Source organism: Nipponia nippon, unplaced genomic scaffold (genome assembly GCF_047370975.1).
Source record: "Nipponia nippon isolate SJK-2023a ecotype South Korea unplaced genomic scaffold, ASM4737097v1 scaffold_1, whole genome shotgun sequence".
NCBI lineage: Eukaryota > Metazoa > Chordata > Aves > Pelecaniformes > Threskiornithidae > Nipponia > Nipponia nippon.
The window spans coordinates 151,596,018-151,740,196 of NW_028262290.1; the positions used below are offsets into that span (position 1 = coordinate 151,596,018).

At 40.4% G+C, this 144,179-nt stretch overlaps 1 protein-coding gene across 4 annotated transcripts; it reads right to left on the reverse strand.

Annotated features, from left to right (window-relative positions):
- Nucleotides 1-473: 473 nt before the first annotated feature.
- NRP1 (neuropilin 1) lies at nucleotides 474-115,246 on the reverse strand. Of its 4 annotated transcripts, none has more exons than XM_087778379.1 (18): nucleotides 115,089-115,246; nucleotides 114,399-114,873; nucleotides 110,946-111,120; nucleotides 68,099-68,280; nucleotides 63,170-63,397; nucleotides 55,343-55,498; nucleotides 52,427-52,593; nucleotides 34,828-34,983; nucleotides 31,841-31,985; nucleotides 29,907-30,238; nucleotides 24,818-24,962; nucleotides 21,793-21,876; nucleotides 18,728-18,787; nucleotides 11,406-11,543; nucleotides 7,748-8,019; nucleotides 7,152-7,245; nucleotides 5,493-5,552; nucleotides 474-4,241 (listed from the first exon to the last, which is right to left on the reverse strand). In XM_087778379.1, exons 2-18 carry the CDS (start codon nucleotides 114,463-114,465, stop codon nucleotides 3,955-3,957), a joined length of 2,748 nt encoding a protein of 915 aa, XP_087634505.1. In that variant the 5' UTR covers nucleotides 114,466-114,873; nucleotides 115,089-115,246; the 3' UTR covers nucleotides 474-3,954. The 4 variants fall into 4 exon arrangements, with proteins under 4 accessions (XP_087634505.1, XP_087634494.1, XP_087634483.1 ...); XM_087778368.1 differs by having other exon boundaries at nucleotides 7,748-8,022; XM_087778357.1 differs by having other exon boundaries at nucleotides 21,772-21,876.
- Nucleotides 115,247-144,179: the final 28,933 nt, after the last annotated feature.

The window sequence follows — 144,179 nt, forward strand, 5'->3', positions numbered from 1 at the left end:
CTTCAGTGGAAATTTGCAGGGAGCTCACCAGTCCAAACCTTACTACTGGAGCAGACACATAGTGGAGCAACTTGTCAAAAATGGACATTACTGCCTGGTAAACTCAGCCCCCAAGAACAAGCCACAGGGGGCGCGTATGACTTACGTAGGGTGTGCGGCTTGGGCTTCCCGAGGTGAATTACAACCTGCGAGCAGTGGTGGCAGATTTGTCCTCTTAAATCCCTGCCCTTTGGCTGAAAGTTAGGCATGTAGTGGGAGTGTCTGCCAGCAGGGAGAGAGAACTGGGCAGGCAGAGGGTGAATCCCTCCATCCTAAACCATGAATGGTCCCACCAAGGTGTCTGTTTATTGGAGTTGCCCACCAACAAATGTAACCATGATTAAAACATTGTGCTTGTTGCAACATGCTAAATAAAACCAGCCATTTAGTAAAACCAATCCATTTTCGTATAATAAAATACATCAGGTATGGGATATTTTATGAAAATGTTTAATTCAACTGTTTCTTTGGAATGTAGTAGTCATAGTTTGGAAATTTAAGTTACAGTTCAGTTCTATGTGATTTTTTTTATGCTACTCAGTGTCTGAGAATACAAATGTCATTTAAAGTTAAGGCTTCGCTGTTCATTTTGAAACAACAATTTACAAGTGTCATATTGTCATAGAAAATAAAAATTTCTGTAAAAAAAATTTGCACAAAGTTTTATGATGGTACAAAACATGAAGCAATAATATACCAGTAAAATGAAATCATTTTACTACAGAAGATTTTTATAGTTTTTCAATAAAGAAAAAAATATGTTATTTTACACTTTAAAAATTATGAAACAATCTAAAACAATATAAACTGAACATTTTGTAACACTGCCTTTACAAATTAATAACTTTATAAACATATAATTTTTTTAAATATATTTATCAGTGCAAGATACTTTTCAATGTAAAGTTGCAGTATCATTTTTCCTTTATTGAAGGCCAACTTTCTTTCTATTACCTTCAGAGAAATCAAATCTTCAGTGCTAGATCCTCATTATCATAGTAGGGTCTGAAGACCACAAAGGAGATATATTTCTTTTTACGTTCACTATTCTCAGTATGTTAAAAGAAGAAAAAAACCCACCAACCACCAGCTTTACTGTTCAAATAGATCCAGACCAAGAGCTGGTCCAGAATCTATTGAAATCCATGGGAATATTTCAAAAGGTTTTGGGCTTGGGCTCCCCAATGGGATTTTTCTCTTCAAGGCAATATATGCATGTAACTCTCAGTCAGGTTAGTGGACTAGAAGTTTTTTCAGCTGAGGCGAACAGACCCTAACACCTGAATCGCACGGTGGTAGTGTGCTGAAAATAGTTTTGAAAAATCCATTTTTTCTTTGGGTTAATTAACTAGCTGCTGTGATACTATTATAGTCAAATTACACTGTTGGATACAAATGAAAATTCTGCCTCTGCCAAAATGAGTTCACTTGGGACATTTCATGGACTAACTTTTAGACCTAACTTTCAGGCCTTAGGTGCTCTGTTTTACCTTCTGGAGGACCCAGGGTCTAGAGCCTGGAGAGGTAACTCTTCCAATTTAGGCATCTGAATGGGTGTTTGAACATTCACTATAGTCTCTGCCCTTAGGACTCCTTTGAAGTAGCAACTGTCCTCTGGTTTTTTTATTGGGTCTTCCTTTAAATCATTTTCAATTTCCAAACTCATATTTTTACCTCCAGTCTCCCTCCCTGTTCTTCAATTTCTAGGTTACTGGTGGGTTTTCCACAGATCTTTCTTTTATGGTTCGTATTGGAGAAATGATATGCTGCAAAACATTTAATCGATAAATAGGAGTGGATTCTGTTGCTCTAGTAATTCAAGGCTGAACTAGCCCTTCTTTAGTCCTAGTCCTGGACAGGATACTTCATTGCTCTACTACAAAAGCAATTTTGGAAAAGACTAATTCAGAAAGTCGCAATCACTTCCCTGACTCTGCTCAGGGAATTCAGTGAGGAAAAACATGAGTTCAGCACTTTGCAGGACATTCCTTTCCCCATGTTTGCATGGGTTTTACCTGCTGGTTGGTAGATACCCAGGGGAAGGTTAAAGCTGCCTTCTTCCACTGCCCCCCCAGTTATGGCTGTGCCGTGTGCGGGTCACCGCAGAAAACCCAGGGGCTCCCCTCACACCTGCAAGAGGTGAATGATCCCTCTGGTCCCCCGCCTACTCCTATGGACGCCTGAGGGCAACAAAATCTTGTTTCTTTTTACCCTGTTGGACCAGCTGCATAGGCTGTTGAATATTATTTGTCCAAAAATATTTGTCCTAAAATATTAAAAAAATTGCCACATAATTGTCAAAACATTTTTCTGACAGCTTACACTACTCAGCTCGCTGAATCTGTCACTATCTGCACTTCTGGTCAAACAGAAACCTCCTGGTATGAAATGCCAATTGGATATAACAGGGTGGTAAGAACATACCCTACATACACTGTGGGATTTTCTTCTGCCCTCAGTACCCATGCGTAAGCCCAATTAGCATTGATTAGCATGAAAATACACATTTACTGAGGGAACAGAACTCTGGGTTCAGGTAGGGGCAGGAGGAGGAAAGTTTCTCATTTTAAAGGCAATCTTTTCAGTAAGCGAATCATTTTCCCTAGTGTAATTAACAGGCGAGCTGTTCAGGATGAAAGGCATGTTTCATGACTTCAGGAAAAAAGATACTGTCACTTTATGCTGTTAAGAAGAAACCCAAAGTTCGACTTTGGAGGGTAAAGATAAGAATTTTCCCTTATTTTTTAACACAAACTCTAATAAAATCCTTTGCCATTACCAGCAAGTTAAAGCTGCAGTTTTCTTTCCTTGGCAATGGCAAATGCTTATGCAATCTACTCAGAGAGAGAAAGAGAGAGAGGGAGAGAAGAGAAAGGGAGAGAGATTTTACATTTGAAAATACATTCTATATGAAAGAACAATAAAAGGGGATATTGCAGCTTTATACAAAAGGGTCAAGAGACATGAAGTTGAAATACAGAAAGCAGAACAATCGAGCCAGGTTGTCAAATCTGATTAGCCCTTGCCTTACTGAGGCTACTTTCTCACACTAAAATATACTTTTCTTTTAGTCAGTGAGCCATCAGAATATGATTAAAGACAAGGGCATAACTGCAGAGAAGCAGAGCTGTAGTTAATGTTAACACAACGAGAAGCAGTACAAACAAAAAGGCACTTGAGAGGACATACACTAGCCAGTGCCAAGGACTTTTTTGTTTAGTTTTTAGGCAGTACACTCGGTTACCAGTTGTGTCTGATGATGGCACATACTCTTTTATGGAGTTCACAAGCACAAAATTTAGTACAACACTGAAAAACATCAATAAAATTTGACTGTATTGCTTCGTAAACAGAGCTGACACACTATATCGGTACTGATGCAGCAGTACTTTCAAAAACATCCTAACCCTTCTTTGCCTATGCACAACACGAGCAATTATACACAAATACAGGTGCAGGAGTCCACTAAATTGCTGTTACTCCAATATTTTCTGGGCACTGAGCTACAGACAGCATGTCCATCCGAAGGACCCCACTGAATACATTTTGTGACAGCATCTTGGATTTTGCACAGTAAAACCAAAATTATCCATTAACGGAAAAACAAAAGAGAGGGAGAGAAAGAAAGACAAAATGAACTATAAGTCAATCATACTTGGTCTCAACACCAGCACTTGATTATTTCAAATAAAACCAACAGAAAAAGCAGACTGTACATGATTCAGATTGTTAACACAGATTGTTGTCCATGTTTATTGGTTACACACCCATCGAAGCTCCTGAGAAAAGCTTGGCTCAGTGTCATCAATGCACTTTTCAGCCTGTACAGTAAAAGAAGATCAACAGTTCCCCAGCACGACCGAGCTATGTCCTTCCATCCCGATTCTCTGAAACTTCTCCAGTCGCTTTATACCTTCATGCTTCTGAGTATGAATTCTGTGTGTTTAGTTTATCTTTTTTCAGTTTTACACCATCGACCAGTTCAAAATTGTAATTCTCCAGTGCAGACAAGTTCCTCTCTGACATCCCATTGTGCCAACAGGCACAGTACAGGACAACTCCACAAATGGCTCCTAAAAGCACCCCGAGTGCACTCATGGCTATAATGGTAATAAGGATTGGATCTAGGGTCTTCAGGACATTGCCTGGTTTCCTGGAGATATCGTCATAGTCCTCGCCTGTATGGTATGGAGGCGTAAACCCTGCAATGGAGTAAAGAGTTGCAAAATTTTCAGAACTGATTCTAGGTAGAACTCTGTTTGATAAGTTGGAAATTTGGAGAAAGGACATCAAGTTTCTGACATAAATTGCTACCTAATTTGAAAACCTAGCTTCTTGGAGGTAGTCATAAATAGCTGAAAACTATAATGCAGTCCAAATAGTTGATTTTTTTCATACTGTTCTCCAATCCCTGAATCTGCTGTATGTTAGGAGGGGTCTGATTCTGCCTTGGATTAAGTGGGAGTCTTGGGAATGAATAACCAGACTTTTTGATTATATTTTGCCAGTTTGCAGTATTTAGCTCAAAAATGGTAATTAAATCTCGTTCAGCTCAGTGTGAATGCTTATAGCCTTAGACATTGGTTGGGAATCTCCAGCCATTTTGCGTCCATCTCCACTTCACTGACTTCAGGATTGGACCTTGAAATGGAAATAGTGGCAGAACTGACACACAAAAGCACTCTGCCCCCTTGTGCAAAATATTCACTGGGCATCATAATGTTTTCCCTCAACTCTTTCAGTTTGTGAAAGAGATCCAATAAGCTTGCAAACCCTGCTAATTATTGCAGGAAAAGCCAAAAAGTCTTTGTGGACAAACCCTGCTTTCACTGACATCAATGACAGCAATCCTGTTGACTGCAACAGAAAAAAATTAAGCTCATTGCCTGAAAAATGCAAGTATATTTTATTATTGGGACAATATGACAATTATGATCCATTTAATGATCCATTTACAGCTATCATCATTGAAAATGATAATGCTTTGGTAGACTGGTCATAAAATGACATTTTCAGCCAGGTCTGGGAAACAATTAGCCTGAAGAGTTTTGAGCCTAATTATCTAGACACTGCGTGAGTCATAAATTGTAAGATATAATGATAGCTGTTTCTTCAGCTGTGGACAAGCCTTCTAGATAACAAAATATTAAGGAGCTATAGTTTGCATGCATATATATGTATATAATGTAACAAATTATGTATATAAAGTTTGAAAGGTTTGAGACAGGTATAAAAAATATGAAGTCCATAAGATTATATGACATAAAAGAATAAAACTATTACATCCTTCAAATAAATGTAAACCTTCTTAGCATCTAATCTAGATAAGTCAAAAAACCTTAATACAATATGCAGTTAGAGAACTAATCTATAAATAAATAAATAGAATACACAAATTCACATGAAAACACACTTTAAAATTCATTCCCTTTTAACAATAACACAATTTTTACCTGTTTGATTACTTTCTGGGTCTTCTTCTTCATCTATTTCATTCTCCACATCAGTTGATTCTAATGAAGCAAAGAGAATTGACATTGATTATTAGGGTTACAAACACTGATTGACTATCACGCTGGCAATAATGGTATAGCAGATTTTCCTGTGTCAGAGCATCATTATGTCAGATTGACAGAACTGTTCATTATGATGGGCTCTGAAAATTAATGGAGAAAAAAAGAAAGATTTAAAAACTACTGCCTGCCCAGTCTTGGCACAGTTTTAGTTATCAGCAGGGGTTTTCCATGTCTAGGAAAGAGAAATGAGTGTGATGAATTAGCATCTCATTCATTGTATTTACAATTTTGGAGCCCAATTCCATAACACTTCATCAGCATAGGCATAGTTAATCAGAAGAATAGTTTCAGTGACTGCAGCGAGACCGCTTGTGTTTGGGCTTCAGACAAAGCTTTTGGCTTTAGCTCCCACAGGCCAAAATCTTTGCTCAGCACTTGGTTTGAACAACCGAAACATGTGGAGGCAGGTACTTTCCTCTCTCATTTGGAGTCAGGTAAATACCATCACTGTGGTCCCAGCACCCTTCTTGGCACTGAGGGCACTACAGGAGGACCAAGCAGCATGTCCTGCCTCTCCTTCCTGTTAACTGCCACTCTGGTGGCATATGAGGAACCCCAGGAGATGGACTGTGATAAAAAGAGATTGTACAATTTTCTCATCCTGCAGACCATATAGCTGAAGTCTGTCATGTTACCCTCAAAAGGCTATTAGCTACAAAAGGTGAGGAATACCCTCTATTATTGCTCTAAGTTGTGTTGCCAGCTCACATGGCATAAGTTTATATTTCTAACGCTGAAGGTTCTCAGTTCTATTCCCTCTCCTACATAAAAGTCATTGCTTCATCTCCATCATGAAGGACAGGGTTCAGTTGCTTGTGTTTATCTGGGGTTGCTGCTGCCAAATTACGTGCAGTACGCAATGCACATATGATCAGCAGTGACTGGAATGACTCAAGACTGGCCAGAAATAAAAGGACTCAAATAGCATCTCAGGAATAGCCTGGCTTAGATGTGGAAAAGGCCGCCTTCTAACATTACTTCATGTGGCACATCTCTGGGAGCTGGTGACTACAGCAAACAAGTCACAGCAAACTCAGAATTACAGAACAGCAGGGGACAGAGCAGGGGCCATTTCACCCTATCTGTGTATCCTGTAAGGGTTTGATATGGTCCTTTAAAAAACCTAGGGTAGAATTAAAGCAGGCTTGGTGGTAAGTGATCTAAAAAGCGTGAAGAAATAAAATTTGATTTTGAGCATTAGTTAAAACAGGGAAGAGCATTAGGAAAAGCAGAGAAATGTAAAGAGGAGAGCAATATGAAATACAGGGAGAGATGTGAGGATGTGAACATGCTGTGACCCATGTCAGTAGGATGCTAGTTCTGATCCAAAAGACTGCAGTTGCTGTGGTAGTGAGGTGATACCAGTGGCACTTACTATGAATAAAGCTATGGGCCAGATCGGGATATTTTCAGTGCAAAGCTTCCTATAGAGTCAATAATTATCTATCCCTTTCTCACAGAAAAAAAACAGCTATCAAAACAAAATAAATAATGTTTTGCATGAGATTTCTATATGTTCTTGCTATTCATACTTACTTCGGCAATCCTCTTGTGCTACGTGATTGTCAATTTTAATATCATCCACAGCAATTCCTCCAGTTCCTTTTCCAATTTCTCCCTCAATAACCACCTGGCAAAATAAGATAATATTCACATTGTTTTCCTGTTAACACACAATTGCAGCATTCAGGATATCTGAATTAGTTGTTAACACACATCTTCACTTGTTGTGGTGCCACATTTACATGTACTTTGACTGTGGCCTGCCAATCTGCACTGCATGCCTTTATGAACTTATATATGCAAATGTGAATTTATAGAATGTCATAACTTCATTAAAGACTTTGACACCAGCAGCAAAACTGTGGCAATTATGCAGTTTTGTGACATGAGAAATGATTTCTAAACTATTTATTTGGCCTTTGGTAACAAACTGCTTGTATCACTGTCATCTGAGATGCCATGAAATACGCCACTATTATTACTGTCACAGCAACAGCACCTCATCTGTAGGTATAATACTGTCTACATAAATCCTTCGGTGACATTTTCTGCTATGGCACATAAAATGTGATGAGTAAGGTCTTACTGGCCTCACCTCCGTTAGTTCAGTGAGGAGCGTCCAAGCTCACCTGGTAGTGTTTCATGGACTTGTGAAGAAGAACACGTCCTTCCTTCCAGCAGTTTGCCTGGTGCCCGCTCAGGGTCCATAGCACCTGATCGTATTCATCTGGCTTTTGGTACCGTAGTTTGATCTTCAGGGTGCCGACGTGTGCACCGGACATGTGGTACCAGAAAGTCATGCAGTGGGCAGAGTTCTGCGAGTAAATCATGGGGCTCAGCAGTCGAGCGACTTTCCCTTTCTGGCTTTCGTCAGCTTGCGAGTAAATGAAATTGCCATCTCCTACTGTGACAGAAGGACTGCGTTAGGAATAGCCACCAGCTTTCATATTCTTTCTAAGAAGCCCCAACCACCCCCCATCATTTTGCCTTCTTTCCATGCTGATATAGGTTAAGCCTCACAACCAACAGTCAGAGGGCATTGGTTTGGGAGCTCTGGGAAAGCTGATGCGCTCTAAGGAGAGTTTATTTCTTCTGGCAGTCTCCTTTGCTGTTCACTGGGATGCTTTGTGCTGAGAGCGAACCGTAACAAGATGTTCACTACACAGCACACACAAGGCCTTTTCTTTTGCTCAGGGAAGCAGGCAAAAGCATGTTTGGTGTGACAGCATATGCTCCATTAGTCAGCGTGCACCTCCTGAAGAGAGCCAGCCCTAGTTCAGCAGGCTAGACAGACATCCCTCGGGGCCTACTCTACACTAATTGTGCAAAGAGCTATTTTTAATCTCTGTTTAAAGTAATCTGTGCTCGAGAAGTCAAGATTAGAATGGGAAGAACACTGGAGGATGCTTTGAACAGCCATGGTCAGAGATCAGGAACTGAGATCTAAACAGTGCTCCTAAACAGAGTCTGAGCGTTGTCACAAACAGTGCCAGAGTTATTCCCTTCATTTTGGCAATAACATATTGGGCTCTGTATATTTGTGAGCCACTTCCTGAAAGAGTAAGATTATGGCTGGTATTTTCTGAAGAGCATAATGGATTTAAACACATTGAAATCTGAATACCTAATACCCTTAACTTGGAAAATGACTTGCTTAATCACATGGGGAGAGAAGCATGTGGGAGTGTGATTAGTTTGGCAACAGAAAAGTGCTAAGTAAGACACTGACTGCAGAGAAGTGCTTCTGATTTACACCAGCCAGGCATCCATTCCAGTCAGCTTTTGAACAGCATCTTTGCAGAGAATTATGGTGGAAAAATACGAAGTTCATCCTGGTGTGTGTAAGAATAGATCACATGTGTAATGCACTCACACAAAAGGATGGAGACAGCATTTACTAGCATTGGTATAAAGTTATTTTGAAAGTAGGAAGGAGAAAAGTAATAATAAGAAATACTATTTCTCATATGCTGAAATAAGTATATATATCTCTGTTTATACCAATGCTTAAAGAAAAGAAAAATAAAAAGAGGTGAAATAAGATGTTTTGGAAGGGTAATGTTTTATCAGCATTGGTCTTTGCTTATACATGATATTCTTGAATTTCATTTGAAATAATGTATAACTGAGACTTGCTGGATTGTAATGGTACAGTGCTGCACCAATGAAGAAGGGAAGATGAGCATTGCCACTCTGGGAAGTATAAGAAGGACAGCGTAGTAAAAGTGGAACAAGGAACAAAGAGGAGTGGGTTAAACCCAGTGTCTGGAAGGAATGGGCCTAATAAATGAGAAAGGGAAATATTTTTTCTAACAGGAGACAAGGATTTTTATTTGGATTTTTCTATGGGCAGTCAGAGGTATCCTGGCCAATATGCATATGGAAATATCTGGTCTTTGAAAGAATTTTATAAGGGAAGATGATATTAAATTGCCAAAAAAGTAGGCTTTTTTTTTTCCCCTTTTTTCTGTCTTACTGCAGTAACATCTTGTCCAGCATCTTCAGCAGCAGTGCTTGTGCCTATATGTTCTTTCTTTGCTTCTGTGCAGAGGGCAGCACAATATGTGCAAATCTCATCAAAGAATGGCAATAGTGAAATCCAAAGGGAGGAAAAAAGAAAAATAATCACAGCGTTAGGATGGCTGTCTCAGTTGGAAGACCTAATTCTGGCCAGATTTAATCATAACATGTATCATTTGAAGTGACATACAGCATATCCTGCTGTCTTAAAGCAATTGCTGTTGAAGACCACTTCTGTGGACTTTCTTCAGCTTTACACAAGTGCAGCTGAGAGAAAGATATGCCTGGGAATTGCTCGTTGCAGTTCTCCCAGTATATAGGATGGCCTTGCTGTGTAGTGGTGACACTGAGGGGCTTGTTTGGGATGGCAGTGCCATTCAGACTGCTTGTGGTCTGTGTTCACACCCACCCCACTCATTCTGTACCTGCTGGCAGGCGACTGGCAAACCTGGCAGGTGAAGGTGCCCTTAGAGTTGAAGGAAAATTTTGGAGCATATTGAAAGTTAGTGCAGTAAGGAGCAAAAAGGGCTGCCTGTAAGACTTGCTGAAGCTACAGCTAATGGAACAAATAAGTCTTCTGCACTAGCAGGGCCCAGCAGAAACAACAAAATCTCATTTGAAGAATATCATTTCTTCATCTCTGGACTGAAGACAGGTTCAGTCTCTCTATAATCCTTGGTGGCAAAGTGCAGATAGCTCTCATTTCCAGAATATTATTGCAGTGCTGGGTCAGGAACTCTGTCTTCATTGTCTTAATTAGAGCTTTACTTATGCATGCCTTTTAGATTTTGTCAGTATCTGGCTAACATAGCTTTTAACCTCCTTTCAATGTCAGATCCTACTGAGCCATTTCACTTTACATCAATTTTTCCACCATTACAGCCTTCACTTCAGCTAACTGCATTTAGTTAATTTGATGCCATTTATTTGTACAATGCCATTTATAGTCAAAGTATTATAAGTTTTTTTTTCCCTGAAACTACTGTACTTGTCTTAAGATTCAATTGAAAGTGTCTCAGAATGTAAAAAGTCCAATTTTGTCTAATTTCCTTGTCATTCTCATTAAGCAAAGGGGCTGCAGAAGTGGGAAGGGGGATTCATCTCAACACATTTGATTAATCTGCACGTATGCAAGAGTGAATGCTAAAGCTAGAGGCTGTGCAGGTCAGGCAGCGCCCTCCCTTTGCCACTAGCCAGCAGCATATTTATTGCCTAATTATGTAGAGTCATGAGTTAGATACTACAAAACCAACCAATCAATTTCCCAGGGTGATATTTCTGGAAAAACTCTGTGAGCGAAGGGATGGCTGTAACTTCCAACTCCTGCTGGGGAGGAGGAGGGCATGGAAATACATCCATCTGGGAAGTTTCACTTACAACACCTTTCTGTGGTAGGCAGCCCCTGTGATTACAAACAGGAACAATGATGTGAGGTTTGCTCATGACTGTACCACTTGGTGAGTGATATTTGCAGAATATTTGGTTATTCAGATTTCTTTCTACCCTAGATGGTGGTTATCCAAAGGCAAGTCAGGAGGAGGAAAAATCTTCAATTCCTGACAATAAATGATCTTTGTTCCCCAACAGAAAGGATGATTATGGTCAGTTGTGACTACATACAACGGGTTAGGTTGCCTAGAGAATCATCTTTGAGACTCTACATATTTTAGGTATAATTCATTCTCCTCTGGTTTTGGAAGGCATGTTGGTGTTAAACAGAACAACCTCTTCCCATGTAAAAGGGCTAAATCATGAACTCATGATTACCTGTGTGGTCTTGAATCGGCCCAGTTTTGCTGGTCAGGATTGCCCACTTTAAATCCACCTGGTTGTCGTGCTCCCAGTGGCACAAAGTCTTTTGGGATCCCCAGCCAAAGGCACAGTTGAAGTTGTATAGTGGCAGCTCTGCAGGGGAAGAGGAAAAGGAGGACAAAATGTGATTGTTAATTGCATAATTCAGATTTTGTACTTCAAAACCAAATTTATGCATTTGACCATTATCAAGAGCTGTTCCTACTTGAAACTCTGAGATGCTATAGTAAGAGCAGCCCTGCTGGGAAACAGATGAAGACAGACTATTTCTAGTAAATGATGTGGTTGTTTCTTGTCTCTTTATGACCCATATTTTGGGATTTTTTGTGGTTACATTAATTCTTCTGATTTGCCCACATTAGCTGGTAACTGTACTGTAACATATATGACTCAGAAAGAAAGCTCTGGCTTACTTATCAGATATATTTGCTGGTTGATAATATCTATTTGTACCATAATTGTGCAATGTTTTGCAACAACTCACAATAAGATTTGGGCAAAAATAAGAAAGGGCAGAAACACTAATGGAATGTCCTTGTCAGGAAAGGATTTCTGGTGAAATGTATAGTACATGGCTTCAGTAAGGAACTTATTTCAGCATCTTCCAGACAGTTAAGTAGGCCCACAAGATGGCAGCATTGAAATGGACAAATTGAGATGTAAAAGGGACAAATGTGGCTGATTGCCAAATGAACTCAAAATAAGCTTCAAAACAAGCTCCATGTAAAACAAGGGAAGTCTGGTATTATGGTCAGGATGAGATCATATCTTGTTTTCAGCATCTCTTCAATTCTGCCCAAAGGTTTAATACATAGTAGCTTATTTTCTTCAATAGAACTTGGAATCTGAATGGAAAGATTATACAAAGATAGCACATAAATCCCTTGCATTTCTTACTTTCAGAAGCAGTTTGAAATCTTTTGGGCTTTTGGTTCCTACCCCATTGGTATGAACCTTTACCTCACCTTGAGCAATGACAACTCCCAGTAGAGCAATACCCTTCCCACAGCAATGTGACCAAATCCTGAAGTCTTTTCTCAGGCATGACTCACGCCTTATTAAAGGAATAACTTAGGTTTACTTTAATGAGATGCTTTGTGCAAGTATGAGCTAAGAACAAAGGACTCTGTGCTCCCATCAATATCAGCTCTGGGGGAAGAATTGTGTTCTTTTGCTTTCTTGCCCACTATAAACAAAAAAAAGCCAGGGAAGATAATGGAGCCCCTAGAATGTGGGGTTTTTTTATTGTGGGAAAATATGGAGAAATATGGGAAGTGTAGTTGGGACCTGTGGCTGGCCAGACCTTTGGGGTGGAGCTCTTCCAGTCTGAAGAGGCAACGACCTCCTCCACATAGTGAGCTGCCCAGGGAAGACTGGAAAGGCTTTTGAACTCACAACCTAGATTTCAATGGAAAGTAAACTAGAATAATCATTTTATCAACACAGAGAATGCCTCAAGTGAGTAGGTTGAGATAGAATGGATATAAAAAGGGTTCACCTATCATTCTCTCCTTGCCTGCTGTGTCCTTGTTTGGTGGGTCCTTGCTCCGAGACACAGTTTTAACTCAACTCACTGGATTCCCACTTTGCAGCCACTGTGCCCTCTCCCCTCTGGCCCCTAGAAAACGTCTTTCTGTCAGCAGAGAGGTCTGAGCGTATGGCAGCTCCTGCCCCGCTCCTCCGCCTGTCAGTACCTCGGCCATGCTGCAGCATCTCTCCTCACTAAGCCCTCATTCTTCGCTCCTTCCTTTCATCTGCCCCATCCAGCCCGCCTCCCCGCTCTCTCCCGCTGGCCTCCGGAGAAGTCTGCTCCACATTGTCACGAATACGGCATCCTAGCTGGGAACAAATGAATTAAACAGATAATGTCTGGCACAGGAATTCAAGGTGGAGAAAACATGTTTCCTGGAGAACCCTAGCTCTTTCTAGGTAAAGGGCAGATCGTGGTGAATAATCTCTCTTTGGGCTCAAAACATCGAAGAAGCAGAACTCAGCCTGTGTGCATATGAGTGCAGAAAACCGATCCATTATGTTTCGTTCTGCAGTATATATATATTTTTTTCTAGACAACAGGGCCATGATCAAAGACATCTTGCCCAAAAGGGGACATCTGAAAATCAAGGAAAGTTTTTAAAGAAACGGAGTGACATTGAAATGAATTAAAGGGTTTTAAGTTCGTGAAAAATAGCCCTTCATTGTCAAGGAGGCCTAGGGAGAGCTATATTGCATGGCTTTGTCATCAGAGCCATGGAACAGAACTTTAGAAAAGGTCTTAGAAAACATAAAACAAAATTAATCTTATTAATCCTGAAGGATTATATCATGCAAAGCTAGTGATAGGCTGTGTGGTATTCAAACCACAAGAAAGGAGAACAGTGGTAGATAGATCACATCAATCTGAAGATATCACACAGCATAAATGAGCACATAGCACAAAGAGATTGAAAGGACTGGTATTGTTCAACTCTGAATAAAAATAAATATGAGAAGACACAGGAGAAGTATGTAAATGGGTGAAGAATCCAGAGAAGGAATATTACAATATTCTGTTTTCTCCATTTCATAGCCGGAGAACTGTGAGATATCCAGTGAAGTTCAATGCGGATCAAAGGAAAAAATTTCTCATATGATGTGAGCAATACTTGCTTCCCTCGAATGCTGCTGAGGCTGAACACAATTCAAAGAGAACTGGACACTGAAATGGATAAGGAAAATATCCAGAATTTAATTGTTAATTCAAAAAGGCAGGGAGTGACAAAAGCCTTTTGCTTCATGGTCTGAAGCCAGCTCTGAACATTGGGATTAGAAGGAGAGTTTCAAAGCAGAGCAAAATTTCACAGGACCATCTAATAAAGAATTTCTTGCACTTTCATTTGAAATATATAGTCCAGGAAATTGGCAAAGAGCCCGAGTCTGATATGCTTTGGCCATGCCTGTGTTCCTTGGCTTTGGTCTCACAGACAGCATGGTGTAGCATAAAAACGAACTTCTTTTCCATGCAGAATTTAATGAGAATCCCCTGAAATTGAGCAGGATTTGACCAGTAACCTTCTCCAGTCAGCTGTTTCTTGCTAGGGTCCTATTGTTTTCTTAAAAGTGATTGTGTTAATGTATTCCTTAGACAATCACAGCAACGGGATTGAAGGTCAAAGGTAAGGCATTTCAGAATGCTCTTATTTTATGGGCTCCTTAAACATGCCATCTCTTATTGTCTATCCTTACGTCTCTTCCAATGCTTCTCCCAGGGACCCATAAAAAGAAAAAATAGACTTGCTAGCCAATTAATAATAGACACTTGTAGCATCAGGATAGGTTCATTAGTCGTACGGACAACGGATCTGCCCCAGCAAAAGGCAGAATAGTTCAACACTTCTCTTAAATGTCCCAGGGGGCTGATACAGTAGCTCACAGTAAGCTACAGGCAATCTGTCCTCTTCTTTGTCCTTGAACTATAGCTTGGCAGCTCTGGTGGAAGGAAGGAAAGTAGGGACGAATAGCATTTGGTGGGCTCCCTCTGCAGCACTGGCCCATTCCCCTGCTAGGATAATTCTCCTGCCAATTGGTGATTGATCTCCGGGTTTGTGTGTATTGAGAGGATGAAGAAAACCAGCTATTATGTAACCAAATAGCAGCAGTTCAGATGAGAAACTGAGAGGGAAGTGTGACGAAATCCCATATGCCTTTTTCAAAATGTAGGGTACGTGATACTGAATTAAAACAGATTTATCCTCTCAAAGAATAACCAACAGCTGTACTTCTTGACCACATCTTGCTCACAGCTGGAACCATTACTGCACACGAACAAGAAAGTAATTTGAAAATCTAGTTGAGTGAGTTTCTTGCAAGTCCATTAATCTTTCGTGGCCCACAGACTTTGACATATTTTTATAACTCCTCCAACAAGAAGCAAGAAGGAGCATGATGGCTTTAAAGATGCTATGAAAATTTTCTATAGGATGCTTTTGCCAAAGGGTAAATCAACATTAAAATGGGAAATTACAAACATAATTTGGACCACTTCAAAGTAGTATATTGGGTCTGATTCGTATTTGCATTTCACCTTTTTATACCACTTATGCTGGCAGCACAGAATTACCTTAAATGATAGTAAATGATAATTTAACTGCTTTAATATCCCTTTATTGATGCAAAGTTGTCCCACCGTAAATGAGAATCAGACCTATTCTACCTTTAAACGATTTCTTAGCATAGATTTTAACCTCAGGATTTCTTAGTTATATTTTTCTGAAATAGCTATTACATGTGTGAAAAACAAGATACTTTACTTGAACAATCTGCTTTACAAAGGACTGAGCTTACATGCTGAGAGCACATAATGTAAATGAACAGCTTGCTTTGTATGTAAATAGCTAAGAGTCAAGCATTTCAAATAGTCCTTTGGAATTGAAAAAGATGTGTTCAAAAAGACTAGATGTTGGTAAGTCTTAGGACTGAGGCCTGAAAGGTATTTACCTTGTCGGACAGATTTGTTAAAGGCATCTTTTTAAGTTTGAGGAGGAAAGTAGATCCTCTCTTAAAAAAAAATCCAAACCTCTAAACATTTTTAGCAGTTTGAAATTATGATTCTTTTTTTATTTTCTTACAGTTCAGTCCCCTTGGAATGAACTGTAAAAGTCTCCTTGATGGAAAGCTTGTTTATACACAAAGGCTTTCCAGATATTTGCTCTTAACTGTTTCCATAGTGTATGAAAGCTGGCTGGAATAGGATAATCTCAGGCTTCGACACACAAGCATGTTAGTCTGGGATAACAAGATTAGAGGTGTTTGCAGGCTTGAATGCAGGCGGGAGGACAGCAATACATGGCGTTAGCACCTATTGCAGAAGTACCTGCGCCACGACAGGTGCTGCTACTGAGAGAGCTGGTAAATCTTCATCCTGAATCACTGTGGCACAAGCTGCTGTGGCCAGCCCTGGCACGGTGTAGCTCGTGCAGAGCTACCTGCTGGAGCCTGCATCCTGCAACTGATCTGTAATAGCTTTTTGGCTTGGAGTTCACCATTTACCTCAAGGTATATTAGCATCTTAAGGCAAACCAGCCCTTAGAGGGAATTAAGGCTGAAGCTGAAGGCTCAGTCCTTGCTGTATTAAATTCATACTTTGTTCAGCTTGAGAATAGCTGAAAGAGCTAGAGCACACTGATCCTCAGCCAGCTGAGGGCTGGGGGGACCCTGAGCAGCTCTGTAACTTCAAGGCCAGTTTAAACTATGTTATTTGTGGCTGCCGTAGCAGACTCTCACTCCCTGCTGCATGGCCTCTTGCTCTGATGTGCTTCATCATGCCAGCTAGGTCCACCCGTGCCCCTTCAAGCAGAAGGAAATGCTTACAGCACCTTCATGCCAGGAGAGGTTTCCCCATGTTGAGGGGAATTTCTGTCTGTCCCTTTTTGGGAGTTTTCTGGCTGGTCTTCAGTGAGGGATTATGAAGCAGCTGGAAACCTTTATGTCTTAAACTGGAGATTCTGGAAACCTTATTCTTATTTATTAGCATCTGACTGATCTCTATCTATGATCTTTGTAATGTGCTGCCATGTGGGAGCCTGGAGTTTGGGATGTGAACTTGTCCCTTATTCCCCGGAAGGAAACAGTTCCTACCAGCACAATGCAGGGAAGTAACATTGGCATGCTCTGAAGGGAACCTCAACAACTCCTTTAGTAGTGAAAAAATTTGGCTCATCACAGAGTAAGCGAAGGTGGTGCAGGAGGGAAGTAAGGGGAGAAAATGAGGATATCTTAATCTCTGGCAGAAACAGTCAGTCTATTACTGGAGAGTCCCACCCAAGCCAAAGGGATTAAACACAGCCTGCAAATGCAACTGGCACTGGGGAGGATGGAGGAAAACTGCATTGCACCGAGGCACTTTATGAGTTTGCAATTTGTTTAAATGCAAGAAGATAGTTAAAAAACTAAAAAAATCCTTCATTCCAGCAAAATAGAATGCTAAAAGATCATTTCAGACATAAAAATTAAAATGTTTTACCCTAAAACCACTGTACAGCATCCTTTCTTCCTTTGCATCCCCCACCCCTTTCCGAACCACGGGATCACCAGCAGCCCTACAGCCCTTCAGCAACGCTGGCTGTGGAAGAGCAGTGTGGAGGGGTGTCCTGCAAAGGCGAGCCAGGCTGCCGTCATGTTTGTCATTGCACCGGTACTCCACAGTCTCCCTCTGCTCATAAAGCAGGGCAGAGCTAGAAATAGTGTATGCTGACTAAGCCAACTGGATGACCCTGGAGACAAATTTTGAGGGGAGTAAAAGCATTTGCCTCTGCAAAATCAGAACACAGAGGCTGAGAGTGGGAACAACATCTGAGATATGTCAGCTCTATCTCTTACTCAGGTTGACCCCATCAGTGTCCTTTAGGAAACTTTTGCATTATGAGTCCCTTTTTTGCACTTGAGGCAAAAGCGGATTGTGTCACATGGTTGAGGAAACAATGCTAAACACTTACCCACCCTGTTAATAAATCACTTGCAAGACTGTGCCTGACTGTACTTTAATGGAGGAAATGGGAGTAACTGAAAACTGACCTCTTTACCGCTCCACAATTATTAATGCAAAGCATTTTAAACTGGTGCTCATAGTTTTTGGAATTTGGGTTTTCTGCCCAAATCTATCCTCTCCCCCTCTCCCAGTAAATTGTACAGGATATTAAAAAATGGTATGAAAGCTGTGGAAGCAGCAAAACTAAGGATTTTAAAAGCTGCTAGTTATTGTATTGATTAAGTAAAAAGGACCTGCTGCCAGTGACAACTTGTTTTTCCCTTTTCAAGTTCATGGTAGCAGTTTATGTAACCCCATTTTGAGAAAACTTGCTAGAAAACAATATTGTAAAACTGCCAGCTCCCTGGTGGAGAAAACTGGCAAACTTTACTTGTCTTAGTTTTGTAAAACCAGGGATATAAATAGTGAGTGGGCCTGTGTGGCTCTGTTTTTGTTTTCCTGGAGTTTGCAAACACACTTTGTGTCATTGACATGCCACATTTAAACAGAGTGCACTGTGTGATTAAGTTAGTTTAATTTTGTCAGCATTTGGCATTTGCTGATGCAGAAGGAAATCTTGTTCTCTGCTCTGTCTACATGTGGATGAAAGGAATAAAATATTTACTGTACAGAGCTGAGAGACCAGATGCTTCTTTACTTCAGAGACTTTTAGGGAATGGGAAGTCAGGAAGTGCTGCAATTCATTATTTTGTCTCTGGCATGAAATTTGGGTATGGAATTTATTACGTTTTCAATAAGAAAAATCTTTTTTTACCTGGTTGTAATGTATTGTCTATTACTGTTGGCTTTTCTGTATTCAGCACTGTGGTACCACCTGGAAAAGAAATTATGCATATCATGATACATGGGACACAACAAAGGACACAGCAGTCATTAGGAATATCCTATATATAAATCTGAAGTATTGCTATCTTTATTAGACATGTAGGTAACTGAGTATGTGAGCTTAAGCATGAAAATATGACATTAAAGATCTGGTTTCCTTCATCAAAAAAACCCAAACAAACCAGGAACTCATCATTAAATAAAGCTGTATATCTTTGGAGTCCTTGCAAATACCAACTAATCAATCCTCACCATGTCCCTGTGGCTGTCTTCGTTTTACAGTGATTTGCTCCAAATCACACGGGAAGTCAGCAACTGATCTCTGTAGCATTTCCTAACAGTCACCAGTTTGTGCATTCACCCATGGCATGTTGTTTCTCTTATCAGGGACGTGAGCTCCTCCAGCCCCTGCCATGCTGGCTCCTCCCTGTGCGTTGTTTCATAGCTGCCTTGTGAGATCAGCTCACAAGAGGGGTGCATGGGAATTGCCCGACTTTGGGCTATAGTCTAAGGCAGGTTTCACTTCTGTCTCAAAGAGCAGGAGGAATTAAGGACTTCCCCTTTGTCTTCTTCTTCAAGCAGATGAACAAGAGGTGAGCGGGGTCATGGCCCTCTCCTAAGCTCACTAATTGATATTTTTAAAATACTTGACTTTTTAAAGCAAGCCTCATATTGATAAAGGAAACAAAAAGTAAATTAGCACAATTATAAATGCACAGTGGGGTGCTGATTACCAGTCAATGGCTTTTCTTTTCCCCAGCAAGCAAGTGCTTAAAGCATTATAGAAAGGATGACTATGATGACTTCCAATGAGAATGAATGCCCAAGCTATATCAGCTTTATGTTTGTGAGAATGATCTGATGGGAAATGCTATAAGCCACACAAATAGAGTAGCTCTGTATGGGGTCCAAATAGAGCAGGAAGGAATCTGGCCTACAGCACAATTACAGTTAATTGCAAGGGAGGCTTCATTGTGATACTCACATATGTGCAAGTGCTATCAGGGAAGCAACTCTAACTATCGTACCCGTGAGAATGCGGGTGCCACACTCACATCGGGAGTGGATAAAAGAGGGTAAGGCGCTGATGACATCCCCTCTGCACTGCCCTGCTATCCTTAATGGGCCGTGAGATTTACATACTTTCCTTCAATGCATTTTGGAGGAAGAAAAGAATGTTTACAATGAAATTATTGGTAAAATAAATCACTTCTGTGCATTTTAGCATTATATGTAACATCATACGTACAATGCAGTGTTTCTACAGTGTCCAGAACAACTGGGCATGCACTACTCAGGGTTTCTAGGTGATAAATTATACTAGTAATAAATTATACTAAAGTGTCTGCACTTTTGTAGAAGGGCAATGTAGTAATTTTCAATTTTAGTACTGAAATAGGTTCAGTTCCCCAAAAGAGCTGGTGCTCAGGAAGGCTGGTGGCTGTTCCCTTGTCTTAGAGATTATAAACTGCTCCCTAAGCACAACCTGCAAAAATTGCCAGAGGGAGTTTCTTCTGCTCAATAAGCTTTCCCTAAGGGACATGTGGGATGCATTCTGAGCTCCCTGAAGTGCAGAGACTGTGAGTGAACAGGGAAGGTGCTTGCATAGATCTGTCTCCTTCCCCTCACGCAGCCTCCGTCTATGTGAACTATGTCTCTACCTGTTGGGCTTTGCAAGCCAGCCCTCAGTGTAGGGCTTTGGCTCTTCCCTTTCAGAAAAATAAACAAATTACAATGTTTAGTAACATTGAAAGCTTTCTGAACTACCTTAGCACAATACAGACTATTTTATCAGACTCCCTGCATGGCTGTTTTCATAAAGAATAAGATTCATCTGGGACACTGATTTGAAAAGCAGTGACAGTGACCATGCAGTGTCTTTTCCACTCAAGAATTGTTTTTCAGTTTATGATCTGCAACATGCATTTTCAGGAGACATTGGCAAAGCTCAGAAAGGGTTTGGTGCTGAAACTGCACTTTCATTTGTATCTGCTGTCGGATGTTCTACTTGGCTGCTTCCAAAAAGCCAATCTCTTACCTAAGGTTTCCCAATGTCCTCTTGGACAGCTATTGCCAGATTTTAATGGTATTTTATATCATAGATATAAGAAGCAATAAACATTTATTAGATAAGCATACCAGGGAGCAGTGATGAAATAACTTGTGTCGCTGTGTCCAAAAATAAGTTCAATTACTGTAGATGTATAGATCTGCTACAGGAAGATCTCATCAAACAGGTCCAGAGCTTTGTGGAGCAAGTGACCTCCAAGAAGAGATCAAAAACGTAGTGGTGCAGTGTCAGCTCTCTCAGAAGGACAGTGTGAGAATATGAAAACTAGCAAGCTGCTTCTGTTCCACATGCAGACTATGTTCTGTCTCTTCTTCCAATTTTTCTGTTAGTGATGTCAGCTTGGACAACATCAGCACCTCTGTGGCTGTAATACAGTGTTGGTGGGGAAGCTCATGGAAATATTTCTGGTGGTATACATGTGAGTATGCTTTGATGAAATAAATCTGCTTTGTTTCTGTCTGGGAAAAGTTTGGGGCTGAGATTTGAGTCCTATACTAAATTTTAGGTATGGAAGCGTATATGTATCTTGAACCTAAACAATATTTCATTTGGAGTTCTTCAATCTCAGACAATAAAGCTCAAAAGGTTTGTCCAGCTTTTTTCTTAATAAGAGAAAGTTTGATTAGGACATTTGATTAGACACAATTCCTGCTCAAAAAAATTGCCCTCTCTTCCAGCTAGTCACTATTATTTGCTTCAAAAATTACATAGCTGAGAAAACAATCAAAAGTATTGTCATATGTAAAAGGCAGATGCCTATGTTTTGACAGCACTGACAATACGAACTGCATACCAATGTCCATTTATGTTGAGTGATTAAATCAGTGCAAACATTTAGCTGGTAACTGATGATGGATATGAGCTACAATGAAGCTGCAATGGAATGAGGATGGTTTCTGCACCTGTCAGTTGGTAGTCATCACCTGTGCCACTGTGGCAGTTTGCCTGGTCATCATCACACTCATCCACAGGTTTGCCTTCGGAAACGGTAGGGACAGCCGTAGGAGCTGAAACAAAATCCAGTTGTTCAGTTAAAACGTGCTGGAGAATCAGCATGCAATTGGCAGTAACATTTTGATGAGCGCCATATGCTGTTTTCATGTGTTGTATCTGAGGAAAGGAGCAACTCTACTTTGCAGGTTAGTCAGTATTTCTTTGCAATGGGACGTATCTGTTCTGCCTCCTTGCACCAACGTGCTCTGCTGTATCTGAGCTCAAGGGCTGAGTGCAGTTGGGCAGCAAAGCCCTGGACTGTCTATTCACTGGCTGATGAGTGTTTGTTGTTCCTATCAACGAAGAGTGAAAGTCTGGCAAGGCAGAATGGAAGGCTTGGGGAGAGGTAGAAAACCCATCATTTTATTGCAGGCCAAAGTGCCTGTGAGTGGGCCTGTACAGGAGGGGTGCATGCTCAAGGTGGTAATTCTCTAGCACCCACCACATTGCTGAAGAAACCTCTCTGCAGAACACATATAAGAGAGGAAATGTCTGAGCAGAGTCCTGGTAACAGGGGCAGGAAGGCAGTGTGATGTAGAATCACTTTGTGCTCAATGAGGAGATCTGGAAGGAGTTTCTTTTGTTTTTGTTGAAGTTATAAATAAGACATCAGTGATGTCAGTCATCCCTCCTGGCCACCTGCTTGCTTCTCATTGGTGATGACTTTCCGGTAGCTGCTGCATAACCAGTAAAAGTCTGACCTTTGTTATTACAGTTAAAAGCCTGAAATTTGTGCAAGATGCCAGAAAATAGATCTATACCCCAGTATCTGCAAAACATACCACATCTGGAAAATCAGAATGCAGATACTTGGTGTTATGTTTAGGTTTATGTTTTATGCTGCAAGTATAGTCCCCTGGCTTAAGATAACCAGACTGGGAATGTGATCCAGGCTTTTGTCTGTTCTCACCTACTGTTATTTTCATTAACAATGTTTTACTCTCATTATAAGCTATGCAATAATGCATCCGTTTCTCGGATTCTTCTTTGCCCTTTTACTGCCTCCAGAGCCTGCTGGCCATGTAAGATCTTATGCACTGACTTCTTGGCCTGAAAATGTCAGGAGGGATGGTAGTTTCTGAAGTAGCTATATTCTGGGATGAAACATGGCTCTTTAGGACCCTGACCTATGCTTTACAGGTAAAATCTAGCCCTAGTTAAAGAAACAGTTCTGTACCTATTATGAATTATGCAGAGCGTCTGTTCCCCACATCTCTTTAAAAACCCCTCTGGGAGCTCCCTCTAGCTTTCTACATCGAGTTAAGTTTCTTATCTTGATCTTCATGCCCCTGTATAGCCTCAAGCTTGCCTACATCTCTGCCATCATTTCATATAAGCCCCCCTGGGATGCTTTGAGCACACAAAGCTTCCCCTTGCTCATTACTGCTGGAGAGCTGATTTCTACTCCTGCCTGTGCCTAACTTCATGCTTCTTTTCTCATCTCAACTTCTTTCCTTCTCAGTAAATCTCAAGTGACTTCTCTTCATTCAACTCCCTCCTTAAGATACAGTTATACAACAGTTTTCTTATAATGTTTCTCCCATGGGTAAATGGGAATTGACCTCACCTGTCCATGGGTGACCTACAGGTGAGCACCCTTCGAAAGTACACCATAGCAGAAAGACACCATAGCAGAAATGCAAATGCAAGTAGGGAGAAATTGTACTTGCTGTTGCAACTTGCCTAAAAGCAAAGGCGTTTTGCCTGGTCAGTCTCCTATTTGTCTCCTCCATCTCACTGAGCAACGTGTTCTTGTGAGGTGGTCCACAGACTCACTTCTTGATGTCTAGGTGGCTACAGGAGCCCCGTGGCCAAAGGACTTTGCCCACAGGTTGTGAGTTTACATGGGGCAGGTGCTGGGTTTTCTTTTTTCTGAGCAAGTAGCACAATAGTCTGCAGGAACTAAGTATTCCCACAGGAAATGAGGACTTCCTGCAGGAACTAAGAAGTATTTCCAACCTCCGCACTTTCCGGGCCAAGTAAAAAGCACACTTATTCAATCTGGCCTTCACTAAAAAACAACACAGAACTCATCAGTTCTCACAGCAAATGCCTCCCACTCTTCCGCCTTGGGGGAGAAATGGTGAGAAAGAAATGGAGGCAGAGCAGTCGGTTACATTCATCTTGGGAGCCTGTTCAGCTACTTCTATATGGGGTATCATATGAAACCGTGAATAACATGGTTTGTTATTCTGTGTATTGTTAAGCTGGGCGGTTTATAAGCCACGTCCCTATACCATCATCCATCAGATAAAATTGTGAAATTCACATAGTGTTATCTGTAGTTATCTATGAAGTTAAATAATTATTGTTTATATAACAAGAAACAAAGCTTGACTTCATGTCACAGTCCAAGGATAAATGTCTGAACTTAGCTTTTCCTGGTCTTTCATCTCCTACATACTCTTGCAAAATTAAAGCTTGGTAAGGAACAAAGAGGCCCCCTCTGCCCCCCAAAAAGAACAGCACAGAGCCTGTCCAGCCAGGTAATCATTGCCCACCATAGTGTCTGGTGTGACTTTCACGTCCTTTGAAGGAGCAAGGGACATAATTGCTATATTTAGTGCAAAGGTCCCTCTGCATTCTCAGAAAACATCTCTTCCAGGGTTGTATCATGGTAACATAAAATATAAGTTCCTGTCTTTATTCTTTCCTAATAGTGCTATGCTTCTCAAAAGTATAATCACGAGGCTGCTTAAGGGAATAAAAAACCTTGTGGAGAATATCACTGTGATTCAACAAGGAATGGGAGAAAGAATAACATTTGTGCCTTGGGCATATTCAAATGTCTGCAGAGAAGAAACTGATTAGGCCAAGAAACAGCACTAATGGCAGTCACGGAAGCGAGAGTCCTATGTGCTGCCTGTATAGACACAGCAGTGTTCAGCAGTAGCCCAAGTGGAGAATGTATTTATGAAAATAATAAAGTGCATTCATCTCTAATAGAGCAATTACCTTCAAGTTCACAGCCCAGCAGCTCCATTCGCAGCCCCAGTCCTCCGTGTGTGGCTCTCTCAGGGTAGACGCGGATGAATCTCGTCGATACAGGTTCAAAAGTCCGCAGTTCAGGTGTGTCATAGTTGGTGTTGCCTTCAAAAGTCTGCAAAGCATGACAAATGCTACTTGTTAAAAAAAAAAAAAGCTATTTTCAACAGTCATCTTTTTTCCTTCATTCTCTACTCTTTGAATTAGGTGAGCAGTAGGCCAGATTCTAACTGATTAATAAGTGTCAATCAAGCATTCCTGTCCTAAATGAGAATGGAAAATACATAGTTAAAGCTCCTTGGAAAAGTAATGCATTTCATTTTTCATAAACTCAGTAGCAACCAATCCATCAGGGTCATAACAAAAGCTGAGTGTTTAATGAGACATGTTTTTAAATGATGCTCTGATCTGGGGTTTAACTGGGTGACATTTTCAACACTTCTCAGGGAAAAAAAAAATGGCTGAGGTGAAGATCCTGTCACCTTTTAAGTGGTTACAATAATAATCCAACTATTCAAGAGAAAATTTCAATCTGATTTCCCCCAGTGACAGAGTTTCACAAGTTGTAGTTGTTTCAAAAGGCATAAATTAAGCTCCAGGAACAGGAGCTGCAAGAGTTCTTCCAGTGAGCCTGCTATTGAATAAGAATAAAAAGAAAGAAAGAAGAAAGCTGCTTCCTGACAAAACTGCAATATAATCTAACGGGCAAGGCAGGTCAGCAAATGTACATTTCAGACAAAAATCTCTTCTCTGAGTTGCACTGTGGGTTCTTCAGCCATAATGCAGCTCTCAATGGCATTTGTCTGATACCTTCAGCTTCTCTTGTCAGTGATCTATTGCATATAGAACAAGTTATAATTTGTACTTATAGCAACACCTCAGGTGCCTCTATGGAGATGATTGGTCCTTAGAATGACTTAACTGTACAAAGAAGCAGTCCTTGCCATGAAGAGTTTATAACCCAAGATAGGCAAAAAGAATTATTTTTACCCTATTTTATGGTAAAAAATTACTTCGGAATATCATGTAGAGAATACTCTAATGTACAAGATATTAAAATTAATTAAGTAGAAGTGAAGTATTTTCAACTTCTCTTTTCTATGAATTAGTTAAATGGCAAAACATTTAAAAAAATCTTCTTTGAACTGGAGTTCAAATTTGGGATTAGAAGTGCTATTTATAAGCTACTTCTCACTCATAGCTGTGAAGCTTGAAGCCTTCTTCAGGAAGAAACCACCAGATGTCCTTCATTTTGGATGAGAACAAAACCCAACCTGCAATGAACTCCTCCTATTGATCGGGGGGCAGATAAAACAGAGGCCACGGGAAAAGCTGGCTGTATTTCCCAAAGCACAAAAACGGCACAGGTAAAACTGATTGTTGCTTGTATTGGCAGTGCAGTCCTAAAAGCCTTGCTTGTTTTTACTGTACACCTCTGTACTATGAACCAATGGTCCACAAACCCTTCTGGCCATTGCTTAGAGTGCCAGTCACAAAAGCCAATAATGATGGGACACTATGACCAACTAAATTAAAAAGAATAATTCCAACATTAATGCTTCTGCTTCTGTTTCCTAGGGGAGATTGTACCTCCAAGGTGGCTTCAAGGCACACTGGTTGACCTGGTGTTCTGCCAGTGATTGGAAGACAGATGTCAAGACTTCACGTGTAGATAGCCTGTCAGATCTGATTAACATGCAATTACATATTATTATATTTGAGTAGCAATATAGTGCAAATGATCAGAAAAGCTACCTACCATATAAGAAAGAATGAATGCCATTTTATGTGTAAAAAGTAGACAGACACATGTATCTGAGGAATCCTTGCTTCCTTTTTTAATAGTAGTCTTAATAGCAACATATAATAATGAAAACTGTTTTATAAAAGACATCAGTACTGGAGTACTGACACATAGACATTAGAATTCAATAGGCATCTAGAATTATATTGAATCATAATTATATTGAATCATTGTCCTTTGTAGTGCAGAGCTGCCTGTGATTCAATTTTGACTGTTCATTTAAAACACGTACTGATATTCTTTGTGGGGGAGGAGAGAGGAGTATACAGTAAAACTTCATGTTGTGAGCGTGTTTTATAAACTGGGGGAGTTGGCCGGGGCGCAGCAATCACTGCTTGGGGATGGGCTGGGCATCGGTCAGCGGGCGGTGAGCGATTGAACAGTGTATCGCTTGCTTGGTATATTTTTATTGTATTATTATTTATTTATTATTATTATTATTACTACTACTACTACTACTACTACTACTACTACTACTACTACTACTACTACTACTATTACTACTATTCTATTTTATTTTACTTCAATTATTAAACTGTTCTTATCTCAACCCACGAGTTTTCTGACTTTTACCCTTCCAATTCTCTCCCCCATCCCACTGGTGGGGGGGAGTGAGTGAGCGACTGTGTGGTGCGTAGTTGCTGGCTGGGGCTAAACCACGACAACAGGCTATGTCGCAAATTGCTTTACTTCATTACAAGGTAAGTTATAATAAATAATAGCTAAACCAAAGAGAAGCTAAACTGGTGAGATGAAAAAAATTCTTCCTAATATCTTTTAAAATCAAAATAAACATGGCAGAAAAATTTAAAAAGATTGTTCCAGTTGGCAGGATAGTCAGAATTTTCTTGTACCAGAGATGATGAGAGGGGGTGTAAAAACTCCCTAAAAAGTCATCAGTAGGTAAGTGAAAGGAGGAAAGAAGTATGAAAGAGACAGATGTCATTATGGAGTAAGCTTGAGTAAGACTATGGAAAAGAAATACAAATTGTATCTTGAAATGAAAATGGGGTTCTGCGTGGTTGTTTGAGGGTTTGAGTGATGTTCACTCCTTTGAGTGTTTGAGCTAGGCTAAAGGGGAAAACTTTCTGCGCATTCAAAACCAGCAGAAATTGGGTCAGCCACAGAGGAAAGAGTTATGGTAGTCTTAGTGAAAGGAGCTGCAGGCATGGATGACAAGGTCATGCTGAGAAATAAGGTGATGTTTCATCCTTTGGACATATTCTGTTGTTATGTTTAGCTTGTCATTGCTCTTTCTTTTCCTAAAATGCAGTTGTTTGTTTATTGAAAGTCAAGACTTTAACCAAGTGAAACGATGTGTTTCATTTCATATAACAGGGCTGTTTCTAATCCACATTCCTGCTGTGACTCATTATAGCATTCTGTCCCATCCAGCTCCACTTACACTTAAATATACTACATTCCAGTATTAACATTTTAAATCTCTCAGACTCCCAAATCATAGGATTTATCTGATTTTCTTTAAAGAAAACTTGCGCTTTGGAAGAAAGTTTATTAAATGTCTTGAATTTTTGAGAAGGATTATAATTATGCCACAAGAGATTTGAATTCCAGCCCTCCCCATTCCATTAATCTTGAAAGTTAATTTCTGGTAGTGATGAAAGCTGAGGATGGGCTCAGTGTGTTAGTTAGCACACTAGTTTTCTTGTCAAACTGCTAACTTCTGACAATGATGGCAAGTGCTTGTATTAGAAAACAGAAAGCCATGCAGCAGACGGCGCACTGCTTTGAAAGCATATGGCATTATTTTTTTCCCTCATTGAGCCACAGTGTAGAAGTACATGTCAAAACAACTTCTATTTTAGAAAGAAAATGGTTAGATCCCATTGTTGATTTACACTCTCTTCACACTTTATGATGAAGTCAAAACTCATGGTAACAAGAGAAAGGAGCTGACTGCAAAGGCTGAATTCATTTAGTTTTAATCCCCAAAACAAATGATGAAAAGTGATGAGAAGTGAGAAAATGCAGACATATTCAGTGAGATTAAAACAGGAGAGAATGAAGTCCAATATTTACCAAATGTGCCTGGAAAAGCTACATCCATGGGCCCACTCAGCTTTTCCTTTAAGGAAACACAGGTTTGTCCAATGGATGAGTCTATATAGCAAAACAGCTTTTACATCTAATTTTCAGACTAACGCAGATGAGATATGGAGCAACTCTCAGGATTCCCATCTGTCCAGCACCACACTGATTTGCCTTCTGAGGGCTCGTTTTGGTATATGATTCCCTGATCATCCCAGTACTGCAGCACCAGTTCGTGGACTGTGTGTCCACTGGTTTCCTCCAGGAGCAGAGTAGGAGGACTGAAAAATGGTTGTGCCTTTTGAGGCAAAAATGCACTTTGGGAGCAATAATGGCAAAATGGGATGGAAGACTTAATCAACAGGACTTGGGGTAAATAAGCTAAAGACAGTGCAGTTTATGTCCTGAAAAGCATACATTCAAAGACAAACCAAAATAGGTACATTCCCAGAAACTTTTCTGAGCCACACTTATTTTCTTTTCTTTGGCATCTAACTCAGCAATTCATTTGGCCCTCCTCTGTAAATGTCTTGCAGTTTCTGCTTGAACCTATGAACCAGCTGCCCGTTATTCCCAAGTAACCTCCAAGATGCTTCACTTGTGACAGTATGACAGTACTTTTCACTTGGGATGGGATAGCATGTCAAAAACTCCATCACTTTCTTTTGGAGAGACTTGGATCAGACCATTAGAGAGCCTGTGAAGCTCTCAAAGCAGTCTACAGGCAGTTCAGAAATCCAACAGGTACCCCATTGAGTTAAATAACACCATTCTCATTCTACAGCTCAGACAAAAAAGAAGCAAAGGAAAAGTAATTCAGTGTCTCAAATAAGTTCATTTAGTGCCAGTGGAAAAACTGCAGAGGGACCTCTACTTTTTTGGCAGTGTTGCGTATTACCATTACACTGGATTTTGCAGTAACTTAGGGGCCACAGAGGCACACCACCCTTGTCAGAAATCAAGTCTGAACTAGCTGTTGAATAAACAAAACCTTTGCCACGGAAGCAAATATCCTAAGGCCAGCTCCTGCCCTCAGGCATGGTACTGTTCCCACAGCATCCCTTCAGGGTTGCTGTCCTAGGAGTCCTCATGCTTGGCTTCATCCCAACTGTGTGCCATTTCTAAGGTCAGAGATAGATGCGTAAAAAATTAATGCAAGTTTTTTTTACTGCAACTTTTTTTTTAGTGCAGCTCTTTCCTCCTTACCTTTATCTTTTTCTTGCTGGAATCCATGATCATTTTCCAATCTGATCCATTGTTGCTGTAGCCAATTTTGAATTTTTTCATGAATACTTTGTTTTCTCGGTGTTTGCCTCCTTGGACGATTATGCCCCTCACTTTTTTTTCTTCACCAAGGTCAATTTGAAGCCATTCGTTTGTATACGTATGAGTAGTTGGTGGCAGCGCCCAACCTGAACGGCTTGTTATGAGGCGAGCATTTTCTGGGATCCAGTTTCGATCAGCTTGAGTAGATGCAGTAATCTGAGAGTCAGGAATGAGCCCAGACACCATACCCAGCATCCCAGAGCAAGGATAATCTACAGAGAAAAGACCAAATAAACAGTTAATCTGAACAAGCACCAAAACAGAAACGGGACAAAGCAGCCAGTTCAACTATCATAAGCAATTACTTATTTTTTTCTCATATCCAAAATAATCTTTTTGGATTTGTATATCATTTTCATTTGTTCAAACTTGCACATCCTAGTTTTGGCAGGAAGTACTGAAATACCACAAGTATTTCTGGCTTGATGGGAACCAAAAGTATCAGAAAATCCTATTCTATTCTTGTTTTCTATTCTTCTTGCTAAGGCAAAGAGTGCAGGGTCACATCTGAATCTGCAAATATTTCTCTAGAGAAAACTTCCAAAATCAGCCAAAACCTGGTTGCAGATTACTTAATTTTGGTAACTTTGGAACTGGAAATACATTCTGTAAAATATAATTTATTGCTGTACTTGAGATTTTCCTGTTGTATTTCTTTGGTCTCTTAGGCTTTTTCAAATGACACAGTTGCTTCTTTTATGGCTCCAGATAAATATAAATTAGAAGTAGGAAAAGCTGCTAACAAGGAGTGAAGATTTCCCATATAGAATGTAACAGCAGTTCTGCTGATATTACCTTTATCTAATCTGAAAAGATTTCATAGAATGACCTGGAATTCTATAACATAGCAATCAGTAATCTTATTTTCCTGCTGTATGGAAACCAGTCCTAAGAAACATTTTCAAGACTAAAGAAACATCTTAAGGGAAAAAAATATATCCCTGGAACTATTCAAAATTAGTGCCAATGAACTGTATTAAGTGCTATAAAATGATGCTAGAGATTTTTTAGAAAAATCAGCTTTGTAAAAAATATTAAATCATTAACATTTTCTTTAATCTATAACTTGTTGTATTTTTGCTTTACATATAAAAATGCCTCCATTTTGTAGGAGTTACAGAAATCCTAAAACTAGAAAAAAAGGACTTTTAAAACAATTCCTGCTTGTGCCTGTTTTTTTTTTTTGTTTTGTTTTCAAATAGTATTTTGATGATAATGAATGCCTTTTGCTGTTACTTCAGAAAGCACTTTGGACAGTTATTTTTTTAGTTAACTGTGTGATATAAAGGGGTTACGTTCCAGTACTGATCACTAGCAGGAACCTGACTATATATGTCTAGTTGCTTGAACAGGCTTCAGATTTAAGTGTTTGTAACTTGCAATGCTTTTAAACCTAGTTATGTATGTTTCTTCCTTGGGAAACCTGCTGAGAACTACCTACAAATCACAGGCATGAGAGAGGGGAACTGGAGGGTTAGGAAGGAAAAACAAGATGGCAATTTGCAAAATATCTGTGTTTATTGCGTACTTGGCATGGAGCTGTAAAATAATTGCAAGAAAAGTAATTAAACTTTTTTTTTTTTTTTCACTTCTTAATGCTGAACACCTACAAGATAATGCCAGAACAACATTCAGATAACACTGGATGTTTGGGTTGTCGAGTTTTATTTTCTTCATGGTTGTTTGTTTTTTTTTTACATTTCTACATTCAGATCACAGTGGAAATAGCGAAGATGCAATTCACTCAGAAAAATAAAACCCACAGCACATGCACAATAAATTCCTTTGGGTTTAAAATCCTTCCCAAGACCCACCTGTAATCCTGCAGCCATAAACTTCAAATCTCAGCGATACTCCATTTTCCCAAGACACAGGTCTAATTCGCACGAACCGTGTTAAAACTGGTTTGGCAAAAGGTCTGTAAACAACGTCAGTGGGATTGCTATTCCCTTGAAACACCTTTGTGTGGAAAGAAAAAGTATATATTTGTTAGGCTTTCTCTTAAATGGTGTTTATAATTCTGTGTTTTACAGATAGATACAATCTAGGTCTAACCAGAGTTATTTTTGGGGGATAAGACAAAAGACTTGCATGGGGAGCTATTTCATTAGACTCCTAACACAATTTTTGCAGACAGATAAGCTCCTCCTTCGGGAGGAAAAAAGATGTAAGGTGTTCAGTGATAATAAAAAATACTTGCCACCTGCAGAGTCCCATAACACACCTTAACGCTGCAGAGCAGACCAGAAGACCTCAGGGCCATCTTGAGAACAGGAGCTCACCTGAGTGCAACAAGGGTCTGTCCACTCCCTGCCTATTTTGAGGTGTTCCTAATGTCCAGATCTATCTGCAGGAATGACATGCACTGGTCTTTGTCACCCAAGGACTGCCGTGTCCTAGAAGAATCTTTCAAGGCCCCATTAGGGCAGTTTTATTCCTCGTACACTTGTAGAATGACGCAAAATGCTACAGAACCTCAGTCCCAAATTAAAGGTTTGGAGTTCAGTTAGACCTTATAAAAATCCTGTATGGAGTTAGGATAAAAACATTTATTATTTTGCCATCCTTGAGCTTAAGAGTTCTGCAGAGTGTATCGTGCAGACCTTGCTTTGTTAACCTTCCATTTTTAAATCCTTTTTAACAAGTACTCAGACTTTCTTTCTCCTTGCATACTGAGATGGAAGTCTATTTAAAATCTATATAGCAGGCTCTAAGATTTTCTCCGCATCCCCTGAGGCTAACAGTCAAATTAGATGAACAATGAGACTTCCACAAGAAGGGACAGGATTGTGCTGTGCTTTCATGTTGAGGATCCTGCAGACACACTCCTTCCTAGCAGAGCTGAAACCTTGCAATGTTCTAGCCCAAAGAAGGTGATTCAGTTTCCTGCTTCTTCCTCATGTAGAGAGGACCAATTTCCTGTTGTTTTCCATGGATACAAGCCCCTCTCCTTTTAAGGGAGATTCTCCCATTTCTTACACACACTGTCTACTTTCCTGTTTGTTACTTGCAATAACTGCACTGATTTGGAGCGGAGGCCAGCAGTGCACAGCTGCCAACTCATCAGGCTCAGTTATATCTCAAGTAATTTAATATGGGAGTTTCATATCTAGGAAGAGATTTTAAATGCAGCTACGTTTGTTTTCAGCAACTTTTTTTCTCTGGGAGGACCTGCTGTAGTTTTCTCAAGGTCTGCATCTGACAGAGGAAGTGAGTCTTTTCTCAAAAGTACACAACTCCTTATATGTGGTTAGTGCAACACTCCTGCGAGGCTTCCTTGAAGAGATCTGTGGCTGCCTGCTTTTGTTGTTCCTTCAGTAGCCAAGTCTCCTTAACTTCTCATTTGAATAAAAATATCAGAGGAAGACTGGCGTGCAGTTTTTTCTTGTCCTGATCAACAGCAAAATATTGCCATTTTAGAAACCTGACTTTTTTATAAACCCTTTGAACAAATAACACAGGTTTAGGAAGTGTTCTCACTAATTAAGGAGAGGATGTACAATAGAAACTCATGTAAAATACATTCTTGGAGAGTCTACAAATTGAAGTTGGTAATGAAAATCAGGCATGATCTGATTTTTAAAGGGGTATTTGTTCAGATTACGGGAACTAGAGCCAGGAAACCCTGTATCTCATACCAGCTGCAGCATTGGCTCCTCCTGTGACTTTGGGCAAGTCAGTTATTGTACCTTTATACATCATTACACAGTGCCCACGTTGTGGCATTTGACCTTCTAAAGTCCTTCTCTGTAAAAGCACGATAATACCTGTCAAAGAGAAGCTTTCAGGATTCATTTTTTATTGTTTTACAAAGTGCTTCAAAGAAGAAAAATGTATGTGTTAAACACTGCTAACATTTTGATTAGATAAATGTAGTGGACTTGGCATAGCACTTACAGTTGAATCAGGGACAAACCAGTAACCCAATATTTAGAGCTAGATATGGTTACACTGATAGAGTTTAATATTGCACAGCTCTTTTGGGTGTTCACAGAAGGGTCACAAAAAAGCTATTTTGAAGGGAAGCACCACAAAACCTTTCCAGTTGCATCAGCCCCTGGCAGCCTCTGGGGATGCTGCTCCCAGGCACATCCTGAGCGAGGTGGGAAGGGAGGCACAGCCTCACTGGGAGAGCTGGAGCAGAATTGACTTCTCAGTAATGAGCTTTATGCTCATGGTAGCGGATAATGAAGATTTTTCTTATGAGTGTCTAAAGCTGTTTCATTGGGAGGTCACAGAGAGCAAATCTGCTGATAAATGGAAAGGTGATAAAAATCTATAAGGATGGAAAGATGCGCCTAATTATCTGTCTGCATGACCCCCATCACTGAGATGCTTGGAAGTCTAACAAACTATTAATGACTTGCTATAGCACTCCTGCAAGACAGCATGGCTATGCACAGGGAGGTGAGGCACTGACATATTGCATATCCAGAGCTTCACTGCAGATAAGGGACCTACATATTTTTTAAAATGTTCCCCATAATGTTTTCCTCAAGGTCACATAGATAATCTCTGGCAAACTGGGAAACAGCAGCACACTCCAGGAAAACGACCACTCAAATTCTGGTGGATATAACAGACAGGGCGCTTTTCAGCTGCTCTGGGCTTTGGATAAACAATTTCTGTGGCCCATTACTACTGAGACAAGAGCTATCTTTTGGATTTGGGATATTGTTAACCCTGATCATGCTGATTAAACCCATGATACCTTATTCCTCTTTTTTTAACAACTGATATTAACTAAACAGTTCAATAGCCTATTTCTTGGCTGAAGAGAGGTAAGTGAGAAAAGACTTACAACAGGCTTGTTTCCCTCCTTCAGTGTAATCCAGTCCTCTCCATTGGAGCTGACATCTACGCGGTATGTTTTCAGATAATATTCTTTCTTTGTTTCTTTTGAGATGGCTCCTTGGGTCCCAATTCCAGAAACAAAGCGGAGAAGGCCTAGATCTACCTGTGGTAGGGAATGAATTGGGACGTGAGGACAACCCGTTCAGAGCATAACAGTAATGCAGAAGTGACACCCCCCCTGCCCATGTTTTACAGAGATAATAAGGATTTTATATAAAGGAAACTGCAGCATATTGCTGATAATAACATAGCCACAATCTCCTCTTTTGTAAACAGTGTCATCACAGGAGATGGGAACATTTGCCTGATTAGCTAGGAGGGCTATTCACATGCCAGAGAATTATCTTTCCTCTATGGGGGAGGAACCAGAGACCCCATCAGTGAGAGTGGGAGCCACCAGGCTGCAGAGAAGTTACCAGAGAAGTTCCTCAAGGACCAGTCTGGTAAACAATCTTGCTTAATACTTTCATTAACTACCTTGCATAGATGCTAATGAAATTCGCTGAGGACACAAAGCTGCAAGGCATTGTCAATACAGAGGAGAGTCATGCAGTGAGAACTGAATGACCCTGAGGACTGGAGTATTAGAAATGGGATGAAATTTAATAGTACAATATCAAAGTCGTGCACTTAGGGAATGATAACAAGAAATCTGCTAAAACCCAGGAGCTCATCACTTGCAAACAGAAGAGGAGAAAAGAATCCTGTGGTGTATTAGTTAGTCACAAGGTAATTAAGAATGACTATGTGATTTTGTTGGGAAAAAGGCAAATGAATTGCTTGTATTGTATGATGTATTTGAAGAAAACAGAAAGAAGCATTAAAACAATAGCAATAATTCTGTTCCAACTGTCAAATGTAGTGAACTTTAATCATTAGAAAATAATGGAATTTTGAACTTGCTGGATAAATGAATGTTATGGTGTGCATGTGAATGCGTGTTAGAGGCCTTCTCTCTTCTTCACTCATCCTGTCTTTCTCCTTTTCTCATGAAGTTACATTGCAATCAAGTGATTTACGTTAACCTTCCCCTCCCCCAGTTATTTATTTGTCATCCAGATCTGTTTCCTGATCTAGTTCATCATGTGGCATCACAGAAGTTGTATCGGCATAGTTGGGAGGATGATGTGGGGTGCAGGAGTGCGGCTACCCAAGTCAGTTCTGCTGGCAGAAGAAACCTTTGTCCCAGTGCACAAGTCCAGCTGCCAAATGGCTGAAACCAGGCACAAAACTCTCTCACAGCCAGGTTGATGGCCACAGCTTTGAAACTCCTGCCATTTCCTTACAGCCTTTCTTTAGCCATAATGACAAACCAATTAAAATGAAATTCATCGCACTCTTTCTCTACAGCTAGAACCTCCTCTTTGTTTCCTAAAGCAAACCATTTAATTTCAATATAAAATTACACTATTCACGAAATATTAACCAGAGTCATTTATTCCTCTAAACTTCAGTTGTCCAGACTTTAGGAGGATAATAATAGGTTGAATTAACCCTTCTCAAGTGAATGTCCCATGAATGTCTCAGGCTTTTTCATTATTTCCAAAGTACGCAGGATGCAGAATATACGTCCCCTGTGTCCCACAGGCATCCTTTTTCCTGGATGTATGTCATATATCCAAAGGCGCTGGAGCAGATAAATGAACATGCTCTGCATTCTCTCTCAAAAGGCTGAAGGAAGTGCTATTGAGGACAGACTGGCTGCTCTCTCAATGCCCGTGTCATATGCAAGGCATTCTGAAGTCTTCCAACACAAGAATAGCAGCCTTGTGTATGACAGATAGAACTAGCCTTCAGGGCAAAGCCCCTGCCCCAGTTTTTAAGGCTGGCAAGGTCTGTATGTAAGATTTTAGCCCTTGTCTTTAGGGGTGAAATACTGCAACATTTTGTTTTGTCGTGATAAAAAAATTCAGTCTTAAAAAAAAATAAAAAATCCCAGTACCACCTTACAAAAACAATCAAGTGATTTAAAGTAACTGGAGAGTCTCAGATGTTAGATTGTTGCAATCTGAAAGTTAATGGGGGAATCTGGGCATCATTGCGCTGAGCAATCTCAGCTTAACTTCAAATGCTCTCCAAACTGTACTCCGCTGATTGTAAAGTGTGCTGCACTGAGTTATGTCCAATACCACATTCACTTCCAGGCTGAAGTGCACTTGAAAATCTGGAAGTCTGAGGGAGTGCAGAGCTAAGTTATTTAAATGATCTGCTTCTCTTACAATTTGAAACAGCTCTTCAGTTTTGAAATGATTAGGGTCCCAAGCCTGTACCGTTCCAACTGATTTGAAATGATTCTAGTAGGGTCTTTTTAATATACAGTAAGTACTTCATTGTGAATGAAGTCAAGCAATGGCCTATTACAAGAGTTCTAGGTATTTGAAGCCAAGTTAAAATTTACATTGGGGGTTTAGGGGAAGGTTTGATTAGTTGATGCCTGAGCTAACAATTACAGCTAGCAGTCACTGGCTGTTCAGGCGACTCAGGCTTGTCCCATCAAAGAACTTGAAGTGCCCAAATTTTGCTCAGTCCCAAATGCTGATATTCAATACACCCCCTTAACTCTTGGGGCACTGAATATCCTACAACATCTCTCCTAACTGCCCAGAACTAACTCCTAAACATGCAAAGGATTTAGACATCTACCTTCATGCCTAAAACCTGGCAGAATTCAAAAGGTAGGCAGAAATTCTCCTGCCAGAAGTTAACAGCTCACTGGGAGAGAGAGAGCCTCTGAGAAGACCTCTAATTTATTGCCTATAGGTAGGGAAGAGGCAACCTCATTAGCACGCCTGGCTCCAGTAACTGTAATACAGCACAGGAGCGGGGCACCCCTTGTCATTAGGGATAACATCTCTTCACATAGGTGTGCTCTCTCTCTGGATCAGCAAATCTTTATGTGCTTCTTGAAAACTGGAACTATGTCAACAGCAGTCCTTTCCTGGAGCGCCTGGAGGCTGATGGCTCGAGTGTTCAGCTGCGTGCCACAGCTTTAAACCCCTTGCAAAAGCAAGCTGTAACCCCAGACTTGCCATGTGCCAGGGGGTGTTTGCTCAGAAGCTGATAGAGGAAAAAAGAATAACCATTTTCCATCAGTGTTTTGTGAGAAAGGAGCAGTGCAAACAAAAAAGGTGGGGTTAAGCAGCAAAGAAGCATAAGGGTTGGAGTTTTTAAGTACTAACTCTGGCTCAGTGCAGTGGTCCAGGAGAGAGGTAGAGCTTAAGGTATTTTTCTCCCTTTGACAGTTCTCTGTAGCGGCCTCTGGAGGACCTGCTCCTCTCCAGGTGCACACAAACAGCTGCAACACTGAGCACCCCTCTGTGGTGCCTAAGTATGTTTGTAAATGAAGCGCTAAATGTACCAGTCTTCCTCTCTAAGTAAGGTGATAGAAATAAATTATGTGGAAGACTACCTTGGAAACGGCATGACACACCTTAAGGGGCTGTTAAGCTCACCTTCATTAATCACTTTGTGATGTATTTTGTTTTCTTTTCAATGTCTTTTGAAACTTTGCTTTCTGTAAAATGCAAAACTGTGCATAAAATATACATTCTAAATGTCACAGGGACTGCTCAGAGTTGAAGTTCAACCATATCAACTGCTGTTAACAACTGGAACCTGAAGGTACCAAAATGTAGCTGTGGTAAGATGCAGCTCTTCTGTACCATGTTATCCAGAGGAACCATTGCAGAGGGCAGTAGCTGTAGTACAGCTCTGTCACCAAACAGATAGGAGTCCTCATGCTTTTTGGAGGCTTATGCTTATAGACTCCAACTGTCTGTGTAACTTCCAGTCAGCTTAGTATGTCCTCTCCACAGAGGTCTTCAAGTGTTAACATGACCAGAGGTAACCCATTTTTCTCAGGTCCAGTCTCCTCCAGCTGAGATAGTAATGCAAATCTTTAACAACTAGCTTTTTGTTTTGGGCTTCTTGTCCTTTTTTGTTTCAAGAACTTGTGTTTCACGTTAAAATGAGCTGTGGAGAGAGGTGGTGATGAAATACAGTACTTCTGAAAATGAACATCGAATGCATTTCCCTGCAATTATTTGACATTTAACTTTCTGCACATATGATAAACAAACATCTGGTATTTATTTTAGAGGATGCAAGCGATTTTGTAAGTTATTGTGTGCTGTATGGCTGTGATCTGAGATAGGCAGCTGTCTCCAAACCTGAAATCATGACATTTCATTTCCATGAACAGAGTTTTAGCTTTGACTAACTGCAGTATGTTGCTAGTTCTTTTTTCAAATTTTGCTCACTTTCATTCAGATTAAAAAGTATATCTCTTCTGGAAAATGATGCCTTAGGGCCCCATCCAACAAACACAGCCTTTGATAATTGCCTATGCCGCACTGTGACTGCCTTTATGGTAAGTACAAAACTGGGAGCAGACTTGCCGATAGGAATGGGCTCCTAACTCAAGAAATGAGGAATGTCTCAAGTGTTTTTTTTTTTTCCAGGACAGAAATGTTCATGTAAAAAAAAGCATCAGTTGTTCCTACTTCCAAAATCAGTTTCTTTCCTGCGAAAGCATATTGCAAGATGCTAGCTGTTTCTACATATGAATTACTTCCTCTCTATTTATTCTGCAATATCTTTTAGCATCCTGGAAAAATATTTTTATTGCTGTCTTACTGTCTCCATAAAATGTAGGTGGGTGACACATTTTTAAGACACAGATACGCAAGGGGTGGCATATGCATTTTATTAGAGACTAGTTAAGGAGAAGGAAAAAGAATAACATTTAGCTCTGCACAATATATCATGTAGCAAATCTTAGCAAACTGCTGCATAAAGAACAACGCACAACATGCACAACTTGAAATGAATACCGCTGCTTCCTGTCGTCATATATAATCATGTCATAGTATGGAAGACCTTATTTTCAGAATGAAAATCTGCCTAGCTAAATAAAATACAGTCATTGAGGGAGCTGTAGCAAGGGAGCAGTTTTACCAGCTTTTAACACTCCTACTGTAGGTCTGTTCAACAGCCTGAGAAAATAAAGGACAAAGTGCTGGAGTTTGATTAACAACAGGAAGCTTTTTGTTGTGGGCATCTCTTGTGGCTTGAAAAGCTGTATAATCCATCACTTGACACAACATACCAAAGTAAATATTTTTAGAGAACTGTGTCATTTCCCTAGATAGCATACAGTGCTCTGAGGCGGATTAACTGTTGTGACGCTTCACTGTTCTTCTGTCAAATATTTAATTAAGCAAGAGTTGATCTTTTTTATTAGGTGTTGCTTTTGATTTGACCAATCGTATTCTCCCATGATGTATATACAACTGTCACTTAATTCCTTTATTTACTGAGCTTTAAGCAAAGAAGAATATAATGCTAAGTAAAAATGGCATAGGCTCTAGTAGAAATTCTGAAAATAGTTTCATTAATTTGGTTGGAAAATTACTTCCAAAAGTCTTTGTCCTTGAAATGAGTAGTCATTACAAGAGCACAACTCCTTGATTAATGACAGGGTGTAAATATTCATCCTGGTTTTAAGTGAACATAGTAAAGGCTGTAAACCATCTCAGATCTTTGTGCAAAATTCTCAGTGATATTTGCGGCAGCTCCATGAAGAAAATGAGGAGAAAATATTCCTGTTACTAAGATCTCTCCTGAGTCGCTGAAGTCTTTCTCATTGACCTTGACAGCAACATCCTGAAAGCCCCAGAAAAGAAAGCAGCTAATCACACGCTCAACTTCTATCCTGTGCCTAACAACTGTCCTCAGTCAGTATGCTTCACTGAACTGATGCTTATGTGACTTGGCAAAAATGGGGAAGCATGAAAGAGAAGATGAGCAAACATTCATGCCAAAGAAATAGGAATGCTTGGCAGCAAAAAGGAAATGAACTTTCTTTAGCAGTTGAAATATTCCTCACAATCTTTACCTTCTGCCCAAATCCTTTTCTGCAGCAGAAGAAACATAAATGTAAAGATTCCCCCAACTGAAAACAAAGAATAGACTCAAAGGATGCTATCACATTGAGATACTGATACTGGGATTGCAGTACTGAGCACGGTAATTTTCTTTAGAGGCAGATCAGCCAGTTTCTACAAGAGAAAATTTAAGATAATGATGAAAAAGTATGACTGATGAACATAACAGAACCTCAGTCATCATTATGGGGCTGGCTCAAGAAGGAAAAGATGCAGAAAGTGTAAGAAAAATGAAATCCAGAAACAAAAAGAAAAAAAGAAAAGACAAGAAAAAATGAAAGAAAAGGCCTCTGTGTCTCTGACAGAGAAAAGATAATGCTTGTGTGGGCTGTGTTGCATCTGGATTCATGGCACATTCTCCCACTCTTATGTTAATTTTTTTTTGCATAAATCAGAAGCAACTAATTAAAAAAGAAATATTTAATTCTGACATGTTCTTTGAACTGGTGTTCCATCTGGTTCTGTTTGAATAGTAAAATCTGCTGTGGTTGTAAAAATTGGCAAGCAGCACTCTGGTAAAGAGAAACAAAAGAGACTCAGTACAGCAGGTTAATACACTAGCATTTCAACTTGAGGCATTTCCAGAATTCAGCAAACCAAATCGCTCCAGTATGGAAACTATAAAGATCAAATGTGAAAGAGAAATGCTGCGAGTGGGCCGGGAGAAGCACTGCCACTGGTACACATTAGCTCTGTGTGATATTTTTACTGTGAGTCTTTGAAGGAGTTTGGTTTAAAAGCAAGGGCAACGCAATGCTCCCCTGAAATGGGCTCACTGTATTGTGTGAAATGCATCCAGTGCACATGCAGTGATAGGGAACGATCCTTCTGCTATTCATTTGCAAGCTCCACCTCACGCATTCATGTAGTGCTCTGATGTAAAACGATCGTTATTCAGAAGACTCAGAAAATACCTTCTTCTTAATTTATTTTTTTGCTTGAAAACTACTTAAAACCTGAAAACCAAGGTACAATAAACTCTGATAACAAAGGGAGGAAAATGTAATCGTATTGGGATTTCTATAGACTCTGGGATCTAAGTAATCAGCATCTTATGCCATTCGAACCCTCTATGAAGAGAAAGGCTGATTAACTCCCAGTGCTTTAGAAAAAGATTGTTTTACATTTTGCAGGAGCATATCTTGCTGTGAAATATTACTTCTTTAAAATGAAAACCTTTGCTTCAGCACTACATTAACTTGCAAATGGATAACCTAAGACATGTACAATGACTTGGTCAAAAAAGGAGGAATGTGAATGGCGCCTTTCTCCAGCTAAGATACTTAGGAACCCTTGCTGAGCAATAAATGAGTCAGGAACGTAATACTTTTAATTAACGTTTTCTGAATACTTATTTGTAATTTACATTTAATTTTAAACCTGAGCTTAATCCTCTGATCTGGAATGAAGACAACTATTTAGTGCAGTTTGAATGTAACCTTCCCCAGTTTGTGTCAGAAACTATAGAAAAGGGAAACTCTATAGCAATACTTGCAGAACCACTCTTTTCTGAGAGAAGGACATAATTGTAGGACTGAGCAACTAATGCACAAATGGGAAACAAGTAGTCCAAAGCTTCTCTATCAGACTGCTTCACATGTGAATAACTGGGCTTTGTGTGGAAAACACTGATTTTCGCCTATAAAGTTCTTCTGTAGCATTTTTTTGCCAGCTGCTGTCCTGTTAAAATCAGAGGCTACAGGCAGCAGGGCTTGATTTATAATACATTTTGGTATTTTGAATACAAGTACAATATTACACATGCATAAACACACAGAAATAACCTCTGCTTCTTCCTGTTTTGCAGCATACCTATGCTAATTGGGTAGGAAGCTGGTAAGTGAGGGGATGATACAATATGCAGGATTAAGCCTCTACTGTCTCAGACAGCACACCTTGATGGTGTAGACAGATCTGGCCATGCAATCACTGTGTCCAGAAAGAGTTCCACTGAAATCACTGGAATTTGCTACACTTGGATATTTTTGAAAGTTCAGGCTTTGGGTTTTCTATAAAAAAATAGCAACAAAATGGGGAAAAACTGCCAGTGCCTAAGATTTAATACTTTTTAAGCCTAATTTCACTGGCAATTGGAATACGTGTATAACCTGTGTCACATAGAATATATGTATCTTCTTGTGATCAGCTTTCTCATCTTGGAAAATCGGCACAGTCTCTTTAAATCAGTCAGTCATCCACAGGAGTCTGCATTCATTTATTCTCTGTTAAATGGAACTGTCAGTTTTGTTGCACCAAAATTCGATTTTCTATTTCATACACATTGTATATGATGATTTTAATTTACTACTGGGTCACCAAGCAAGTCACTGCTTTTTTAAAATATGAGTTTCTGCTGCCTTCTAGAAAAATGTCAGGTAGCTGCAGTTAGATGGTGTGGTGAGGATACTGTAAATGTACAGGGGAAAATGAGAGACAAAGACTATATCTGCGAAGATCATTTTGTTTTTTCCTTGGTATATGTCCCTCATAGCTCTGAGGAAATGCACACATGTAGATGAAATACTTCTGAGGCTGTGATTTGGAAGACCCGCTGCTGAGAGTGGTGCTCTCGTCCCGTGCCGGAGGAAGAAGGGGGACAGCAGAAGGGAGGGTGAAAGCCAGTGACTACCGAGACAACTTCCCCTCTGGTGCTAAAGCAAACCAGGGAGACTAGCTGCCCCCAGCTCTGCCCTTCCTTCAACAAAGCCCGCTCAAACTTCAGCCACGGGGATTTCATTTCCAGGGTTTCCCTGGCCAAAGAATGGTGCCTGGTCTGTGTACCCCCATCTGGCCTCTCTAAAAGTCGTTCTATCTCCAGCTATGTAAAGAGCAAAGCTATTGATTTTTCAGTGCCATGGCTTTTTAAAATAAACACAGGATGTATTTTCTTAGTTAAGCATGTCATGAAAGAGGGGAACACTCCTATGGACAGTTAATTTTTATGGCCTGATAAGAGCATTTTAAAATTATTCTGTGCTATGTCAGCCCTTTAGCACATATAGCTTGAATTTGATAGGATTTGCAATGGAAGAGTCTGCTCCTGTCTGCATTAAGGCTGAAAGCCACCTTAGTCTATAGTACAATAATCTATAACCTAAATACGACCTGCTAAAATACGCCCAGGTTTTATACATGATAAGACATATTGATCTTTCGAGCAGCTCCAGAGGATCTGCACCAGAAATGAATTTGGCCCAAACTGTTCAACACAGGAGGCTGCAACGAAGAGAAAGACCAGACTACATAGGTACAGCTGGCTGGTGGAAGTTATGTGTAAACAGAGCTTCTCTGATGAGAAGACGGTTGTTCCTGAAAACAGAGGAACCGAACCTCCACGTAATGTTTGGTCAACTGTGTTTTCTCTGCTAGTAGGTTTTGTTTATTAGGCAGTTATGAAGTTTACTCTGATGCCTTTTAAAAGAGTTTTTTAAAACCTTGAATGAAAACATTAGAGGTAAAGCAAAAATGGAAGTATTTCCCTGCTGAAATATACTTCTCTTTTTTTTTTTCTTTCTTTTTTCATGGGAAGAAGACAAATTGCTTTCTGAAGGGCAGGTATTTACCACTTGGAAGAAATCTCATTTATCCTTCCACTTTACCTATCTTGCTACTGCTGTGAAAATGTCACCTAATGGGCAGAACAGAATTAAACTGGGACAGAAAAGCAGGATGACAAAAGGACAAGGGAGGCAAATAATAGCTCAGCAACACAAAATCTGGAGCATGGATGCTGGGATGGGGAGGGCCCATAGGACTCATGAACTCTTCAGCTTCATACTACTGTGCAGGTGCGGAAAGAGTGAATAAAAATGCACAATCGCCTCTGCAAAGCACTCAGCAGTACACCTATCATCTCCAACCCAGGGTCGGCCCCGTGAGAACAGAGACCTTTAGCTCAGTAACAACTCTGCTTATTATAACATGCCTCAGCTGTGCGTTCCTACCCAAGGCTGTGTTTCTAGCCACTACCCTTAGTCACTTAACTTCTAGCCTTGAGCTCTCCCTCACCCGCAGTTTGACACCTGTCTGGTCTTGTAGATTAATTTATTTCTGCTGGACTCAGAAAAATCTCCTTCTGAGATACCTTCCTCCACATCTGCAGAAAGTCCTGGCTGCAGTGGAGCAGATGTGTTGCAGTGCCTGGTAGCTCGGTGGGCAAGGCTGCCTCAGCCCCACAGGGTCTGCAAGCCACCTGGGAGAGAGCTCCCCTACCAAGCAGCATGGCACAAACAACTGATTTTTTGGCTTGATGGCAGTTTAAAAACCAGCAAACAATAGCAAATGTTTTGAGTCAAGCCAATCACATGAACCTGGTGAACAGAAAAAAAAAATGAGAGCGAAGAATTATTTTGTATAGAGCTTTTTTAAATGGCTTTAATTTCTGTGAAAGTAGAGGAAAAAGATGTTGTGATTTAAAAAAAAAACAACTGTGGTGTTTAGTTTAAAACCACATTTAAAGGTTTTAATTTCTTTCCCTCCTGGAACCAACTAGTGAAAGTGAGATAAATTTACAAAATTATTTCAGTAGTTGCTGAATCAGTGCTTTTGCTGGACACATTTTTAATTTGCTATCTCAGCTCTATAGGGCCATCTGTCTTGCAGCCGTTGAGGGGATGTAGGGCTGGACTGGGAAGTGGATGCATAGGTAATTACAGAGTTATATACAAACTACTCAGATCTCTGCATAATGGATCCCCTGAAAGAACTGAAACTATTATAATGATTAGGCTGGCAGTGGAGGCTCGGAGGGGCTCTGCTTCTGCTGCTCCTCCATATGTTGCATGCAGGATTGCTCGAAGCCACGCAGGACTCCCCTCTGTATTAGGGCTGATGCTGAAACGTAACAGAGGGAGGTAGAGAGGATTTTCTTCTAAACTGCATTTTGCACCTGCACTTCTGGAGCAATAAGGCTGCCAACAGTTTTGCACAGTTCTCTGAGCATCCCTTCAGCCTCCCCAGAGTGATAAATCTATGGCTGGGAACTTTCTGGTACTAAAATAGCTCTTAAAGCACTTTGAATAATCAAAAAAACCTTCATACTTTGTAGGGCCCTTTTATTTCTTCTTCTCCCTCTTGTCTAATTTCAGTACTTGCCTTTGTGAAACTCTACCATTTATTCCCATGTCACAGTAAATAAAGGTACGAATGTATCCTGCTGGGTCAATTAACCCCGGTTCTGCGCTGTGTCACAGTCTGTACTGGCTGTGATTTCCAGAAAGGAATATTCTTTTGTCATTCTTTGCCCATGTGAGAAGTATGTTAAGACCGTAAGATAACTGTAACACTTTTCCACACAAAGCTAACTGCTTTTTGTAATTTCTGGAGTGCAGTTATGAACTGTAAAATGACATGAACCAAATACATGACTTGTATTCTAAAGTGGTAGAGAAGACAAAGGACTGACGGTTTTTGTGCTTTCATGTCAGTGTGCTCCTTAATGATGGGCAAGCCCTGCCACAAAGCCTCTGAACTTCAGCTCTCAGGCAGTCCTTCAAAGGCTCGGAGAACTGGGAGGCTGAGGTTTCCCAGGTTTCATGTTATTCTACACAGTAATATGATGCACTTCACTGCAATATCAAACTCCAAAATAAACAGAAATAATAAGAATAAAAATAACAGGCATTGTTGGCTTGCACTTCCTTGAGCTTTCATGTGAAATATTTAGATAAGCTTGCTTGGTAAAGTCAACCTAAACAGCTGCCTGATATAAGAATAAACCTGTTAATGAAACAAACGTGCTGTGCAGCAGCATATATAAATACTGACTATATTTTTAAGTGAATACCTGATAAGGAAATAAGCTATGACACAGATGAAAGGTTGAGACACCGAATGATGAACTGCAACTATTTTCAGAAGTGCTACAGGAATAAATCTGTACTAATCTATATCAGCAATGCATCGTTCCGGGTTTCGCTTACAAAGGAGCAAATAATAAGGAACGTCGGTTAGTGCAAATGTAAAGGAATGAAGACAAATGTGGAAGGAAAATTCCACCTCAGAGGTCCCTCTCATTCTGGTGAAGTAGTGTATACATAGAAGTGTTTTAAATCAATGGAAGTGTATTTTCCTTGCACAGGAGAGTTAGTGTTAAATAAACAACTGATATTTCAATCAGTGGAGGCGAGGGGGATCTCCCAGGTTGCTTATTGAGGAGGCCTATTCTTAACTCTCTCTGGCCTTTTTCCAGATACCTAAATGCTGCAAGATGCAGACAGAGAATTTTGCACAACATCAGCTGATATTTCTAGGGCTGACCAATCTAGAGGTCTAGAGAAACACTCCGCAAGAGTCATAGGTGCCAAAGGGATGGGTGGGGGATGAGGTGGAGATGGGCAGGCAGAGGCCGGAGGGAGCGACCAGACCTGCTCCCAGTGCCAGCCTCTGACTCCATCTGATTCCACGTGATACCAGATCTGTGACCTGCTGAAAAACCCAGCAGTACAAATTTGGGCTGGATTAGCCATTTCTGTTATATTAACCAGAACACACAATAAGGACTTCATCTTAGCATATGGCCTTATGTCAGCTGCAGAATGACAGATAATACCCAATCCAGAGTATAATGTCTATTTATGTTAACCCCCTGTTAACCTTTTTTTAACAAATTTGAACTGGCAGAGTGTGTTTATACCATAGTGCTTTTTGTTTTATGGCTGCAAAGTTTTGATCTGATACTAGGATTCTTAAAGCTGGATTTATGGTTTTGTCAACCCCAGCCATAATATGAACTGAAGATCTTGTGTTATTAACAAACATGCTTTGCTTTCTGGGCAAGCTGGACGTCTTGCTCAGTGTTACAGGATGAGAGAAAAATTGTGCCACCCAGAAACTATCATCCAGCTTGGTGGGAGTGTAAAGATTTGTGTTATATGCATTAGAAGAAACATTTTGATAGAAAACATACAGATTCTGCAGTAAAAGCACCCAGAAGGTGTTGCTCTTTGTGGGTTTGAAAACCCCATCATTATGAGGATTGATGATAGCACAGTTTCCCAGTGACCCTGGTAATAAGCAATCAGTCTCCCTTCAAAACCGCACACACGTGGGTCTCAAGTGTCTTTAGCTGATGGCACCTATCCGGCCAGGCGCTCCTCCTGGAGCTCCCCCTGCTCCTGCGCTGCCCTGCGGGGCTGCTGGCCACGACCCATCAGGGCGACCCTGCAGAGCGGACCGTGGGTCCTGCTCAAAGGCTTCAAAAATAAGATGCAAAAAGTTCCCAAAATATAAAGATTTCGCATGTTACTTTTTCAGATGAGTGTAAACGTAACTGCTGTTCTTAAATGCGAACATTAAATCTACTCTGTAAAAACACAATTACTACTGCCACGGCAGAAATCAGTCGTCCCTTTTGAAGGAATGCCTTGAAAATGCAATCATAAAATCCCTGCACGTTATGGATTTCATTAACATTGTACTCCCCTAGGATTCCCAATTGCACAATAACAGGAGTTCTTTAAATTTTAAATACCACAGACAGGAACAGTTTCACTAAAACCAGATGTGAAACCCTCGCACTGGCCTTCTTACCGGTTCTAAGTACTGAAACTGGCTGGTAATTGATACCTATTAACATGTTTGTTGTTCAGATTACAGAAATGGAAACACTATACTATTTTTCCTGTGAAAGGATACATTAATGAGGGACAATGACTTACGCTGCAATGGCAGCTCCCTGCTCTTGATTAAATTAAAGGGCTGTTTTTATTTTTTATTTTAAATTATGCTATTTCACACTGAAGGGCAGCCGAGTGTGTGAAACCTAAGTGTAATAAACAAGTAGACTGAGCTTAAGGTTGAGGAGCTAATAACATCCCATATGACAATAAACTAACTTCATGTTTATTTTTGGCAGCCCTTGCCTCATGCATATCTTTATTCCATTCATATTAGAAAATCCACAGACTTTATGAATGTGTTTTTAAAGAAAAAAATTCAATCATCTGGAGTGACTCTGTTTCTGATTATGGAGTCACTCCAAATCTCAAGTTAGTCAAGCAATTTTAAACAGTGTGTTTGAGGGTAAAAATAAAATGGAGAAAGTACTGTGTAGACTTATGGTGTGACAGTGCTATGGATATTTTGAATCTAAGCTTTGACATTTATTTCAAAACAACTAAGGAGAGGAACGGACAGACAGCTTTCACTTAGCAGAGCCCGGTAAGCAGGCAGCATTCAGATGAACTCAGGAGTTAGTACCTTGTCAGCCACAAAGGAGCAATCTAGTTTTTGCACCAAAGAATGGGTTCCATGCCCACCGATAGAATTCATGCAAATCTATTACTAACAACAAGCCAACACTATTTTCCTAATTCTTTTCAGCCAAATGGTCCGAAAGACGTCAACACCTCAAAGGAGACAATCATATCGCATGCCCTCTAGACGTCCTCTATAGATACCAATCTCCCTTTGCTGATACTTAACTGAGGTTTTCTGTTTCTTTTGTCTTAGCAAAAACATTAACCTTGAAGGGAGGGGTAAAAGGAAGGGAAAGGAGAACTATAATATTTCCCTTATACAAAAAAATGATACACTAAGGAAATCAGTATTTGGAGCTGAATTTTCAAGCTGCTTCGCCCATGTGTGATTGTACATATCTCATATATATGCCCTAGTTGCATATGCATATACGCAGTTTGAAGGCAGACATCACTACTTTACAAGCTGCAGTGTGTGTGCAGGTATGGAAACCTGCAATCGTGAAAAGATTAATGAATACTGATACACGCAAAATCTTTGTCTCTCAGATAAGGGCATATAAGCATAAATTTTCACTTTAAAAGTTCCAAGTTCAGCATTGCTGTATCCTTCAGCCTGTTTTTGCTGTTGAATATTTTCTAGAGTTCTTGCACTATGCAACAAAAATCCATTTACGTTGTACTGCACAAAAGCAAATACTTCAAATAAATGACTGGTTTACAATAGCACACAGAACAAAATAGAACAAAGTGACCTCAGTCCTTCATATACAAGTGTCTTCCTCCTTTATAAAATATTATGTTTTTTTCAACGGGTAATTTCAGAGTACTTTATTAGTTGTGTGTCCTTGGTTGTTTGTCTGTAAGCTCTTATGGAGATGAACATCTGTTCCTGGGGATATCTGTACAGAGGAAACATGGGATTTCAATATTTTATCCAGATACAAACTTGCAACATGTGCTTACTGCCAATGGCATCAAGCCTTTGTAGAAGATGGCGGTTCATATGTGCAAGGACCCTGTTGCATGATGGTCTGAAGCGCTTAACAGCCATCTCAAGACTGTCAATTATGTTTAACAGGAAAGCATTTAGAACACATTTGGAAGTTTGAATTAGCAATGTTAGCATTGAATTAAACCATAATAAATAAGCATAAGAATTAATATCCTCCTGACACAAATGGACCCAAAGATGAGTTAAACCGTTCTACTTTGTGAAAAGCCAGGGCATGGCATACTCATTCTCCAAACTATGTTGCTTCTGCTACATAGGTTGAGTGGTAGAAATGATTAACAGTTCTTCTGCAACATGTGTTAAGCACACCTATTCAATGCAATGAATCTTCAAGCAAGACTTTGTAGGCTCGGTCTTGCAAACAAGACCCAGATCTGCAACAAATTCTGCTACAGCCTAGTTGCTCTGTCGTGAACTCTGCCTGGGGGGTGCGGGTCCCTCCACATGGGCCCTGGGCAGTGGAGGAGATGCCCTAGGGCTAGACTGCTCAGGGAAATGGTTCATGCTGCGTTTTCCAAACCAGGGGCTGGGTGAAGTAGGCGAGAACTGTGGCGTGAGCAGTACAGCATACAAATAACCACCAACTTCTTGGCTGATGTGGTAGCTGGAGGCAGTGTAAAGCTGCTAAAAATTATGCTCAGTGGTTGTTTCAGCCCCTGAGCACCCTGGTTTATGGCAGAAGGCAAAGGAGGCTGAGAAATTCATAGGCAGGAGGCCTGAGGTACCCTGAGCTGTTTTAAGCATAAATCCCAGATTAGCTTGGATTCTGTTATGTGTTTGTTATTAAAAAAGTTAATGGTTAAAAAAAGTCCTTTGAAACTTTTCTCAGAAAGATCTAGTTCTAAGTGAAAGGATTAAGCAATATATGTATGTATGTAGTCATCATAACTTAATAAAGTTAATAAGCACACAGAACACATGAATGAGATTTGACTAGCTCTCTTGTTTTGATTATCCAGTCATAAATACGTAAGTGACAGCAGAAAAGAAGGAAATAAAGAAAAAGTGGTGGCCCTCTGACCAGATGAAACACATGGAATTTGATTCTGATGCATTCCACCCTTTTTCCATGCGCATTCCAAGGATTGCAAGCGGCAATGATTAATAACAAGCTTTGCACTTAGATAAGGCTGGGGAGATTTTGACATTTATTCTTAAGTAAGGAAAAAGGATCAACAGATTTTTTTTGCCACTCTGAAGTCTGATTAGGTCCATCATACACGGTTACCAATTTGCCAGAGCTCAGGATGTATAGGGGCCCCTAAGCAGGACACCTGAGAGTCCCATTGTGTGCAAAGGATCAGAAATGAAAGATTTCCCCCTCTTTCTTCCCTTTAGTAACTACTACTCAACATGTTTTTAAGCTTTCTTGCAGACAGCAAACCTCACAGGAAACATCAATGCGAACATTTGTATGGACAGCTAATAAGGCATTGTTTTTATATGCCAGTTAGTAATTTCCTATAGAAAACAACAGAAGCAGGAGGAATGCTTCAAATATATGAACAAGTTTTCAATATTAATAATATTGATCTAATATGCTCAAGCCTTTCTCTTAGCTTTTGCCAACAGAAATAAAATCTAGATCGTAACTACGAAGTGCAAGTCAAACTACAATTGATACATATCAGTATTTTTTTCAACTAATGATATTAATACCTGCCTGCTAGTATAGATTATTTGTATACAGTAATTCACATGAGTAATTCTAACCTGTTCAGGAATCGTATGCCATTAAGCTATGGACCTGATGACAAATAGCAAACAACAAGCCTAAGTAGATGAACTGAACTCAAGGAGTCTCTTCCTGGGGTCAAATGTTTGCAGGATTTCTCCTGTATTAACAGAGCAAAGCCAAGGCGGACAATCTTGCTAATGAATGTTGTGTTTAAGGACATGGAAGAATAGCCACTAAACAGAGATCACTAAACTCATTTCACATGTAACATATTCTAGAAGGGACATAGGTCTTCTGAGGTGAAATCTGAGTGCATGAAAACACCATGCCGTGTTAATGCTTAACTGTAATCAGCTAGAGACATAGCACATGCTCAGTTTACTGGGACATTCCACTTTAAGTGCATGTTAAACTAATATTGACTTTTCCACTAAACCAAAATCTCTGTTATTTGTGCCCAGAAGACTGAAAAAACAATAGACGTGGGAAGCAGAAGAATTAATCTTCCTGACCTTTTCTTTTTTTATACCTTTGGGAGTCAGTCTTTTTTTGTGTGTCTAATAGGGAATGTGAGCTATTCACTTGCAATGATTCTTAGATTATGTTGAAGTACTTTACTGTGTTATTTTTTTTCTTTCTTTTGCATTCTTCACATTCAATAAGCTCCACAGAGTATTATTAATAATATCTTTAAAACGTTATCTTTTTACCTGTATCCATTCTCTGGTAGAATCTTCCCCTGGGGTCCATCCGTTCTCAGGGTAATTTAGCCGGGACCTTTCTGAAGACCAAATAGCACTGTACTGGGAGGAGACAGTGATTTGATCAGAGTGAATTTCTCCTGACTCCATACCTAGTGGTTCCATACACTGGAAATCTGAAGAAAAATAAATTACCATCATTATTATGGTCAGCTTTTTGATTTAGATTTTGAATAACGAGAATGTTTTCCTGCTTTGAATATGAATATCTAAAGAATTTATTTTTATGTGACTTTGAATTCTTTAGCAACTTTAAGTGAGGCAGTATTGGGCTTATGGTGTCATTCTTAATACTGTCATTTGAGTTGCCATGGCAATTCCTGCAATAATAATGCTATACAAATATTTTTAGCCCAGCATTGTAGCCATTTCAATATAGGACAATAGAATTCTCTTTTCTAGGGTAGCATAGGCACTTCTGTGGATTCATAATATAAAACAATATATGTTCAATTCATAATTACGCACAAAGCCAGGAAAGACAAACCAGATGACTGTATAAAATAATTTTACAACTATTTACTCCAGTACAAAAAGTATAAAATGTTTTAAAATTATGATTAAAATTCTAGCCATTCTCTTTTGATCCTGGACAATGCAAAGAAACAGATCAACAAAATTTGAATCCAGGCCAGAAGACTATTGACCTAAGGGAATTACCACATCTTCTATAATGTGCTGTATTTTAAATGAGTTGATCATGTCCATCAAATCTCTTTTTGTTTACACAAAAATTACCAAGATAATTTAGAATCAATTGACAACCCAGTCACTATACTGAGTTCAAAGGCTGATAGGGCATGGAGACTAAATTCTTCTCTCACTCTTCAAAAATAAAAGCTCCAATCCCCACTGAAGCAAGAGGCAGGTGGCTTTAGACGAGTCCTCACACCCAGCTGCTCATGCAACCCTCTGTCAGAGGTTTACCAACCCCTTTGCAAAGGCTGGAGAAAATAACACGTGTCTACTCTTCTGTTCAGTGACTTCATAGCATATACTAATATAATTCATTTCTTCATTAGCAGTTTAAGGTAAAATACCAGTGTGTGAAGTGGAGGCCCTGACATTTGGGTACACAGTCCTTTTTACGACACCTTCTTTGGAGCTGACGTATCTCTAACAGAGGGTTAGGTGCTGAGCTGAAGGTTTCAAAATCTGTGAGTTGGTAAAATGAGCTTTTAATAAACAAAGTTCTGATTTTTCAATGAAAATTAAAATATTTTGAAAAAAATGTTTAAAAACTTTTATCTGGGATCCAAAAACTTATATTCAGAAATGCTATCAGGGTACCTTATAGGAGTTGTAGTTAGGGTGCCCCATAACTGAATTATCAAACCTGTCGCCAAACTGCATTTCCCGTGGCGTACGACCCTTTCCCTCATTTCTGTGCTGCTTCAATGTACTAGGGGCCTTGGGTGAAGTACTGAAACTGAACTACTTTAGGGTAAGGCTCAAAGTAAATTAACTTCTGCTTGGAATCAGAAGGAGAGCCATAAGCCACTACAAAGAACTCAAGACACGGTATTAAAATATGTAAAACGTGTCTAGTTTGATCTAGACATGTGGGCTTTCCCTCTAGTCTACTGAGAGGGACAAGTACTTCCTGGGGACATCTCACGTGTCTGAGGTAAGTAGGCTGAGTTGTCCTCTGGAGGTGACCCTCTCTGTAGTGACAACACAAAGAGCAAGGGTGGCTGAAATTAAGTGAGAGGAATCACTCCTCTGTCTAAGCCTGCATCGCAGAAAATGTTTCCTCTTATCATTCAAAAGGGTTTTCACACACACTAACTTCTGTTCTGTTGTCCTCTGTTTAAGAGCTGAGGGCATCCCAGCAAAGCAGAAATTAATTCTGGTTCCAGTGCGATGATGCCTCTACAGCCCAAGAAGGATGACTGTGGAGGAGGTGGACATGGGGACCCAAGTTGGCTGTGCTAGCTAATGAATGGGTAGGAGCAGCCCCTACATAAGGAGAAGCCAAACTAGCTGGAGGTACAGTCTGACAGAGATGGAGAAGGATGCTTCCCATCCACAGAGGCTGGGGTATGTCCCATTCTCTCTTCATGGCTATGCATGTATAAGAAAGCTATTAAAGAGGCAAGGGGCAGAGGAAAGGTGGGGTGTAACAGGGATAATTTCAGTTTACTCATTTTTCTGTTGTTCCTTCTTTGACTAAACAAGTACATCAAATTTGAGTGAATCTGCTCAAAACTCAGTAAGTCACAGAAAGGAGAGAGAGTTTGATTTAAAGTGTGTGTTTTATCATTGAGCAAAGCAAGGAAATCTGCAAGGACATGGTGTAACACAGCCTGTTATTTTCCTGCGTCTCCCTCACTTAGTTTCATTCTCTGTCCAAAGGGTAAGCACAAAAATGAGGCAACTGGGAAAAAAATATGAGACAAAGAACAAAGCTTAGATAGCTTGTGAAATGGTTTAACAAGAACACATATATTAAATGGGTTCTTTTTATTCAAGAAATCGATCATCAAAGCTTATTCCATGTAATAAAAGAAGGCTTTGGATAGTGCATTCATTGTTCATGTTTCATTGTTTTAATGCAAGTGTTCAATTGCTCTGCATTCCTGCGTTTCCTTGGTCAGCACAGTTTTTCACAATAATTATGCCAACTTCCTGGCAATACTGAGGAATAAAACTGTAAGGAGAATTCTGCTTCTTGCACTGCTTTTCAAAGGGCAGCTGTTTTTAAAAAAAAAAAAAAAAAAAAGAAAAAAGCAAACCAGCACCAACCCTTCCCCACCATCTTATTTATTTAAGGTTTCTTTAAAGCTTCATGCCAACACCTGGTGTGCAAGAAGACATAACAGAGAATATTTTCCAAGAAGCTCTGCAGGATAGATAAATACTGACCTTCTGATACACTGCTCTGCGACACGCTGTAGTTTGCTGAGAATCCCTCTTTTGCTATTGCACTGTCGGTGTAAAATACCATTGAAAGAATCCCTGTTGAAGACCGGACACGTCCTGGGTTGTTCTGCCCACAATAACGCCCTATATGTGGGCCAACTGCAAAGAGACAGGATATAATAGTAAACTACCAGTTCTACTACAACAATAGATACCACTACAATAGCCTCCTAAAGAGAGTCCCTCAGCAGGAAATAGTGAACCTCTACAACAGCTCAAAATCATAATCTCATCAATATCTTAGCGGTGAACAATAAATTGCTTATCTTACCCTAGTAATCTTACTTCTCAAACGTTCCAGATAGCACTCCATAAACCTCTGAAAATGTAATGAATCAGGATTTCAAAAAGTGTCCTTTAAAATGTGCAGAGAGGGCAACAATGCACAAAATTACATGTACAAAGCACCAAAAGTATTTTCCAAAGTGTGATTGAAGCACCTGTTTATGACAAGGACATCTGAATGGCCTGATTTGCCCACCCAGACTACAAGATTCTCTGGGAATAGGAGTTCAAACAGCACCTTCCAGGTTTTATGCTCCAGACTGCAGATAATCTGTTAATTTTATAGTGAACTTGAAAAACATTTTTGCACTCATATTGAGGCAATGACCAACGACTGTTTATCCCCTCCTATTTAAGCTTTCAGCATACCCTCATGGAACTTTGGCCCATATGCTCAATATTAAAGAATACTGTAAAAGAATTCAAGAGGAAAATCTTAATCCTTTCAAAAGAGCAAGGATTTCTTAAGTATATCTCCATGTCACAGAAGACACACACATACACACATACATGATCTCTCTCAGTGTTAATAATGTATAAACCAGTTCCTGATATTTTTCTGGATTTCCTGTGCAGTGAGATAATCTTTTTCCTTAATTAAGCTACTCAATTCACAACCAACATATGTGGCCTTCTAGCACTTGAGCATTCCCTACAGATAGGTCCCTAGGCTGTTGAATAGTGGTACATCTGTGCTTACAAACAATAAGAAAAGATAATGCTGAAACCCATCCATGGAGTCAATCATTAAAATTATAATAAGATGTCATTCTAATGCTTACACCACTGGCTTTCCAGGCTTAAATTAACACCTTGTCATTTCTCTAGGAAGTCCATTCCACTTTCAGTTTAAAATATAAAATGTTTATATATCCTAATTATTCACAGTTCAAAGAAAATCCTCAGCTAACATAACTTTGTAGTAATTTATTGGCATTTTCCAACAAGTAAAACAGTTCCAGCTTGGAATAGCCTTATTACATAAGCGACACATTTGTGTAAGGCCCCAGAGTTGCCAGAAAGAGGGAGCTCAGGTGTTATAGCTCTTGCTGCCAGCATGTGCTTTTCTATCCCTATTCTGGCCGTACTTAGTCTTCAGTTGCCTTGGCAATCCCATGGCATTCCTGAATCCCATGAACCTGCCAGTTCAGCCCTTTTCCACCAGGGTTGTTCAATGCAGTATTGATAGAATAAAACACCCTATAAAGGACACGAGTTGAATTCTTCCTCATCCTAGAAATCATTAAAGCTTTACAGTTTTATTATTTGGAGAGAGAAAGTTGTTTTAGACTGTCACCATTAGTGGCTTTTTAAAAATGCAAAATAATGGCCCCCCTCCAATTGCTGCAGGTTTTTTTTTTCTTTGCATTTTCTATGTGCAAACAGCTCTGATCGTGCTCTTTCCCGTGATGGTCTTTCAGCATTATAGCTGCTGATGTTGCTCTGAACTGCAAGAAAATACGGAGGAGAAGGCCACCATGATATGACACTCTGAGCCTCCCTCCTCCCATTTCCTGTAGGGAAGCCTCTCTGAAATGACAAACAGAAGAGAACTTTGTTTAAAGCAGACAGGCTTTAAGATTCCCCATGACTCACTGGTTTATAATTTTTAAGACATATTTAGTGATTCTGCATTTCTGTGTTTCAGTCTTCTACAGATTGGCCCTGCTGTCACAATACTATTCCCTTTGCTAGCTGTGTAGATGCAAGAGCTAAAAACTTGCAGAATATGACACAAAGAGGTATTGAATTTTTTTGCACAACATGTAAACCGTAGCCTACTGAGACAATATGGTATTGATCTGAGCAGAACTGGATGAAATGGAGATTCTTATTCTTCTTCTTACATAAATAGCTAACACAAAGTTCTTTTTTCCTTTCAAGTCTTGAAAACTTTTGACTGACAATAAATTATCAAATGTTTCAGGTGTCACCACATCAAATAAATGCTGTGTGGGGAACACCATCTGAGCAATCATTCAGGGGATGATACTGCTGTCTGCTTAGGTAGACTATGCCACTGCTTTTTTTAACCATCTTCCTGACTCTTTCTTACAATCATAGATGGGCTTTCATAGCAGACCATCTACAGTTCCAAATGGGAATCTTAGGGTGCCAGGTGCTGAAAAGTCTTCAGGCCCAGAAAGCTCTTTGCAGCCTCTACCTGTAGACCATCATGTTACTTTGTCAGCAACCCATAGGAAGGCCTACTCCAAATATGAGTCACTTGGAGATGTCCTCACTCAAGGACACTTCTACATTACCCACAGAACAGAGGCATTTCGGTGAGCCAGCTACTTCATTTGACTGCCCATGCTGTAGCTATTTCTGGGACTTTGGCTCCTCTTTCCACTGGCATAGTACGACATAGTGGAAAACTGAGTAACCTTCAGGTTAAAAGACGGAGGGGCAACTAAGAAACCTGTTTTATAAGCTTTTCCCAATATGCAGAGTCTAATTCTAGAACTTGAATAAATCCTTGATTATTCTTAATACATATGTTTGAAGGTTTACAGGATCTGAGTGTGGAATGTATAGAATATGGCTGGTGGTTTAAGACTAAACTGAAACCTTACCCTTACTAATTCTTTTCTTTTCTACTGTTTGCCCTTCTGGACAATGAGTATCAGTATCACGAAATTTTGAGACTTATTGAAATACACATTTGCCCATCCAGTTGAAATCTTAGCTTTCTGAATTCAGTTTAAAAAACCCCAACAAAGCACAAGCAAGGAAAAACTGTATATCAGACTTCTAAAATATTAAAAGAAATGTTATGTTAACTAGCCATTTTACCGAATTTTAAAGCTGGTCTTTAAAAGTATGCTGGTGTGCTGTGGACAGTATTTTCACAGCAGTATGATTGTTATTGACAAAACATTTGCACACAATTTAGGATGCTAAAGAGAAAATAACTGAAAAATGAATCCCATCCTCAGGTCCAGTAGTCACCTACACTGACCTTGTGTATGCTCTTATATCTTAACAGCTTTTCACAAGAGTGTAGAAAGCAACTGCAACAGAGGACAAACACACCTAGATTAATAGCAACCTTCATTTGCACTGATGTTAACGACTGAAGTAAAGTGTTCTGTTTTGCTCTGTAATTCAGTGGAAGCTCTTGTGGTATTGACTGAAGCAGCAATGCTTAGCCTGTGGTTCTCAAACCATATGTAAACTTCTTTAAATTACTTTTGAGCCCCTAGCAGACAGTCTATAGAGCTTCAAAGAGAGATGCATGATGAATATGTGCAATTCATCACTTAAGCTAGTCCTGGTTTTGAGTGGGCTATTTTTCTTCAAAGTCATCAGTGGACTGTTCTCAGTCGAGGCTGGCTGAGGTATATCTGTGCCTTGGGCAAAGACATTTTTGGTGTCTAGTTTATTCATGCAAAATCACATATTTCTATTCTGTGATCTACTCACTCTCCTGCTCCAATTCCACCTGTTATCTCCTTCAAACCACGGTCCCTTTTCTGCACAATATTTGCAACATGCACCTGCAGTTCTCAAACATTCTCCAGCAGGTTTATTTCACTTATTGCTTTGTTTTAAAGAAGAGACCACAGGGTACCCTTGGCATGCAGTTATGCAGAAACAAAATGCCAGGTTTGAGGCATTCCTGAATGCCTACCATTCCGCTCATGAACCAGCAAAACACTTACACCAGTGTTTAACTTCAGACCCGTAAGTGTCCTCGGTGAATTCCTTTTGAAGTCAATCTAACTGCTCACATACTTCAAAGATAAGCACGTTTTGCAGAATCAAGACACAAATACTCAGCACTTGCCAGATTCAATTCACTAAAAGGACAACCAGGTAGGGTGAGGACTCCATGATTGTGACAGAGCATTTCAGGATTAATGTCTTTGTGAATGACTGCTACAGTTGCTGGCAAATTGTCTAACAGAAAATTGTTTTCCATCAGAAAAATGGCAATTACATAGAAACAAAATGTAAATGGAAGCATACTGATTTTGACATATCCTTTAAACATCATTGTGAAAATTTGTTTAAGAGAACATTTCTCTTTTTCTTTGCTTTTTTGGAGGGAGGAAGGAAAAAAAATCACAGCTGTAGAAAACAGCAAATTCATTTCCTGCCGATCTCCAGTGACTGTAGCTGATCAAACTCCGCAGTGAAAACATTTTCCACTTAAGGTGGGTTTCATCTGCTCTAACTTAGGTATCTAAAGTTTATGTCTGAGTTAGTGATCCATAGCTCCCCGTACAGTCAATGAGATAAGAACTTCCAGAGCTCCATTAACTGCCCTACAGTAGATGTTGGAGACAAATCAGAGTGGGGTGCTGTTCTCTGCTGAGAATGGGGGGACTGAGAGTGCCTGGCTCAAATACTGGCGCCTGGTTTCCAGAGTTGGGTAAGAGCAGCATGTTCAGGGGACTGTCCATCTCATTCCACCCTGGTTGCAGCCACAACTATTTTCCGTCAAACTGTTCTCTGTGTCCTATTAAGAGCTGCCATCATCCTGGCAAACCACAGCTGTGTTGCTGTGGAGCAGGGGGTTTGAACTGAAGGATATATTTTTTTCCAAACATTTAAGAAATCCTTCTACTTCATGTTTATATCAGTGTAGTGCAATGGGGGCTTTAAACTCTAACACAACTGGGCATGTGAGCAGCAATCCAGTGCGATAAAGCAAAATAGCTTCCTTTTTTATAGGTATGTCTGTATCACCAAATAAAGCAGGCCAGGGACCACCCTCCGAACCTGCAGCCAGTGGCCAGGGACTGCTCCTGGGACCAGACTAACAGTGTGACACAGCTCACTCCCACAGGGCTCTTCCCTCTGAAGCAGGATGGCTGTGTCCAATGTGCCAGTTGGGAATGACCCCTGGCTTTTGTTGTCCTCCAAACCATGCTTAAGAACTGCTTGGAAAAGTGCAAACTGACATGGGCTAAAATTGTGCAAGAGAGTATGCCAGCAATTAAGAAGTATACAGAACCATGCCTTGGCCTCTTTTTAGTTAATAGTGTAGATGTAGCTTCAGAATATTTTTTCACAGACTGACGGGAAACGGACAAATGGCTGAAAGACTTACCCTGGGTGAGCCTCCCTTCATCAAAGGCCACCATACTGTCTAATATTTTTCAGAAATTTAGTACTTCCATGTGGATGCAAATTAGATTTATTTTGCCTTTCTTCCTCCTTTTTTTTTTTTTTCCGAAGATTATCTGGATACTCTCTTTTTGATATCTAGAGACTTTTAATTTCTATCTTCAGTTTATGGCCAAGTCATATCAGTGGCTTCCTGTGTCAGCTTTGCTCTTTGGTTGAAATAGTTCTTCTCCCTCCCAGGGATCCATCCTGTGATGCATTTATCGAGAAGCAATCATGTCCTCTCTGCCTTTGCTGTGTTAAGTTAAACAAGAGAGACCGACTGCTGGCTAAGGATCGCCCAACAGTGAAATGATGCATCAAGCATTTCCCTACAACCGCTGCAATCTCCAAGAGTTTGTATCTAAGCAAACATTTTCTTCTAGTCTACAAATTCAGTTGAATATTTACAAACATGTAAACACCCTTACTGGATGTCAGGATCATTTGGGGTTTAGACAGTTTGTGAGGGAATTGGAAGGCTGATAATGCCTGTTGTTAATTGCTCTTCAATACGGCTCAGTCACTTTCTTGAACCAGGAAATTACTGGTTTGAAACCCTCTGACACTAGCAATAATGCATTTCTTTTTGGTAATATTACACATAAATTGATTGATTGGATCATCTTTTCACATGTCAGTTTAAATGCAAGTTCTACAGGAATTCAGCTTGGAAAGATTTGGCCTATATACAAATAAACCTGTTATTAAATGTTCCAGACATCATTATTGTAGTGTTACAACACTGTTTTCCTAACTGAGGCATTAAATACTAAATAGTCTTTCTGCTACTGTTATGGCTCTTTCTTCACTATTTATTGGAGTGGATTGAAAAGAGCCATGATAAACCCATTAAGCATAAAACAAAAAGGAAAAACAAATATACCTTAAAAAGCACATACCTATTTACTGCAGCATCAATAAAAGCTTTAATTAAAATTATATTGGGGATTTATCTAGGAAAACAGGCAAGCTTAAATGTGTTATTAAAATATGTTCCTTAAGTTATATGTTTTCATTTAAATGAAATATTAATGTAGGATTAGCAGTTTGTAGAAACTGCCACCGCTGTTCATAAAAGCAAAGAAAATATCTATTAGCATGGGTTATCACACCAGTGGAAAACTGAAATAGCTGTAATTAGTGCCCAACACAAACAACATAGATCCTCAGTCATTGAATTTTGCTACAAGTTACAAAATTAAGACGAAAAAGGACAGCTTCAAGATGCTTCTCTTATCAGCTTATGCCATACATTGAAACAGTGAAAAGGGCATCACAATCAGTTTTACATAGCTGTTTGCAGAATTCATATAGGCATTTGGGCACCTTAAAGGTTAGGCATTCAGCTTGAACAGTCCCTTTTAGGCTGGAGCCACAGCCTATCAAGCTGGGCTCCTTGGAGAACTGGTACATGACTGCCCTACCTAGAGGGGACTTGGATCTTGCAGACTCATAGCCGTATATGAAAAAAATAGAGAAATCATGCAGCTATTGTGTTCATCAGTCTCAATGTAAAACAGGGATATGAGATTGGGTGGAGGGTGAAATGAGGGCTCACTGGGTCTATAAGCTTAGCTAATATCTAGCTATGCACTTAGTGGATTTGCAGAAGGTCAAGTGTGGTCAACAACTAAGTGGAAAATTACTGAGATGGCAGAGAAGTAAGTTCCAGAAGGGTACCCAACACACCCACCCTGACACATGTACCCAGCTAATCAGAGACTATAAACGAACAAATTAAGATAAAACCTTTGGATTTGCTTATACTACTGGAAGAGAGCGCACTATAAGGGAGGAACCCTGCAGTGCCCCATCACTGAAGCCACCTGAATGAATAATTCAACGACTGTTTACTGACCTGGGTAATCATTTAGTTACTATGATTTCAATTGTATGGACACCATATTTTCTCTGGCAAAGAAATTCTCTGCTTTGACAGCTGGTCTGTAACCCAGTTCCTCCTCAAGCTGGAGGGTTAGTACCTGAAGTCCAGTTTGTGCAAGTTGTTGGAAATTTCTGAGCAATACTCATGTGTTAGCTGTGGAAGTTTGGGGACCCATTATAAGACTTCATATTTAATTTATTTTAGCGTAGGAGGTCCATCACATATTCCCTCTAAAAATAGAGGTTTCCCCCAAGCCAACTGTTCAAAATTAAACATATTTCATAAAAAAAAATCATTCACACTGTGATATGCTTTACTGAATGAATTTACAGAGCATTTTACCCATTTGTCTTTAATTCAACTCGTTTCACATAAATCAAGCAAGGATCTCTCTACTATGACAGTTAAAAAAATGAGAATATGCCTTCTGCAGCCCACTTCAGAGTAATGGTTATGTATATCACAGTCCATTTTTCTCTTACCATCGGGGAATCCATCCCAGATTTCCAATCGGTCATAGCGACAGAACGCTCCCCCTGGAGTATTTGAATCAGGTTCTAGCTCAAAGCTTTCAAATTCCAGTATAATCTCTGACATCTTTGGTGCAAAGATAATATAAGTGCATTCAAGGCTATTGGGATATTTTTCAGGGAATCCAGGGGACTTTATCACTCCACTTGATGAAGTGAAGTTTCTAGAACATTCAGGTCCTGTAAGAGAAAGAAAAAAATCACCTGGGTTAACACTATGCTACTAAGCAAAGTAGTTAGCTGGAAAACAAATTAGGTCATATTGTCTCTCCAGCAGCAAAGGTGGCTTTTCAATGAAACACCTCATTTTAATCACTGTATTAATCATTCAGCCAGCTTGTTCCTATTATTGATAGTCAGGTTTTAAAGCACAATTCGCATATACTGTCTGATCTCCAATTTTCAATTTGTATGGAACAATATGAAAACTTGTACCAGCTCTAGAAAAAATTATGACAAATACAAAGTCATGTGGGAACAATGAACGTGTAAGCTGCAGAAATCTCGACAGGGCCCTAGAGAAATAATTATAGCCCCTTCAAGCTCAAATCTTTAAATCTTATGGCTGACAGGCTTTTATTGGTGAAATAGAATTTTTTACAAAAGCGGGTGAATGAATTCAGTAGAGGGAGTAGTGGTTTCAGATTCCTGGAGCACTGACGCAGTAACTCTGCCAGATGTGACCTATGCCTCCTTGACAAACTAAATGTGAAAGGTAATTCGTACATGTACCAAGGGTGAGTGACTCATTCTGAGTGGTGTTGACACAGGTGCACCAGTAAAATGTTGCTGTTAGTGCAGGCATGATAAACTGTGTGATTACAGGCAGTGTTGCTAGAAGTCACCTAATGTCAATGTTGACACACCAGCTTTCCCTGATGTCCGCACCATGGCACAATGGGATGCTCCAAACACTGCTCTTGGTGGAGCAGGAAAGTGGCAGTAAAGATGCAAGGGTATAAAAGGCCAGATCACTGGATTTGCCTTTGTGAATACAGGGGACTAAAACTGGAGTGCCTCTCTTGTTGACAGATTGCATTTCTCCTTTATTTAGATCCCTCAGGAATCCTCTCCATGGATCCCACACCTGCAGGTGTGCTCAGAGCCAGCCGCAGGCACTGCCCACACAACCTCCCGCAAGGTCAGCATAGGTACCCCTCTCTCTCTGACTTTTGACACTCCCAATTTAATGGAGAGTGATTTACAGGATTTGGGGCATCGGTGGATTGGAGCTGACCTGGGGAGTTTGGGTAGGATGACTCAGATGAAGGTCTTCGGACATGGAGTATAGGCAGGACACAGGCAACTGAGTCTGGTTGCAACAGGTTGTGCTGGAGGATGAGTATGTGTGAGGTTTCAATTTGGATGAGGATGCTCAGCATCCTTAGAGACTGTAGCCAGAAGCCTTAGAGGATTTCCAATGCTTAACACAGATCATTCAAGGAAAACAGTCTGGCTTGTTGCATATATGAATACTCTTATTTCACCATAGAAAATGTTTTCCTTGTGAATGTGCCAAACATATTACCCCCCACAGATCTGGCCACGTCCCAGCTAAACTCAGCATGCAAAAGAGAGGTCTGAATGAATTTAGTCAGTTCAGGTATTTTTGCCCTTCAATAGACACTGATAGGAAAGGCTTGAGCTATCACATCAATATTCAGAGTGCTTCATGGCATATTTTGGAAGATGTAGATATTAATGCTCACGTAACCTGACCCATTCCAATTTGGGAAATTAGATTTTGCCTATAATTAAATTGCCCTCTTACACATTAGTCGGATATTTCTCTTCTCTCCCTGTCATTCCCTTGTCTCCTTGTCATGTATGGGAGGGTTATATTCTGGTTGTTGCTCCTCACTCCCACCAGTAGCTGCTGTTCCAGGATAAAATAGCTTTGCTATGCCATTCATAGCATAAAGTGCTCTGTACTCGTCTTGGAATCCAATAAAAGATGCAATATAAAATGTAAGCCAGAATCATTATTGCTTTATTAAATACAGCCAGATCCTGGCTCTGTGACTGCACAATTGTCAGGCTTCTTACACTCACACATGGTATCTCAATACCACCTTGCTTTATTTTAAACGTGTTCAAGTCAATCTGGTGCAAGAAACAAAAACTGTTTTCAGAAGAGCTGCCTCACTACAGATTTTGACCCTTTATTTACTCTGTGAAGAAACTCCAGGAATTAAATCAACACTGAGGCTACGAGGAACAATATGGGGCGATGTTCATGGAAAACTGGCAGAAAAGGTTCTAGCAGAGACCAGACAGAATAGATACTTCTGAGGTGGAGAAACTACATGTGTGCATGTGTATGAAATAAAGGAAGAGAGATGAGCTGAAGGAAAAAGAGAGTGGAGGCAACAGAGAGAGCAAAGAAAGAGAGAGAAATTACATTGGAGACAATTTCACTTGCTTTCTGTAGGTGTCTCTGAGCCAGAAAATCATTTGCCTTCCTGGTTAACAGTGTCTTTTCTTTCAGTTTACACCATAAATTTAGTCAACTAAAGTTAGGAATGTTGAATGTGAACCATGTAGATCCTCTTCTAGTGAATAGGCTACTCATTCATCCTAAGATAGGCTGGCTGACGGAGCCAAAATGATGAACATTTCAGATGGGCTAAATGTTGGGCAATATGGGTTTCATGTTTTAGTCTGGAATTCAACTTCTTCAGTGTCTTTCTGGCTAAGGAGCTGGATGAGAAGTAAAAGCAGCTCCTAGTCTCAAAGCCCATCCCACATTTATCTCAGTTGTTACATGTGCTGGTCTCTTCTTACAATTTCCATGGCATGTGGCATTTTAAGCATCAGGTTTAGAATTCAGCTTAGGACACAGGTAGTGTAATGCAGTTTTTCTTTTCAAAAACTAAGGATGCTCTCACAGGAATAATGGGCAAAAATATACTGTGTGCTGGAATGCAGCTCAGCCTTCAGCTCAGCACCACAGGACCTTGGGCTTGGGATCATTTTAATACTTCTCATACCTGGGAAATGATGAGCTAAGTTGTAAATATGCTAAAATGAAGCATATTAGTCTGGTGTGAGCAACTGAGCTTCACCTGTGTAACAGGGTAAACTGGTCAGCTCTACTTGGTACAGAAATTAAAATGTAAATTTGGAAGAGCATATATGCATTAACTCAAAAGCTAAAAAGCGCTGTGTTCCCACAGCAACTATAACTCGTATCCTTTGTGTATACACAGCATTTCTAACACTGTACCTGGTGATAACTTTCCTGCCTTAATATACAGTTTATGTGGAATGAACTAGAGTTAAAGTTGCTCTGGGAGCCATAATTTTGCATTTCCTGACTTCTGTGTGTGTAAAATCACATTCATAATGCCATCTTAACATGGTTAATGTGTATCACTGAGAGATGTAAATGACCACACAAGGAAATAAACACAACATTCCTGTCAGAGCTCTGAGTTGCCACTATGCTATTAGGAAATAAATAAAAGCTTTTTTTCTTGAAAACGCTCAGTTGCTAAAATAGATTGTTTCACAGGTCATTCTTTCCCTTGTTCTTGTGTTTCAGCCTTGTTCTTTATGAAAGATGGTACTGTATATATAAGCACTGAGAAATTTCAGGACACAGTTTCAAGAATTTAGCCTCCTAAAGACACGAAAATAAATAGAGATATTTTTTCAGGAAAGCTTAGTGTCATTTGGATGCTGAGTTCTTTCAAAAAATGTGACCCTGAAGGTCACCAAAAGAATTTCTGGGAGCCAAGAGTGGATTTACAGAAAGGGAAGATGGCGAACAAGAGGTCTGTGGCCCCAATTAGCACTGTGCAGAGCAGCAATAGCATGCAATAGGAAAGAGACTTCACTACTCTGCTTCTCCTCATTAACAGTACAGCTGCCACCAAGCGCATGTGCTGAAGACAGCTGAAAATCTGGCTCTGGTTTAGGTGCGTAAAAGCACCTTGAACTGGTTCTGAAAATGGGGCACTGTCTGGGAGTGGTGTGTATTGGAAATCTGGAGTTTTGAGCTGCTTTTGTGAATATGACCCTAAACATTGATGTTGAAATCAATACTTTGTTCTATAAAGTTAAGCTTATTGTCTTTCTGTATATTATGAGTTTTGGTCCTCTATTCTCCAGGCATGGAATATATTAATTATTTATCTCCATCCAGTTATAGGGAATGTGTATGCCAAAAAAAAAGATCCTACTCCCCTTCTAGCTGTTGACTCAGATAGAGGGTTATCAAAGAGGGACTGTCTATAGGTCTCGTTAATCCTGAACTGTTTGTTTCTCTGGGCTTTCTCTGTGCCCCATAGAGCTATCTATGCTCACCGGCACTGAACTCCTGGCACAAGCATCCAGCAGGAGATGCCTGTGAACAGTGTGAGCTTCTCCTCTCCTTTACCTCCCAAACACAATCTGTGAAAACAACAGCAACATCATCTGCTGCCCATGTGTACTTTGATCCTTTCTGAGCCCATAGCCATCTCTTGGGAATGTAGAGAAAAACACTAACCAAAATAAGTCAGGGACTCAGAAGGTTACAATGCTGTTAAGGCAGTAACATTGTAAATCACACAGCAATTATTCTCACAAAAAAAAAGAAAAAAAAAAAGAAGAAAAAAAAAGGAAGAAAGCTAATGGTTTTAAGAAGGTTGAAACAAACAGCTGATGAAGACTATCACATTACACCCAGAGGAGTCAATCCTCAGATACAGCTGACCCATTGGATTCATAATGATTTACACCCATTGAATACATGCCCCACCTTAGAATGACAAGGGTAATACAATTTTCTTTCAAGCATTTTCCTGTGTTCCCCACATCCCAAAGAATTATAGTGAACTTTTTGACAAAAGCAAAAATCACAGGTTATGAGCTATATAACAATGAATTGTTTCTCACCTCTTTTGAAAACTTCATAACGGATAGAAAATCCTGCTCCATGTGTCTCATAGTCGGAAACAAATTTAATAAAAAGATATGGTCCTGAAGACACTAAAGGAGGGGGAGCAATTTTTCCACAGTACTTTCCCCATAAGCGTCCTTCAGCATTGTCTCCATCAATCACTTCAACATAATCATACCTGGTAGATAAATGGAAGGAAGAAACTTTTAACTTCCAGGAAAGAAGGAGACCTAATTAATTTACAAACCATAACACAACATAGATAATCAAGAAAAATGCTAGCTTGCTTGGAAAATGCATTATGCTGAAAGATGTAAGCAAAATGAAATAATTAAAATGGACTACATTATGTCTGTAGACATCATCTGGCAACATGGAACTATTAGGAAGAATGGTGTCCATTATGCTTGCAGACAATGTCAGCTAAAGTAACCAATTAACAAAAAAAAAGGAAATCTCATGAGCACAATTCTGTATTATTAAATTGTGTTCCTTTGTCTGTGTAGTGTTGTTATCAATACATAATGCATAGCATTCTTTTCAAACTGTGAAGTTCCGTTATGAATTCAAAAATGTCTTTTTGGCTGGAGCTCTTTATGAACAATACTTTCATTTCCATATGCTGTCCTCCAAACATATGTCCACAGAATAATAAATAAATCCCTAAACATTAGATTTTGTTCAAAACTCCACCATGTTTTAGATCAGTGGTAGAAAAATCTGTTATTTTCGTTGTTAGCTGGACAAATAGTTTGGAGCAAATCACAAAGCCCACACATCAGTCACGGCACTTGCTTTTTCTCCGACAAAACTTGTTTCATTACAAATCATGTTCGCTTAAGTATTTGAATCAAGAAGTGCACGTTACAGTATTCATATTTCTACAGCATGTGATTACTGAACAGACTGGGCTAAAACCTCCCCTGGTTACTTGCTTGATTCCTAAGGACTTGATAAGAAAAGGTATACAATATGCAATAATGATTGGTAGTAAAAGTTTGCCTGGGAGCAACAGTCATGAGGAACTCATGAGAGTTCCTCAGCCCTGCCACCAGAGATGCCAATATGTAGGGCTTGGTCTGACGGATTTGGTGTCAGAGGGCTGAGGAGAGCCCAGCAGCTTGGTGCACTGCGCCAGCCGAGAGAATACAAATGAGAATAAAAGTCACAGAGAGGCAGAAGCTGCAGGTGCGGAGACAGGTCTGGTTTTAAGTTTTATTAGCAGATGATTTCACTTGACCCTGAATGGGAAGGAGGAGCAGACACAATTTGTAGAATCAGTTCAATCTTTTCCTAAAAGGTGGTGGCATTTGGAGCCTGGGTTGTGCTCCAGGCCTCTTTTGGACTGCGGAGAAAGGCTTTTCTCTGCCCGTGCATCTTTGTGCCTCAGCTGTGCTGCCGTTTTATTTAACAAGTTGCTGTTAGCCAGACAATCTCATTTACTTTTCATTATCCTACTATGACTGACATTAAAATGTTGCCATTAATTTGTTTAGACCTTTATTCTACTATTACGTTCACTGAAATGTTCAGAGCATATTAATACACAAGGAAGAGCTAAAAATGACAGGAAAATAAAGTGTGTCTGACATTTTTAAAGAGATCAAGGGAAAAAAATGTCTTCATGATGACCAATGTCATTTTTAACAACTCTGCTCCAAACTGTCCAGGGCACATTACTTATGTTTACATGAAGCCCCATGAGACAACTGCAAAGATGATATCACTAGTTAAAGTGGACGGCTTAAGGCTCCTTAAATTGAAAATGACATTACCTCATCAGTTAAAATTGTGTGCCAGCTTTGGTGTATATCAAGTAGAAAATAAAGCTGACACTGATGGAACTGTAAGCATTAACATATGTGAAATATTGTGTTAACTGCATTTCCTCTTATGTATTTGATTTTTCTAGTAGCAGTTGCTCAGCTAGTTAGCTTCACTGTCCCATTTCAGATTGGTGGAAATACAAAGCGGAAATGTTCGTTTCTCAGATAATTTTACAGATACTTTAAGTAGCCTGCGTTTTTTTTAAATTAAGACTTCTGTTCTCTCTATAAATTCTTTATGATATATGTATAACAGGATTTGAAAGTTGAAAGGAGAGCTGTAAAAAGACTTCAGAATTGCTTTTCTTTGTTTTTTTTTTTTTCCTTTAGAAATATCCTTAAGAATACCAGCTCTATGTTCCCTGCAAAACATATTGGAAGTACTCAGGAATGCAGCCTGCTAGTTTTTATGCTTTAGGGAAAAAATGAATGTTGAGAATTTTTAACAAGATAACTTTTCTCTGAATAATTAACTGCTTGTTAAAGAGAAAGAGTAACCACATAAAACCACAGCATCTCTGTGACAGTCTTTGCACTTCTCTCCATGATTACATTATTTCACCAGTTTCCCGGGCACCATTCATTGCTCAAGTCTCAATAGTAGATGATATTTCAAATGAATATCAAGAAGAACTCTATTTCTGAATTATTAAATTATATGAAAAATTTTAACTAAAATGGGTAAACAAATTTTTACATGCGTTTTTACTTCTTGTATAAAGAAGAAAAAAAAAACCCAAAAGGTTTGAATTCAGTATTTTTATTCTGCTACACCTTAAAAATAAAAAATCTTCTATAGTCTTACTAAGTCTTTTGTATACAGTGAAAAAAATAATTAACCTGTCAGTGCCAATTTTGCTATTATATGAAGTAAATTTGGCAAAAAATATTCAAATTCTATCACTCTCCTAGGTTTCCTCCTTTATAGCGACACTCTGCCCACACCTTTCCATTGTCCCTTATAGTGACAGAATTGTAATTTATGGTGTTCTTTCTGGCTGCTGTGCAATTGTAAATGACACAATTTGGTTACTAAAAGGCTGTTTTCTAATGGATTTTGCAAGTTATAGGTCATGCAGCCCTGTGGAGGACTGGAGGATTTTTCAAGTTTTTTCTTTTGCTTTGAAAAATTACTGACAGACAGAAAAGAAGTTTAGCTGTAAGACAATAGGTACAAGTACAATTTGTAAAGGGGAAACTTTAGAGATCAGCCCTACAACCTTCATATTCTAAGAATCATGTCTTTCGCTTGGCAGCTAACAAATGGACTTGGATTCTCCACACTGGCGACAACATCTGATACCTGGGCTGCTCTAAGTCAGTATCTGTATTATTTTTTCTTAGGGAAATGAAATTACTCTGGATTTTACTAGTTTATACTTGGAAACCAATGTCCTGCTGTCATTTTTGCACTTTTCAAAATCCTACCAGAGACCACAGTGTATCACAAACAACTGTTCTTGTAAATAGGAGAAAGTACAGTCACAACTTGAAAATGGAGTTGCTGCCAAGGAAGCTCAGAAAGCAGCTTGCATCACCCTCTGGACTTGGTTGCAGTTCTTCTCCATAAGTTTGTCAGGAGAAGATGCTGTGCCAGGGATGCAGTTGGCACATTGGCATCCCTGTGAGGAGACTGAATGTGTCACCTCCGCAGCGCCCAGACAGTCTTGGCGTGCAGCCCAGAATACTGAGTTTGCAAATTTGGATTTCCCACTTGGCAATTCTTCGCTCAGTTACTGCTGCCAATGGTGTGGCAAATATTTCTTGTAATGTTATAGTCCTTTAGGGTTTATGGCACAGAGATGTAAATATAAACATGGTGCTAACCATTGAGCGTAGTTTCAGGTGACTAGGGCACGAGTTCATGTGCGAAAATAGGAGATGCCTGCCCAGAAGAGGGGGTAATTAGCAGATATGTTCATGAAGCCACTATGCCATGATGCAAAAAGCACTCCCTGTTTGCTTGTCTGGGTCTTTCTGGATATCCCATTTTTGTTTGCTTTCTGTTTGCACCCTCTGTGGTGTGCAAGGACTGTGCATGCCTCCGGGGTGCGAGCCTGCTGAAATGCACTCCAGAGCTCGCACACTCCCCTCGCTCCTCGAGGCCGGTGCCCAAACATGCCATTACTAGATGGTCCTAATTTTATGGTTCAGTAAAACAATGTCTGGGATAGATTCCCATTGGAAAGATGAGGGAATCTAGAATTTCTCTACAAATTCTTGAAGGAATTGCAAAAGACTTGCTCTTTTTTTGGAAAGTGCAAGTTATGGGTTCGAGGGAAAGCCCAAGCAGTATCTATAAAATGTGCACTGGGCAATGAAAAACATAAACAGCTGCAGAATACAGATTTTGGTGAATTTTCTATTTCTAGTTTCTACTAGGTGATAACAGCGCTTACGTCTGGTTTCAGTTCTGAACATGCTGGCGACCCCTGAAGCGCACCATAGCACTTTGTACTGCAGAAAGTGAAGTGAAAGCGCTGGAAAGCCCTGCCTGCTGCTGAAGCCAGCCACTCTGCCAAGCTACGCTCCGCTTCTACACATTTTCCTATTATTAGGGCAGTGAGATCTTATGCTTTTTGTTTAAAAAAATTCCTTCCCAAGACATATGCAAAACTCAGCTGAAATCTAAATATCTGCCATTTTACCTTATTAAACGGTGAAGTGTATACAACTATAATTTACATCTGAATATGCCATATCTTTCTGCAGCCTACTATGATATACATCTATAGCGTGGTTATGAGTATTTTGGTTATTCACCTGTTAGAATGAAAAGATTTGCCACCCCTCTGTTTCTTTTATCGCTCTGATTCCACTGCCACCAAGCTGCTAAATCTTTCCCTGACATGAATTATCTACCCTGGTCAGACTATCTTTGGTTCTGAGGATTTGCTTCTTAGTATGTATCATTCTTTTGTCTTTATTTTATTAAGTTTCTTTTTTTTTTAATTCCTTGTGAGGCTCCACTTTAGCTGAACAGAAGGCATTGCAAGAGGAAATCTAAATAGAGTTCTGAGTTGTTCTGCACTGTGGATTTGTGCCCCATAAGTGACTAAGGGTTAGCGGTGCAGGATTTACTGCAGTGCTTGTGGCACAAGGCAATCTGTATCCCAGAGCTAAAAGCCTAAGAACTGCAGGCACTCGAGGGACACCAACCTTAATCCCAGTTTATTAGCAACAAGAAAAAGAAGTACACGCTGTTAAAAATAAAAAATTAAGCACAGCCCCAAACGGGCTGTTTTTCTGCTGTAACCTCAGCGTCTGTCGGGTTGTGCTCTATCGGAGCCTCCGTGCAGCCTGACTGCTCTCCAGGGCCTCCTGTGCCCCACCCTGGCAAGGTGACCTGTCTAATGGGTGTTGGAGGGGCAGGCCCCTCCTGTGGAGACACATTGGCCTTCCCTGGCAGCTCAGTGCAGGTATCCACACGGAGGGGATATAACTCCTCACGCATGGGCCTCAAAACACACCTTGACGGAGGTGAAAGCAGCACGTGGCCCTCGGAGGATCCCAGGTGACTGCTGGGTCTGCAGCCAGCCACCAGGCCTAAGCAGGGCATGGGTACTCCATGAGCACTGGGAGGCATGGGAACTGCAGGGAATTGTTTTTTTTTTTTTTTCTTTTTTAGTCCCTTCCCAGCATGCTTGGTGCCATGGGGTCCTGTCTGCTGCATTCCTGCCTGGCTGCTTGCTCCCATCACACACCACACTCTTCTCAATGGAGAAGTCTTTCTCCATCCTGCCAAGTCAACTGTTGGTGTGGACATGTCTTTGACAGGATGAGTGAAGTGACCTTTTTCTAATTCTTTCTTTCTTTCTTTGTCTTCCTTTCTTCCTTTCTTCCTTCCTTTCTTCCTTTCTCCCTTTCTTTTTCTTTTTCTTTTTCTTTTTCTTTTTCTTTTTCTTTTTCTTTTTCTTTTTCTTTTTCTTTTTCTTTTTCTTTTTCTTTTTCTTTTTCTTTCTTTCTTTCTTTCTTTCTTTCTTTCTTTCTTTCTTTCTTTCTTTCTTTCTTTCTTTTTCTTTCTTTCTTTCTTTCTTTCTTTCTCTCTCTCTCTCTCTCTCTCTTTTTCTGTCTTTCTCTCTTTCTCTCTTTCTTAAGTCTGCTAAAAAGCCCAACAGATCATTTCTCTGAGCGTGGACACACATACAGTTGAATTAGCACGAGCCAGGCAGTGCAAACTCCGTGAGAAAGGGGGAGGCGGGAGTGAGTGCCCACGGCAGGAGGCTTTTAAACTGTTTTTGCTTGTACTGGATTCATGGTGCAGATGAAGCCCCCTAAGGGAGACAACATATCATCTGAATCCCACAGTTCTCTAAAGTGCTGGATATTTAAATACACAACTTGCAATCGATTAACAATTTGTAATTTACTGAAATCCCTGTCAGTTTGGGGGGCCTTTGTTTCCATTGGTCTTTTGTGAGCTGGTGTTTTTATGGTCTTCACCCAGGGCCAAAATTCACTGAAGTTACTCATACAAAGGTCCTGTCAACCTAAGAGATTTCTGGGAATAAGGCCATTGGGATTTGGCCACTGTTCAGTAATTTACTAATGCCATTAACTGACAGTGGGACTCCATTAAGAATGAACTAGTGAGGGTCTATTTTAGTACAAGACAATGTTGTAGTGAAAAAGAGAAAAGATGTAACAAAGACATTGATGAAGATCTACAGTTACCCACTGTAACAGTTTGATTACAACTAATGTTAGCAACCGTTTTGTTATTACACTGTTTCTGGAATCATCTAATGCTTTGGGATTTGCCCTTTCATTTTAAAATTAAATGTTTAATTCTCTGCTGAACAGAGGAATCTGAAATACAACATGCCTTAACCAATAAAAGTTCAAAACCCAGAAGTAATAAAAATAATCACTACTATTTTAAAATCTGATTATCCTTCATCTTATCACATGCTTCTGGTTGTTTGCCTCCTGCCTTTGGAATACCTGGGACTGGCAGAACTGAAGATCTGAACTAAATAAGTAAGCTTATATCTGCACTTTTATCTATACAGCTCCACTGAGAATAGCAGACAGATCTTTAGCTGCTGCAAATGAGATTAGCCCCTTTATGTCAATGGATCTAAGCCAGTTTACACTGATATATGGCTAAAGAGGGTGCAAGTGGTGACAGAATATTTTACCTTGTATTTACTTAGTTCTATTCTACTTACACCAAATAAAACCTGGAAAATACTTCAACAGATTCACTCCGGGAATGAATGTAACAATGTCATGCAGAAAATGAAGAAGAATCAGAGGTTGTGGACCAGGTTTTGCCATTTTAGTATTGTGATGTCCTAGGGGAAGTAAAAGCAAAATTCATCTGCTAAGGTCTTCAGCATATCTATCTGCAAAAAGCATTTTACCAATGAAAAGATCTGATCTTGAAGTTAGGGCAAACTCCACTGATTTCACTGCTTGCCACATACTGTAATAAATTATAATATAATGATCCCAGTATATCAAAATGAAAACCTCTTCTGGGAAGAAACATTCAATTTTAAACCTCTTCAGTGAGGAACTTCAGTTCATAACTTTCTGGCATAGAAAAATGCTGTCTTTTCATAGAAAAGGGTTTCTGTCTGTCAAATAAGACAAATTTACAAATTCATGACTTCCACTTTAAGTGGGGGAAAAAGAAGCACTTAGCAGTTTAAAGACTTCAGAGACGAAGGAGCTTTCTAGTGTCAGACTGGTGAAGTTTAGTATTTATAGGAAATTCACATGCCTCTAATTACTCCAAACTCAGTTCCCAAGTAAAATATGCCATCTGGAAGATATTAGAGTCATTTACAACTTGTTCACCTCCCTATTTCACTGCAAAATCTTACCTCTTGCCAACTTTCCAGTGTTCTTCACAAAATAAAATGCAGTCTAATTTTTACTGGTTGCTTCATAGTTACTTTATCTACATTGAGCCAGCTAAGGGCTTAAGAAACTGGAAAAAAAAATATTTTTTTTAAAGTAATTTTCCTATTACTCACTATACCTCAAGCTTTATATGCTTTCATATGGACATTTCAGGTGAAGGTTATGCCTTGGCTTAGTTTGGTATTTAGGCACTAATTTGACATGGTTAGATTTGGAAAGATATTCTAGGCGATAAGAGAGAGAAAAAAAATGGCACAAGCAGTCATCTTTCATAAGAGTAGGCCCTTGTAAGCCAAAAAAAAATTATTTCCGAAAACTCAATTACACAGTTTTGGTTTTGTTTTTATGACCTCCCAAGAGACGCCCGTCAATCAGAAAACTTCTCGTTAGTTGAGCAACCTCATCCAAGTATGCCAATCTGTTTATAAGTGAAGCTTTGCAGCATTCCTCTGAGGTAAAGTTGTCATTCTCATTTTACATATGTGGAGACAGAAGAGAGAGACTGAGTGCCAACAGTCTCCCAGAAATTTTGCAAACAGCAAGGAACAAAGCCTAGATAGCCAGATACCGTGTTTTAAATATAAGAGCCCAGTCTAGCTCCTCCTGAAATGATGGAAAGATTCCTAACGGCTTCTGTGGGTTTCCAATAAAGCTTCTCAACAGAGGCTCGAAACTTGGAAGTTTTCTGAAGCCATAGAATGACTGGAAGAAGGGGCTGCAAAGTCTCACACAGTCTCACAAATACATTTGTGTGATTTCTGTAGGAGAACTAGACTAAATTACTTGCATACAGAGACTCATGCAGATATACACACTCACACTGCTGCAAGGAGTCAAAGACTATCTGTACGCCTCTATACCCATTTAACATTGTTTTCATGTGCCTAACTAGTTTTATGATTTGTGGTTGGATTAGTACTGTTAGCATGTACTGCTGAATTCACTAAAAAGCCTGCTTAATTGGTAAGTTATAGAAGCTTCAGGTTTGCTTCCTCGAATGCCTAAAGAACAGAGAGAGAGTTGTATTAAATGAAGATCAAAATCATTTGTGATTTCTCTTTCTTTCCATGAAAGTAGAAAAGGAATGCTTTAAAGTGATGGCAACCTTATAGTACTCCATTTGGGAGTTTTGAACTGCTGATTAATTTGTAATTATCCTGTTGGGATCTATGTGGCATATTAATCATAACCTTAGGAACTTGACTTTTAAAAGTATTAGGTAGATGTTAGCTTTTCACAGAAACTGTGAAAGTTCAGAACATAAAACAAGTTCCACGCTTTTGAAACTCAAATATTTGTCCCTTGTGGGCTGTCTACAGCCTCTCTAAGCAACACCCTTAATTAATGAAACTGAAAGAGGCTAAAGGAGAAAGGAAATTGCAGACGTACGTATCAGCTTTAGAACACAAGTTATGGCAATTTTCTTCCATGGTAACCATGTCCTGAAGCTCTGTAAATGCAGTAAAATGATGGGTATTTTCATTTATTTCCAGTTAGGAACTATATTAAGAGAGTATTAAGGATGCAGCGTTAGGCACTTGGAACTCAATATTTCTCATTGTTGTTCCCTTTGTTCTGATTTCTGCACCACATTCCCTTTTGGCAGACTGTTGGCCATGTGAAAAATCCACTGTGGGATTAGTGTCTTCACACACCTAGCCTGCATTGATATATATGATTTCTGTGGGTCGTCTTTGCCTGAAAGTATGACACATGTAAATGAGTGGATTGATTTTTGCTGAGACTGTATCTAAAACCTGTATATAGCCACATGACTAGGCACACGTACGAACAAGTGGAGTTATCAGAAAAAATATGGCTTTGTTGTTGAAACTTTTGACTCGTCAGTGTTTAATCGTGTACGTGTATTAGAGCTTTTCCTGTTTTTTTTAGGGGGGAAAGGGGGACAGACTCTTTTAAGCTATCACCAAATAAAAAAGGTTTTGAATTCTGTCAAGGACATCAAAACTTTCAAGACTTTTCTGGATTGAAAATGCAGTCCTAAAGTGTGTGAAATGTGTGCCAATATTAGCTAAATATTGTCATAGTGCTGAGAAGACCTTTGGCAGTCTGTTGTAACACTTGAAGATGAAAAACAGGTCTCCTTACTTCTTTTATAAAATACAAACTTGTAAAGACAAAGTGCCTGGCCATAGCATCTAGAAGAGCGCTCTGGCACAGGAGGCACACAAAGCTGAATAAGAAGCATTTGTAGTTCAGAGATCAACACACTTACAATGTCTGCATGTTTCCTGGCGGGCCGTTATCTCAGCACAAAATCATTTGGTTGTGTACATTGCCACTTTAACAAACAACCCTTAAGCAGCATGAGTAATACGCATAGCCGGCAACTTTAAAGAAGCCCTGGCTTTGTGAAATCTAAATGATATTTCACAAGAGCAGTGCAAGGAACATTTACTCATGGACGGTGCTTTCAAATTTCAGCCTTCTGAAAGTGTGGTTGAAGAGCTGCTTGAAAAAGTCCCACGGTTCTTCTGTTTTGCAATGGGGACATGTGTATGCACGTATGTGTGCATGTCTCTGTGTGTCTCTTTTTACATTCTTTGTACAAAAAAAGACCTGAATCATTTTAGCTCTCTCTTTCCAAAGTTCATTCTCAAGCAGAGAAGCAGCCCGGGAAACTTTCAGCCTGGAAGATGTGCATTTCAAAACAACTAAAGCAAATGAGAACAGGGAAGCAGAGTGGAAACCTCAATGCAAATTTAACTATAGTAATTGCTACCAATCCTTTTCTGTTGATTTGTTGTCCAATTTCAGTACAGACATTATGAATAAAACTTCTCTTGATAACTTTGTGTGTTTCCTTATAGGTGTAGTTTGATTTTGCACACACCAGTGTGTCAGTCCAGTTAGTACAGACCTCCCTATGAGTTTTGGCTCTTGAAATCTAGATTAGGAAATTCAATAGCATCCTCAGCATCATTTCCTTATAAAGTACGTGAATACTTAAAATTTATTGCAAACAGATCGCTATTTCTCTTAAACTCAGTTTAGTACAGAGTTACAGTACACTGTTTTTGTAATAGAGCTCACAGTTAAACTGTACCAATTTGAAACATCAGTATATAAAAGTTTGTCCCATTGAACAATTTTATTACTATTTTACTGTGTGTATCATTGAACTAAAAAGTATATATAACTTCAGTGAATGTATTTATATTATGATAAAATATACCATAGATGTTTAAAGCTGCTAAGCCTGAAGTTAGTTCATTTGTATCCTGTATCACAGAGAATGTCACAGTTTTTATGAGTTTTGTGACCTTATGATTTATATGGGTCTTGAGACATAACTATGTGTTTAGAATGGAGGAAAACAGTGGCCAATAAACATTCCCAGTAGCCTAAAAACAGGAACAGCTTGTTAGCTGAGGTCATCCATGTGACCCAGCACCTAGTGAAACTACGTTGTTATAGCTGGAGCATGGGGCAAACCAGCCATACAAAAAAAAACCCACCCCAGTGATCCACCTCTCATAAAAATGTCTTTCTTAGAAAGAGAGGCACGTGATAATGACTTTCAGGAAGGAAAATGTGCACAGCAGATCAGCATCATCCCTGGTACAAATTTAGAGAGTTCAGTGGAGTTGCATCAGAGGTACATTGGCCTACGCTGTTTTAAAATGGAAAACTAAGTTGAAAGCCTGCCAGAATTCACAAGTGTCTGCTAAAGAATTTTGCATGGTTTTCTTCTGGTACTAAATACTTACTTGTGAACGCAAGCAGGTTAATGAACATACACACAACACAAACACATACACAGCTCGTGGGCTTCAGTAATTGGGACCATACTGCATACATGCGCGCCAGCTCAAATCCCCAGCGGGAGCTGCACAAATGTCAAGGAAGTATTCATTAGATGGGACCGAGCTTGCTTCTTTCCACTTTCTTCTCCTCCCTCATCAGTGCAACTTCTTGAAATGTACTCTATTAAATCTGCTGAGCATTTGGACCTGTACTCAGTGAAGGCTAAATCTTGTTTGGAGCTGCGTGGCTGTGAGACGACCCTTGTCTTTGGCATCTGGGCAGTGCAAAACCTAAGTTGGGACTAACACCCTCAGACAGAAATTGCTGCTTTTGAGGTCAGCAGTAATATTCTCTTAGAAATACTCTCTCCCATCCTTGTCCTGGCTGCTTCGACAGCTGTGATCCAGAAAAACACATTCTTCAGGGAAGAGCTGTTACTGGGTCCAAGAAAGCATGGGATAATGATGTTGATTTGTCGTCTGCATTTCACGGGTCAGGCTTCTGTCCTTGCTATCTACTCAGGGAAATGGACAGTGTGACATGGAGCTATAACATGTACTACCTGAAATATCAAGGGGACCTGTAGTAAGTAAATGAATTACAAACATAAATGGTGGTGTAACTTCTTTCCTTTTGTTACCCATAAGAGAGTGGTGCTCTAAGTCTTCATTAATCAATTACAATAAATAAGCCTTGAAAGGCAATAAACCATTACACAGCTGATGAAAACACCTACTCTGCAATTGAATGGGTAAAATCCTGATTTGATGGCTTTTGTTTCGTTTACACTTCTAGTCAGGTATCTATTAATGCTTTTACTTTTGTTTATCTACTTAGTAGTGATAAGCATACAAGAACAATCTGTATAAGACTCTGTGGTATTAAGCATTGATTCTTTCCTCTCCTTCACTCACAGCAAGCAGCACACTAACCCAGACAGACAAGCCATGAAATATATTTGGGCTGGACTCTCTTGTACGTGCAGAGAATCTGAGCAAGATAACGCCATGCTTTCCTTTGCAGATTAATAATGCAAAAGACAGGCTTTTGCACACTAGGGAGAACAAGGTTTGTTTGCCTTATGCATTCTTAAAGGTATAAATTGCCCAAAACAGTAGTAGGAAGTCTGGGAAGGAAATGAGATAATGCCCCATCCCTTTCCTCACTTCGAGCCCCCTGAGCTGGCTCACAGAGATGTCTGGCTTGCACAGAAGGAATCAGAGACTCCTTTTGGCAGCGTAGTCTCCATCCTCCTCTTGCAAACCCTCCCCGTGCTGTGTCTGAGGTGCTGCAGCTCCTGGGGTGCACGGCAGGTCGCAAGGTGTACTTCTGGAGCCGTCCTCCCTCCGCCAGCAGCACAGCCAAACACTGTCACCCTGCAGCATGTTAATGAAAGGGAAACCTGCAGTTTTGCTCTCTCAGTGCTAAGATACCCAAATAACCAACATCACACCCAGCTTTGAGCCAGATGATACATGCACTGTGTTCATTCCCTACGCTGAATAAAACAGTTGGTACCTGGCGGAGGGAGGATCTCAAACTTTTTGTCAAAAGCACTTTTTTTTTTCTCAAACAGAAACATTATTTTCATAACTTTTAAATACAAAACCTTCCTGTTTGAACAGCTCACGTGTTTCATGCCGTTGAGCCTAGGTGTCAGCGCGCAGTCCCCTTTAAAATTTTACAATGTAACATAACCTCATTTTGTTACATTGTAAACATTTCCAAGATACAGGATCCTGTTTTTTATTACAGGGGTGAAACGGTAATAATCCCTCCTCTTTCCTGAAACATGCAGAAAAACCCTTTAACAAATTAAACGTACACATTCCTCATTAGCTTTAACCTGAATTTGGTCTCGCGGGCACTGTAAAGCCAGTCCTTCTTTCTCTCTTTCTGAACAAAGGGATGTGAAGAGACTAACAGGCTATTGGAGAGGCAAAATCCTGCTTGACTCAGTATCAACACATGTTGAGATGAACAGATTCCTGAAAGAGCTCCAATGAGTTGAATTTTCACATATTTGGCATATAACAGCCCATATTTCAGCTTTTCCTCAATTACTGCACATTTCTCCTCAAACAGATACCATGAAGTGTCCTCTGCCCTTGCATGATTGCCAGATGCCTAACGCAGGAATCACACCAGCCAGACAACTTTGAGAAATATTTCAAACCTTTGCCTCTTCCCCCATGAAAATTCCACATGGAAACTCACAAAAATCAGAACCAGCAGAGGGATAAGAGAGGAACTGATGAAGGATTGTCTCTTTTTTCCATAGGGATAAGGATCATGGAAGACCCTCTCATGCCAGCAACAAAAGGATATATCAGCTCAAAAGAACCTGAGTAAGGTTTCTATGCAGCATTATGCTCTGGGAAAATAACAGTATTGCTCATTAATGGTGCTGCTCAGAGCAGTGATAAACCCTACCAAAAACTGCTATTCTTGCATTTGGAGATGTGATTACAACACAGGCACACACGTCTGAACTATTTTTATTTAACTGGCTGAGGTACTAATAATGTCATAGACTGTTCAGTGCTGAATGTTCCCACTAGGGACCATAAAACCTATGCCACCACAGCTTTGCCACTAACCGGGTAAGGATTTCGCACCCTTATGGATGCTGCAGTCATGTCTTTGACTGCAGCGCAGATGCAGATGTCCAACATGCAGCAGGTTGGAAGCTGGGAGTCATTCTGCTTTTGTGAGAGCCACTGGCTGTGAAGGCAGGAGTGTTGGAAGGGAATCAGGCAGGACTGCCATGCTGCCCAGGGGTTGCCTGTTTAGTCACCTGTAAACTTTCCACGTCATTACAGCTCTGTACTGCTCACACAGTAGCTAACAGGGCCGTAAAGTCAGGAGATTACAGAGAGAGTTGAGATTTCATGCTTCAGATGCAAGCAAACGTGAGCCTAGATGGCCCTCAGTACGATGGGGCTTAGGTTATTTAGGGACATGGGAGATGATGGGAGAAAGTGGGCAGAGACTGGACTGGAAGGCTGAAAGCACAGGCTCTGTTCCTGTGCCACCGCTATTCAGTGAAGCCAAGTGCCAGCTAACTTCCCTGTGCCTCAGTTTCTCAGTCTGGAAAATCCGATACTGATATTTCCCTGAAAGAGTTTGAAGGCATTGGATAAACTGAGATGGCTACAATACTAGTGAAACTGTCATTAATTTTGTGATTTTATACATCTTTTGTAAATAGATATATTTAGATGACAGCTCTGCATTCTTGCTCCTAACTCTTTTAACTTTGATATAAAATTTTTGCCTTTGCAGATGGACAATGAACAAGAAGGACAAAGAGAATTAAAATGATATGTATTTTTTGTGAGCCTCTATTTCAAAATGTTCATAGTGAAATACAGCATTTTGCTACTCTTGCCACTACATAAAACCTCGTTCTACTAAGCACATTATAACAAGCAATAACATTTCTTTATAACCCAGAAATACTCATGGATGTAGTCTTGTCTAGATGTGCAGGGATTTACACAATTAATACTCAAAAATATTAATAAACCTTCTGCATAAATCCCTAGGTGTGGAAAGAGGCTACTCTGTATCCATAAGCTCCTTAAGATGGGTACTTACAAGGAGTCTGAAGAACAAAGAATTTGGGGGAGACTGTTTTTAAGCAGAAAATGATTGTCTGCCATCTGAGGGACCCAGAATTACTCTGAATTACCCTGTGCTGAGCATCCTGCTGCTCAGGAGAACTGGTTATCTGAGGAAGACACTCTGTTGTGTCATGGCAGGGTGCCCCAGCAGGTTATCCACGCTTGATTCACTCTTGACTAAACATATTGGGCAAATGGATTCAAAGGATTTCTTCTTTGAAGAGGGGTATTTCCTGTACCTGAGCTCAGGTGTGAAAGGTTGGCCACCTTTCCCCCAGACTTTCTAAATGATGATGGTGATTATACTTCAGTCAGTAAAACAAAACAGGAAACAAGGAGATGTGCTACCTCCTTCATAATCCTGGCAGTATTTTCTATTTGAATCTCAGCCGATTATGCTTTTTCACCCTTTGATAATCAGCACACAGTCCAGTAATTGTACTGTGGGGTGGAGTCTTTTCACATAAAGTTATTGCAAATAACATCTCATTGCTAAAAGCCTTAGCCAAATTGTATACAGGATAGATTACATACACACCATGAAGTTGTCAAAACATTGTGATTTGATTAATGAGGCTGTTAATTTTCAGACTTGTCTCCCATACAGATCTCAAGCCTCTTCAGTCACATCAAGACTTGTGAGGTTAACGATATTCCCTGCCAGCCTTAGCATGAGTCTGTCACGTTATAAATGACTCTCCCTCTGTTTGCCATGTAGGAACCGTCTTAGATACCTGGGGCAACACGAGAGGAAGCGAGCAAACACTTCACTAAGGCAAGTCATTCCGAACGTGAAATGCCTTCCATCCAGTATGACCAGTGCCCTTTACACCCAGAACTTAAGCTTGCTCCCCTCCAACATGCATTTTGTGTCCTGATTCTTTTAAGCCTTAAGGATGCAAGTCCTGCTCGCTTGAATTTTGCAGCCCCCTGCCCATCTACCTTAAGCCAACACACTTTGTGAGAAGAAAATCAGGGAGTTGCTATAAGTTAAGTGAAAATGGTTTCATATGAATTGAATTCTAAAAATAGCCCATCCTGTTTTCCTTAATCTGCAATATCTGTGTTATTCTGTAAAAGGATCCTCAAGGCATTAACATAAGTAAGGAAGGCAGAATGGTGCAGAGATCTTCTTTCCCCTCATTTCAGCCCACTCTTCATTCACACAGACACACAGACATGCAAATTCACGATTAGGAGGCATGGTGAAAACTGCTTTTAAGTGTGATCATTAATCATGTGTATATTGATGACCTTTTATTTGTATTTCTTTCATTTTAAGCACATCAGTCTTGGCTAATTGGTGCTTTATTAAATCAGTGCTCTCCACTACTCATATGATTTAGAAACATGAATTACTCAGTAAGCTAGAGAAGTTTAATATTCAGGCCATATGCTTCATCTTACAAAATCTGAGATAAAAAATGACAGCATCAAGAATTGATATGTACATGACATTTTAAGAATTAGACTGTACAGCCCTGCTTTTGCTGACGTCAGTGAGACTACCCATGTGCACAAGGATTTAGCAGCATAGAGACTGCACATAGAGCTTGGGAGAAAGGTTTTACTGTTCTGCAGTATGACATCAGGTTGGGACAGTATCTATGAGCCAACATAAATAACAAGAAAAAAATCTCTTCTTATATGGTTTTAATGATTTCAATTGCTGGAAATGCAAAAAAACCCAAACCTTTTAGCATACGTATGTGAATTAGAAATGCACAATTCTTAAAGTTGAATCACTTAACAGAATTACAGATAAGCCTTCTTATATTCCCTAAGTGTGTATCAGCCTCACCAAAGGCAGGTTTCTGGTTTTTCATCAAATTAGTTTTATTTCAGTCAATACTGGTTAAGAACCTGTTACAAATCCTCCAGCTTCTACATGATTGAAATACCTTTGAATATTACATTGTTTTACAAAAACATGTTTTCAAATGCTGTCCAAAGTGATGCTGGGAAGCAGAAATACAATTTCTACATGCAATTTGCACCAGCCTGTCAAAAACAGCATAAACGAGAGAGAAGAAAACAGGCTACGTGGTATGTTTTGCTATTGTTAAAAACAAGAGGGCATCTCACCTAATAATTTAAATAAGATCCTGTTGCCTGACATTTTTAAAGCCTTTTGATCTCTTTCTTCTGGTTCCCTGGGTTGTGGCTCTGTAGGGTGCAGTAGATGGAAAGCTGTGGATTAAATTTTGTGTTGCTTATGCCCCTTTTACTTTGCCAAAACCCCTGTTAGTGGGCAAAGTGAATGTTTGCTTTTATGAAGCACCACTCCACTGGAGATGGTGGAGAACAACATTTACTAAAGCTTTTTAGACATGGGCCAATCTATAAAACTGCCAAGTTCAAATTTTCTGTTATTACCATGGCAATAATTCTTTGGCCCTTTGTTAATATGACTTACCAATTTTGTTGGCACAAATTAGGGACTGAGATTTAACCTCCTGTAATCTGAGTTGGAAAATGAATTTAACACACACTGCACCCCCAAAATAATGTAGAGGTAATGCATTTGTTTTGCAATTTGCTGCACTTGGATATAATGCTAGGAAATGACAAATTTTATCTTTCCAGAGCAAAGACAGAAAGAAAGATACGTTATTATTGCTGGTTCAGTGCAAGCGGATAAGCCTGAACAATCCAAAGATAAAAACCTTAGCAGAATATTTAGAACTGCAGCCACACATCTAGCTTATGCATTTTCTCACTGAATGCAATGTTAACACATTCATTAACTTTGATAGAGGATGAGAACAGTTAAAAACTTAGAAATATTAAACTACAACAAAAAATTTGTGAAAATAAATACGAAACAGGCATAAGAAATCATAGAGATTGGAGCAGACTTTTTCACTGTTGCAAGCCAATTAGTTTTGAAAGAATTCTATGAACCATTACTATGGCCCCTTAAATTTCCAGTGGGTCAGGTTTAGTGTAGGAGATTGTAAACTGCTTTGTGGCGAACAGCTCAAAGTATTTGCATTCAATTTACATTTAGAATATGTAACACAAGCTGAGAAGAGGCTGGAAAAGTCCTTTCAGAGAGCTCCATTTTATCTGTACACAGGCATTAACTCACAGCGTGTCTGAGATTCGTAGGCTCATTTGGTTTGGCAGGGACCTCTAGCGGAGCCTGGTGCCCCTCCCCCCGTTCAAAGAGAAATGCTTATTAATTATTCTCCAAACCAGCTCTGATAGAAAAGTGTCACTTCTAGCCTTGACTGTCTCCCTTGACAGCCTGCTACTTTGCTTAAGTGATCTCACAGTTACAACATTTTTCATAATATTTAACCTAAATTTTCCTTGCTGCAGATTAATCCCACTCCTTCTCTTATCAAGTACAATAGCTTCACGGCTCACAGACAGTATTTCTAACATGAAACAGGGATCTAAGTGAGGGCTCTTTCTTAGAGTACGTGATGTCAAACTGACCTTTGACTCTTACACTTTAAATACATCTCTTGGCATCCTGTGCAAAAGAAAACAGACACCACTTGTTTCCTAAAGATTTTACAACTGGCTTGGGCTAATTAATCAGTCTCCAGCACACAGAGCTCTGTGCTTACCTGTCTGGAGGAAGTGCAGATCACAGGAGCCAAGCGAGGTTTCTCAGATCTATCGTTCACCAGGTACTTCATTAATTACTGAACAGACAGAGGGAAATCTGTTCACGGCCGCTTCTTCCTTTCTGCTACTGTGCAGCAATCCCATTGCCCATTTGGCTATTTCATTATATGCAAAAGTAGATTTTGGTTCCATGGCCTATTTCGATTCCTGGTGTAGTTTAGCCAAAGCCAGTTAAATTCCAGTAGGAACAATTTGGCCCACTGTGTTTAAGTATTTAACCATCTGTACAGAAACCACAAAAGAGACGCCCAAACCAAAACCACTCATTTACATAATAAGGATGTGAACCTACTACAGCCATGTGAAACTATCATTTTTCACATGTGCTTGTGAATCTTTTCCCAGGGTTTTGCAGAGGGAGGGGCAATCTGAGGGTTGGGATATATGAAGTGAAGAGAAATGTGTGGGTGGGGAAAAATGAGGGGTTTAATTTTTTTTTCCCTTTTATTCTTTAAGAAGTATGCAGCAATTACTTCTGTATTTTAAAGAAATGGTAGAAATACCCAGAGGTTATAGATTGATGCTTTTCCTTAATGTTTATACAAATACAAATACACAGCTAAAATAAATACAGAAGTAAATGGAATACACCCACCTCCACAATTACAAAAGCACTTTCCCATGGGGAAATTTCATCGTATCCCCATCTGTTAGAACTTGGATTGTGCCATGAACCATTATGGCTTATATCCCTTAATTATTTTGTATCATATGAAATGTAATTGTGGATATTCCACGTCTTCGTTGCAAATCCTTCATTTTCTTTCGTAAAGCTACCTATGTTCTTGGCCTAGTTCTGTGTTGTGGAAATGAATTCCCAGGATTAATTAGGTGTAACAGAGTAAGCCAGGGTCCTGATCCCACGGTCTCTGCATATGTTAAATTCTCACAGAGATAATAGAACTTTTTCCAGGCTGAGAAGAAAAGAAAAGGGAAAAACGCACCTATGACAGTCTGCCATGCGACTGAGACCAGGAGCTCGAAGGGAGCCGCGCAGCAGCCGTCCTGTGCACAGGACTGTGACAGACACCTTACCCAACGGGGAACCCAAAAACCTACACTCTGCAATCACACTCCCCTCTCTGGTATTTTGTGAAACTCTGCAGACTTCGGTAGCAGAGGGCATTGGCAGTACGCAGGTTCTGCTGGTGGAGCCAAATATTCTCAGGAGGAGAAAAGGTGTTACCGATTGAAGAATCTCAGCTCTTAAAGAGCAATTTGAAATCTGCAATTTGAAAATATGTTCAAGTCCTTCTTACAGAGCTTTTCTGGTCCTGCTTGCAGGACCTGCATGGTGTCCTGTCCATGCTGCTCCAGCTCTGCCAAAATCGAAAACTGACGCGGCTCTATTAATTTAAGTGGATGCAATTTAACCCGCTGAGGCCTAGCCCAAGGCAAGTCCTCCTTAGTACACCTATAAACATGTAGCAGTAGGTATATTTAATAGCTGCTTTTATACCTTGCAGCTGAGATGTGGTTTCAAGTGTTCTTCCTCCAGTGAAGAATGTGGAATTCATAAACTGTGGTGGTTTGACAAAACTTGTATAAGACCAGAAATCACAAACCTCCCCATGCATCCTATGAGCAACCGCACATCCTGCTTCCAAAGTTTGTACATCGGACTCCTAAGAACAAAGGAAAACTATACTCCCGGGTAGTATTGCTAAAAGGAATAGTGCTTGTGATATTACCAGCTGATGAAAATAACAATTTTGTGATTTTGACTTGAAAGCATAGATTTTGTTATTTTTCTAACAGCACTATTTCATGACTTTGAACTAATGCCTGTTTTACAGCTGCGCCCATTTTTGCATACTGTGTAACTAACTGCTTTGTCCTCTTGGTCAGAAAAGAGGTTTATTATGGCAGACATGAAAATATCATGAAGGTATTTTCATGATGGTTCAGCAGAAAGCCTCAGATCCTCAAATCCAGAGGGTCGATATAACAAAGATAGACAGCCTCTGTTTGAATTACAAGGCCCTCCTGCCAGAAAAGAGGTGATGGATTTCTTACACATCATTTCTTACTGGATATTAGATATCCTCTAACAGACTCACAATAAACTACGGCAGATGTTTGAAAAGCACATAATTTGCAATTGATTATACGCATATATCACAAATCAGACATTGTATAAATAATAGTTGCCCTGTAATCATATTGCTTTTGTGATTCAGAGATTCAACTCTTCAATCAATTGTTGAAATTTTATCACCAGTCTTCTACAGTAAATATAACTTTGAGGTACTAATACCTCCCAGCTACAGTGATGTTTAGGATACAAATCAAAAAGCTGATCTGTGGCTTCCCTGTGTGCAAGCATGTTTTGCACCCGCAAAATGGATTGACCAGATGCAAGTAGCGGCATTTGCATTACTTGAATTTCACCTGCAATTCATTACTTAGCATGCGATCTATTCAGGTATATGGATAAGATGTGGTAAGAAAAAGAGAAGGTATTCTGTTTTCCTGTCAGGTAAGGAGGGAAGTCAGTACTGGGTTTGGCCTCCATGCCTGAATCAGATGGAGCAGAGGAGGAGGCTCAGAGACAGAAAGCCAACACCAAGAGAAGAATCTCAGGCTGGAAGGGTTTGAAATGAGCTTCCTTGCACTGCATGGAAGCTGGAAAAGGAAAGGACAGTTTCTTCTGAAGATTTTGAAAAGAAGAATAGATGCATCATGATCATTTCAGTATTATTCACCCACTTTGACATAATCTTTGTCTCCTTGGTTTGTTCCTGTCTCCTTTCACATGAACTGAGCAGTGTTGAAAATATACAGACATTTCCACACAAAAGAACACAAATATATCATTTGAATGTGAAAGAGCTGCTAAACAGTGCTCTGATTTAAATGATGCCTAAAGCCAAGAGGCACAGGGTCTAAGATATATGAGAACACGACACAAAACCATCTCTACCATGTTTAAAAGCACATTTGTTTAACTCCTCCGTGCTGAGATTACATTCAGTATTTTTCCCTAGGCCCGGAGTTGCTGAGACAGACAGAACATAGCTGACCTTTGGAGTCGGATTTTTGTAAAATAAATAAACTGGATGGCAGAGTATTAAAGTTACAAACCTCTTTAGAATGCCATATGTGAAAATGTAGTAAACAGTCCATAAATATCACCTGCTGGGTAGGACTTGTCGAAGCTGTTGCAGAATTCTCTGCTAACATCCCCCCCCCCCCCCCCCCCCCCCCCCGAAACATTGAACCATCTGGTAATGACAATTTATTCTATAGCTTTTCTGTTGGCATGTGTCTATAATTATAAAACATGTTATTACCAGCTTCAGTCTGGAAGAAACACCATCCCATGGTGACACCAGCACGTTTGTCTTCCTTTGGAAGCAACTTTACTGACATTATAGGTGAACATCTTACCAAGTGTCGTGACTGCAAAACTGAGCTCTTTTACTTTTTCTTCCAGAATCTAACTTCCTGATGAGGAAGTTAGCATTTGATCTAATTACCACTCAAGCAAATGGGGTTTTTCCACTAGCAACACAGATCTGGACCAAGCTCAACTCTGCAGCAGCGGTTTTAAAACTTGGTAACTTGTTTGTGACTATCTCTGCTATAACTAATTTTCTGAAATAACAAAGCCATTGACTGCTTTAAGAGTTAATTTCTTACTGAGTTAATTTTTGAAATAGATTTACTTTTCAGTTACAGATCTGCAAAAAATGTTTTAAGACCTTATTCCTTTTTACACATAAAACTTCCAAACTACAGAAATTATGTATTTTTATTTTAACAAATTAGGTTTAAATATTCACTCCTTGGCTGACTTTTATCCTGGGAGTGAATTTTTATGGCTGATATTTAAATCCATGAAAGTAGGGGCTTATAACAGAATCTCCGACACGTTTTAAACTACTGTGCAGCAGTCCTGGCTGGCACTGCTCTAGTTAGCACTCTTTTTAATCTACTGTTTGAATATACTGCTGAAGAAATACTTTAGATTTTAGTGGACAGAATAGTTGTGGATCCTAAATGACTTGCCATGAGAAATGGAATTAAGAACAGTACATATGGTTTAATAGCTTTATCATTATGAACAGGCACAAAGGCTGACATTTGAAAGTCATTATCCTCTTGCACAAGCTGGTACAATTATACTTTTAATCAAGAATTTCTACTTCTTTTGTTACTTCCTGCCTTTCTGAGTTCCTGTGATATACAGTTCCCATTTTGGCCTCATCCTGTTTTGCCCTGCTTCTTGTATGTTAAGGAGTCTAGCTCTACTGTAGGCTAGCATTTTTCAAATGCAGCAGCATACAGTAAACAGGAAAGATTCCCTTAGAGACAGTGTTGTTTTTAGCTGATCAAAAGGCCATTCTGGCATCCGCTTCTTGCTCAATAAAAATATTATTTAAGGAAAAAGAGAAACAACTCTAGATTAGTATTGCGTCCTTAGCTTGGCTAAAGCCTCAGCAAAAGAAAACACTGGCGTCATTACTGCTTAACCTATTGCTGCTTAAGTCCACCCTATTTTAGTTACATAAGGTAGAGACAACATATCAGATTGTGAGTGAAAATGCAATGTCCTCTATTTTTCCTGAATTTTAAACTACAGAACTACTTACTACAATTTAGCAAAACATCAAAAACTTAAGGACATTGCCCTGACAATCTGCCAGGAGTCTATGAACCGCATCCGATTTGCATGTTTCAAGACTGTGGGAGTTTTGCAGGAACCGGAACTTCAGGATTTGGGCTTCATAACTTGGCCTAAAACACAGTCATTGCTTTGACCCTGATTAAGAAAAAGTTTTGAGCTCAAACCTAAATGGATGCATCTAAACAGTCTTCTGAACAGAAGCATTTCATAGTGCCTCATCATGCATGTGGTGTGGTCTCCAGTGATTACAAATCCTAGCGTGCAATGCTCCATTTTAATAGAAACAGTCTTGTTCATGTGTTGAAGCAGGAATATTTGGACCTTAATTCAGTCACGTTACTAAGCATGTGCCTAATTGTAAGCACCTGTTGGCTACATTAAATTAACCAGGGTTCAAGCATATGTTAAACAGGGCTGAGTGTGTGCTAAGAGAAGAATGAAGAAGCTCAAGTGAATGAATTGCATTTCAAGTGTTGTATGCACTTATGCTCGGGTATTTTTCTTTCCATTCCCTTCTGCTTCAGGGATGTTGCTCATATCCTTATGTCCTGTCAAGTATCTTCTTTGCTACAGAAGATCTCTAACTGCTGACCAGCGTGCTCCTGTGGTGCATGTGCTCTGCAGGAGTGACTTTGAATGCCACAGACCAGTGAGCACAGGTCTTGTCAGCCTGCCCTACCAAGATTCAAAAAGGCTTTGAGCCAAGCCACAGAAGCTGCAGGTAACACTGCCCGAGCAAATGCAATTTTTTACTGTAAGTACATCAACATGTGATATATTTCAAGACAACAGTTTCAGTTCTTGAAGAAAATGCTTACTTCCATATGAACGGAACATAAAGGTCTTGTGCTCATTTTCTGTTTTCATTTTCACTTGTAAATCAATTATACTGTTTGTTGTGCATTAAGCCTGTGACATGGCAAACAATTTCCAAACATTTGCAAGATTTTTTTTGCCTCATTGACATGGGCAATACTGTACCAACCCTGGCAATCAGCTCTGTGTCCCCCATGACAGAAATGAGCTTCTGCAGCTATCTAAGTCTGCCAGCTTCCCTGTCCACTTTGGGCAGCCATTTCTGAGGACTTTGGGTGAAATTTATTTCACTTTACAGTAGTTGTCTAAAACCCAGGGAGATACTCTGGGCTAGTTATCCCTTGGTAGTCTGGGGAGAGAGATAAAGGCACCTTGAAAGAATGATTTATCCTGGTGATTAGTCTTAAGGTGGGATGTATTTTTGCTGGAGGTATCTCCCTCCCCATAAGCAACAGAAGAAGCCCAGATATCCAGTTTAGAGGAGACATCCAGCTTTTGGAAGGATGAATTACATGAAATTAGGTGCTCTTTCTACACTTTCTCACTATTTTTCTCATAATAATTTCTAAATGACACTTGCTTATCACTCCTGCTCATGCCTTGCACTTCCAGGTACACGGCAACTCTGCAGCAAATACACTGTGTTTATTTCCTATACACATGCTAACACTGCTTTCTGCTATGTGTTCCCTCCACATGGCAATTAATACTGTGCAGGACTTCTTTTGCCAGAAGCCAAAAAGCCTCTTTGGTGGATCACTCTTTCTCAACTGTTTAAAAGGGCATTATTAAGCTCAGTTTTGAACTGCCAGATGAAGAGAGAAAATTGCAAAGGAAAGACAGGCAGGAAAGTTTTAGACATTAGCAATGATCTTCTGAAATTTAAATTGGGAATGCAGTTATAAGAGTGGATGAGAAAGGTGTAATGTTGGGGAAAAAGAGGAAATTTAGCTTGTAAGTTTGGCTTCTGGCTCTAACTTTCATGTGTGCATCATACAGTTACTAGACACCTGTGCTTGGGACTTGAAACTTGGCTGGTTGTTGCATCCACGTGGTGTAAAATGGCATAGTAGGGCTTTGATCTAATGCTGTGACCTAATCTTGCAGGAAGAACAACTCTGGCCCTGACACTCTAGGTCTGGGTGAGCTAGCGATTTTTGTGGATGAACATGCAGCAAGTTCGGAGAGTTCAAAAGTGAGGGTAGCTGCTCTTGTGGACGGAGCCAACAAAGGCAGGCGCTTGGCAAATATAACCAATTCCTGCCTCTCTTATCTTTGACATGCTGCCACAGCTCTACAAACACCTTTCAAAGGAAACATGTTGCAGTCAGGCCAAAGTAGCAGTGTGTGCTTCCACTGGTTTTGGCTCACCAGGGTGCTGAAGTGGTTGTGCACGTAAGCACGGAGGATGCTGGGCACTCCCAGAGGAGCACGTACTTTGTGCGCATCAAAGGAAGCTGAAACCCAGGAGCCGGCCCACAAAGCATGTGGTCCCGCTGTTTGCAGCCTGCAAAATGGCAATGAAGCACTCCCGGACAACTGAGGTACAGATGTGGGAGCTCTGGTTCCTGAGAGAGGACTGCAGAACCAGTCTTTCAGATAGCAGCTACAGAGATGTTTAAAGTCTGATTTACTGCAAATTGGCTGTTTGTTGTTTGGCTGTTGCATGTGATCAAAATGGGTCATCCCTGCCAAGGGAGGCAAATGCAATTCTGTCAAACAGCATCTAAGTGCTTCCTTTGCTAAGTAGAAACAATTGCTTCTCCTCACTTCGCAGACTCCTCTTCAAGTTCCTTAGGTGGCACTGACACAGTTCACAGACCAAGCATGCCACTGCTGCTAATATTAAAGAAATAACTGGAAGGAAATGTAGGAATGGGTTTTTTTCCCACAGTAAAATTTCAGCTTCCACTGCAAAGAAATATGCAATAATGTTACCATCTGTGTCACTTTATTCAGGCCAGATCCACATTACAGCTAGAACAGTGTTCCCATGCTGAAACACTGCATCATTATTAGCAATTACCAACATAGCTCCATTATTAGCAATGGGATGTCTACAGCCAGTTCGCATCGTCTGTGCTGCTTTTATTTATTTTGGAGAAACAATGAACATAAAATGTCTCTGCTGGACTCTGACATGGTGTGTACAAAGGCAGATGTCTGTTGCAATCAAGGGGGCGGACAGGGAGGAGGTGACGGAGGGAACTGCTCAGCCACTGAAAGTTACTTTCATCAGTGTTTCCTTTGGCAAAGACTGCTCAGAAAATGCTAGGGGAAAGGGGGGAGGGAGGCGAAGAGGAGGGGGAAAGAGGGAGACAAAAAAAGCCAAAGATGAAAAGTGTTTTTCTTACTGTAGTCGGTTCAGAAGCTTTTTTGACAGATAATTGCTAATTATTTGAGAGAGATGGGCATTTTTCTGCAGATAACTGTCTCTCATGCCTTAAAACCCTGTAGAGTTAGGCTGGAATAGCCTTTAACACCTACTTTAAAAAACCCTAAAAACCAGCAGACAGCAAATGGTCTATTTAACACCTGGGAAAAGTAGATATACTGCAAGAAAATATTAATCTCTGTTCAAAAACAGACGATTCAAGAGCATATTTTTACAGTGCCTTTTAACTTAGACACCAATTCAGTTTTCTGGTTGCTGGGTCAGGATGCTTAATGGCTGCGTCAAACACAGGGTGATGCACGAGTGAAGTCCCCGTCTCAATGACTAGGGTATGAGATCTGCTCTAACATCTGAGCACACAGTTGTGACTGCTTCTCTTCAGAATTCGCCAAGAATGCACATTAAAAGAGTCTGCAGGGTAAAAAACTACAGCTGCCTGACAGACAGGCAGCAGCCTCATTTTACACAACTCTTGTCTGTACTCTGCTGAAATAAAAACAACAGGCTGATTCATAACTTCCAAATTATCCATGCAAGAAAAGTGGATTTTCCCCTGCTATAATGAGAGTATAGGAGCCTCCATCCTCAGCGCCGTGCTGGGGAAACGGTCTGCAATCTGCCCCCTCGCTGCAACCGATCCAGACCATACGCACTAAAACAGGCTTTAACAACTCACTCGTTAAGAGCTTTTTCATTGCATGAGCTTGATATAGTCCTTAACGGAAAGCCTATTTTTGATCCTTTTCTCCAGGTCTCAGTCTTGAGCCCAGATACCCATGCTTTCACCATGGACTTAGGGGGATGCAGAGTGGTGGCTCCCCAGGACAGGGTGGAAACTGTCAAGACGCCTGCAGCCTTGGTGAGCTTTGGGCAAAACTTAACTCCACCTGGACCAAAGCTGGCTATTTTGGTCCTAAGTCCTGCCTGCCCTGAGCCTTGATCCTGAGACGGCTCACCCTCATGCTCTTTCTTTAAAAAGGTCTTTTCTCGGCTTAGCTGAGACAGCAGACGATGACCCAGTGGGGCCCTGCAGCCACCATGTAGGGACATGCTTGTGGCCCTGCCCCTCAGCCCTCCTCCTAGGATGGGTCAGCCCTACATGGTATTTCCATGTGTTTTAAAATGGAAAAACAGAAGGGAACTTTCTTTTCAATAAAAGCATGAAATATAAAATTTTAAAATGAATAAGGAGAACTGGTGAGAAACTAATATTTACTTGAGCAGAAAGGCTGGGATAGGCCATGAAATGAAGGTTCTGAAACATCCTAACTAGGTCGTCTTTGGTTTTATGGAAACATTTGGTTTTACATGGATTGCTTCATTTTAGCTTTTGTAGTATATAAAATGCAATTCCTTTGAGTAGTAAGTTGGACGAGATGATTTCCTGAGGTCCCTTCCAACCCAAATGATCCTATCATAGAATGAAGCAAATTTAATACAGCTCAGTAAAATTTTATTTTCATATAAGAATCAAAGAAAAATAATCAAATTAAAAAGATGTTTCAACATCTTATCACCAAAAATTGAATGAAATTCATGCCAAAAATTGAATCGAATGCCATCACTCTGCTTTCTGCGGGAAGAGAACTGGACAGTTTGAATTTAAGCTATTCCAATGCAATTGGCCTCAGAGCCAGACAATGGACTTTGCCTGGTTTATATACTACATGTTTACAATAAAACGTCCTAATACTATTTAAACTAGTTTTTCGCATGAAGAATATTTTTTCCACAAAAGTCTTCAACTAGCAGCAAACTGTGTTGCATTTTTCAGTGCAGTTCCCAAACAAGCAAAACCACCTAAGTAACACTATGGCTGATGCTGGGACTGAACTCATCTGGAAAACTCTTGTAGTACTTTTCTGGCAAATGCTATATAAGATCATACTTTACTAAAAACGCATTTTCCCTCCAGGTTCCTTAGTGGCGATACAGCAAAAACAGTGTTCCTTGGGATACAATAAAAAAGCACATGCATGCGTATATGTGCAGATGCGTGAGATTTCTCCAGCACAGAAACATACAGTTGAGGTTACAGCAGTGACAGTTTCATTATAATCCTATTTTCACGCGCTCAGAGCTTTCTGAGCTGTGTTATTTTGTCACAGAGGTTTACATTTGGCCCCTAGCTCATAAGTGGTATTTTTTTGAGGTTTCACAAAATCTATTAATCCATTTTTGAGTTACCAGAGGGTAAAGAAATGCTTTTCCTGCCTCTTAGATTCTTGTAGCCCTGTTATGGCATTGATTTTTACACAGAACTCTCTGCAGAGTTTAATAGCAATCAGCAGCCTGATGTGCCTTAACGACTTCCTCTGTGCGTTCAAAAAATGGCTAAACTTGACAAGTTGAAACCTTCCAAGGGGCCAGTGCTCACTGAGTAATAGCTCCGAGGTCAGCTTGGGATTATTATTTTAAAGTAATAACAGAACAAAGACATTAAGATTTCCCTGAGTTTATAAAAATGTTTTGAAAATCAGTTTTGTCCTCAGAAGAGCCCCCGAGTTTAGAGCTATACAGCCACTTCTCAGCTTGTACACATCAGATTAGACCCACTGCAGTTATTGTAACTGCAGCAGGGAAGTATCCAAACCATAAAGGAAATACAAATCAATCAGTCATAACTTCACTGACTTCACTAGAAACATGCAGACGTAAAAATGGTATCGTTAGGTGGAGGATAGGACCCTTATATGTCAATGACGTTAGCTATTTTGCACAGTATTTTTGTGTAATATTTGAAAGAGAACAATCCCCTGAAAACATAAGTCTGCACAACACATAAAAGAACATGGCATAAGAAAGTTTCTTCTGTGTCAATCCACCTCGTTTATCTCCAGCACACCTGCCAGGGGATAGCAGTGGGACAGCGCGAGGATCCTGCAGCAGCCAGTGTGATCTTTGTCCCAAACATGCCAGCAATTTGTAGATCAGGGTCTTCCTAAGCCAAAAGTCATGCCCTTATGTTTAATGGCTTTCAATCAATTTTCTTCTCATTGGTGTAAATTGGCTTTGAAGCCAAGCAAACATTTAGCCTCCATAACAATAGAACTACTAATGCTATTTTATGTGTACTCAGAGAAAAGGGTGGTAAATCAGAGTTTTTTTTTTTCTGGGATGAATTTTTCTTTCTGAAAGTTTTGATCATGCAGTGGGGCGTGAAGAAACATAGCCAAGCAGTCAAATCAATATAAATTAATACTTCCATTTCCTTTTGATTCTATTTTTCTTCTATAAGTGCATCACTTGAGTAAGAGTTTCAGGGCTGTGACTGAGAACAGAAACAGCATCGGGAAGTTGGGACTTTAGCAAGAATCCCACATTGCCAGCTCTCATGCTTTTTATCATGAGTATCATGAAATTTGTCACAGGTTTTAAAGCATTGGCTGCTGATATCATGGTATTGCCAAACTTCCCATTTAAGGCGGAGGAATTTTCTGGCTATTATTATCACAGAGGAAATCCCCCAAAATATACTAGATGGAAAATGAAAAAGAAATCAACAGTACTTTTTGAGATACAAGGATTTTTATAAAGTTTCACAAATTTTTGAGGCCTGACTTACAATTTCCAAAACTTGGAATGGACAATATTGAGAAAGAAAACTACTGTGTTTTACTCTGGAGAGTGTGAGCTCTCACATCACCTATAGAGAGGAGATAGGGAAGGACGAGGCATCAGGTGGAACAAACAAACCACAAAACAGCCTGACATGTTCCAAAAGGAGGTTAAGAGACAAGGTAGATGACCTAGCACAGTACTTCATGCATTAGGTGTACTCTAACAACAGAAAAATGGTTTGTTTGTCTGTTTGTTTGTTTTTTTATTTCATCATTGTTCTAGCAGTACAAATGTATTTGAAAACTCATGGGCCTCTTTCCTCCCCTACATGCACTGTGTGCACTGGAGGGAAAGTAATGTCCAAACTGAGAAAAATTCTATGAGATACACTGGCACCAGAAAAGTGCTCTTCAGAAAAGGTTTTTCTGGAGCCTAAAATAATTTTTTTTCAGTCCAAGCAAGACTGGGGAGAAATGTTGCCATTGACTTGAAGGAAGGCAGAATTTCACCCTATGTGCAAGGATGGGGAATGCTCCCCCCAGAGCAGACAGAGCAGACCCAAAATCTTTGTGTGATCTGCTTCCACCCAATAACAGCTTTATAGAAGTAAGTTAAGAATGAATAACTTAACAGCTGCCCAAGGCAGCTCTAAAGTGCTGCTTTCCCTCGCTGCACATGAGAAGACAGCCATTAGCGTTGCTGCTGCTAGGTTCACTACTCCTTGGGGGATGTGTTTGCAGAATGGCCTGGTTTTGTACTGGCAATATGCACACATCTGAAATTGCTTGCATTTGGATGCTGTTTGGTGCTCAGTTTTGAGTTAGTGCCGTGTCTGTTATAGATTCTTCTCATCACGGATAATGTGTCTCTTGTGAGCATGAGTCCTATTTTTTATTTTTGTTTGGATAACACTTCTCTCTGAAAGTCAAAAGATTGCCACATGCATTTTTACACAGCAGTATATTGTTAAAAAAAAATTAACAGCTAGAAGATGAACAAACACAAAACAATGGCAAATAACTATTATACTGCACTACATTTCCACCCAGCAGTCTCAAAGGACTTCACAAACACTAGTAAGTGCATCCTCAGATATTTGCAAACCAGAGAAATATTATCCTTTCTAAGGAAACTGAGGCACAAAGATGGTCATTGACTGGCCCAAGATCAAGCAGTACGAGAGCATTAGCACTGTAAACAGCCACAGTGCCCTAGCACCTAATCCTGTGTACTTCTTTAAAGCTGTTAGTGGAAAGAAAGGTTTGTACATAGGACAGAAGGACTTTGGTCTTTATTCCACCTACTTTTAAGAAGCTTCTACCCATTCTGCATGAGTATTAAAGTCTGATCTTGATGAATGGCAAAACTTTAACTGACTTCACTCTGAGTTAGTGCCATTTCAGCTACAATACTGGCCTTTCTTCTGAGAATTTCTAGGGAACTGTAGAAATGTAGAGTCAGATCCTCACTCAGCTGATGTAAATCACTGGTGCTTCACTAACTTCAGTAGAATGACCTTTGGACAAATTAAGAATATGGCCCATGAAAAACAGCTTCCTTTCTTTACATATTTAAATCAAAATTATCTGATATCTTTCAGATGAGAAAGAGCTGAAGCTGGGAGGTGGCAAGGAAGGATATATTTTCCTTTCTATGCTGAGCATACAGGGACGTGCAAAAGTTACTTGGTGATCAGATGTTTATTTTCAGAGCACTCAGAGTTTGATTTCAGAGCATCAGATGAGCTGTGGTTACACCTATGAGCATGTTTTCACTTTGTAATGTCGGGGGTGGGGGGAGGAATAACTAAGAAAAGGGATAAACTACCCTGCACATCATATGGAATATCATGGGGTGAGATCGTGCACATGGACAATTTCCATGGAGTAAGCGAGGTGCTTGAAGGTCACACCACAGTAATTTATCTAGCTGCCTAGTGAGGCAAGTTCAAAAAAAAACCTTCCTGGTAAGCATAAGTTACAGCAGGCAGAGGAACTGCTTAGCTTTGCCTAAGCTTTTGTTCAAAGAGTAAAAGCTGGGAGAAAATGGATGTGTCAGTAAGTCCCCTGGTATGCACATATATATATGTCTATATTCCAATTTGCAACTTGCAATCAGTAACGCCATCTAATTATTTTTTTCTAACAAATTTAGCTAATACAGTATCCAAAAACCTCTGCTAGCATTTGTGACTAGTTATGTAAGACAGAAGTAGGCCTATACATTGTTTTTACAGCCACTTTAGCTATATGAGTTTAGAAACCATTATAGATAAAGCAGTACGGTCCCTGCTACAACATGCTGACACTAGCAAGGCTTATTTCTGCAAAAGTATTGACAAAAGACATCTTTATACTAGAATACATGTATCCCCCAGTGTATGCTGAATTGTTTTAACTATACACAAACAAAACCTTAATTGAAATCATTAAATTGGCACAAAAATCAGTGTATGAAGACTAGGCTTTTAAGGCGAAGATTCAAGCCTCAAGGAGTACACAGGTACAGTTAATTAAAAAGTGTAAAAATGTGCAAAGTAAAAATGTAATAGCCAGTAGAAGGAGCCTAATTGCCTGGGAAATGTGAGACTGCCTCTTGGTAGTAAGTTTTAAGTTTAGTTTGGGGGAGAACTATTTGTGTGGGAAAGGCTGAAGAGCACTGGTTTCTTGAATAATGACATGCTATGATGGGAAGAATGAGAAGCAATTTGGGCACTATTAGCTACCCTGTTCAAGAGTAATAAGGAACTTGAAAATGATGTCAGAGAAATGAGATAAAGAAGACTATTATACTGTTTGAAGGCCATCATCTAGTATAGCTGTGGAGGATAAATGAAAATGGAAACCAGTCAGGAACATAATACGATATGCTTATGGTATTTCGTGTTTGAGCTATTAGCAGGTGCAACACTATCGGCATCGCTGGAGCTGTCTTCACTTGCTTCGCAGCTCAATGTGGTCCTGTATCTATTTTATATACCTACATTATATAGTGTACGTGCTACTGAAACACAACAGAAAACTTTTGGAATGCAATAGAACATTAGAGTATGTAGAGTGGTTAAAATGTGTACCTGCTTTAACTGCTTGCCATCTGAAATACAAGGAGATGAGCCTAAATTATATCTGCTGTAAATGCATGTAAAGAAGTTTTGGATTTAAGCCTAGATATGAATATACAAATAGATAAAGTTTATAGAATTGTGACACAAAGTCTCAGGGGTATTGTGGGAATGTCAAAAAACACTCAGCAATCAGAACATATGCCTGCCATGTTAATACATCTTATGCCTCTGTCTCCAAAACACATTATGGAGATGGCTGTGAAACAGAAAAAAGAGCTTTTATTTAAGAGCTACCTTTGCATATTTTTCCAGACTTAACTAAAGCTACTCAAATGGAGCGACAGCCTAGGATTTCCTCTAAGAAGGGTTTTTAGAATGAGGGATGTAAGCCTCCCATTTTGCATCTGGCAAAGTGGAGTGATCACTATGGAAATAGGCAGCGTAGTCTACGTTTCTGCATGGTGATCAAGCTAAAGCTTTTCTAAATTGCTGATCTGCTTCCCTTGCTACAGATGAATATATCAGAGGAAAGTCAGTAGAAGTTGTCTGGCTTAATGACAGATTGGCACAAGATCCTACAACAAGGCGAACTTTGATTCTTACCCATGCACTTAGCAACTTGTCCCAAACATTCACTACTATGAACTAAGGTTCTGGAGAAGAAATGATAACTTATTTATGGTGATTTATGAATTGAGGGGACAAAAAAGAATGAAGCTGAATTTTCTACTGTATTGCAAATTACTCTGCAAGCATCTGAAGTCCATTGTTACAAAAAGTAATTATTAATTTGTGTAGTGCCATAAATGTATGTCCCAGCTATTAGCCCTGCACAAGTGAGTCTGTTGTTTTAATTGACTTCAGCGGGACTGTTTATGTGAATAAGATGAGCAAAACTTTGGCTGTGAGGGAGCATTTCTCAAAGCTTGAGGCAGAATAATCACATGGGTGTGAACAGACCCCTCTATTTATTTTTCTCTAGGTTACCAACTTCCAATTTAAGAAGGAGTGTTGTAAAAAAAAAAGAAAAAGGGCTATCTGTATCGTCTTTTCCAACATGAAAAGCAGCAGGGCACGGCTCCAGCACAGGGCTGAGCTCTGAGGGCAGTGTGTGCCCCCCCCGCCCCTGCAGTGGGCTGTGTCTTCACGCAGGGGGACGGAGCAGCCCGCAGTGCAAATGTGCAATGGAGCCCAAGCTGCTGGGAGTGTAAGGAAGGGATTAATCCAGGCTCTCATTCAGTGTGAGGCTCAGCCCATCTGTATTTAGGGGAGGCATGGGGCATGCGGCCGCTGCAGCTCCACATCAGCATGGCGGGCAGCAGACAACCGCCCAGTTTCTCCTGTACAACAGCTGGTTATGGTGCTTCTGGGATGTGCATAGTTTCTTCTGGAAGAAATCACCACGTCAGACGGGTGTCTCTTCCGCATATGGAGACATTTCTCAATGGTCCTTTTGAGCCATTTAAATTCTTCATTTTATAGCATTACGTAAAATATTTGTAATGCTATTAACATGCAAGATGAATCTAAATATGCACAATCCTTTTCTGTTTAAATGAATTATTATAAAGCTCACACAGTTCACAACCAGCTTTGTGGATCACAGAGTTTCACAGTACCTTATGTGTGAGAAACAATCAGAAATTTGATTTTTTGAGGTGACGTTTTTAAAAACCTTTGATATTGTCCATGAAAATCAATTTCCTCCGTGGACGTTTAGGACTTGGGAAGGGGGCTATTCTTACATTTTTGTGAATTCCTACAGAAAAGCAAATGACCTATGGTCCCAAAAAGTTGGCAGGTGACTTATTAAACTTCTCTCAAATCTCCTTCAGGAAGTTCATTAAAACTCTATTTGGAAATGGCCAGGTGCTTGCTTCCCACAGTGCAAGAGGGGAAATCTGTCACCCTGTTTAAAAAATTGTTTGGTTACTTTGGATAAAGAAATAATAATTATACCAAGCTGTGTGGTTTTGTGATGGAAAACTGTGGCTTGGTGAGAAAAGTGCCAAGGTCAATGCAATGAAAGACCTACAGTGAACTCAGACCTGATTTCAGAAGTCAGTGGTGGATGGAGGCCAGGAGAACAGTCTTTTCTGTGGTTCACTTGAAAACACTTGTTAAGATTCTGGATAAAAATAACTCTCTAGCTTGAGAGAGTTTTTAGCTTGAAAAAATATCATTAGGAAGGATTTTTATGTTTTATGAGGATCACTAAGGCTGACAAAATTACCTTGTTTGACACTGGATCCTGACCTAAATACTATGGCCAAGTCAACTAACAGGAAAATAGTAGGGCTAAGCCTTTTTCATTCTTTATTCTGCCAAACCACTGCCTCTTGCAATCAGGATTGATTACAAACACCCAATTAAGAGGCATTTGGAACATGATCTGAACACTAATCCTGTCTCTTTTTCTCTTTATACCTAATTATCAGCCTTAAGATGGGTATTAGCGCTTTAATTAGTAGATTTACTTTAGGAACTTCTACATAAACTAAGAAATCTATACTATATGCATAAATGTGTGTATATATGCACAGTCTTAAAGAGGTGCATGTAACACAAATGCCTATAACTAAGTAGTTCTGTGTGATATATAAGTCTAGACATATACATGTGAGTGCATGTATATCCTGTTTTCAGACATAATTTCATTCTTTGGAAATACTACAAAAGAAAATAATTGAATTTGGTTTTACATCAGCAGTATAAAAATCTCTGTATCATAATTATCAAATTATGATCCAGTGTTATAGCTTGCAATAAACTATAATTAAGAAACTAATTTTCAGCAACACACAGGTTTTTGTTTTAATTACATTAGCACAGAAGAGGGGGTGGAGAGGAGAGCAGGGTGGGGTTGACTGAAAACATATTGAGTGTTTCATGGGGCTAATGCCTACAACACTGGGGTTCAATTTAGAAAGGACTCAGCCCTCTGTTCTGAATTTGTCTATCTCTGTCCACAGAACAGATGAAGGATTAGGCTCATGGGAATCCATATTTGACCCTCACATTTTTTCCTGTCTGAAGGGTATCTGGTTGTAGCACATCAAGACAGAATTCTCCCCACAGTTCACTTAACTGTCTGGATTAATAGAAACATCTGCATATGATTGTTACTATCATTTTAATGCGCTACTGTACAGAGACCCAAGTCAAGACTCTACTGTGCCAGGGAATGCACCCATACACATACAGTGCAAAACCAGGCTCTGCATCCAACACCTCAGCCCCAAACGCAGGCAAGCACAGACTCCAGCTATGGCTAGGCAGTTTGGTTGTGGTTTCCCTAATACCTTTTCCTGAGAAAACTCAAACCCAAACCGCTACTCTAAAAGAAAGAATTGTTAAACAGTTTCACAATAGAGACTGTCACAACAGCTAACTGCTTGGATAAACAACAAAAGAGCCAGTTTATCATACTGTGTAATCAGAAAAACAATATAATTTCCAACTTCTTTCAACTCTTATTTAGTCTCTAAAGCACAATAAAATAACAGCATTATCTGTAGATACTTGCATCCAATATTTGTGTGCAAATACATACCGAATCCTGTAGCAAAGAGCACATACTCGCATTTACTTTCACAATCCAGACCCTTTAAGTTAAGGAAAAGTATTATTTGTGTGTATATGTAGAGGGGGTAACACGCTCCGTGTCTACTGCAACAAGTGTTTTCTGCTTCCCTGATCCTGCGCAGGCTCTGGGCTGACTCCTTTCCTTGGCATGGCCTTCCAGAGGGTACCAAATAAATAACAGTGGTCACCAGCAGGGCCGTCTGGAGTCTAGCAGCACGCTCCCTGAGAAAGCCTTTCGCGTGTTTTATATGAAGGAGAGAAATGCCCTTGAAGTGCACCCAGAAACATGAGATATCAGATGACCCCCAAATCCATTGCAACGACTCATCCTAAACTATGCCAAAAATACTTGTTTCTAGTTCTGGGGACAGCAAGAAGGATGGTCCCCTTCATCCCTTTAGTACTCCCAAATAATCTCTCAGTAACCCCAACAGCTCTTGAAGGACAGATTTCTGAGAGAGACAAGGGGGTGGAGAAGCTGCCCCTTTGGCCTGGGTATGGCCTCCCCCATGGGTTGGTGCTGGACCCCCATCCCGCTCATGGCTGTGTCAAGCCTGGCTTGACAGAGAGACGTTCAGGCCTTTCCCAGGCTCCTGCAGTGAAGCAGGCAGTGGGGTGGCTCAAGGTGTGTGGGCTGGGTGATTTGGTTAATTCAAATCACAGCAAACACAGGAACATGGGCGTTCCTCCAGCTGCCCTCAGCAGGCGAGGAGGGGCCATTCCCGCCTGGCCTGGGTATCTCGTCCTGAGGCAGACGGCTAAAAGCCCGACAGTGATGCCCAGAGGAGTGGGACCAGGCTATTAAAACCGTATTTCTGTTTGAAAGCTCAGAGGCCTTGGCTCCTTCAGACTTCTCTGCCCAACCATGGGCAAATATGGCGCCTGCCTCTCACGGGCCTGAATGAATCTGCTCCTTTGCTAGCTCTGCTGCTTACCTCGTGTTGTCAGCTGCAGTCCCCTCGCTGCCTGCCGCGCTCAGCAGCAGCAGAGGGAGAGGGAATCAGGAAGCTCCGACTGACATTTGCCATCAAAACGACTGATACAGTCATAAACCAGTCCTACAGGGGCTGTGCTGCACCCTTCTTCACAGCCTTAAAGAATAGCAGGAGACAGCTCTGTGGAAACGGAGGGTAAAATTCCCATTGCTTGCAGCAATAACGGGGCTGCATTGAGCCCAGACCCTCCATTACACCTGAGATGTCCTCAGTGCCGTTTGAGAGAGCAGTTCAGTGCTGGTAGTTCAGGCTGGTAAGGGCAGAGCCAGGCTCTAGCCGCACCTCTGGGCAGTCAGAAAGCAGCTATCCTGTGTGCAGCCATTCACGGGGCCCTTCTGACAGGCGAGGCCTGACAGGCAGCCCCGCGATGTCCTTCGCAGGCGGTTGTCCTCTAGGCGGGCAGCTGGGACGTGCACCGCTGCGCTGCCAGGGCAGCTGAGTGCCCTCCGGGGCTACTGCCCTCGCCTCAACCCAAAGGGCTCAAACCGCCTCTGCACGAGGGAAACACGAGACAGAAAGCCCGCACAAAGCAGACCTCGCTGCATGGAAGAATAGGAACCAGGATTTAGACAAAAGTAAATGAAAGCTTAAACTTTGCAGTAACTAAAGAAAGGCTGAGCCGTGGCTTGCCTTGCTCCTGTTTATTTTACCAGCTTCAGTTTGTTATACCGACAGATTTATAGCATAAATCCATTGACATTATTTAGAAATAAAATGGATGGATGAATTTCTAACATCATTAAGGCCTATAGGAGTTCCGTGGGGCTACAGTTTCACTCTGTAAGTCTGGGCAGCTATGCTTTCTTCCTTACTCAAGGACCTGGAGGAGCTGTTTTCTTCTATATAAACAAACATAGGTATTTTTCACTCTGTATTCTATAACTGACTGCAATTTCTATACAGATCTAATCTCATCAGTGTAACTAATCCCTGGCAAATGCAATATAAAGAATAATTATCTATGACATCTCTCCTTCTACAACTCAAATGTTTCCGAAATGGGCAATTTTTCCATTCCAAGTGATTTGACAGCATTGTGTATACACTCTATAGTCGTCAACGAAGGATGATATTTACTCTTTACATCTATAAATGACGGCCAATAAGGCAATTGTGCTGTGTGGTATATCTATGAAAACCTTGTAAAACAATACAGTCAAGTCTGGCAACAAAGTCAATAATTTGTCAGTAAGGAAACCACTATTGGGCTTTCTCTACCCAACCCTCCACCTTTCTTAAGCCCTTTTCTTCTGAAGCTTCACATTCATTTTCTTAATGTTTTTAACCTAGTGTCTGTGAAATTTTTATTGCTCCCCAGATAATGACATCTGATCTGAATGTAACCACACACCTCTTTGCTCAGCAACATTTGTCACAAACCATTATAAATTATCATGCTGATAGTGTGCATTGCTGGGAAACCGGAAAAGTTCCATAAATTCAAAGTACTGTATCAGTGACATTCTTGTTTATTATCTAGGTATAAAGTTTTACTATATTCAAGATGGCTACATTTACACAGTAGGGTACTTCAGCAACATGAGACTTGTACAGCTTGCACTAAGTGCTGAAAAGCATTTGCCACATGCAACAAACACTAGAGCATTTTAACTAATATATAGCCATATGTTTTGTCTCTTCTATTCATTTTAACCATGTTCCTGACTCCAAAAATGCATGGCTATTATTGGGGCTTGCTTGAGAAAGGGCAAAACGGCAAACAGAAACTACTTTTCTCTTAAAGTACAACCATAATTTCTGTTTCTTGGCCTCCTGAAGAGGAGGCATAACACTCATTAAAGTTAAAAGTTAAAAAGAGACTGTGTATTTTTTCATTATGTATGTCCTTGATAACAATCTGTGGTTGACAGGATTGTATACTTCCCGTCAAGACCCAGTATTTCCATTGTGCTGCTTCAGTAGTTCTGGCTAGATTTTTCATTAGATGAACCTAGCTTGTGTGAACATATTTTTAATTATTTGCGTATCTTTATTCTTCAAAACTGTGAAAGTTGAGTCCTTTGGAATGCCTCCAGAGAAACAGGAATTTTCACCATGTTTGCTTGAAATTTAAAGCAACTCAAACAGTTCTGATCGTCAGAAGATCATACATATATGAATTTTATTAGGAGTCATTTGAGAAATACTTATTCATTAAAGCATAGCATAATAAGTAGGTAAATCAAGGGCATATTTTTAAAATTAATTCCAAACCCTAACATACAAAGAGGCTAACTGGGAACAGCTTCAGTACAGCTAATACTTAGATTTGCTGCTTTTGATTCTCCTCAGAGAATCAACCTTTCACCAGTTTCACATTTCAATACGTCTAGCCCTCTATATAGAGTAATATTCAAAAAAGTTAGATAAGGTCTCTTGATTTTCTTGTTGACACTACAGAACAAGAAGGTAACCTTTCCAAAGTCACATTGTTTCCCTCCCTGGGCTCAGGGGGTCCTTGTTATTAAAGTTGTTTTCAACGCTAACTAAGGTCTAAGATGCGATGAACAGCATTATAAAGAGGATTTTGGGAGCTAGGCCAGCAAGCTAATCTTCTCCTCTAGTCTACTTTAATTGTATGGGGCATTTTTTGTTCCCAGACATGAATTCCCCTGTCTCTCATTTTCTATCTGCATTTCATATTTAAGTGCTTATTAATTTCCAGTGCTAAACCTTTCAATAAACTAGAGTGTAACCTAAATTGCACATTTCTAGATTGCAGACTGAGTTGCTAATAAACTAAGTATATTAGGAAATCAGAATGTACTTTGCTGCAAAACAAAAAAATCTTGTGATAAGTTTTATTGCATTAATCTCCTTTTGTACCCAATATTTGGTACAAGGAATGTGAATTTTGTAAGTAGATACTGAAATTTCAAACCACAGAGATTGTTGACAAATTCCTGTTGGTGAAATCATTTTCTATTATTCTGGTCCTAAGTTTTTTGGCACAAATACCATCCCTCTCAAGTTAAAAAGAGCAATTTTAAATATAAGTGAAGTAGCAGCTGAGTAATTTAGCATAGCCTACAAGATTAGCATTTCAGCATAGACCAAATAACGGTAAAGTCATCACCTTCGCACACTGCCAAGACAATGCAAACAACCCTGTTTAGAGACTTCCTTCCACCCACTACCATCTCATTACTGCACTGGGCCCCCTTTCAGAGGAAGAAATAATGCAGGGGGGAGACTGGACAATGAATATTGAGAAGGGAGCAATGGAGGGAGGGAGTCAATCCCTTCCCTGGACCCAGTTCAGCTCAGTCTAGCACTGTTTAGCACAACACTATGCCACAAAGATTACTTGTTCTTCAAATAATTGTATGCTGTACACCACTTCACTGCTGTCAAACCCCATGTTGGTTTTACAGCGTTGGAAAAACATGTATTCTAGCAAGGAACAAAAAGGATTTGACACTGAAATATGCTTGATTTAATTTCCTAATCTCTATCTAAGAGACAAAGAGAGACAGACAAACATTTTAAAGCATTAGCACTGTCCCACAGAACAAAAGCAAAACCTGTATCAAGACGACACAGGGAAGTGAATCATTGCCTGAGTACAGCAAATTAAAAATTAAAGAATGGGAAGTCAGCGTGTGAACATATGGCGTGAATATGAGCTGCAGCTCCAACACCACAGTAAGAACTCATTTTAACGAAGAGTCAGTTTAGTTTTATGAACATCGGATTTTCCTGCATTATCACTCAACTATGGTACTGAAATGCTGATGTGTAAGAGATGATAAAAAACAACAAAAAAGCAACTAAGCACCACAATGCATCATTAAAGCACTTCATTTTAAGGGAAATCAGTAATTGTGATCTAAGTAATCAATTTATTAAATAACAGGAACAAAGATGTGCATAGTAAAAATTAAGTGCTTGAGTACAGTCGCTCTCTTTCTCTAAGTCCAACACTCTGTTGGAGTGGTCTGTTACAACCGCTCCTGACGACGCTGAGCATCATTTTTACATCATGTAAAATCTTGAATACTCCCATGAAATGCCAAACACCAATGGCTATTGAGTTTAATCTCTTTCTGACATGCAGAGAAAACCTTGACTGGTAGCGTTAATGAACAGTAAATCTCTCTTGCTGTCAGAAGGGGATGAAATAACCATGATATACTCAAGAAATTTTTAAATAATGAATCACTAAAATATTTTCTTCATGAAACAAGTAGGCTGAATTTAGAGGGCATGTTGAAGGGGGGAATGATCTGACCACGTGTTGCCTTGTGCAAGCTATGTGGTTTACAGGCTTGGCAAAAAGTGCGGAACAGCTTCTGGGAGGCTCTAACTGCCCTTCTCACTCTTGGGAATAGATGGTCAAAGGGAATGCAAGAGCAGGGGAGCAAAGGCAGCCTCAGCTACCCCCTTCTTCCTCTCAGGGCACTACAGCAGAGCAGGAGGAGGGGAAAGAAGGGCTACTGGCTATAAATCAGCAGCAAAGGGAGAAAGGGGGAAATACGACTATCAGTCCCGCTGTCCACTGCCCCTTAATGGGTGAGAGTAAGCGCCAGACTAACTCTGCGTTAAGAGGATTTGGCAATTTATAAATTGCCCGTTTCTGCCATAGGCTGTTTGTAGCTGTGGGGATACAAAATGAAAGGGAACTAATTTTTAAAACTCTATAGAGACTTACTCAAAAAAAAGCAAGCAGGCCAACAAACACACAACGGTGCCTCACCCTAATCGCACCCCCATAACGCGCATCATCACCATCACCCACTTGCCTCTCCCATCAGGCAGGCAGAATTCAAATATACTTTATAAAGCTCAAAAAGTTGCAGAGATGTTTTTAAACCCACCCCCCCCCCCAAACACACACTCCGAAGGATGCTCCGCTGAGCGCCTCCTGCGTCTTGCCACAGCGAACACCGGCCGCAGCCCCTTGGCAGCGACGGGGACCGGCCCCGGGCGCGGCGGCCGGGCGGGGCGGGGCGGGGCGCGGAGCCCCGCGGAGCCCAGCGCGGCGGGGGCTGCGCGGGCGCGGGGCGGCGGCGGCGGCGCGCCGGCAGGTGGCGCCGTGGTGCTCCGGAGCGCGGCGGCCGCACTTACTTGCAGTCGCGGTCCTCCAGGTCGAAGTGGGGGTTGAAGTTGATCAGGATCCTCTGGTAGGGCTCCGGAGCCTGGATCAGCCACTCGCATTTTTGGCTGGGGTGGTAGGACTGGGGGTAGCCGGGAGAGGTGAGGTACCCGGGGCTTAAAATTTTGATCGTGTCACCGCACTTATCTGCAGGGGAAGCAAACAAATTGCCTTTTTTCAGTTCCCTCCTGGCAAGCACTCGGTTTCAGCACACAGCAGCGAACCCGCCGATCGCCGTAGGAATGCTGGAGGGGTTGCAGCCTTCTTCAAGCAAACTTTTGCTGCATCCTCATGCCTTTAACCCAAAGGCATCTCTACTACATTTTACTGAAGGAAAGAGGCCTGCCTCTCCATGCCCATCCGTAAGTCCAGTGGCTGGACAGACAGCAGGGAGCAGAAGATGCCCCATTTCTAAACAGTACCCTTTTAAAAAGCCCCCTACCCCAGGCAAACAGTGCGCCTTACAGTGTTAAAACCTTGCATCCCCACAGCAGCATTAATGTTGGCTCAGAAGGGTACCTGAGGCTCAATTATCTCCAAAAAGTATTATCTTCCTAAGTATGAAGTTTTAAGGAAAGCCGGGAGGAAAGCTAAAAGGATGCCATTTGACCCCCTGCCCAGCTATGGGATAAGCCTGGTCTGTGTCACTGACCACAGGGATTGTCTTGGTGGATCCAGCTCATTCGCAGCAGACCCTCCCTTTGTTTTATCAGTCCATAAATCTAGGCAGGTTGAAACTATCTGTGCTCTTCAAACCCAGGCTAGCAGAGAACAAAGTGGTTTTAGTGAAGCAGAAATCATCCACTATTTATTCCTTCAAGGAAGTTTGTTCATGCTTGGAGACTGCATCAAAGTAATGGAGCAGAACAACATCCTCTCCTCTTCCCTCTGTCCCTTCCTCCCCCCAACGACAACGAAGATTGATTTCTAATAGCAAAACAGTTGCAAAAGTTTCCAGAATCACCAAGTGTGACTGTGAAATGTGGCATGCTGCATCTTGCTCCTTTGGCCAGCTTTATCAGGGTTGCATTTTAAGGTTTATAGGGAAAATAAAAAGGGGCAAGAAATCCAACCTACATGATCACTGACTTCACTGTCCAGTGCAGGTTTGTGTTATCACTTTTTTACTACTACAGATTTCTTTCTATAGATCTTCAGGGAGGAAAAACTTTCTCCACACATTGATTGTTTAATTTTGAGCAATAAAATATGACAGTGAACTACAGTCAGGAAGAATGTCCACACTAAAAAGCAAGACTATATATCACTACATCCCAATAATGGTATATACAGGCTGCAGTGCTGTACCTAATACATTCCCTGTGAAAGCAAAATGGCATTCCTTGCTCTCAGCATGAATTTATAAATGTACAGGATTTTATTGTAGGAAAAACAGGTCAAATGGAAATGAATGAGGAAGTGCACATCAAAAATGCATAAAGCTACACTCTTTACAGAAATTATTTGCCATAAATTAGGAGGGAAGGGAATGATACATACTCAGCTGTACGGTCAAAACCCAGATATTGCTAAGCATGTTGCTGAGAAAGGCTATCTTATTATTTATTTCCGCTTTGCCTTTGCAGAACAGGCTGTTTTCCTCTGACCAGAACAAAAGGCGTTGCAGCTCAAAGCTCAAAAGCTGTCACTGGTGATCTTGCTAATCCGCTGTCTGGGGCTCTCAGGGAATCTTGCCTTTTCCTCCCTGTGTAAGCACACTCGGAAAGTGATCCTGTCTCATTAAGCCCACTCCAGCCCTGCAAACAACATGGCAGAGTCTGGCATCTGTTAAATGCCTGAAATAAAGCAGTGCTGCTTCTAGTCACTTGACAGAGTCACTTCAGAGGACGCTGAGGTGGACTCACTACCACCAGCGCTCCTTAATCTGCGACTTCTGGGAAAGTGACAGTGTAATAAGATAATGCGGTCTGCTAGACTCCCTGGCTCTGTGCAATCTCTCTCACACTTGATTAAGAAGAGCAGTTTCTAATGACTTTGGACCATTAGCTCTAAATAAGGTTAATGAATTAATTTAGCGGACACTAGTACTGCATGTAGGTGAAGGTGGCATTAGTAGGTCTGGTAGGTTATGGAGGAGGTTAATGGCCTTGGTGACTCCAGCAGGGCCACCACATTAACCGCTCATGGTGGAGGCTTCTGCTCAGCAGCCCACCCTACTCCCCTTCTTTTAATGGAGAGAAATGATCAACAAGAGCACCGTGTGGCCCCCTCCCACCTCTCAGAGGGTGCAGGACTAGGGGCAGTCCTGGTTTATGTGGGAGGCAGGGAGGCGGCTGCCCGCACCCCTCACCTGGGCTGTGGGGGTGAGCAAAGCGCACCTCTCGGAGCATCCCCAAGCCGGGCTTGGCGCACGTCTCTAGCACCTTCGTCCCTGCACCACAGCGCTGGAGGAGGCAGCTCGCCCTGATTAAATTAAGCAGCTTCCTCAAAACATATTGGGAAAGAGATTAACTTCCATCATAAAACACGCAATTTTAATACTCTCTTCCACGACACTCCACTTGTGGTCCCTTATTAAAACAATATACCAATGTAAGTGGAGAGTGCTCTCTTCTTTTAATTACTTTGATTGAAAACCCAGTCAGGCAAAAGTAAATATTTGATAATTAGTTAATAATAATTGCTCAGGATTTGTCGGGAAAGGAAAACTCGCACGAGCGGTTTCGTGTGAGAGAGCTAAACGTCAAGCAGTCCCACAATTAGACCGTCTTTAAAAATGCATCATGCAGTGAAATATTCACGGTGCCCTGGCATTGTTGCGGGAAAGAGGAGCACGCTGCTTTTAATTAGTTGTGTTTTCAAGGGCTGCCTGATAGTACACCAGCTACATCAGTCATTTGTTACGGGATTTCTCTCTTGGAAGGGCGTCTTGAGCCTTCAGAGAGAAGCTCAGCTTCTCTCTTGGCACTGTGCAAGTTGCACGTAAACTGCAGACTCGGGAAAGGGGTAGTCTAGAGAGCTCTCTGAAGATTACCCGCAGGTACACACACAGCTAGTAAAAGGCACGACACATTGAAATCTTACGCTTTGGTAAAAGAAAGGGGGGGGGGGAGAGAAAGCCTTTCCTTTAAAGTGTTCATTATCTTTCAGATACCGAAGGCGAGACTTATTTAATTGCCTATGGGAGGAAACGTTATTAAGGTAATTGGCTGTCCTGATCTAGTGAGAACGAGCAGCCTGCTTTACACAACAACCCAAAAGAGCGGAGAATAAAGTCGGAAGGCCACGCCAGCGCGGGCGATCCTCGGGCGAGGACCGCGCCGCCTCCCTCCTCGGCAGAAAGTTCCCCCCGCCGGGCTGGGGCCGGCGCCGGCCCCCTCGTCCGCCCCCGCTCCGGCAGCCCCGCAGCCCGGCCCCGCGGCCGCCTGCCCAGGCTGAGACCCGACGTCCCCCGTGACACTCACCGCTTCGCAGAGCCCTGGCGAGGGCGAAGGTGAGGGCTGCACAGTGCAGGAGAAGTCCCCAATCCATTTTCTCTTCCGACAGCAGGGAAAGGAGCAAAAAAAAAAAAAAATGCCCTCCACGCACAACTCTTCCTAGGTCTTAAGTCCTCCAGCCGGAGTCAGGAGCAGAAAGCACGGTCCGCAAGGGCAGCCCCGGGGGCAGAGAGAGGCTGGCTTCTTTCTGTGCCTCAGGTCGCCCGCATCCTGTCATTTAGCTCCGGCTCCTTCTCCCGTTCCCCACACTTGTTCCTTCTCCAGGCGCCGCTGCCCCTGCCATTCCCAGCGAGACTAGAAAGCCAAATGAAAACGAGGGGAAAAAAAAAAAAAACCAAACAAAAAAGAAACACACAAACAAGACAGACAAAAATCCTGGCGGCTGCTGGCACCTCGGGAGCGCTCTGCCGGGGCGGGCTCCGGGAGACGGGGCGGGGGTGCTCTGCGGAGAGAAGGAAGGGAAAGCGGCCGTCAGCGGGGACCAGCCGGGCGCTGGAGTTTGGCAAACTGCGTCCCCCCCGCCTGCCCCGCTCTCCCGCTGCGGCGCGGCCGCGGCTCCCGCGGGGCCGGCAGCCCCGGGGCGGCGGTGCCCGGCGGTGCCCGGCAGTGCCCGGCCGGGGCGGCGGTGCCCGGCGGTGCCCAGCGCCCCGCACTCACCTGCCCCGGCGGGAGGCGAGCGAGCGCGCTGCCGCCGCAGGGACTCCCGGCCGGCCGGGGAAGGGGGAAGCGCCCGGGCGGCTTCTGCTCGCAGCCTGAGGAAGAGGAGCGCAACTCAGCGGCAATAAGAGAGGCCGAGGAGCCGCCGTCTCCCAAGCCCCAGTCCCCTCCCCCTCCCCGCCCTCCTCCTCCTCCTCCTCCTCCTCCTCAGCCCCCCAAGACATCGGCAGCGCGGAAGAACCAACAAACAAACACGGCAAGCCCCAGCCCTGACACCCAGCCGGGGCGGGGGCTGGCCCGGGGGGGCGCGGAGGGGGGAGAGGGGGGACGACAGGCGGCCTCCCCCGCCGCGGCAGGTAGAGCCGATCCGGGCGGAGGCGCCCACCTGCGCCCCGCCGCTCCCGCGGGCTCCTGCCCGGCCCCGCCCCGCCGCCCGCGTCGCCCCGGCCCCACCGGCGGACACACGCACCCCTGTCAGCTCGGGCCCGCGCCCCTCGCCGTGCCCCGCTCCCCGCCGGCACCCTGCCCCGTCCCCTCCCGGGCCTCCCCCTCTGCCGCCTCTCTCCCCCCCTCCCAACACTCTCTTTTTGTTTCGTGCGAGTGTGCAGCCAAGCACCCGGCCCCACGCGTGTCCCTCGGAGTCCCTGCGGTCCTCCAGTGGGACACTACCATCCCCTGGGATCCTAGGGGCTGCTGGCCACACTGGTGTGGGCTGAGTTGTGGGGACCCCCTGTGAGGGGACCCCCAGGTAGCAGGCTTACCCGGACCCACCACCCTTGTCCCCTTTGCATTTCTGCATCTCCGGGGGGCCTTCCTGCACTCCCTCCCTCCCTCTTCCCACACCCCTTCTCACCCACCCTGGCTGTCATTCCTGCTTCTCTCAGCTTCTCTTGCTGCTTTGCCCCCCCCCCCAGTCTGTCCGTCTCTCATGAAGCCTCTTGAGGGGCTGAGGGGCTGGCATCCCCCGGGGCCGGCTCTGCTCCCCATGGAGGCTATGCGGCATGAAATCCCCACTGGGGACTGTGTGTCTCCTTCTGAGCAATCCCCCACCACTGGCACCAGGCGACAGGCACAAAGCGGGGACATAGCGGGCTCTGAATCCTGCTGCTTTGGCTGCACGCTCTGGTGCTCACCAGCTATGGGGCCTGTCCTGTCCTTGCCCCATTGCCCTGCCTTGCAGGCTCTCCCTGCACCCGGGAAGCGATTACCTAGCTGAACCCGCCTGCGTCTTTTATGTGGAGCTCTTTGAGCTCCCTCTGTGTGAAGGCAATCCGGTCGCTGGGGTAGGGGTTAGAGGAAGAGCTCTAATGCTGAAAGTTGAAACACAGTGCTAAATGGTCCCCAAAGATGGGTCTGCGCTAAGAAAATGACCTGCAGCCAACGGTGGATGTCAGCCGCTCTCATCTCCCAGAGCAGAGTTTGAAAACAATTTGTTACTGGTGCACAGCCGAGGCAAACTCTGTTAACGCTTCATCAGGAAAAAGGCCTGTTAGAGGACCTCCTCCACAAGGAGTCTTTCTGAAGGATGGAGTGGGAAAAGAGTTGGGCTTTGCTGGGGGCAGGGTCATCCTCCAAGTGCAGCTGCAGTGGTAAATCCCTGTCCACTCTGAAGATGTAACTGTGTTTGAAATAGTTTTCAAACATAGTTGTAAGTCTGCAGCCACACAGATTAACTACAAATGTGTTACATCTGTGTTCAGAAATCATACACAGATTCAGCCTCCTCCATCCCTTTGTCTCCAGCCCCAAGTATGAGCCTTCTACTCTCACTCTCCTGGCTGCCCTTTTGAAGCCCCGACTTTAAGGTCGGCTGAAGTCTGGAGATTAAGTCCATAGGAAATCCGCCTGCTGGTTTCATACTGCACACTCTCTCATCACTACTTTCTGAGTTTTTGCCAGACATTCCCATTCTCTTCCGTGATTGCAGTTCTGTAATATTGTGCAGTAAAGTGCAGTTGATCCTGTTATACTCCCTGTACACTTCATTCTTTCCTTCCTTAGCTTTTGCCTTTGCCTCTGCCCCTGCCCTTGCCCCTGCTCCTGCCCATGCCCGTGTCTGCAGGCAGGCTGGAAACCAGGCAGGCTGGAACTAGTCAGACTGAGTTATTGGGTTCAGTCTCATTTCCCCATCTTTAGGCAGTCTCTGGATCATCATATGCAATACTTATGCATTTCCTTGATTGATTGGGATGTATATTTTATAGGTAGCACATTAAGCCCCCTTTATTTTTTTTCTTTCAGAGAAGTTCCCAGAACAAGGGGGAAGGGGAGAGTTAACAGTGCTGTCTGATTATAAAAACTCTCATGCTGCTGGACAGTCCTTGAGATAAATTGGTTCTGTCCTGAAGCACATCATAGTCTGCGACTGACTGAGAGACAACATAGGTTTTAAAATAAAGTACATCTGTTTTTGAAAACAGAAATTACCTCCTGATGGTAGCTTACTGGGGGGTTGCAGAAGTGTATACATACATGCTTGTTTTAAAAACTCAGTCTCAGAAGCCAAGATTAATTCTGTAAGTGAAAAGTAGTAAGCAGATACTCAGAGAACATGTATATCAAAAATTATAGTGCATGACAATGATGGCTCTCTTGCTTTGGGATTAACATTGTCTGTCAGGTAATTTCTATGCATCTGCAGAGAGGAAATACTCATTCCTAGTTGTATGCTGTAAAGATGCTCTAAGCCAACCAACTAACCAACCAACCAACCAACCAACCAAACTGTGGTGTTTTTTCCAGTTGTTTTTTCCATCATATTAACAAGTTGCTTTCTGCAGATGCACGCATGGTGTGTTAGTAGCTAGTGTATTTTAAAGAAATTCCATTCTCTGAAAGAAAAATTAAACACTTAAATGCAGACAGAACATGTACATTAGTGAAGATGGTACAATGTGATAAATTGTGAGACTAATGACGAAGGTTGCTTTTATTACCTCAGCCTACCTTGTAACCACTAATCCATGTACCAAGGTTTATTTCAACATGCTTGTGTCTCAAACATCAGTGCTTCCTCCTCTTGCACAGAGAGAGATGTGCACCAGGCTGCAAAGACAGCTGAACAGGAATGGCCTCTCTTGTGGCTGACATGGCCCATGGAAGAGGATTGCTGCCCTTCCTCAGCACTCCGTGGGCATTTTGGATTTCACACTGGGACTTTTTTTTGCTGTTGAATTCTCAAGGCCTAGGAAATACAGCGGAGTCTGGTACATTAACATCCTTTCCTATGATAACGTGAATGGCATTAGTCTAGTTTTTCTACCCATCTTTTTCTCTCTGTTTCACAGACATAGACACAGGTTTCTTTCATGTATGAATTGCCCTGAAATGATGAGTGAAGACATTCTATCCTTGGTTTACATATATTTATCTGAATATGTTTAATCTTTAATCATCTTGAATGTAAACTGGCATCAAATGAAACATTCGGAAGTCTCTTTCTATAATCCACTTCTCACATTTTAGTCACGGTATTTTAGGTCCTGATCCTGCGACTGCTTACACATTTGTTCAGCTCTCCATTTTCACATCAGTAATGGGATTTTATGGCAAGGATGAGTTAGTGTTACAAAGACTGAGCCTGAATCCAGTGTATGTAAAAGTTAATGGAGTGGCTAGCTTTGGGGTTTGGGTTCAGGCCCATCTTTGCTTCATAATTTGACTTGGTGCTTATAATGCTTTTTTGAAGATTGTCTGCACTTCTGTTATAAACCTGTTTCTCAAGAACTTTATAATTCAGCCATAAAAAATATTTGCCTTGGGCTAAATCATGTGATATAAAACTTAAAATTCCAAAGGAAAAAACACTTTCCCATTTTAACAATAGCAGAACAGAGCAACTTTGATGTTTACTCCTTTATGCACTCATATAGCACAGTAATGCATTTAATTAAAAACTAAGTTTGGCAAATGATTAATCCATGGCTGAAGACACCTTTATTTGGTATTATTTTCAAAAAGAAACAGAACAAATTAAACCCATCCATAATATTAAATGCCTGAAAAGGGAGACTTCCTACCAATATTTAGTGGAGAATAGAAATACTTTTGCTTTATGACTAGTACCTACTGATACCTTCATATATAGTCTGGTGCTCATTTATAACCTTCTCTCTAATGTTTTCCTTTTCTTTCACTTATCTTCCCCAATAATCTCTCCAAAATTGGGCTTTTGTGTCATCTTCTCTCCTGTTGCTTTGGCCGTATGAATCACTGCTTGGCTTCCTGTTGCTTACTGTACTGAACCGAAGCTATTTACCCTTATCTTTAAGATCAGACATACATTTTCCCTTGTCTATATCTCTCCTCTCTCAACCCTTTTATCTCTTACATCTTTTATCCTCCTACTCAGTGTCTCTCACACCCAATGCTTTTTTACCCTGTCCTCTCACGTTACACTTCTTTTCCACGCACAGCCACATGCATCTAAATGATCCTTCTTCTTTCACTGCACACCTTACCCTTCTCCAAAGAACCACTGCAAATACATATATTTTATAAACCATGCCATCTGCTTTATACATTATTTAAATTTACATATGGCCATGTATTGCAAAATACACTCAGATCCTATACTCCATTGCTTAGAGATCAGATTCATTTGCATTTACATCATCTCCACACTGACTACATTGTTAGGGTTAGAGTGACTTTACAAATATCTTACCGAACTCCTTGGAATCACAACTGTGCCATCTCACAAATGCCTTATCAAAACATGTTCATCATCCTGTCTAAACACATTCCACTCCAACAAATTAGCACAGCCCAAGGCTTTATTAGCTGATTATCTGATTATCAAAAGTCAAATGTTTTCATCTGTGTCAAAGGCAAATCATCACACATATCATTCTACTCCCATTTCCAATTTGACAACAAGCTAGTCAGGTCTCTCCTAGGCCTAATTCCTCTTCTGCTTGCATTGCTACAGCTGCTAAAATGTAAGCATGGTCACTATGTTCTTCTAGATTGTCCCACTCCTTTTCTTCAGTAATATTTGTATATTCTCAGTGTAATCTGCTTTTTATCTGAAATAAGAAGTGGGGGACATATACAGCAAATGATTTATGGTAGTGTCTTTAATAATAATGCCTGATCAACTCCAGGGGTTCTGAAGTAGCTGTTTCTGTGATGAAGGAAGTAATACATTGCAAATCCACCCATACGGACTAAGAATCTCATTATATTTCCATTGATGGCAATGACAAAATCCCACTGACTTCAAAGGAGAAAAGCAGGCCCTGTATGATGATAATGGACCCTTAGATTATGAACTTGTTTTTATCAACTTCAGTTGTTTCCATTTGGTTGCACAATGGGTATATCAATGTCTATGTTTACACTAAGATAACTGCCACAAAGAGCCAAAGCAGCAGTTCCTTTCAAAGCAAGGCTTTGCCAGACTGAAGGTCTATAATCATTAAGAAGTAGGTGAAAATAGTGTTAGATGTATCTTTGTATTTCTTCTCTTGCTCTATTTTTGGCTGGAAAATTAGTGTCCTGCTCATGTAATCTATTCATCTGTAAGGGCCCATGTGATTATATATTATTATTGAAAATTATATGCACTACTTTATATGTGTTACATTTGATAAAATAATACTAGGAAGGGTGCAATGTTGTTAGGGAAATGGAAGCTGTCACAGTGACATTGCATGGTTGTCATGCACCCCCTTAAGCTACAATGCAGCAATCACTGTAAACAAGCAGTCATACTGCATTCATTACAGATCAGATTCCCTTTCTCAGTCATCTCTCATCTTCTTCAAGAGGTGTTCTCTATCATAATTTTCTTTGTCACTTATTACAGCTGATGTTAAATGGCTTTTCAGCTAAATGCTTGTTTGGGTTATTTATTAACTAGAGAACATTTACATTGGCATACTTTGATGTTATACATGAAATGGAGAACCCATTTGTAGACTATAGTGGATTAACTAGAAATTCAGGGAATCGTATTCAAAGGGATTAACTCTTAGGCAATGGATTACCTCCAGTCAGTTAGCCTCATTGCAGGAGATGGAAGCAACCCCTAACATACGGATCTTTATTCAGGTGATTACACATAATGGTAGGAGTATTATTCAAATAAATCAAATATAATTAGTTTATATGTCTGCTGTTGTTCGTCTTGCACCTTAAGAATATGTACTGAGATCTGGAAGGAGCTCTTAGGCTCTACATGGCTAAATTTTGTTTCATATTGGGGCTTGAAAGTGGAAAGCAAGAAATATAACTGGTCTGATCTAATGGGTTAATTTTCAGAATGTTGGTTTCTTTCAGTATTTTTTCTGTATTGCTATGTCTATAGAAAAATTGCTCTGAAATGTTGTGTCTTGTAAAATTGCTTTGAAAAAAACCCCCATAGAATAATATTTTGCTTTGTTACTTTATCAGAAAGATGCAGTTAAAACAGAAAGACATTTTGGCTATGGAATATGGGTGGGCAATTTTTTAAAAACCAAATTTGTAGGGTGGAGTAGAGGGATGTCAGAGAAACCCAATGGGGGTGATGGAAAATTGCACTGGCAGACTCCGTGGTATATAACTAGAAAAAGGAAAAGAAAGCAAAAGAGACCCTGAACAAGGACTGACTGAATAGGAAATTATGTTTTAAAAGGCCTCACCTTTCTTGGAAATTTGTTGTGTTTGTCTTTTTTCTCCCTCCTGCCTTTTCTAATGCATTTTTACCTGTATTGGGACCATTTAGTTGCCAATAAAGTCAACTGAAGAACTCCTGTTTTGAGGAAAGTTGACTTAATTTTTACCTACTTTGTGGAAACGTTTTCTAAAGAAGCTTCTAAGCAATAACCAAAGCAGTTTTCAACACGTCTCACAATCTTCTCAATCTTATTTCATGGAAAGGGTAACAGAATCATTGTGTTAGATTTCTTATAATCTCCCAGGTATGGTTTTACATTTCTTACAAACCTTTCTGGAATATAGTTTTCATTGTGGGTTCATGATTTTATATAATTCAGACAGGTTGTCATGGGGAGAAACACAGTTGTCCGGGTTGTCATAGCAGCTAAAACTTTCCTTTTTCTGAAATTGTCACCAGGCCCTTGGCTTCTTGTAACCAAATAACCAGAAACATTATTAGTTTAATGAAGAAGCTCTCCAACAGGCTGTTTCCAAATCTGTAAGTTATCTGTCCAACAAGTATGTCACTGCTGTGTGCAGTATTTTATTCGCAAAGGCCATCTGGACAGCCTTGACAAAGGATTTGTATCATTTGCCAGAGAACATCTTGTTTGCTGTGAATAAAAAAAAAAATTCAATGTTTTTCTAAATCTATCCGGAGACATTGCTTTTTTGTTCTCAACTGCTCCATTGACTTTACTGTATTAAAGCTTCTTTGTCACCATTGCAGAATTTATAAACATCCCTGTAGTTACAATCTTATGCACACCTTTGTTCTTTAAGATTATTTTAGACTCAGATTAGTAAAAGTCATTGATTTATTCTGGTGAGATTTGTGTTTGAATGGAAACTCCCTGACATTTATATGTTATGTTGTTTTTGAGATTTCCTTCATGGCTTGTTCATCATGCCATAGCATATCATAAAACTTTCAATTATTTTCTCCTCCTTTGGGGCAAATTCTTCCATCACAAAGATCTTAATGAGTAATAAACAGACAAAACCCAGGTATCGCATATAGACTGGAAAAAGGTCAAAGCCCACTTTAACGGCTTGGCAACTGCATGTAGTGAATCCAAAAGGTGCTTGGTTTTTATTGACTGGAATGAAGATGATTTCAGCTAGGCAGAAAATACCATGCTGTGACCAATGGCCAAGAACCCCACTTCAAATTAATCCTGCAAGATACCGAGCAATCTTATAAAAGACTGAGTAACCTCAGCTGCCATACAACACGGAATAGAGGCTGATGTTTTTTCAGCTTCTTAGTAAAACACTGAGCATCTTCCTGGAAAGCTCTGTACCCTTCATGCAGAAAGTTCACGTTAATATAAATTCAAATGTTCTTTCACCCAATTACCCATAATTAGAAAAGGGCTGCCAGACCTTTTTGATACTGTATCTGGATGAAATGTTAGAAAATTAATATGAAATTGATTTTTTGACATGCGCAGTATCACTCCCGGAATATAATTAAAATATCATTTTTGAGAACGATGGGAACTTACTGGATTTATTGAAAATACCTCTTTTATATTTACTGCCTTGATTTTTTTCTTACAAGATAATTTTGTGGCATACGTATATGATCCTGGTGCAATCAGTATAAATGTAATACATTTTGCATTCATCAGTATATTCAGAATCTCTCCAAGTCTCCATTCAAGTAAAGTACAGACACTCTATTTTGGAGAGTTTAAGGTGAATTAAAATTTAAAAACCAAGTGTATGAATGGTTCTTAATTATGTAAATGTGGTGCTTGAAGAAAAAAAAAAAAGTTTGTGATGAGACAGTGTTGACAAACATTTTTTGCTTTTAAATGTTATCTTTTTTATGGCTAAAGACCAGAAACGAGCTGGGGCTCATCCTTCCAAAGGCCCACACTTTCGCAGTTGAAATGTGAACATTTTACACACTGACTGCTTTCAAAAATAAAAATGTAGCTTAAAAGTTTAGTATCTCTAGACATAGTGGCAAGACGGCATGTAGATGCTAAAACCCAGCAGAAGGACAGTAGCAGGTATTTAAAGGAGGCTGGGGATATTTGTGTGTAATGCTTCCCTTGGCGAAGAGGAGCGTTACTGAGGAAGTTAAGCTCACTATTATCATCCGCTGCTGCATTCTGGCAGCACGCTGTGGCGTTGCCAGGTGAAGCACACTCAGGTCCTTTAGCCAAGATATTAACCTATTGACCTACTGCCCCAGAGTGAGAATGCTGCCAGCCATAATCAGCTCTCATTAAAGAGTAAGGTATTACAAACATTGAAAAGAAACAATTCCTTGGCAACTAATCAGAAGATATATCTGAGAAATACTCATTGAAATAAATCAGTTTTTCTGGGAGACTCTGCTACTTGCCTATGCCCTATGGAAAATTTTGTCTTCATGAAATTCAACTTAATATATATTAAAACAGATTAGGATAATTTTGTTCAGTTGTCAACATATTTTCGAGCCCAAAGAAAAGTTTATTTTTCTAAAGGACAGAACAAGGAAAGAGTGTTGCTCTGTAACTTACAGTCATTCTAATCCCTACTTATATCAACCTGAAATAGCTTCATATTCTAGTGAATTAAACAGGTCATAGTTAGACTGATAAACTAATTAGGGTGCGGTGCGGACCTGAGCACTACTGATAATTGCCAACATGATTTCAGTATGGTTTTGGTCAGTGTGAGCTAGTGCTTGCCGGCATTGCCTGGGTGAGGTTTGGGAGTTAGCATGGGCCAGAGACCATTCCCCATAGGAAGTCTGGACAAAGCTGTCCTGTGTAAACAAGACTGGGTTAGCTGCCATCAGGCCAGAGCACAGTCCCTGACCCATTTCATCAACTAGCATAGACATAGTTTTAGTAGCTGCACAGACAGTTACTACATCTTTGCAGACACTGGTGCTGTCCAGCAAGTGAAAAACTATGAAACTAAGAGTTAACCACAATGCAGGGCTACTTTTTTGGGGAACATGTTTTTGGTGTGGAGCGGAAGCAATCAAAGTGAAGGGTGACCCTGTGTACTACAACCTGTTGCTCAGCTCCCCAGTGTGGAGAGCAGTCCCTGTGCTGATACCTAGGGATCAGATCCTGCAGACGCTCCAGGCAGGGTTTCTGGGAGGGTCTTGAGCATGAGGACGTGCAAAGGATTCATCATCCCTCTGCCATCCAAATTCCTATTATTCAGCTACTAGGTGATAGCCCAGGTTTCTCTGTGGCAACAGGCTGGGGCGCACAGGGCTTCCAACTGATCTGGCTAACAGAAGGTCTAGGAAGTGTTTCAGCATTCATCAGTCTGAGCTGCGCTTTGGCAATGGGGAGTGGGTCCAGTGTCTGTTACGGTTTCAAATGCCCTACTGAAGGGAGGAAGGTGCCTTTGAGAGGGACAGAGGGGCACCACATCATAATACTGTGCCAGTCAGTTCCCCCACCACATCCAGGAGTGGATCTCACATTTGCTGTAAGAGGGGCATGCATATGTTTCCACCACACAGTAGAAGCCCATCTGTGCGATGGTGAGTTCTGGGAAAACTCTGAAGGCAGTGGGAGGTGATCCTTCTCATGCCATATCTTCTGCCTTCCTCTTCCAGGTCTTGAGCCTGTCCAGTGTGGTGCCCGTCTTGCCCCCATATGCTGGATCACCCACAGATACTCCCTATGCCTTGTGCAAGGCATAGCTAAGTCCTTCTAAGCTCACCTGGGCCAACTGTAAATGAGTGAAACACTGGAGTGTGGATAGATATCAAGAAACTGGGCAAGGTGAAGGCAAGGAATGTCTTTTAAACATTGCCTTTAGGATACTCTCAGGATAACTTTGTTGTTTTTTGAACTTTTGTGGTGCTACAAGCATGGCCTGTGGATGGTGCAATATCCTGATGTTTCTTTTGGGGCATCTGGCTGGCCCACCCCTCCTGGGCTTTCTTTTTGCCTGCCGAAAGGCGGGTTGCTCTCTCTGTGAGGCCCAGGCTGGCCCCACAGTGCTCCTCAGAAGTTTGTTGACATGGTGTTAACAACACTTGTCGTCAGGACTGGGTCCATAGGCCAGGCTGCTAATGAGGAAACTGCCTAACAGCCTCAAGAGTGGGATTTTAATAAGTGTGATGTGGAGAGTATACACATGCCCTGGAGTGTTGTGTGAATATTTTGGGTTGCATGTGAGAGTACGAGGTCTTCTGGGTTAATGTTGGAGGATGGTGACAGATGGAGATAGCTAAACATGGTATGGCCTTATCCATACTGCTCCTTCATGGAAGCTAACCCCAGGATGAACCAAAGCTTCATCTTGAAGACCTGTAAGGGGAATAGTCCAAACCACTACAAAGGAGAATGCAGAGCAGACATCAAGGGCTGAATGCTCAAGCATGTGCACTCGCCCTTCTTAATTTCACAGGGTATGGATATGCACCGTCAGTCTTCACTGGAACTTCTGCCTTTCCTTGGCAGAAACCATGGTTCTATTGCTTTAATAAATTACAGTATTATTAGTATCAGGCTAGAAACACAATTTTTAAACAACTTAATTAGAAAAGCCTTACTAGCTTCCCTATGATTTACCTCTGTGTGCTGACACAAGAAGGTGTCTGAATTTCAAAGCTGGCATGGTTTGAGTCACATCCTGGTGAACCATGGTCACTCTCACTGCTGTACACCATGTTCTGATTGCTGTTTTGCAAAGACATTAATGAGTTTCCCAGATCAAAGCCGGCTCTTTCTCAGCATAGTTTAACATATATAAACAAAATCTGTTGCAGTAACTGTGAAATGATTTGCATTCATAATTATAGTGTTTTTTCTCATAAATTGCAATCATATCCAAGAAAACATATAAAAATAGAAATACATTACTTATGCTTTATTGTTCAAAATGGGCTTCTGTTTTATCAAGCTGCAATGATAAAAAAAAATACATTTACTCAAAACAAGACCTGGAATATCAGACTGTGGCAAGGTGGTGACAGATCAAAATCAAGAATAGTGCAGTTATCTCTTAAAAAGGAGCTAGAACCTTTGAAATCACTATCACTGTAGTGTTAAAAGCCCCCAAATAAAAACAACACCATGCCGTATAGACATGAGATGACATTATTCTAGCTGAGGGCCTCAACTGAACCAAAACATTTGAATTTTTTATAAGGTTTTACATTTTTGATGAAAATATCTTAGTAAGGAACTGTTAGTAGATTCAAAAATATGTCTGTCAGATAGATATTCAGGTCTGTAATGTTGTGAAAGCTCTTGGAAATGACGGTGGATGTGCAGTTGATCAAAAGTCTCAGCCGATTTAAAATGCTCAGTAAAATCCAATTAAGCAAAGTAGAGACCAAGGAATTGAAATGTCTCCTTTTTCCATCCAAGCACCTGCATATCTTTAGGAATTTAAATTATTATTGGTATATGTAGCCTATATAGGAAATAATGAAATATTTTCCCCTCCAAGAAATATAAATTACATCTAAATCCCATTTACTCAGAATATTTGAGATAGAGATATGTTCAGATAACAAGGTCTGAAGTGGTCAGCTGGAGCAATGGAGGAAGGAATTTGGTTCTTGGTCTATTATCATAAAAACCAGGTTCTGCCACTGTTACTCTCATGAAGTTGTAGCTTAGTCCTCAGTATCTTACACCATTTTGGCAGTTTCACTACTGATGGAGAATAGCGTTATCTGACACGGATACAAATAACAAAATTTGTCTAAAAGAAAAGATTTTTCAGTATTCTGTATTAAATACATAGTCATAACTTCTGACTGCAGTATTCTACTTAAGCTTTCCCCTGTAATGGATGATTTGGCTGCAATAAGAAGTGACAGGCTTTTTCCATCTTAGGACTAAACATAAATTCCTTCTGGAATTCGAAAGGAGTTTTTTAACGTCCTAAGAATTCCTCTCTGTAGGTCCTGGTTTTAGTTAGAACTAGAAGAAGTGTTGAAAAGTAATAAATAAGGCTATTCTCTTGAGCTTTCCAAACCACTTTTGCTGACCCAAGAGGCAGGTCAGAAAAATATTGAATCCTGGGAGTGCTTATCTGAACCACACATTTTAAGGAGCAATGGGTCACGGATGGAATCTTTAAAATAAGAATCCAAAGTGCAAGGCTGGTTAGATCGAGTTCTTGGTGTCAGTTTAGTGTAACTTCATGGTGAGCCCATAATTCTAGTGCAATATTAATGATGATGTTAAAAAGCTTATGAATACAGATGCAATTACTATGAGATTCCCAAACCAGTCCTTTGTGATAAGCGTGGTGATAATCCAAAGCTAGGGAAAAGCAAAGGGTCATTTACTGTGCCAAGCTTAACACATTTGGGCTCTGTTGGAGTAGCTGGGGAAGCCAATTTTGAAGCTGAGAGCTGTTTGTTTTAAAAGCATTGCTACTGCCTCCTATTTGTTTAATTCTAGAGCTCTAACATTATATTGTCAGAAATTGCTTTGAGAGTTCACTTGGCAGGAGATGTTTTCTCAAGAAGGTAGGACCCAGGTCATTTAACACTAATTCAGTGTAGGAGCCAGATTCTATAGGGAGGGAATCATCTCTTTGGTGGGGAGGGAGACAGAGTTTTTGCCAGAGGAGCTATCTAGTATGTGCTCAGTGGCTCCCGTTGGCAGCCAGGCAAGCAGCTGGTTTCAACACGCACTATTGTTTCCAGTTGGTCCTCATCTGTAGCCCCATATAGAGCACATCACAATAATTAAGTCTAGAATTTACAAAGGCATGGATTGGAGGTGGCACTGTCTGAAGCCAAGAAGATATGTGATAGATGTCTAACCGAACCAGATATGAAATGCTGTCTTGGGCCCTCAAAGCCACCTGCAAGTTCAAATAGCAATAGGAATCCAAACTCACTACAGGTCGAAACCCTCCCAAATGGGAAGTGGAAAAGAAGTAAGATTGCCCCTATTTTCCCTTACACAATAGCACCTCCTCCATCTTGTCCAAATTAAGCTTCTGTCGGCTTGTCCTTATCTAAGTATTAATCTCTGCCAGGCACAGGCAAAGCAAAGATGCCGCACCATCTGGGTTTGATGAAAATGAGGCATAGAGCTGCATGTCATCTGCATCTTGATAGCACAACAGCCCAAATTGTGTTATTATCTCTCTCAGCATCACATAGAGGAGGGGCGCTAAAATATAGCCTGGCAGAACCTGTGTGAAAGTGTTCTTTGGGCAGATGAGCAATTGATCAAAATCACTTTCTTTCATCTCCTGGGGCCCAAACCTGTTTTAGTCGAAGCCTAAAGCAGTTTTGCAGTTGAGTTCAGTGGGAACTGGAGTTGACATTTGGAGAGGAAAGAACAAAATCACTCAAGTGAGTGATAGCATAAAAGCTACGCTGTTTATCACAACCAAGGATCATGGGTATCAAAGCCTGCTGACCGATCTAAGAAATTAAAACAGACATCCGAGATTTTGCCCATTGCTATGGAGAAACCAACAGTCAGTGAGACTAGAATAGTCTCTGTGCTATTCTCCTGACTCAAATTAAGCTGAAAAAAACAGGATGAAGGACAGATTAAGGTTCCAGGCTGGTTTGTCTAGCCTCATCTTCCTTCTTGGAGACCCTTAGAAAGGAGACTGTGGAGCAATGTGATAACAACAGAATTGCAAGTACTGAGACATGCATTTTTTAAGAAGACCAATGGCTGTATAGTTTTGCAAAGATGCTATCTTTAGTTCTCATGAGGAATCAGAAATATCTGATCTAATGCATTCGTGCTCAGCTTGGTTCCAAAATCCAGGTTACAAAATGAAGTCCTTCCTCAAACTTCAACACTACTGCTGCTTAAACTGGCTGACATATTACCAGAGAAGAGGTCACATTTATCTCTTCCACTCCCAGCTGTGTGACCACAGGTGGAGACACTGCTTGTCTTGGAGAGCACTGAGGGTGAAGAGTTCATTTGTCCATCTCCTTTCCCCCAAGTAATTAATTACAATGAAGTAGGTTGGCTTAGCTTCCCCTCTGGGGTCACCTTTATTCTGAATGGAGACCCAGCTTTCACTACCCTTCGGGGTCTGAACAGCTTAAAACCTTATATATTTCACCTAGGGTGACGCTCAAAAGGTGTATAAAAGATGGCTGATGACATAGATACAGGATGAAGTTGAAGGGAAGAAATAGTTGCTTGTAATACAATTCCCTCAGTTCTTACATTTTTATTAACCGCAGCATGCAAGATGTGCAAATGTCCTGATGGAGTGGGCACACATGTACTACAGATTGTGCTTTACATCAGTCTGCGCATATGTCCTTTGAATGGGATAAAAGATTCTCCTCTAAGCAACCTGGGCTACAGGCTCAGATGAGTTGAAAGAAAATCTTTATGGTATTTTAATCCTAGCAATTTTCTGGAAATTTGTGAGGGAAAAAAAAGACTTGGATTAAAAACTTAAGCTCTTATACTAGTTAAGAAAACCCAGCATTCTAACATGATTAACATTAATAAGTAGCGATTTTAAAAGCGGCAAAAGTGGCTAAGCCATGGTGGAGCTGCATTTTAGGAATTTTAAGATGATAATTTAAGTATTAAGCTGTGAGAAATTGTACCAGAAGGGAGCAGCAGATTTGATAACTAATGCAGAAGGTAAAGCGGAGAAGACAAAATCCTCTACAGAAATGGTGATTTAATGTAATAATGATGTGGGGATATATGTGAAAAGTATGAGCCAAAGTACCTATGTCAGAAATGGCTATTTTAGAAAACAAGTAGTTTTCTGATAAACCCCGAGGGATGGAGTATTAAAAGAATGAAAGAGAAAAGGACGCTTTAACTTGTGCTAATATCTCTTTCTAATTTAAACACAATTTTATGATAGGCACTACTTCCTTGGAGTAGTAATGGTATTTAAAAAAGAGTATGCACATTAACTTTTATGGTGTCATCATGACCTGTAAGTATTCAAATATGGCACATGAAGACAATGTCCTAGCTTTGTAAGTGTAGAAAGCCAAACCATTTAATAGCTTATGGACAGTAAAAAGCGTTATGGTTTGTATAGGAGGGAGCAGGACGTTCTTACTGTTATCTTCTCTACATTGCCATTCTTGGATTTTATATAAATATTTTCAAACTTTTTTTATTATTAGATTTAGTGAGTACCCAGGGTCATAAGAAATAACACAGAGAAATGAAATTTCTCCTTCACAAAAACTTCCATTTGTGTGCTGGTGCAAACTTCATAATGTAAATGTGTTTCTTATGATTTTAGGTTAAACTGTGCAGGCTGTATTCAGTATACTTACATTAAGATTTTGATGACACAAAAGTTCAGAGTTCATTTTGCCTAAAGCATTCTTTCTCTATTGAGATTTCGGTGAAGAACAGTGAAATGTGACCAGAATAACCAAGTAATGACCAATACTCTAAGTTTTCAGAAAGATAAAAAGGATTAAAGTGGCACTTTGAAATACAGCTCTGAATGTGGAACATGCTGGAGAAAACGTTTTCAAAGAGAGAAAAGAGTTTATAAACTACCTATAGATTAGCAAAGTGCTGTTAAAAGAGGTGGTTGAAAGGTGAGATTTGTCCTTTCAGTAAAGGAAATCAACGGAGAAAAACAAGTAGTCCAGAAGTCTTTCATAATTTGAAAAACTATGTATGATCCATGCATACTTACAGTTTGTATAAATTAAGTATTATAGTTCTATAACATCGGTGGAGTAATGCATCACACAAATCAGAAGCATTTTTTAGCCAAAAAACATTTTAAAGAAGATAACAAATCTTCTATCCTTTTCCACTCAGTGGAATAAAATAGATTATATGTCTGACTGGAATCTACGAATAGCGAACAAAAACATTTAATCCAGGGATGAAATCAATTCACCCAAATTGTCATGCTTATATAGATTCTTTTTACATTTCTTTCTACCAGTAGATGTATAGAATGCCTTTTCTTGGAGTATTTAATAGTGTGAAAGGTATGCGGTTGTTTCCAAAGGGTTTGGATGTCTTCCTTACTAATGGGACTAGGCTGCACGTGCCCTCCATGTACAGGGGTCTAACGATGACAGTTTAGAGTCAGCCAGGTGTAGGAGCTATAAAAGGAATATCTGGAATCAATTGCATGGTCAGCATGCATATAGACATAATTACTTCTGTTCACTTCTATCTATGCATAATTTTCTCTGTTTTAAATTGCCCAGAGCAGACAAGTGGGAGAAATTGTTTGGGAGGAACAAATCTGGCATTTCTGCCCTTGCTCTCCTAAGGCACCCTGTTTTGTAGGTGGGCATGATGAAAGCACATTGGCAATACTGACTTCCACACAACATGACTTTCACAACAAATGTGGCTGGAAGATTACTAGAAACAGTTCACATAAACACCTGTTGAATAGGAGTCTACTCAGAAATTTAAGACCTGAAACTTGGGCATATGGTAAAGAACATCTTTCAATACCTTAACTAGTCCCAAGGTTAGAGGTCAAGATTTGGGCTGGGAAGCATGGCTTTAGCTTAATGGTCACTATGTGCTACTCAAAAAAGGGAGGTAAGAGCTGTGGATTTGAGATGCTCTGACCTCCGATATCACCAGGACATAGCCATCTGTGTGATGGTGTTCTGCATGTGTTATTGCTGGAGTGACCCTGTTGCTGAACAGTATCAGAAAGAGATCACCAGTGATCAGTGTTCCCGTTTCTAATGTACTCAAGGGGTAATGAACAGTTAGTTCTTTATTCCAGCCTCAAAATACTTAAAGATCTTGTCTTTTACAAACATAGATATAGTGTATCAGTTATGACAGAGTTGATATAAGGTGACAGTAGCTATCGGGATCACTTTTCTGTCTTTTTTTCCTTTTTTTTCTTTTTTATTCATTAACTTTTAAAAATTAGATTTCTTTAACTGCGTTTACCCACCTGCCAGGATCACCTTTGACATACACGAAGTACATCATGGGAGAAATATTCACAAAACAGTGAGGGTAAGGTCTAAGCTCCTGTGAATTCTATTTAATCCTGACAGTGTCCATTTTCTCTTCAGTAGCAGTTTTACTGGAAAACAAACAGTTTTAATTTTGAAGAATTTATGCTGACAGAAAATTCAAAATTCAAATCAAGGACACTCACATAAAAAAGGTCATACCGGTATCCACATTATCAAATAAAAAAATTACTGGGTCATATACATATCTATTTTTTGGCACTACAGTTTTGAATTTTAGTGATCAAATACATGCAATGAATTGTTCAGAGATGAGCTACAAAGCAAAAATTATTTGACAAATTGTTTTGAACAATGGATACATTCAAGGAAGTTGTTACCTGTTCATAGACAATGCATTGGCATAAAAGAAAAGGCAAAATTAGTCAAATAAATTATGCACTGCAAATCACTATCTCAGCTCTTTTGATATCCTGTCCCTTTACTGTAGCTCCTGCTTTCACCATATGGAGAAATAAAATGCATTTCTAATTTGTTTTCTAATAAGTACTAATTAGTCCAGGCCTTTGAGATCCATAAGGAAATAAAGTGTGTCCTTGTAGCCTTCCAAATAAAGCTCTAAAGCTGCAGCTGGTACAATCCCACATTGCTGTTCCTTCCAGCCTCCAAGAAGAAATTGAAATCATCCCTCATTTAGATTTTAATATAAGATTAAGTTAAAATCAAAATGACTAAAAGTAGCAGCAGTCATTTAGTCAATGGACAATGTATGGAAGCTGCGCCTTTGTGGTGACTTAGAAGAGGATGATCTGAAGGAAAACACACAGAAAAATGTTAAAATAGAAAGCAGCAAATGATTTTTAACTGGTTTACTCAGATGATACTGTTAGCAGAAATAGTTTTCTGGAGAAAGCCTGTTTTGCTGTGGAAGCATCCGCTCCCTCTGCAGATCCGCTCTGGAGCAGTGACATGCGGGGTGTGGGGAGCATCTCCCAGGAGTCATGGCTGGAATGATCCGTGCATTCCCTGAGCACTCAACCCACTGAAGAATTTCATAGTGTATCCTTCAGCATTTGTCCACCTAAATTTTACTCTAAACCTGGATTTTTTCTTTAAACTGTGGACCCCTTTGTAAGGAATAATAATGTATTTGGATACTTCAACTCTTCCTCTTCTTCCAGCACAGGGCTGCTTTCTGGGATATGTACTCTGGTGTATTTTTAGGGGGCTCATCATGTCACACTGATGATCTCTCCAAATGTACTCACGGTGTGTGAAAAGAAAAAGGGAAATACATTACCACATCCACTATTTCCTTTGCCCCCTTCAGTCTGCTTTTTGGGGTCTCCACCTGTGTTTTTTGCCTACTTTTGACTCTGTATCGTTTTCTACTGCCTGTTCTGATTTACGTGATCTCCCCAGCCAGACCCTGCAAAGTTTCCTTTGTCTTTCTTCAAATGTTTCCTAAAAATCTCCTTTCTGATGCAAAGAAAAATGACTTCTTATTAGTCCATTGCACACAAACTGTACAGAGAAAGGTGATTTTGCCTTGTAGAAGATTTTAGTATTTTTTTTCCAGCTGTAATTTGGAAAAAGCAAAAAAAAATAATCCAGATTTTTCAAAAGGAGGAAAGAAAAGATGTTTGCTGATGGGCCCTGCTCCTGCAGGGTCATGCTGAGTCTCTCCATGCCCCACAGTGGCTACAGACAAGCTGAGCAGCTGCAATGGCAGGAAACCAAGGAGACTGCCAGCAGAGACTGGGCGGGTAGGTCTATGAGACCTGGTCAGGGCTCTATCACAACATTGTCAAAACCAAACCACTTCTGCCAGACCTTTTAGTTTTTATGAGACACTAAGTTCTTAGGCAAAAATATTTCCCCGACACTTTTGTGACCTAAGAAAGCATGGCTGTATCTGAGGGTACTTGGGAGAGCACTCCCCATCATGTGGAGCAGTGCTGGACTTCCTCCGTGGCAGTTCAGCTAGTTGCTCGTGGGGCGGCTGTCCATGGGGTGCAAGCCGTTCTCCTCTCCCCTCCCTGCTGGCAAGCTGGGCTCTGCAGGCCACAGTGGGCTCTGCTTCACTCAGCTGAGCATTAAGCACGTGCTGAACAGAAGCACATGAGTCATCCTGCTGACATGAACTTGAGCTGATGAACAGCGAGTAGTGAAAAAGAAACAACAAATACTTTTGTTCATGCATAAAGCCCTTTGGTTGTGCAGGGATACTGTTATCTGTATGAATAATACCATATCCACCAATGTTTGTCTGAATGCCTGAGGAAAAACGGGAAAAGGGCAGGGTACTGATACCACAGAATCGTAGTCGTTGGAAATTTTACAAATAAGGTCATTGACAAATATTTTTGTTACTTGGTCATGTCTTGTGAGGACCATCGGTAACATTTTCTGGCATGCCCAATGAGCTAATATTTCTTTGATTTTGCTGGCCAAACCGGACTAAACCAAATTTCTGCTTAACATTGTAAGTTAAGTGTTCTGTTAACATTCACCTGCTTAACATTGTAAGTGCACCCACAGTAGTGGTTTTTTGGTGGCATAGCTAAACTGAACAAACCTTTCTAGGCAAGCCTCAAGAGTATTAGGGAGACCACCATCCGGACATCCAGTGTTTGTCAGTCTGAACATCCCCAGGAAGAAATGATTACCACCTTTTTATTTGGTAGGAAAGTAATTGCCACTATGTTTGAAAAGAAGAGTGTCTCTTTTTGTTGAGAGCCTGATTCCCTGCTCCAAAGGAAGCTTAGGTGGATAAATGTCCACTTCCAGGTGGCTGTTGGCGCTACTGATAGAGTTTTGCAGGAAATAAAAAATGGATACGTAGAAAGAAATGTCTGTAGGCCCAGAGGGAACTTTGTAAAAAAAATTAAGTCTCTAAGGAATTCAGGCTGTTCTTGAGTTAGGTGACAACCAGGGGGAGAGAATTCAGAATAGCATTTAGTGTAAAGGCTACTCAAGCCCCATTGCATTTGCCCACATCGTTTGCTGTGTCTAGCCTGTGGGGACACGCTAAACTTCATTTTGCAGTCACTCTTGTTTTCCTCTTCTCTTTCTGAGAACGATAATTTTTAGAAAGAACACTGGATGTCATATCCATTTTTGGTACACGGGATCTTAAAGGAGATAGACTGTGATGTGAATTCCTAAAAACTGGTTGTGATCCAAGCTCATGTTCTTTACTTGTTTGTTATTTTTACTAGTACCTATTTGGCTGCTTCTAGCTTGTATGTTACTTTTTCTGCTCATTTCCATAAATAAAATGTTCTTTCTCTGCCATGTTGCTGTTCCCCCTGATTATTTCCCGCTGTGGCCTTGGTGTAATAGTGTTTCTTCTTTTACTTAAAACAGCATGCAATTGCATTTTGAGTTAAGTTAATGGGGGATGGAAAGGATGTAGCCAAATCTCTACAGGACTCCCTGAGTCTCACCGCAGCATCTCTACAAAACCTTTCTATGGGTCTGGCTCAGTTTTTCTGCTGATTTCTGTTGGCTTTGTTTATTACCTACCAAAGTAGAATACTTTGTATGTCGCTTGCTATTTAATGAAATACCCTACAGTAAGTTGGATTTCTAGTATTAGCTTCCAGGGAACCAGTAAGAGTCCGGTTATTGTTACTGCTATTGGGGCTGTATTGGTTCTTTGCCATCATTAAAAGAATAAAGTATTACGTCTGCTACCCTTGCATTACAAAGCAGCTACATGAAGCTCAATGTAAGCTTTATTATCTGTTGGACTTCCCATAATGTCTAGCATACAATACAGTGCAGCTATTTAGCAAAAACGTTCCTTCTGCAATTGAACCTTCTCTTAGAAATAGAAAAGGATTTTCAGGCTGTGAATCTGCAGGTAGTAATTTTAATAGCCACTAATGTGAATTAATAATTCTAATAGCCTCATTTCTGATGCATTATCAGAATACTGGAGAGTGGGTTGCCATGGCTGCTATATTTTATCACTCACAGCTGTGTAAACTCTTTTAGGCCAGCCTTTTTTTTTTTTTTTTTTTTTTACTGAAAAAGCTTTCGTGTGACTTCTCACTGGGGTTGTTCTTAGAGCCCTCATTCAGCATGGGCTAACACAGCTCCTAGGAAAGTATTTTTCCCCTCTCTGGGGGACTGAGGCGTATTATTAGCAGCTAAAAAAAATTTCACTATCCAGGGAAACATTCAAGGTAAAACCAGTTGTCATCACACTGGCATATTTATCATTAGGAATGCATAGTCTGCCCAATACTCTTCAAGAAATTGAATTGCCCAGTAAAATAACCAGTGAGACATAAGAATATATTCTCTGTTTTCCAGGATGCAGCAAGCTCCAAAAAGCACAGTACATTTCTTGATTTTCAAAACTGTTATATGCGGATGGGATTTGCATGGATATAAATTTCAAATTATGAATTCTTTGCCTAATAGCAAGACAAATCTTGAAGTAGATGAGTAATCTCATTCCTGCTCGGCAAAACATTTGAGCACATGGAACTTAAGTTCTTGCTTAAAGTAAGCTATTTGTATCAGTTGCTCATCTAAGGTAAAAAAATAAAAACTCAGAAGACACAGCACTCAGTGCACGAGGCTTTTTATCTGTCATATTTATTTATCTATCATATTTATTTATCATATTTTATTTATAAAAATTAAAGAATTTCTATGCCATTTATGGGCAACTCAGTGGTAGTATTGATTTAGGGAGCATCTTAATCATGTTGGCTAAGATCACTAGTCCATTCATATTTATAAATCTTTTGAAAGCAGTGTTGCAAACATTCATGTCAAGGAGACTCTACCAGATTTGTACGATAGTTATACTTCAATGTACTTCAACAGTCTAACCTGTTAGTGGGTGGACCTTAGAGTGGAGATTTGCATCTGGTAATGAGACAAACTTTCAATTCCTTATCTGAAGAACATCCAGATCTCTGCAGTCAGCAAAACATCTCCAAATCTCACAGCAACAGACTTTATAGAGATAACGATGGTATTTCCCAGAAGTACAAGAATGGTCTTTCTCACAGAATTTCAGCACTGCTATTTCTGGCTCCAGAGTCAAGAAATGAAAGGGGGGGACATATAAAAACATAGAACTCAATGTCTTAAAAACACCCCTTTGTTTCTGTTTCAGTGTTACAAATAGACACAGGGAAAGGAAGGGATTCACCTACACTCCTGTGCTTTCTGTACACGCAAACCTACTTTACCTCAAGATTTCTATTGCACACTTTTCAGGCAAATCCTGTTCTACTGTGCCAGGAAGGGCTGCAAGACCTGCTTATTTGAGGATGAGATGCATCCTTAGAAACCTCTATGTAGCATTACTGTTTTGGGGCAGTGGGAAGAAGACCTTTCTCCTCAGCTCAGGGCTCTGTGAGGCAGACTGTGCTGCCCTTCAGTGGATACTACAATTTGCTTCCCAGCCTCTCTGCTCTCATTTGCAGTGTGTTCACCTTCACATGATGCCTCATTTGCTTTCACAGTTGTTAAGAGTCACCTCAGTTTTTGTACTTACAGTTAATGTACATTTTGTACCTTTAAAACCCTAAAGGATGACCATGACAAAGCAGGGATTAAAAATCTTTGATGGATGACAGTCTTCCTCTTCACAGAAAGCATTTTGTCTATTTAATATTGGGACAGTTAGACAAAATTACATCTCTTTAAATGTCCCAGAGTATGTCCTTTGTTATGATGAATCACACCAGCTACATAAGGCAGGCAGCACAGCACTAAAACGGATCCTCACATGACACATCTAACCAACAGTGTCACCAGTCACTTGGACTCAGCACGACTATTTTATGTAATAGATATACACAAATACAGATATACACAAATACACACACATACATACAGTTAATTTGAAATATAAACTAATAGAACATATTCTATTTTTTAACTATGGAAAAAAACTTGGGGAATTCTTTTTCTTGACTCATTTTCCTTCTTAAAAAAGAGTTGATAACTGTATGCTTTTAGATTACAAAAAAGTATCTTTCTATAGTAAATATAGATACCCACACACTGTCCCTCAAGAAATAAGTATATAATCAGATTGGAACATATTTCAGATTTGGACAACTCTAATTAAATTACTTCTAACTTTTACTGGCCTCTGTGGATCAATCTCTTCTTGACCTTCACAGTCTATCAATATAAGCAAAAGCAAAGCAAAAAAAATCTTCTATCTAAAAAAAACCCCTTTTTCTTATTAAAAAAAAATGCTTGTAGTTGGCTGGATTTGCTTGCTACTTGACCTCATCATGCATTAACATTAGCTTAAAAAAACACACCTATTTTTTTACCTTAACTTTCTTCCATGGTACAAACCCTGTGTAAAGAAATTTCTTGTGCACTCTGGTTTTCTTTTGCATACATCATTTACCATCTTTCCAGGTAAGGAATTTAAATGTATGCTGATGCCTTTATCATCTTGACAGTTTAAGGATAAAAGTTCTGTCCAATGTGATGAACAAAAGACTTTTCCCTTTATATGTATAAAGTAGAAGACATTTTCTTTACATCTCTTAGAAGATTAAATGCCACATATTATTTTGCATAACGTTTAGGAACTCTTTTACTTGAGAAGCCCAGAATATATGTCTTTGAGGTCCTATTCTGATCCTTTGCATTTACATAGTGTAATCGTAATCTGATCATGCATCTCCTCACTTGCCACAGTAATGAATGAGGACATACTCTGCCGGAATTCTGTCCTTTTGATGTAGATGATGTGCCTCAACAGTAGGCAATTTAAGGGGTCTGGAGGTAGAACTGCATATTTAGTTGCTTGGCTCCTGCTGTGCCTATTATGTGCTTGAAATTTTCAATGTTAGCATTTATATGGAAACAAAAAGAAATTAAAAGTTTTTAAAATTAGCTTTCTTTTAAGAATTAAATTTAATTACAGTGATGCCAGTATGCATTAAAATGAAGGTTGCTGCTACGAAACCACACAGCCAGAATCAAAACAGTTTTCAGTCAACAATGTACAACCACTATATCAAATTCAATCCTGAAGTAAGCACAAGCCATGTCAGTTAGAGCCATGACATTCTGTGTGTCTCAAGACTGATTTTTCCCCACTAATTTTTGTGTAATTTAATGAGTGCATCTGGAATAAAATGCTGTCTAATGCCTTTATCCCATGTGTAGAAATGATTCATCAGAAGCTTCACACTGTCACTGCTGAGGATAGTGCATTGACCTTGGATGACCCTGGTTCAGAAGGATGACCCAGCTTCAAAAGCTGAGAATTGTCCATCATGTCACATTTAGGAATGTGCAAAATATTCTTTTGGACTGATAAAACAAAAATTAAAACTTCTGTGAAGTTTTGGAACTTCGCTGAGAACAAAAGCTACTTTTCTGGTAAAAAAACAAAAAGATATTTCTAAATATCTTTTTTTTTTTTTTTACTGCTCAGAAAGAAGATGCTTACCTGTAAAAATAAGACTTTTCACCAAAGTGGAAAGTCAGAGCATTTCACAATTTTATTTTAACTCACATTTATAACTTGTTGGAGAAAAAAATCTTTAGTTGCTAGGAAAAATATTACTGTCTTTCTCTGAAAAAAAATGAACCTTCACAAAATGAAAAATGGCAAATCAGGCAAACTCGAGGTTTGTCTTTTGAAACAGAGACTTCACAAAGACATATAACTTGGAAAAATAAAAGATAAATAAATCATTCCTTCACTTCTGTTACTCACACTTCTTTTCTGCTTCTCTAAATGCTACTCTACACTTAGCTGTCACTTCTTTTCTTCAGATATTTTTCCTTCTTTCTACTGTCTTCTTTCTCATCAAGCAACTGATAACATCTTCACTTCTTGCCCTGAGGGAATTCAACCATTTAACATAAAATTACCCAGGGATTCTCCAGATGGAATACATGAGACATTTCCTAAAATACCAAGTGAATGCTTTCTATGCATGGTGAGCTGAGAAAAGAGTCAGTTCCTGAACAGTTCCTAGACTTATCCAGCTACAATATGATGGATGTTATGTACATGAAGCCTCAGATGCCTTCCTAACCACCTACTCCTTAATCCTCTCTCTTCCTTTTTCACTTCAATGATCACTATGACTGTAGAACCTAGCTACACACACCTTTTGCTGTCTGCACCATGAATAATGAGGAACAATTCCTCATGACCCTTCTGTTCTTCCTAATTTGAATCTAAGCAGGGCTAACACAAAAGGAGTTTCTCAGCAATGACCATAATGATTGTTGAGTTAATCCCCATATAAATGGGCCCATTAGGTGCAGCGCAACGTCGCAGTCCATGTGAGTTAGGGTTCTCCTGCATGCTGTCTCTTGGGCAGCCCTGCTAACAAGCCACATCGCAGTCTGGGAATGTCACCAAATGTCTCTTTCTTTGTTTCAGAGACACAATTTGTAAAGTATTCTCCATAAAATAATAGTAAACAGAGATGTGGGAGTAGTGGGAAAATCCTCTATAAAACTTCCATTAGGAAATGAAAGTGGCTGTCACAATCATGTGAAAAGTTCAAGGAGGCAATCTTGTTAAACAGCCATTTTGCATAGAGAAATTTATACTGCTATAGACCTTTTCAAATAACTTTGATGTTTTCCAGAACAATTTATGAATGCTGAGCTTTGGAAGAAGAAAGATCAATCCACCACAAAACAAAGTTGGCTAGCAATGGACATTTGGTCAGCTCAGACACTCCATATTCATTTATAACACACTTCTATACAACTCAGTAGGGATTTCTCTCTGCTGAAGAACTCCACAAGCTTCTTGATTCCATTTCATATTGGGAGTTGTTTTAAAACATCCCTGCAATTACATTAAATGCTCCAGCCACACAGTGTTCCTAACACAGATGACAAATTACTCTTAAATGAATAGTGCCAAAGCCAATGGCCTCACCACAACTAAACCAGCATGTTTTCATTTGTATTGCCCTCTGAACCCTTCAAATCTGTCCTTGTCTTGAGGTGATGAGCCTTCTGAGGTTAACATTCATACTTAAAACTCTGAATTTCTTGACCTACACAGCCTCAAAAACTGCAAACTTCAAAGACAAAGGACAAAAAAGCAGAGATTTAATCTATCTCCTCATCCAGTCATCTCCCATGCATCTAAATTTAACAGACAGTCCTCAAAAGCATACAATCAAACCAGCCAAATACAATTAAAAAAACATTAGACCAAACACCAAAACACAGGTCCCTTTAAAGGTCCTATGCAGACTGTGCTTGCCCATGTAGTGGGAATGCGTGACTCTGAAGCACAGGGTAAGGGCAACCAGTTGCCTTTGTGGCAGTCTTATAATAAATACACCTTAAAAACACGCCATGTATGCTACCTGTTATAGACAGATTCATTACGCTGTTACACATCTGTATCAACGAACAGCCACATTGTCTGTCTGCTGGGTCTCTGGCCCCCTCCTCTTCCTGTACTTCTAAGGTCTCTGCTCCCTCATTTTCTTGGGGGTCTTTGCTGCAGCCTTGTGATTGCTTTCTGCTACATATGTCCTTATCCTAGAGCCATCAGTAATTTGCTTTGCCCAGCCATGGCGTTTCAAAGCATATACATATACAAGATATTATTTTCATATATTTATATGTATTTATCTCATTATCACAATGTTAAGGGGGTTGAATTTGGTCCTGTTCAGGTTACAACCATCTCTTGCTTTACAGGGACGTATTCAGGTAACTGTGGTCTTATGATTCAGTTGGCTAAACTGTACACTACCTGACCTGCGTTGGCTGGTTCTTGCTATGTGCCTGCTGACTGGACAGTGTGTTTTGAATGCTTTGGTCTTGCCTCATCAGATACTGACTTTTTGATAATTATTTGCAAATAACCTTGCTGTAGTATGCAAATGTTTTTGATAAGCACTTAAATATTATAAGCAGGATCCCAGCCTGTATTATTAACAATACAGTAAGTGGATGAAATAACACATGTAATAGTTTAGATGCTGTAGAACTGTAAAATACATAATTCCATAAAAAATCACCATGTATTGTTTCAAGTTGTGATGCCCACGTGGTGGCATTTTGGTGGATTTGTTCAATCTTCTTTTAATTTTGCTGGAATTCTTTTATTGAATAATTCACTGTAGACGTAGGTATAAGATTTTTTTCATAATTTGTTCCATCCGTTGGCCCTGCTGGAGTAAAGTTTTAAATCAGCGTAAAGGCTGTGTGTTATTTTCAATTACTGTAATGGCAGACTTGTATGTTTGATTATGCACTTGAATCCATCTGATTGAGTGCACAGAGCACCAAACATCTTTGGAAAAAGTTTGGTTTTCAATTACAAAGTGTGGTCTAACTGCCAAGATACCACATGACAAAGTACATAAAGTGTGTGCTTTTTCCGGACTGAAAAAGATAACTTTTGCATTGAGTGATTCTTCATGGTGACGGATATTTGCTGCTGTTTTCCTGAACCAGGAGAACAATTGTTGGACATCTCTAAAACTACTTGATTAGCTCCTTGAAAACAAAAGAATCTTTCTACTAAATTGGTACATGCTTGCAAATCTTACAGATTTGTAATGTTTTGATTATCAGTATATCTCCACAGTTTGGGAATTTATGGCCTCCACCATTTCTTAGTATTTTCTTAAGACAATTGTGAGGCCATTAACTTATACATTCTTATTTTAAAATATTCCCAATATAACACTATACAAACTGTCCTCTTTCCCAATCATAATGCTGTAAAGCTGCATGTAAGGATGTGCAGCCTTCTGAAATAAAACTTACCAAAGCAGATATTTCTGCATTTTCACTTCTTTTAAGCCTTGGAAAATTATATTTTGTAACAAGCTTTGCATACCAGCACATCACACAAGCCAGGTAATAACCCAGATGGTTTCTTCTGCTGTTTTTATAACACTTGAAACTAATGAAAAAGTGGATGTTAGAAAGAACATGAGTCTCCTTGGTTATGTTCTAAAATGGGTAAACTTACATTTCCCTGTAGGATGCTTTCATCATGTCATTGCCCATCAATGATAAATGCAAATACATTAGATATGGATGTGAGATCTATGCTATTTAATGTCCCACTCACTGCCGCTACACTTCTCAATAAAGTACTTAGGTGTCTATCTTTCAATTCTACTCATATATTTTTTAATCCTTTGTCTGCATTGGTTTAGCCCAAGATATGTTCCAGCTGACAATTCGAAAATCTGTGTTCAAATGAATATTTAAGTTAATTTGTGCAGTATGCCACTCCTTACTCTAAATTTGAAAAACCTTTCAGCTTTCCATGGTGGCTTCAAATATGTAGGCTTCTCTCCACAGATTTCACATCCCTTCAAGAATAACGATCAATCATTTAATTTTCTGCTCTATTCCTTTCCTGTTTCTCTTGCCACCCCGTGCTTTTTTCTGCAGTATCCTTTAGGACTAGGCTAACATTTTCACCCTGGTTGCTGAATACACAGTTGTTTCTATTACAATCTTATCTATGAGCCTGTTTACTTCTGAAATTTTTTTGACCCTTTAGTCATTGATTAGAGAACGTTACCACTTGAATAGGTATTTTTCCCCCTTATTAG

Excerpts from the sequence above, each read along its gene's own strand:
- NRP1 (XM_087778350.1), bottom strand. The coding sequence starts at position 114,465 with ATGGATTGGGGACTTCTCCTGCACTGTGCAGCCCTCACCTTCGCCCTC. Across the intron at positions 63,398-68,098 it reads TTATGAAGTTTTCAAAAGAG|GACCTGAATGTTCTAGAAAC; the intron begins GTGAGAAACAAT and ends TTTCTCTTACAG. Across the intron at positions 18,788-21,771 it reads TGATGACTACCAACTGACAG|GTGGTACCACAGTGCTGAAT; the intron begins GTGCAGAAACCA and ends TTTCTTTTCCAG.